The 121,896-nt window shown below is 38.9% G+C and overlaps 1 protein-coding gene across 4 annotated transcripts; it reads left to right on the top strand.

Moving 5' to 3' along the window:
• The first annotated feature begins 43,770 nt into the window (after positions 1-43,770).
• LOC124070925 (roundabout homolog 2-like) lies at positions 43,771-114,320 on the top strand. 4 transcript variants are annotated; one of them, XM_046411267.1, is made up of 28 exons: positions 43,771-44,335; positions 47,934-48,260; positions 84,311-84,468; positions 84,628-84,748; positions 84,898-85,036; positions 87,034-87,170; positions 87,951-87,962; positions 88,480-88,604; positions 89,539-89,710; positions 92,411-92,616; positions 93,940-94,021; positions 94,145-94,310; positions 94,735-94,901; positions 94,983-95,104; positions 96,871-97,102; positions 101,890-102,014; positions 102,113-102,284; positions 103,357-103,533; positions 104,651-104,677; positions 104,832-104,871; positions 106,469-106,596; positions 107,243-107,515; positions 108,305-108,467; positions 108,916-109,173; positions 109,936-110,138; positions 111,938-112,099; positions 112,236-112,493; positions 112,906-114,320. In XM_046411267.1, coding segments are annotated over exons 1-28 (4,209 nt in total). In that variant the 5' UTR covers positions 43,771-44,280; the 3' UTR covers positions 112,908-114,320. The 4 variants fall into 4 exon arrangements, with proteins under 4 accessions (XP_046267223.1, XP_046267224.1, XP_046267225.1 ...); XM_046411268.1 differs by having other exon boundaries at positions 112,239-112,493; XM_046411269.1 differs by lacking the exon at positions 87,951-87,962.
• Positions 114,321-121,896: the final 7,576 nt, after the last annotated feature.

Raw genomic sequence — 121,896 nt, forward strand, 5'->3', positions numbered from 1 at the left:
GATGATATAGAATATGATGCATGGTTGTAGATTAAACTAACCAGCAGTCAAGTATTATTGTAAAAAAGTAGTTAAGTAAATTATCCCAACCTTAGACATAAACATCCTCATTGCACAGGAAGCCATGTGTGATTATTCGCCAAGTGGTTTGTCTGTCTGATCATCTGAATGATGAATTACCTGCTGTATCAGACTGTGTTTAAGTGATGTTATAAATCCAAATGATTAAGTACAATATCATGATAGTGAATAGAAACAATGGCAAAACCTACGAAAACAAAGTCCAGAGGAATTATGAATTAAAACTGTCGTGTTACTGTCGTTACATCGCTATCAACCTTGCTGAGTATATTTTTAATGGTAATTACAATAGCAATAAAAATTACCTACTGTTATGTTGAAATGCTCAATTGTAGTTATAATTTCAAATAAAACAGATTAGCATCAACGAAGGTTTAATAAGGTCTGGTGATAATTCTCATTATCACTGATGTCATTAGCATATGATTACTATTTTGTCCTTCAGAAATCTAAACTCAGCACATTGTAAGGCTTCATGTTTGCAGACAGCAAGTTTCTTTCCTCAACTCTAAACTTTTAAATATGTCAACCATATTAAAATGTAAAGATCTGATAAAAAAAAAAAAATACTCACTGTGTGTTTTAGTCACTTAGACCTCATGAAATATTTCCCGGAGTGCAATGAAGCGACCAAATGAGGCGAGTGGATGACTTCTTCCAGGCCTGGCCACAGCTCTCACATTAGACAGCCCATCAACAGGCACATTTGCACAGGGGGGAAACACTGATGGTGTGATTAGGCTGGAGGTGAATCTCAAGGCCTCAGACAGCAGTTTAGATCTTGGCACCCAGTAACCATAGAAAATGCATTATAGTGTCCAGCTTACTATTATGCTATACTGTAAGAGCTTTATCATAAATATGCCAGCAACATGTTTTGATATTAAATACAAATGATTTCATCTTCCTAACATCAGAAAATCAGGAAAATTCGCAACATAAGACATGAACCTTGAAAGCTCAAAGAAGGCCACATGTCAAATCTTTTAATCCTTCACAATCTAACCGGGCACAAAGGGATGAATGGAGCTGAGCTCTGTCCATCTGGGGTCAAACAACCAGTACAGCTGTACTCACTTAATCTACAGCTTGCACTTAGTACTATAAAGTGGATTGAGAGCATTATGACAAGGAATAAAAAACAGTTTTATTTTATGGAAAAGGCAACTTAGCATGGGAAAATGATCTTGTCTTTCAATATTTCTAGAGGAGGTAGAGTAATGTAGTTTTTATTGAGCTGGTTTAGCTATTTCAGCACCTCTACAGGCCAAGAGAGTAACCTGTGTTTCTCAGTGAGCCCTCATGCCTCAATTTTAATCAATTTGAGTCATACACATTATAAATACTTATGGAATCTGACAGAAATTATAAAGAATTTCAACAATGTATATACTGCATGACATTTATAAAACCTACTAGTGTATTTTTTCTAATCCTTTTCATTTAAGACATTTAAGAATGTCAAATAGTTGCTTTTCATTTGCTGTTTCATTGTAATAACTTGAAGTTTTGATTGTTTGCATGGCAAAACGAACCACTTAAAGATGACACCTTGGGTTTTGGCAACTTGTGATAAATATTTGTTTTTATTTTTTGGGTGGACTCAATAGTTCATTTATTTACTTTATCATAAACAAACTGATTAACTTGAAGACACTAATCAATAGCTCCATCCCTAACGCTATCCTCATCACATTTAACATTATCAAATTACCAGGATTATCATGCAATAGTTATCCCATTTTCAAATGTTAGTATGTTCAACTGGGATCCACTAAAATTCCTCTATAATTATGAGGACGTAATAACCACACAGTACCGAGGTCAAAATTTACATTCCTTTTGAAAAATATCTTCCATAACAAAATGCCTGAACACATATATTAAGTAAGTAAGTAATTGGACAGTAATATGCTAATGTACTATTATGTACTAAACTGGTGTGATAAAAATGAGTTTCAAGATTCATTCCTAAACCTTGCTAATGGAGCTTTTCTTTTATGTTGCAAGCATCATTTCCATGCGCGACAGGTAAGTCCCCCATTGTTTGAGAATACATGGTGCAGTGCAAAAGCTGTCGACAGCACTTTCATACAATAATAGCTGCAAAGAAGAGAAGAAATGGATGTGAGGTGCCACACATGCCTTTGTCCATTGTACTCACTTTTCACTCCCCCACAGGCCCTCAACAGTCTCTGCCATGTGGCACACAAAATTCTGGCTGTGGCTTGGGACTAACTGAAGGGGAGCCCTGTGATGAGAATCCAAATTTTCCAAGAGAGGAAGCACTTCTTAAATATTGTTTTCCAAGCACTGAAACAGACATTCACGTGTAATGGGTGAGACTGCAAAAACAAATGTGGTCGATTGGTCGTGCATGTGGCAGTGGTCAGAGGTAAAGAACAAACTTGTGCTGCTTTGGCATCAGCCTGTCTGCTCAAGAAACTGATAGAGGAGTGACCTCAAGTCTGTCGTCCACCACAGCTGAAAAGCCCCTGAGCGGGGCATTAAGCAAGGCAGGGAGAGACTTCAGTAGTAGATCTGCTCAGAGGCCAACAAGACAAGGCTGTACTGTTTGTACTTGGTAGCTCCCAGCTGTGAGTACCCTCCCCTCTTACAGCTATTGCTGTAAATAGGGATGTATTTCTGGTAAACATGCCTTGTTAAATCAGGAATAAGAATCCTAGTTTATTGAACATAGCCTCTGCAGTGACAGTAGAGTCAGTAAAGTCCAACAGTAACTTAAAGTAGATGCCTCTCTGCACTCCAGGCAGTACATTTTTTGTATATGTAAGGCATAAGCACAAGTTTAGTCAGCAGTCTTGTAAATTTGGTGTAATAGAGGGTGTCACCATCCCAACATCTTGTGCTCAGCAGGAAGCAAGTTGTTTCCCTGGTGCTGGTCGTGTTTAGTTTCTATGTTGGCGTGCAGTATAATGAATGATATGCTTGTAGTTTTTCTTTAAGAGCTAGAATAAATGGCAAGCATATATTTGTGCAGTGAAATACTTCTACTGAGACTGTGTGGGAGGAAGAGACAGCGAGAGGAAGGGGAGAGGGAGTAATTGTTTGAGAGCTTGTTATATCACCACTGAGTAATAATTGCTGTAATTAGTGAGAATGTACATCCATCTCCTTCAGATCGACTCATGGAAAAAGGGATAAATTTGACAATAGGGCAAACAGATTGTTTTGTTGCAAAGATTACTTAAGAGTTTAAACTCATATCAGATGTGGGGCAAATCTCCTCTGTATTCAAGCAGTCAGTGATAAGAGTCTCTGGCGATCCATGATGTTTGTCTGCAGTAATTAACTTGAGGTGAAGATTATGGGAGATTTCTTCTCTAGTGTGTACACATTATGCAGAATTCATATTCTGACCTAAGCCCAAAACAATGAGCCTCATTTATAGCTTCTGCTCCATCTGACAGAGAAAGGGTTTGACAGTGATCAAAACTGCACACTAATCTATCCAGCTGGCATTTGTCATTGACATGTATTTATGGCAACTGCAACATGCATTTTAATGCACTTTTACATTATACGCAAAGAAAGAAAAAAAAAAAACAAAGGAAAGATTTGTCACTGCGAGTTCAAGGTTGACAGAACAAGCCTGTAATATTTGCTTCTGATATTCAGGTCATCATGCCATGTGTCATGGCTGTCACTTATTCACATAGAAACATGTCTGCGTGTTGGCTCGGTTGTGAAATTCTCTTTGCTTCGTTGTGACGCATTTAAGTAAATTCTAAATTTCAACTAACTAAACAGGGAGCTGGCATCTGCAGACAAAAGGTCACATGCATGGATTTTGTGTGGCATTATAGTATAAATCAGTAAGACATCTACTCGTGTCATCTATTTGACTTGAGTTGTACTTTCATAAACTGTGCTGTTTTTTTGTCAGTATATTTCTACACATATAGAAATTCACTGGTTTTGTAGATATACATGATTGTGGATTGTGGAGGAGGTTCCTCTCTGTGGGGGGAAGGGAATCAGGAAAATGAAATGACGAGAGGGCCAATTAAAGGTCATGACCTTTAACTGGACATTAATTAACCAATTCACACATTCAATGAAGGTTAAAGCTGCTAATCTCTAATGTTTTTGTCTCTGTTTTGCATTGATCTAAAATCCCATTAAAGGATCTAAAAGCATCAGTCATAGCATTACTTTTTTTGCATGTTTAATTTGACTGATTTCAAATGAGTAGATGAGCCTTTGCTTCAGACACTGCTGAAGGCATTACATTTACACATACATTCCAAGTGAACTTTATTAAATCCATTTTGCTGCCATTTATCAAACAGTGTATGTGATTGGGGTTGTGTAAAAGACAGAACACAATTCAATCCAATCTGGAACTTGCTTAAGCCTCAAATTAACTGTCAAGAATCAATGTCATTATACTGTCGGGGTAAACAAATATCAATAGAAGTTTATGGAAGGGTTAACCATAGAGCTGATTGCATCCTCAGCCATCTGTGGAAGTGAATCTCTTTAAATTGCTTCTTTTCTTGTTGCCCTTATGTGCTCAGGTATGTGGGAGTTGTCTCCATCTGCTCCTAGAAACTGAATTGGGTGGGTAACTGTTGCTGATGTGGAGACATTGTATGTACTATACAAATAACCTTGACTTGTCAGAAAGCTTCTAATGTTAATAGCACTTAGCTGTGAAAGGTGTGGAAATACCATGGTGTTGTTGGTCTGGCATGAATAGTACTTGGATTTAAATATGGAAAGCCAAGTCTTTTTATGATTACACATTAGCAGCTTCAAGAACAATTGTAAGCTGTATGTGCCACTTTCCAGTTAATCCATTATACATCCATCACCCATCTTACAGAAGCCACCTCTTGTGCTCTCTGAGCACTGCCCAAGCCAGGGAAACGGTTTGACTGTGGAAGCTCCTGCTATTAACAGAATTAACTCCAGCCAGGAGCTCAGCTCAGGAAGAACACACCAATTCCATTATCTCAGCTGGACGGAGGCCATTCTCTCTCTGCCACTCTGCAGCCAAAGTGCTCAAAGCATGGAGCCCACGAAACCCATTGTACAGAGACACAACATGCACAAACTCTCAAATGCACTCTATCAAAGCCTTTCTGCTTGAAATATTCATCTGGCTGGAAGACCACATTTGAATCTTTTGAAAAAAAAAAATAAATAAAAAGGTACAAATATTTAATTCGTTTTTCCTTTTACTGTGTAAGTTAAGTGAACTACACTGAACCCAGGAATATTTGGTGCACTTTAGTTTACATATACAACCTTTCAAAGGACATTCTTAAATCAGTGGGTTTTTTTCCTTCTCTCAGCTGTCCTTAGTGTTGAATTAATATGCAGAGCAACATAAACAAACAGTAGTTTGAAAGATTATTATGTAAAGAATGAAATATTGTGGTTTCAGTTCAGTAATAATGTAAAAATGGAGTAATAAAAAGGTAATTAATTATATGAGATCAATGAGAAAAATAATGAGAATAGATTGGAACTTAAAGGTTCATTTTAGTAATAGGGCACTAATGTGACAAAAACATGAGGATAATAACAGTGAAAATCATCATGTACACGGTGTAGTAATGAGCTAATTATATTGTCATATTAGAATCATGTCTTCATAATATCCACGGGGGTGATATTAAGAAAACATGACCTACTTGGCACACCTGAGTGACAAAAACCCTATTGTGCACTATGTTCTCTGCCCTGCCCAGTGAGCATACGTAAGCCATAGTACTGATCAGTTATTCCCTGTAAGTGTAACTAAAAGGTGTAGATCAAAAAAAATCCATAAAACACATATGCATTTACTGCGATGAGATAATGCTATCCTATAAATGACATATATTACGAAGGTATTCAGCGGGTAGTATTCAACTATGTTATATGTATATTATGGTAGAAAAACACTGCTTGACTTCTCTTGAACCTGAAGAGGGAGCAGGGTTTGTTTGTGCTTCATAGTCAATTTATCACTTACACAGCCACAATACAGAAGAAGGATGTGTCCTGAAGAGTGTAATTATTTTGATTACTACTTTACACAAATTGTGTAGTGCATAGCAAAAGGTAATTTCTAATGAAGATGTTTGTAATTGACTGTGTTCTGAGTCTTCTATGTGGGTTCATTCAGTTGTATAAAGCAATTCTCAGTGAGAGTGACTTTTTTTTTAATTCCTGAAAAAAAAAAGAAAGCTGAAGTTTTCAATTTTCCGACCATGGTGAAGGGAGCTGCTAAGTCAAGCTGCCAGCACATTCAAAATGACTGTTATGAGAAGAGTGAAAGTGTTTGGCAAGCTGTTTACGAAGGCAAGTGGTTCCTTCAATATAAAACAAGAATTAATGGACGTTGCTCTCACTTTGCATGTGTTCATAAAAGGCTGTGATACATTCCCAAAAATATTCCTCAAGGGGTCTGTGAGAGACTATAAACTCTTGCAGAAAGTCACAAAACAACATAATTTCTTGTGTAAGGTACAATGAATGCATACCATCTTGGTTAATTTATTCCGTGTTATATTTTTAATCCCGGTTGACAAAGTGTCAACAGCAATTGCATCCTTGCCCAGTCATGTATCTAATTAAAATACTTCAATACATGAGAGCTGAATGTGACAGGGTCCAGGCAGCTCTTATAATGCAGTGTATGTTAGTGGCTGAGATTTGCTCATGTTTTCTTGAGTTGTTTTGTTTGTTCACTTGACACAGGAAAACTATAGATAACCTATGTGTCTATTGCCTGTCACTGAAGCAAAGTTTGGATGAAAGACAAAACGTTTGTGTTGCACATGCTTTATATCTGTGTGCACTCCAGCCTAGAACAATTTCAGAAATACACAGTACTGCTGTGTGCAAAAACTGCCGTTTATTGTTGTTTGCTGAAGACTGCACCGCACTGCACTGCTTCTTGTTGGTGATTCTTGCTATCTTATCATACAAATGTTATGAAGTGGAATACCCAGATGTTGTCTAAACATGAAAATATTTGTTACATGTCTCTGGCTTTGTTTAATCATGTCTTTATCATTTAGGATTCTACATTGTATGAACATCTTTGAATGTAAATGCCATGTATAAAAATGAAGTAGAATTGTCATGTTGAAAGCAAATAATAAGCTTTATGAATATTGCTGTGGTGTTTTACCTGTTCGTGGTTACTAATGGAACCTACCACCCACCCAGCTTTAAAAGTAAGGTATTTGTCAGCCAAATAGCTTACTTTTGCACAATATATTTATAAACAGCCTATTGTGCCCCTGTAGACACACAGGAGACCATTAGCATATTTTGATAAATAAACTAATCACCTACATAATACATAACAAACAGAATGCTTATTTTCAATTTTAATGTTGAATTCATAACAAAGAAAGACTTGTTTGCTTTTTCGTCCTGGCTGGTATTAAAACAGCATCAGATGGAGTTAGAAAGAATGATAGAGCCATCAGGCAAAGCAGGGAGAAAGGAGTGAAGACCAGGCGAGGAATACGAATCCGGGCTACAATAAAATATTGTCACCTGGAGCATGTCATTAGTATTTGAGAGTTGTTATACACAAATGTGCCTCGTAGTTATACAGGTTTGGCAAGACATGTTTGTATGCTGTAGACTTTTCCAGTATGGCCTCCTGCAGCCATTTGCAATAAAAGAAAAAAAAAATCCTGCGGGAGAAACACTGGAAATATTTCAGTGTTTCCCCTGCTTTACCACCATACACCAAGATTAGAAACACTGCAAATGTTACTGTTTCGCTGTGACTTGTTTACAATATCAAGTAATACGACACAAATTTATTACCATTTGTTTGACACATTGCAACTGTTGTTCTTTTCAGCACAGAGAGGAAAATAAGCATTGCGGAGGATTCTGTGGAAAAAAAAAACCCCACAAAAAACATTGCTTCTAAGCACAAAAACAGAACAAATTTGTGTCTTAGTGTTTTTCAATGCAGGCATCAAAGACAGCAGCAGACACAACGAGAGCCAGGCAACGGGAGGAGAGAACAGCTCAGGCTGAACACCGTGAGCTGCATTGTTATTTCATACAGCACACTCCTGTGACATTTTCCCACAACATACATGGGTAATCCATAGCAAGCGTGAGATCAAAACAACAAAATAAATTGTCGGAGAATCATATCGAGGTTGTCAATACAGGCATCCCAGGGGAGGCAGAGGAGGATACAGAGAGAGGAAAAAGAGAGCATTACAGAGAAGTGACCAGGTAGCTCATATTATCAAATAGAGCTTGTCACTGGTGTTTAAACATTATTTTCTGCTACTTCCACCCTCAGGCAATCCATTGTGAGTGACAAGAAATGTTGTTAGTGATGCTGCCTGATGACAAGATGTATCACTGCCAAGTAATTCATATTGTGCATCCACAGTTGATTCGAAACATTGTTTTTAAAAGTAAAGAAGTTTCACCGTTGGGAATCTAATTTCTAATTCATTTAATGCATTGGACCTATTTGGAATTATTTTGTTTGATACCTAATATATATAAGGGATATAGCAAAATTAATGTGCATATGATAAAGACTTTGCAAAACTGCACAATGTATTTTTCCATTGTTATCAAATCAGTAAAACTGTGTGGAAGTCATACACTTATAATGAAAACCTTATTTCTCATGGCCACAAATATGAAGAATTCCAAGTTTAAAAAAATTTAAAACTGTAAAATGAGTTACTGCTCAAACTTTGCCTGCCTGAGAAATAAAAGAGAAAAAAACCTGCATATCTTGCATGTGTGGCAAGTGTGGAAATCAGGTACTTTGAGTTTAATTTTACAATATTAGCATCTAAAGAAAACCAATGCAAGTGGGATAAATGAACCTTCTTTATTTTGTGTATTGATTGATGATGATGATGACAATGGTGATGACGATGATGATGATAATGATAGAAGTCACCTTTTTCTTTGAAAGCCCAGTGAATGTAATTAGAGTGGGAGGATGAATCTTTTAATTCTTGCAAGATGCCCCACTGCCGTGAATACACTCAGTACCGGTTCATTTGATTCATGATTCATCTTGGCTGATTAACCAAGTTTTTTGGGAACAAGCCAGCCAGAATTGAAATAAATCCAAAAGGTTGGAAGAAAATAATGTGTTAGTCCTGAACACTTGGTTTGTGCTAGCAAACTTGTCGGTACACTTGAATCTGTATAGAAAAGGATGTAGTACAACCACTGGACATTGATTTATTTGCAATTTCAGCTCAGTTGAGCTGAGCCATCCAATTTAATGTATTATTCAACAATTCAATAATGTTAATGTTATGCTGTGAATTGGAATAAAATGTCAGTCAAAAGTGACATGGATACCTTATACTGTTATTACAGCACTGAAGCTGAATAAATCTGCTGAATGTATTCAAACCTTAATGACTCAGACACTCCTCCTGTGATTTTGATTGAAGCAGAAGGGACGATGATTTTTGGCACTGTGTTCTGGCAAACGTAAACCCGTGTGCCTAACGGGGTAACAGTATTTGAAGGTCAAAATTTCAAATCTTGTAAATACCCTAACTGAAAATCCACTGATTTGACTTTGATGAAGACAGGACCGTGAGTTATATGTTTTATTTTATTTTATTTTCTATTTCCTATGCAACTATCTACTCTCACCTTACCATATTTTTGTGATGCATATTACACGTGGTTGACACATTCCCACACATACTTTTACCCCAGCCCTGCTTGTACACAAAGCATACTGTTGCATTTCTTTTGTTAATGTATTCATAATTTGTGCTTTCTCTTTTAACACTCAACATAACTTAATCTACAGTGGCTATTGTGGATGAACTCAGTAATGTGTGTCCTCTACAATGAACACACAATACTATGTCATGTGTGTACTGTATGCAATTTTCTTATCTGTTTCTGTAATTCAGTGTTAAATTGGTGTTATTTTTATGTAAAATTTTCATTTTACTGCCATATTAAAAGATCCCATTGTCTAATCTACATGAAATACCCCCACATTGTGTTATAATATCCCTAATGGACCCCTTGCTCTTCATTCTCAGAGTGTAACACAGGTCTTCTCAGACGATCAAGACTCTTCCTGCGAGTATTGGTATTGGGGATTAGCTCAGGTATTTGATGAAGTGGAATCGGTACAATTTGCCATAAATTGCCAATTTCAACATTTATGTGTTAAGTGTTGATTTAGTCTTTATTTTTCACTGAGGTCTGCTCAACAACTGAGTAGTCTAACTTATAAAATTATTCAATATAAATGGTCCTCTAATATAGTTATATATGAATTGGTTTACAATGGTATTATATTGATATTATAATCAAAACAATTATTAGTAAACTGAATGCAATTTACTAATACTCACATAACAGCAATCCAGATGGATAAATAGCACTATACACAATAGGTAAAAAGAAGAATATGTATTTTTGATTTTGGTGAACTGTCTCTTTAAGGAGGAACAACACCTGACTGTGAAGAGGAAAGGGTGCACAGTACAAAGCACATAGTTCTATGACCTTTAAATTAAACTTTCAGTTTTCAAATAGGGCTGTTAAAGTTGCACACAGTGTGTAATATGCCATTCAGCAAATATTCATTATGCTAGAGCTTACATTTGCAGTAAAAGAGGATCAGCCACACCTTTTCTACCTGCTTCTTAGGGTTTTAACTGCATAAAACCTTAACCTGGATAAAACCAGCATACCAATAATTACATACATTAAATTCATTACATAAAATTAACATTATTCTTAAGTTGAAATAGAGTTTGGGAGCATCCTGGTTGAAGAGAGGTTGGATTTCAAATTTCATACTGGGTTTTTACCCTCATGCCCAGCCTGTCTCTGTGGTATAAAACTGTCCAATAAAGGAAGAAAGCAGCTCAGTGTTTAATATGAAATGCATGCTAACTGCAGCCCTTTATAGTACATTGCCTTGCATGTCATAAATGAAATATGTGCACACCGTATGTATATGTACATACATGTGGTGTATATATACACACTGTATAGATGTATAAAGACAGTATATATATTCTTTGTATTCAGGTTTCAACTGTTATTCTTTCCTCACAGATACATGAGGGAACATTCCTCTTCTCCTAATCTCTGCCTGAGATTGGAAGCTGCTGTGCACAGTTTTAGGGTGTATCTTCAGTGTATACAAGCTTTATAAATGAGCCCTCAGAGATCCACGTCTATGATCATTGATGTCACATTGATGTACAGCCCGAAGCTGTTCTTCGACTTCAATGGATGGGAAACTGACTGGGTGGATTTTTTAACCATTATTTATCCAGTGAAACCTGGATAAGCACACACACGATACTTTTCAGTGATTGTACTTGATTCCCACAGCTCTCTTTCTCTGCATTTTACTTGACCATGTAACTAAAGTCCTTCAAAAAAAAAAACAAAGCTAGATGAGAAGTGCATCTTAATTATTAATGCTTTACAGTATAATACGTAGTGACGGTAGCCTGTTAAAGGACTGTTTGCACCAGTAATACCGAAAGCACTACAGAAAACAGACTTTATATCAATATCTTTATGCAGATGTCAAGCACATCAGTGACAATCAGCAGTTGAGCGTATCTTTAATTTCTGTGATCAAAAATAACTCATTGTGAAATGTTGTATCCTTTTACGTTGTCTTGCTGGTTATGCAATATTAAACACCCTCTCTTCAAACATCTCAATCCACCAATTGGTAGAAACATGCATTTCAACAGTTTTTGAAATTCAAACTAGCAGCTTTACAGTCACCTTGTCTGTTTTTCCAATTGTAGCCCGTTAACACTGAATTTTTTGCACTATTCTTTTTAAGCTACAACATCTTTTCAGTATTATCTTTGCAAAATCTTTTCAGAATAGTGAGCCTACCCTTAAACATCAAACACTGTTCTGGTTATGTCACAGTTTCCTTTTCTGTCCTTTTCCAAATCAATTATGCATCAGTGTGGCATCACAGATTTGAGGCTAAAACAAATTCTCTTCTGTCAATTTTTTTTGGCTGCACAGGAGCAGACAGCGGTGAGTGTGCACTAATGCTGAATAAACTGTCCAAGGGCAAAGGGACTGCATCTCAAAAATTCACAGGTGTTCCCCTGGAACATCCAAATTTATTCAAATTCACTGGCATGGAGCTAGATTGAGGATGGTTAATAGGCTGCTGGAATCCAATAAGCCTGTGCTGATTTACCTATAAAAGCAAGAAATTATCTATCCAGAAAGAAAAGAGGAATATGCAAGTTAAATGTCACAGAACGATTTCAGCTCTTATGTGGACCAAAAGGTTAAAGGCTTTTCATCCATGAGGAAAAATGCTCTCCCCATGCATTTATTTATACTCTGGCTGTTATGGCTTTTTCAAGTGTCCCTACAGGGCTGTCTGCACTTCCAGCACCTCTCCACTCTGACGCACTTCCCCTGGTGGAGCTTGACTGCACTGGTGAGCATGTAAAGCTCGTCTCAGAGCACTCTTCCTTCTGCCTGGGGAACGACACCCTCAAAAAACACCTACATGAAAATGCAATTAAAAGCTTCTTTCTCTGAATAGTACAGGCTGTTTTAGGGGACAGCAGCAGGAAATGTAGTGTGAGAGCAACATGGTGCGGGATGGACAGAGGATGAGGGACTGAGGTGGGGAGGAGTATGCCATCTGCATTTGCCATCTAAGCCACTCAGCTTCCATCCATCATTTCAGCACTCTGTCTTAATTCAGCTGTTTTTATCTGTTGAAACACACTCACATCGAACACACAAGGCCTATTTATAGTGGAACTAAACACAGCCGGTTTTCTACTGTGTCCATCAATATAATATGTAGCGGGCTTTTCTCCTTGCCAGTGGATGAGGACAATACTGATTTCATGTAAAGACTGACCAGTACAGTGCATATTTTATAAAATATATTATAAATTACTGTTTGCAATCTAAAGATTTGAAGACTGTCTTCCATGAGTAAATCCTACCTTTGAGAACATTCCATGAGTGCAAAGTGGCGAGGGAAAGCGGCATGTGAGCCAAATATTTAATTGCACAAATGTTTCTGTTAAGGATTAGTCTGTCTCTTAAGAATTCTTGGAAGGACGTTTCAGCCATGTGCGTTTCAAACCTGTGCTGCAGTTATGGATTTCAGGCAGTATCTAACCCTTTCCCCAGAGCTCTTGGCTTTGATAGAGCATACATTTACATTGATTCGCCATTAATCCTGATTTTAAGAAGCTAACCAATCAAAATACCTCATAGCTATCACTCTTTGTAAGAAAAGACTATGATTAAGTTGCTTCCCACCATTATTATGTCCACTGTGGTTATCTCTCATGTGATTGCGTGTAGCTGTGTAGGCTTCTGTAAGAACAGCATAATCTCTCAAAAAAGACACACTTAGGGAGGGAGCAGTGCATTATTTGCCAAACATCTATGTGTCCTTGTAGTTGTGTGTGTGGGGATGTGAAATATCTTTGTGGCATATGAAACACCCCCAGATACAGTATGGCATTTTGTAGCAAAATGCTGCAGGTAAAGTCATCTGTTCAGGATAGTGAGGACACAGAATGATCCTAGTTCTATGTGCATGGTACTTGCAGACAAAGGAGGAATCCTTTAATTGGCATGTTGCATAGAGACAGCATACTCCAACCAGCACAAGTGTCTCCAGGCCAGTGATGCCTCAGATATACAGATTAGAGTGGATATCTGAGTGGATGTCGCGTATCCTTTCTGCACAGCAGATGTTAATAAAAGAATTAAATATCTTTATGTGCCTTCTCTCCATTTGATTTCAATATGGAGGCAGTGTAGCAGAGATGAAATTTGTTCCTAAAAGGCTGTTGATTTCAGGTGGCCAGTGATGGTAGGCCCAAGGCACATCTAAGCCAGGTCATTTATCAAGTGTTATCTGAAATAAGCTGGGATTTACATGTACCTCTCTGTGTTTTCTTAAATCTGTATGTTCTGTCATGTTTTTGCTTGCTGAAGCAAATAAATAAATAAATAACTTAGCTTTGCTTTGCTACGGACTATTTGTGCACTGCCGGGAGGCTATCAAAAAAGTAATTATCGTGAGACAACATAAAATCTAGTTGTTTTGAGAGTGCAGTATGGGAAATCATGAAGAAAGTTCTAATTATGATTATTATCATTACTGAAATCTGTCCCCCTCCTAGATGCAGTGTTTCTATGAAGACACCATACGTTGTGTGGGAGCTTAATTGTATATCTCATTAAGAACTTCAATTTTACTGTGCAATTCATTGCAGATATGACCATTATACATAACGAAAATGTCCTTTCTGTTTTTACTTCAAGGCATTTGCATTGTTAACCAGCTCTGTTTTTCAACACTGTGCTACTGAAACTTCTGAAATCATAAATGAAAAGTTCAACATGCTGCTATGAAATATTGTAAGCTTGTATAACTTTTGTTTTGTTTTTTGTCTCTTCTCTGCATTTTAAGTGATCAATGCTTATAGTACACACAATTTAATACAGTCTTATTGCAGGGTATGATTTGAGTGGAGGCTAAGTATACACTTTCAACCCCATTATGCTTTCAAAACATTGTTAAGAAAACAGCAAAGCTGTTATAGCTAGAAATAAAATCAAAACTACTATCTGGTGGAAAACTAGATAGTAGATATGTGCTTTTTGTCACGCCACTGTATGCCATTTGGTACATCTCCCATGTTTGGCTTTAAGGATACGCATATTGGAATATTGTAAAATGCTTTTGCACACGTATTTTTCAGTGGTTCTCTTCTTCACCACAAATGGAATTGCTGTGTTGTTGGTTGGATGTTTGCTCTTTTGATGCAAGCATTCCACTTCACAGTTTGCTTTAACCTCAGGTTCAAACTGCCTGCACTGAAATTTAGCATGGGCTTCTGCTCTACGCTAATGGCTTAAGATGCTAATTGGACTGTGGAAATGACCTCGTGAGTTGCATAGAGGATTTCCACAATCTAAATTCAAAAATAAGAAGCAAAAGGTTTTCCAATTGCCACGAGACATCTGGATGTACTTTCCCTGAAAGCATATTCATAATTAATACACAAGGTCTGGTGGAAGGTGGCTTTTTTAACTGGATGGTCTTTCTGCATTACCCTAGCTAAATATGAAAAGAAGATGTAAACTTGGCATGCCAGGATATGACATTTGAATTAGAGCATGCAGCTCTCATTAAATTTAAAGTATAGGGGCCAGAAGTAATTTCTCTGTACACAGCCTTGTAACTAAATGTGATGGACTGAATAGATGATCATAGATCCTCATTACAAACAGGTTTTCTCAGTGTTGTCGTTTCAGTACCCCGGATCAGCAGGATAAATCTGTGTGCATAGGGAAACTGAAAGGTTGCACTTGCACATCCCTCATTACCACCTTTGAGGTGCTCTTGAACAAGGCCCTAATCCCAAGCTGCTCCAGTGGAGCTGCTCAGTGGACAGCAGATCGTATTGTGTTATTACTGAGCAGCTTGCAGATGTGGATGTGTAAATGTTTGAGTCTGGCTTGGGCAATACCACAAAATTTGGTTTCAGTCTGAAATCAAGTATTACCAGGGCCAGGATCACTGAATGTGAATGTGGTCAAGGCATTCCTAAAATAGAGACCACTGCTCTATGTGAAACTCCCCTAAATACATAAAGTATCTGTGACCATGCGCCATGACTCTTAATAAATAGCTAATATAGGTTGATCAACACTTGGTGCTAAACTGTTTCTAATACCTTAAGCGTACTGGATGATAATACTCTTCATTCATGCAGCAGACATTTAAGTTTCAGTTCTAAAACCAATACAAATCAACATAAAGTATTATTTCCTGGCTGTGTCACTGTCCTTGAAGTTTAAAGAATGAGTAAAGCAACAACAAAAGGTCATATAGTGTTGTACTGCCATCATTATGTTTTGAAGTGTGGCAATAGGAAAGCGATGGCTGTCTTGAATAACTATGTTACAGAAAGGCAGGGCAGCTAATGGAGACAAGCTCTTTCCATTACAACTCCATCTGTTCCCCTGAACAGTACTGCTGGCAGCTGCACACATGAGACCTAGAAACCAGTCAGAAAGGTCCTCGTCCCTGAGCTCTGTGAAGACCTGACAGAGCCAGTTATTTTATGACAAAGATCTAATTAGCTAAAGTGATCTGTGAAAGTCCTTTGAATGCTCTGCCTAATGTTTTTCTGACACACAAAGAGGAGAAACTTTTTAGATGTTCTAGTACTGAACTTACAAAGGCAATGCAAATTAGTTGTATTGAAACAATTAATATTCGTCCAACAATAAGGATGGAACTAACTCTGATTTTAAATATATATTTAAATTTACTGTACATATGCTAAAACTTGGACAGTGTTTTCAATGCATATGTGTGCATGGATGTGTTCCATACAATACACTTTGTCAGTGCTCTACTATAATATACATGAAAGTAATAAAACGTAGCTGTTGATTTGGTCAGAGGGATTCACCATGAAGCCATCCTTTCACATGAAACATTTATTTCGCCTAATTCTCCTTGCAGAACCTTTGAGTGGTAATAACATGTTTCTTTCCGCTTGGACGTGCCAGACGAGCGACAGGAAGACTGTAGGCCATAATTATCCTGTTTGTTCAGAGGCCCAGTGCTTTTTATTATTTAAATCTCCTAGGGCTGTGAAAGTGCTGAGAGGCAATTCTTTCTCCCATTTTTCGCCATGCTGTGTTAGTCAGTGTTAATGCTGCTCTGTAATTTTTTGATGTTCTGTTTGTTTTGTGTTCATCAAGAATGTGAAAGATGCCTTAACCAAGAAAAAGAAGTGGCATGACAAATAACATGACCAAATTGCTTTATCCAAACATAACCTCTCATTATAAAAGACATCAAATACCCGTATTATTGTGAGGAATTAACTTTTGTACTGGATCTGCATTGAACTGATTCCCCTTACAGAGGTAGCAGTACTTTTCTGTTGTCTCCCAGACAGTTATCAGTCTATGTGGTTGTACAAATGCCTGGTAATTGACAAAATTTGTTGTTATATACGTTCTGGGCAATTACTGAATTTTTGCTGAAAATCTTCACATCATGTTAAAATACACTGAAAAGTCATTATTAGCACATGTATTTTTGCTGCCACATACAGAATGAGCTCACAACTAAATCTGGTATATTTGAGGTTTGGTCGAGTTTCAGTACAAAAACAATGTGGTATTTTTAAGCATAGATCTTGCTTTTGGTTAAAATAAGGGCTTTGTTAAGATTAGTGGAGCTTTAGTGTCATAGTTACATTCATAAATGCCTGGTTAACACTGTGCAATAATTGTGGTCACAGTTACAAACAGGAACAAAACAAAACAGGATTTTTGTTAGAAATGGGAAACGAACAGCGTCGCACACACGTCACACCCTCCACAGTTAAAGTTTGATGCATTGTTGCCACATAACCACGGTGGTTATAAGGCTTGTCACTTCAACATGTCATTTCAGGAAATTTGCTCAAACGAACAATGCTGTCATGTTGACGGTCTAGAAAGACACAGGAAGGAGTTTAGTTCTTATGTTATTTATACATTTTTTAAATAATATTGGTAATTTTTGTAAGAATTACCAATTGTAAGAATGTAAGCTTTTACATTACATTTTACGGAATTTCATTGTAGTTCTAGTGTAATGACAATAAAGCTTAAACAGAGAGAGAGAGTGAGAGTTTCTTTCATCACTGGTTTTAGATGTCAATGAATCATTCTTTAAACTTTGCAGATAGATTCATTTTTTTATATATATAACTGATCAAGACTCAAAGCAGTAAAATCGTCCAACATGCAGCAATTATGCAAAGACTGGAGAAAATTAATGGATTAAATTTAATTGATTAATTAAAAATTAACACAATATTGTGCTTTTCTCTGTCATTATTTGTCCTAACACCCCTCAGATTTATCTTGTGACCCTTTAGCAGGGGCCCAGTTGTAGCCATATATTGTAGTTAGTAATTAAAATTGCTCCACCCCAGCTACAACAAAATGCTATCTACACATTAAAGCATAAAGGTACACACGCTGTACTGACACTAAGAAATACTATGAGTCATGTGTGCTTTTTTTTTAATAAAAAAATATTTCCCTTCAAATAATCACAATATTTTTTACACAGTATTAAAAATATTGCCTTTCTAGGTGCCAACCCCCCAAACCCCCCACAGGCTTTCTATGAAAATTAATTCAGAGCTGATAATGGGGCAGTCGCTCTCATCGCACAAGCTCATACAAGACAATTGTATGTAAGACAATTGGAAGAGAAAGAAGCTGGCGCCTGGGAGAGCAGATATATTTGAGCGAGCCTGAAGAAGCCTCTGTGCTGCTTATGGTGCTTGAATGAGACCCCAGCAGGGCAGTACTGTAGCCTGTGTCAACTCAAGTGTGTACCAGTAAGGGAGTGGGACATAAAAGGTGCTTTGGTTAAACTCTTGCTCATTTGTAGTCATGTGTGTCTTCCTATCACTCAGGGTGCAGTTTTAGTCTTCTCTAGTGGACACTTCGCTTAACTTTTGAACAAACTGATTTCAGCACTTATTTGACTGTGAAATAATGTATGCTTTGTTGCCCCTCATTAAGAGCTACTGTCTCTAGCTATGTTCAGGGTCTGACCAATATGGGGCTTTTATTACACATTCACAGTCATTTATTGTTGCTGAGGTTACTCCTTACACAGCAATAATAAAACCTGTAATTAAAGTGTTGTTCAGCACCTCAGAAAATCCCTGGCTGTGTCTCTTTCTTTGTTCCATGTAGCTGAGGAAACACAGTTTGCAGTTGGCACTTTTTTCTTCTTCTTCTTTTTCCTTTTTTTATTTTCTATCCTTTTCTACCGCATTTAATGTTGGGATTTGGATATTTGACAGATTTTATTTTTCTGCATGATTAGATATTAATAGAAAATTTTTCTGACCAGGCTTATGAGTTGAGGATATTAGCTCAATTACTATAACAAACTCAAACCAAGAATCTGAACTTGATTGAAATGAATGGACTAACTTGGAAATCCTCTTTTCAACAAAAGATGCCTTCTTGTTGTCTTGACCCTTTTCTTCACCTGCTCTATGAAGCTGTCTCCAAATTGATACCAGCCTGATATTTACAACCTTTAAAAGCCATTGGACAGCCCCACCATAAATTAATAAGACATGTTTATCAGCAGTACCGGGCCACACCCGGCATTTTAAAGAAACAATCCTCAGTAGATACAGTAATGTTCCTCATACCTATCAGACACTGTGCTTTGATAATTAACATCACATAGTATACAAATAAGCTGTAAATTTAGAGAAAAACCAATGACAGTTATGTTTTGTAACTATTCTACCTTTATGACAATGCAATGCAAATATAGTAAATTAGAATTAAGCAAATAGTGGCATTCAAATTTTCAAACAATAAACAATCGCAACTCAAAAGATGCAAGTTGATATCATTTTGTCATTTTGACAACAGAAGAAACATGTTTCTTCCCAGACACTAACTTACAGTATGACATTAAAGTATAAGACCTAAGGGTAGCACTGTCCTTTGTTAAATGCTGAGAAGGCACAATAGCATCTCTCCCCCTCTAATGATGCTTGTTTACAGTAGGCTGAGCAACCGAGTTTGGGATTTATAGGCAGTTGTGATATGAACGAGGGAAGGAAGCACAAAGACATGAAAATGTCACAGTTTGTCAAAAGGCTTGTGACCTGGAAAAAAGAGCACTGATTACAAAGCGGTGTGAATCTGGACAGTGTGCTCTATAACATGCATGTCCACGACTAATGATTACCCCTGTACCAGAACGTGCTTAAACATAATATCTCAAAAGCTCATAAGCACAAAGCAAATGTTGGTCTGTCTCCATATTCTTTGAAGTTGGTATAATTAACAGTGAGGAGGAATGTACTTGATGGATGAAGATGCATGTGCACATGATCCTTCCTTCACAACCCTAATGATAACTAAATGTATCATAAGATATGTAATCCAGCAAGGAAACAGCAACACTGATTCAGTCAGCTGGACACAGTGGTCATGTGAACAGTCACACACATGCACACCATTTCATCCATGCAATTTACATGCATGTAGTCATCCATTCATTTGATTGTTTAAAATATCAACATAAATAACAAAACAATGAGATTTAAATCCGAGCAAGTCAGTTTCCTGCAGGATAAATTGCTTTTTATCATGCTCTCTGTTGTCAAAGCCATATCTTCCAAACATGAGTAACTAGGGATGAGAAGGATTTCTTCAGTGTTGCTGACTGCCTTGTTGTTATATTTTGGTATGGTTTCTGAATCTAAATGGAAGTCCTTTGTCCATATGTGATTGCTATAGGAAGAGCATTTCTAATCCAGTTCCCTAACCTCTCTATATATGTATGCACCTTTTAAGACCTTGTGGTCACCTCACTTTTCTTGGACAAGTGTTGGTGGAATTTGTTCTTGCAGCAGCATTTTAATCAGGTTCAGCCCAGTGCGAGCAACACAGCACATTGCCAGATGCCAATATAACATATTAGCACATTCAACATAATTCACGGACAGAAACTTAAAGCTGTCTTCAATAAATCATTGCAAATAGGTGCAAGGGTGTATTTCTTGAATTACCAAGAAGCAGAGTTCAAAGTCCGTACAGTGCAGATGAAAAGAAACAATGTTTTGGTGCACAGAAATGCTGGATGGAGTAATAGTATGGAACTCATCTTTTTTAACATTCATGCCCAGAACAGAATGAACACTGAAAGCTTTTAAAAATGAATGTGTCACAATTACTGTCTTCATGTCAACACAGTTCTGCAAAAAAAAAATCAACACATGATTTTAAGACACACTAATTTCGGCTGATAACTTCACATTAGTGTCATCAATGTTCTGGTACATTTCTAAATTTTCTTGTTGTGATCCAATATAGTTGATGAATCTTGCTGAGTGGGCTGTGGGACTTAATGGGAGCCAACTGTGCAACTCTTTGGTTTTAATAGCTGATTGTTTGGATGATGGTTTGCTTACTTTAAAGCTTATCATTATTATTGCCTGATGTAAACATAATCATTTCTTTGATTGATTTAAACTGAATTAAACAAGAATCCCAGAAAGGGAGAACCGTTTTTTCCTTTGTGAGGTCCTGAATAATACTGGGTGTATATCACATTAACACCTCAAGGGCTACCATTGTAAAGTTACAATCACAAGCACTTCAAAGTGCAGCAAAGGTGGATTTTAGTAGAGGAACGCCAACTGGCCACATTTGTCAACTGTAAAAAGAAAAAAGCCCATTTTTAAAAACGAGTCAACAGACATAGCTCCAAAGAAGCCAAACCACCCTGCCAGACCATTGGTTTACCTCTGGTGCTTTCATGAAACAATTATGTTATTTTGTCTCTGTATCTCTGTATATTTTTTGGTCTAATATTTTTAACAGGGGAGTATTTTCAGTTGTCAGCTCCAATTGCTTGCTCCTGTCATCCCCTCATTTTTGCATCTAAACCAATTACCTTCCATGTCCCACTAGGGTTTAAAAGCAATTAAACGTCAAGAAATGTACACAAAACAACAATCAACCTCCTAGTTATGAATGTTACCCTGAAGTGAACTCCCCTGCATTTTAACCTGCATTCGTTCTTGCTTGTCAACAGCCTTTACTAAACTTGTCTTCTGCAGTGACACAGCATTAAACGATGTGAAAAGATCTGAGGCAAAAGGTCAAGGCTATATGACTGAGTCTAATAGGAATACAAATCCAAGTTCCACTCATATGCTGTATGCTCCATTATCCATTACGCCCCAGAATGAAAAAGATTCGGGTGGAACTAATGGCATTTTTTTTTCTTTTATTTTTGCCATCTCTAAGCTGCCTAAAAGTGTTGAAGGACTCGCTGGCAGCTGGTTCAGGCTCAGAGCGAGTACCACGAGCTCATCTCTTCACTGATATTTAACATTAATTTATCACGGTCAGTGTTATTCGACAATCACAATCAGAATCAGAATTCCTTTATTTATCCCCAAAGGGAAATTCTTTTTCATACAGTCGTAATGTGTTATTACATTTATATCAAGATAAATAATATGCAGTTACTTTTAAATTTGGCTAATATTTGTCTGGAAACTCTGATCTTCTTTTCACGTTTAAGCTTCTTGGTCAGCTGGAATCTCCCTGGACCCACTTTGCAAGGTTAGTGCACAGTTACAAGGGTTGAAGTTCAAATAATTCAAAATCTGTGGACAGCAGAAGTGCAAAACTCTGCGTGCAAAGTTCAAAGTAGCAATACTGCAGGTCTTGGCATTGTACCCCTCACATACAGAGTATAACAATGGCCCAAGCTACTGTACAGCAGCTCTGCAACTCAAGCTTTGTAGACTGCCTCAGAGCTTTACTGTTAGCTGAGGTGTGGTTTGTAGTGATGTTGTAGTGATGGTGAGATGGTAAAAGCTTAGGCTGGATTTGGGTATTCAAGAGGTGAAAATAAAGGTTAATAAACAATAGATGTTCAGATACGGTTATTAAGACTATCTGGAGATGCAAATTTTTACAATGAGGACTACCAATGAATGAATTGTGACATGGGGAAAAAAAGCACCAATTTTCTTGAGTAGAGCAAAAGAGCATAGATTTTGATTTTAGAGCAGTTTAATTTTCAGAGCCAAGTGAGTTGTATTAAATGTAGCAAATATGTTGGTTATAATGTAATGAGACATTGTTACCACAAGATGGCAGCAAAAGTTTTCAGTTTTAGCAGTGAAGTCAATTCCCTCATTTTCTCTGGCTGGTGTGTGTGTGTGTGTGTGTGTGTGTGTGTACGTGTGTGTGTGTGTGATGGCATCATTGTTTACCAGTTGACAGCAATTTTTAAATAAAATTTCATAACTCTGGATGGCAAATACGTACAATGAAACTGAGATCATCTAAATTTATATTTAATGCAAATTGTCAGTTGTCACAGTGCAGCTCAACATTTCTCAAAATTACTCACAATCTCTTCCTCTGTCATCCAATTTATTGCATTACCTTCATAAAACTGTCTGTTTCTACTAAATAACACTCACAAAACATTTGATACATGTGCAAAGTAAATGCTTGGAATAATTTGTCAGCTGGAAGAATGATAGAATGGGGAAAAATAAGGCATGTATTAAACATTGTAAATACCACATTATTACTTTTCACCACATGATGGCAGTGTAACTGTGGGCATCTGCATTTGTCTAAATGATAAAAACAAATCTGCTTTGCTGTGGAAAATGTTACCCATGTTGGCAATCAGTAAAAGTGATTTCACACATGCACTGTGCAGATGAGATAATGCCATCATCTCAAGGGAAGAAGGAAAAAAAAAAACATGAGGGCCTCTGGCTTATTAAAACCAGTAGTGCACAATATTCCTGTAAAAAAAAAGGAAAAGAAAAAGAAAATAACTAAAAAGTCTTTTATAGGTGTCCCAAGTATTAATAGATTATTTCATGGCAAATCAGAGTGTCAAACAAAAGGAAAGTGCCAGAAGTTAAATTATGTACATCCTCCAATAAATCAGCCATTCACAGTTCTGTGGTACATGTATTCAGTTTGAGTGTCTTTCAGGTTCAGTAGAGCACCAGATAGGCCTGTTTGAAATGGTAAACAGCATGTTGTGAGACAGTCATCATCAGCCTTGCGGAGACTAGAGGCAGCCTGCTGGCCAAGTTTTAATGTTAACAGAGCACTGTGTACTGTATTAAGATGAATGTTTCATCATGAATGTCAACGCATGCAGTGAGATGACCCCAGCACCGTATAAAATGACTGGTATCCTGCTACTATCGGCAGTGCCTTGGCAGAGATAATTAGATGAATCTTTGCCCTGAAGATGTCAGGCTGTTCTGGGGTCAAAGGGGTGTCCAGTCTGGTGCAAGATGAGTGTAATATAATGTAATTATGTTGCTAATATACTACACAGTGAATGTTTTTAGCTGTTGACATCTCTAAGCGGGAAACCTGTGGGCATTTTAAGGACACCAACTTCTCTCATCACTGAATGTTGTTTCTCTTAGCCATGTCTCCACACTGTGCCAGAATACATGCCATTTCATCCCCAGATGTTTGTTTGCTATCAAATATTTTAGAGGAATAAAAATAAGAAGAAGACAAAGAAAGATCCTTCCCAAATGGTCATTTTATTTTTATTTATTTATTTTTTTTTCTAATAAAAATATTTCATCATTTTATACTCTTGTAATTCCTTGACATCCCTGGTTTCACTTTTGTCAAAATTATCTGCAGATGAACTTTTCTGAAGCCCTCTGTGTCAGTCCAAGTTAGGCTCTGTGACGGTCATTCAGCGGGGAATGTGGTGAAGTTGTACAAGGTGTGTCAGTGAGATACAGCCTAGCATAGTCAAAAGCCTGGGGCACAGTGTGTATTAAGGTTAATTTGAACTGATTAGATTAAGAAGTGAGGCTGTTGCTGTGGGGAGCAGCAGCGTTGTCGTGTCTCCTGTCGTGAAGGGTGTGCAGTGCACCTTATCTCGTGCTTCTGAGTCAGCTTGTAAAGGTGCTACTTCGTGCTTAGGAATAGCAGGTCACACGAGTTCAACTCTTTGATAGCATAAATCTAGCAGCTTGTCACGCTCGATTGGAGAGTCAAATTGACTCTCTGGAACAAGGGAGCACTCTGGAAGAGGTTGTTGAATGTTGGTTTTTATTAATAATACAATCCTTTTCACTACCTGATGTTACGTATATTGAGTGATGCTTATTTTTCACTTCATAGTGTCTTGAAATGATGTCCCAGGAGAGCTAAAGTAATTTTTTTTCTTTTAGTCTTTCCGTTTAACAGTGCCTGAGACAGAGAATAAGCTAAATGTTTAGCCTATCACCATGTACGTTACAGCCACATCTGTTTTTTTCCCCTCTGAGTGGTTTCTGTTCTCCAGAAGCTTCAGAAATTTCCAGTGTTTTTTTGTTGTTGTTCCCTAAGCCTTTTGCAAGCTCCTTTTCCCAAATGTACAGTATTTGCACTTTTAAAACCTCTGTGTGTTAAAACGGTTACTTCAAAATCAAAACTTTGAAAGGGACTGTTGGACTTAACAGATCATAAGATAACATCCTTTATGATGTTCTTCAAGACACAAGTTTGCCTTCGAGTTTTCTAAGGTAAAAAGATGAGGCTGCACTAGGCACAGCTGGTGTTTGAGCTCATACAGTCACAATGCTAACATGCTGATGGTAGTAGGTAATGTTTACCATGCTAACAACCTTTGCCTTTGTCCCTGGCCCACAGCTAAAGCAGATGGAGCTTATTTTGGCATTTGGTCATAAATCAAAATACAGGGAAAATTTTCAGTGAACTAACAAATACGTTAGTGTCAGTACTGTCACAACAATACTGACACAAGAAAACTATAAATACAGTAAGATAAATCAAGAAAATGGAAAATAAATCAAATCGAGAAAGTGAAAACTGCAGGAAATTAAAGTGATGTTGTGGGCACATGTGTGCAAAACAGGACAAAAAAGGAGGAAAGGAGAGTGGAAGAAAAGTCTACCTGGTTTACTCAGAGATACTTAGAGAAAATGATGAGCAGCTTGGGTAAGCTGACAGGTCTTAAATCTGTCTATGCTTTGTTTAGATATGCATATTCATTGGCTGGAAGGATATGACAAAATTCTGTGAACCCGACTGATGAGAAGGATGTAAGCAGCTGGTATTAGATAAAAGAGTGACAATTAGGAAACAACCACATGTGATGCAACCACTGAAACCTCTGAAATTACTTGTATTTTTTTTTTTTACCTTTTTAGTGTGAATTTGGAAAACATAATTAAGAATAATATCGCTTTAGCTTAATTGGGGTTGGAATGACTAGATTACGAATGTGATTGTCCTGCACAAGACAGAGCATGATTAATTAAACCCCTCCTTAAATTCAACTGTATTCCCTGGCACTATGCCTGAATTTGTCCGCATGCAGATCATGTAGATTCCACAAAGCTGTTTTTATTCAGTGCAAACTTCAGTCTGAATTCAAATATATATCACAGACAGAAAATTAAATCTCATGAAGACGTGTCGGATACGGATGGTACACTTGCATTAATGTTAACATTGTTTAAAATTACATCAGCCAGGAATTAAAGTGTCTATATCTCCTTTCCAATTAAGCTCTCGCTACTAAATATTAAGCGCTCAACTTAAGCTGCGGGCAGCGGAGGATGCATTTCAACACAGATGGATTTCCTTTCATGCTGTCTGGCACACAGTATATGTGAAGAAATGACTAAGCCCCACAAGATTTTAGTTTTTGGAGAAAAAAAATACTTCAGCCAAATTGAGACTCTCTTCATCGGTAAGCTGCTTTAAGCCTCACTAACAGCTTAGCTTTCCCTTATTAGTACTGGCTGCTGTGTAGATTCAGCAGACTGCCCAACCCCCCGCCCATCACCCCCACCCCACCCCACCCCACCCCACCCAATCCCATCTATTTACCTTCCATGCAACCATGTGCACTGATCATTTCAAGAAGACTCTTTTAAGCTCCCTCCCCCCCTCCGTTATCTAGTTGCATGTTAAAGCCTGAGCGTGGCTGTTTTATCCAAATAGGTCTTACTGATTGTTTGTCCAGCACGTATGCTCATCAAACTTATCAATATCTACCCGACAGTACATTCAAGCTGAATATGTCTTACCCAAATGAAGACTATAAGCTGTGTGCTCAAGTATAAGACAAAGCAGACTTTTTTCAATAGAATATTTCTCCATTGCAGGTTAAATTACAGAGTGTTTTTTTTCATGAGGACAGCACCAAATTTTTGTCTGTGAAAAGTACATCTTTTTCTGAAATATCTAAGAATAGACTGAGTTTCCAGCTAGATGTGCAGTGAGTAGCACCTCTCCTGGGACTGAATGCAAATGTGTTGAACATACTCCTTTGTATCTTTGCAGTCTTGTGAGTGCCGTCTATTGTATATTATGCGTCTTCTTTTCTTCTGTCTGTTTGACACCAAAAACAACTGCACTGAATGAACAAGTGTCTAGGGGCTGCTGGAGACAGCATCTGTCATTTTTACTTTGTACACTGTTGGGAATAAAATGGATGGTTTTTTATGAAAATGTCAAGATATGACTGAAGTCTTGAATATTTAAACAAAAATGCAAACAAAGTCTACAAACTATTTTGTGCAACTTAGTGAGCACTGGGGTGGTAGAAGGACTGAATGTGGTGCTTTTGGGAAACAGATGTTTTTTTCACCTACTGCATTCATAAAGAGGCTGTGGAATTTCTCCTGTGGTTGTTTACCACAGCACATAAGTAGGGGGCAGCAGTGCAACACAGACAGTTGGCTGCTGCAATTTACTGCATTGAAAAAGGGATTATTAAAACAGCAGAGGCAGACACTGCAGAGTTGAGTGGCAGAGGTTGGATAAACACACTGTAATGTGAATAATTCTGTAAAACTGAAAACCGTAAATATTTCATAAATGTGCAGCCAGCCTAACTGGCCTACCATTACACTCAAAACTGGCTCACAGGGGAAATGTTGAGCACTGATTATAAATATATGCTACTTTAGAAATCAGGACACATACTAGAAAGATGATTTGCTTTGAAAGCAAAGAAGTAAAAAATGAAGAACAGTAAGCCAATGGTGACTGCAATTAAAATAGGCACTTCAACAGCTGCTCAGCACCCACAGCTGTGGTGCATTTTCTTTGATTACCTTCTGAAATCCTTTGTGCATCACACAAACATGCTTCCATTGCAACAATCATACAGTAGGGCTTAGTAATTTATTCACATATACTGTATGCATGATAGAATAAAAGGAAATTCAACTGTGTTGAAATGCATTCTCTGCCGCCCACAACTTAAATTAAGCACTCAATATGTAGTAAAGGTTGCGACAACCTGTGTTAGCTTTACATAGCTTTAGAAAAATATCAAAAACAACTAGTGTTTTTGGCTGAGATAAATGTGACAATCGTTTAGCTGTTGTTTCAGAACAAAGGACAGCACTCAGTAGCATGAACAGCACTGTTTGTTCTGTGTAGGTATTTTGAAACACTAACCATATGTTGATGTTATTTAACCTTTATGAGGTTACTGCAAGATCAAATCAATTCATTTTATGAAAAAATAAAAAATAAAAATTACAATAAAATTACAACAAAAATTACAAATTACAATAAAATAAAATTAAAATTAAAATTAAAGGGAGCTTAATTTAAAAGAAGATGTACACACTCTCATTCATGGGAATACCTGCTGCATCCCTATTACAGTAGCACCTTCTGGTGATACAGTAGGCAGTATAAATACAGAGTTAGTATAAATACACAGAAACCATTTCCAAACACTTTAACCAGTTACATGGTGTATTGTAAACGATAAATACTGCACATGTTACTGCACATTGGATCCATGTGCACATTTGACAATGCCAATACCTTGAGCACACATTTTTAACAAATACCAGTAAGACCAGCACCTGTACTTTGTTACAGCAGCACCAACACATTAGAGGCTAACATCTCCACCTTTGTGACAAATAAACAAGGCTTGGCTTGAGGTTAATCTTTGCAGGGTTAAACCTTGGTGAACTCCTAAACTGCAATATTCAAAGAAAACCTGAATTAGCAGAGCTGTCCTGCTGTTCCACTTTTTGTAGAAAGGCATCTACAAAAAGCAAGAGGTACACATTTCAGTTGTGGATCTAAATAAGTCCATCACATCCATCTATAGTATCTGTACATGAGAGAACATCTTTCCCACTCATCTTGCTGTTTTAAGGTTTGTATGGCTGTGTTAGGATGGCCGTATAGTAGATGGACCTAAAGCTTGTGGCAGATGTTAGGTGCAGAGCAACGAGGTGTTTATTTCACTCACAAAGAACACATAACAGTCAAACACTGGGAACTGTAGGCAGCATGTGGTCCTGACAGCAGCAACATTTAGTGACTACTGGCAGCCTTAGTCTGCCACTGGCCAGGACCACAACCACACCAAAGTATGGGGAAATGTACCCCTCCCCTGACATCAAACATTACCACATACACAAAGACATTACGAAAACCCATACCCTATACTACTGTCAAACAGCCTGCATGCTCTCACTCTATATTACATTTCCATAGAATCATATAAACCCAAAAAAGCAGTTTAAAACTAACACTGACACCCCTACACTAATTATCACGTTATCTCCCAGAATCTTAAATTGATGTGCAGATAGCCTGAGGACTATTTTAGCCTGAACACCCCAATCAAGTAACAATTAACACATTCAGTCCAGTATGTTGGCAAAGGTTACACTACAACCACATTTTGCACACTAAGGTAACCAGACTAAACTAAGTTTGTTTGTCTTTGCAGGTCATACACGTCACTAATACATGACACAGTTCCAATAAAACATTTCATGCTTCAGATTCCTGTCTTATTTCTTTCAGTGCTGTATAGAAATTCAGTTTCAAATGCTAGTGTTACAAAGCAAAAGAAATGTTCATTTCAGTAGTAATGAAAAGGACCTTCATTACAGATTGACACATAGCTCTAAGGTCTCTGGTAGGTTGTGTCTCTGAAGATGACCAGAGGTGGATTTTATCTCAGTCATCCCGATATTGGATTTCAAAATAACGGTTTTGTAAGGAAGTACAATGATACACTAATGTATTTCCCTATACTGAACGACTTTTGACATAGAAAAAATTCAGAGCAAGTTGTAAATAGCTTGTTCAGCAATACTGTTGGCCAGCTGTTCTGATTGCTAGGTTCTGTGATTGGCCACTGGGGTTACATTTCTGAGTGCACTATCTACACTCAAATAAAGGGGAATTCTGGCATTTTCACAGTAATGTCTGATTTAGTCTGAATGAACCCTAATATATGGTTAACTCTAATTATTGCTTTGGTTAAGTTTAGTCACAAAAACTCCTTGCTTTGGGAAAAGACATTTGGGTGCAAGTCTTGTTTTCCATGAATGACCTCTCCTTGTGCCAATTACTGGTAAGCATTTCAACTCAATGACAAAATAGTTACCTGGAACTTTCTTGTAAACAAGAAAGTTTTACAGTCCAACAGAGCACATTGTTTGTATCCTCGAGTCCACCAAATATGTTATATGTCAAAATTTCTCCATTTCCATTTAGCAGAGTAGAAGATTGTAATGGAGCACTTCAGTTAAATCCTTTCTATCTTATCCAAACAAAATTTACAGAAGGGAGTGTTTCAGGCCTAAGATAAGACCAGCATCCTCCATACAACCAGGTGAGGAGTAGCACTTTGATGGGATAATATGGCAGTCCTGCAGTAGGTTCCTCCAATATATGTACTGACAATACATCCTTGTTTTGTCAGTACATCCTTCCCAGCTCTTCACCTACTGACACTTTGTCATGCCCTTACCTTACCTTGCGTAGCATTTGAATTTTAAGACTATCAACTGTGTGGTTCCAGATTCCAATCTCGGTCTGGACCCTTCTGTGCCTAGTTTGCATGTTCTCCCTGTGCCTGCGTGGGTTTCCTCTGGGTATTCCGGCTTCCTCCCACAATCCCAAAAACATGCACATTAGGTTAATTGGCTACTCTACATTGCCCCTAGGTGTGAGTGTGTGCATGTGTGGTTGTCTGTCTTTACGTGTCAGCCCTTCACTTCTCTGGATGCAGTAAATCAAAATTAGACCTAATGACGAACAGCAGAAATAACCCACCTGCCTGGTCATATTATAATCATCTCTCACAAACATATCTATCACTCGTCATACAAATCAACAGTTTGATGTCAAGGCGGGATAAAGTAAAGCACTCTCATTTATTACAGGAATTCTCTCAGCTAATATTTAATCTTGTGTACAGTATTAGGAATGACGTGTGACATTAACATTATTTGACAGTGTTCTCTGTCTCAAAGGCCACCCCAAGAAACTGCCTCTGCCATTCACTTCATACCTTTGACATCGGTGGATAGTGGAAGAACTTATAGTATCACTGAGTTATTGTAGTGACACCTGAGGGCTTCTAAGTCTACTATTAGAATTGACAAATGAAGTTATGACATGAACTAAGTTCGGGAACAAACATACAGATCACAAATTCAGTTTTCCATGCCAACAGAGACATGCATGGCTAATTGTTTCACTGTTCTCATTCAGTTCTCTGTGTAGATTCTTAGTCATTCAGGTCATCTGTCACAGAAGAGCTTCTTAAGTTAGGGCAAGTGAACTTCAGTTTAAAAGGTGGTAAAAGCGAAGCGAAGACGTTTCACCTATCATCCAAAAGGCTTCTTCAGTTCTTATTTACTGGTTCGAAGCCTCAGGTATTAAAGGTAGATGGAAGACCCGCCCAACCAACTTATGACTGCAAGGGGATTGAATGAGTCGTTGCACACAGCCATCATATGACTCGTTAGCGTCTTATTTGTCCAAGTGTAAACGACTCGCCCATCCCCCCGTTAACCATAGTGTGGCTTGTTAATGTTGGGTGGGTTGTGAACCCACCCTTTCATCATGTGACTTGTTAGGGGCACCTGGTTCCTAGGAAGAATGAGGTCTATGTCTCCTGGGGACAGATCTCGAGGTTGTCCTGTTGGTGATCAACAGGTGGTGGTGTAGACCACTACTTCTGTTGGGGGAAGGTTGTTCCAGGTGGACATTGATGGCTTCCTTCACCCCTCTCTCAAACCATCTGTCTTCCCTGTCCAAGATGTGAACATTATTGTCCTGAAATGAATGTCCTTTCTCTTTAAGATGTAGATGGACTGCAGAATCCTGACCATTGCGGTTGGGCCTCCTCTCTGTTGGTCCATGTGCTTGTGGAACAGTTGTTTGGTCTCCCCAGTGTACAGGTCATTGCAGTCCTCACTACACTGCATTACATATACGACATTGTTTAGGAATTTTGTCCTTAGGATGAACTACCATAGTTTCTGTCTGAGGGTGTTGATGGATTTTAAGTGTACTGGAACGTCATGTCTGGAGAAGATCGCCCTTAGTCTTTCATCCACTTCAGCTACATATGGAACAGTGATGTTTTTGCGCTTCTGATCTGTCTCCTCATTGGTGGTAGCGATCCTGTTATTTCTCTGGCCTTCTGAAGATTTGATGAAGGCCCAGTTTTGGTACCGGCAAGTCCTAAGCACTGTCTTGATCTGTGTGTTTCTTCTTTGCTCTCATCCAGTTAATCAGAACTGAAGAAGCATTTTTGATGAGAGGTGAAACTTCTTCACGTTCATACAGAAATCCAGTTTCCCCAACTCAAGCTCTTCTATTTCACATTCAATTGTATGTTCACAGTCAAACAGCCTCACAAGCACCTTTTTTTCCAAACCTAATCACTCATTGGTAAATCTAACTTTATTACCCAATTTAGCCACAAGTAATGAGCTTCGCCTTTGGCATTGATCTCTTTATTGAAGATCTACCAATACCTGTCTAAAAAGCCCTCTAACTGTGACACAGTCTTTGCAGTTGAGCTCTATTGTTACACACAGAGGGAAAAACTAGTGAAGGGAAATGCAGACCAATATGAACTGTAATGTAAGCTGATACAGTTCAACAATCAGGCAAAATGTGGACAGAACTAACCATAGTTTATGATGACTGGCCATTAACAGCTAGTCAGTTTTCTCCTTTTTGTTGTTTCCCCACTGGTGTGATTTTGTTTTATGATACTGTCTGGCAAAATGAATCTGATGTTAATTATGGCCATTCAGTAACTTCATAATGCAGGACACGTATATTATAAAGAATACCACTGTCTGCAATGGATGGTAATGAATGAGTCAGATGATGAAACTGAAAGAGCCTCATGCTGTTCCTTCAGTGTTTGTTAAAATAGCTGTCTCTGCCCTTCCAAACACCATGCATTTTGTATAGACTGTAAGGATCATTTTGGTGACAGGCTCCAGCAGGCAGGTCAACCTATAAATACCAAATATTGTTTCAAGCTTTTCACCATGTTTTAAATTTTATGCGGTTTGGCAAGGACCTGGTGTGAGTACACTGATGCTGTGGTTAAAGTAGATGTCATGTCTGAGTGCTTGCAATTGTAGCGTGATGTTAAATCATCTAGTGAACTCACATTCAGCACTGTCTGTTTGTATGTGTGTGTGTGTGTGTGTGTGTGTGTGTGTTTGTGTGTGTGTAGGCCCATGACCTTCTGTCACCTTATTTTAATGCTTAATGAGAAAATATTCTGGTTTAAGGTCAAACAGAGTAGTTTGGGCTACATCTCAGTGGTGGAAGCAGTACTGAAATCCTGAACTTGTGTAAAAATAGTAACACCACATTGTTACAAGTAAAAATTCTGCATTAGAGACTCTATTTACGTATCAAAACTAAAACTACTTGTTATGCAGCCGTTCTGCATAACAAGTAGTTATGTGTTCATTTAAGGTCGCAAAGACCTCTTGTTCTTTGAGTAGATGATTGTCTGTCTGGACTCCCTGTTGCCTATTTCAGAGCCAAATACTCCACCGTTTTAGTATATTTAGGCAGTTAATGTGTGATAGACTGTTTCTCCCATGCCATACAGGAATGGGCAAAGGGTATTGTCAATGTCATTGTCATGAACATAATTTTCAGGGTTCTGCTGTTCAAAGTGTTCACTGTGATTGACATCTTAAGTCTAAGTTGTGGTCGAAAAGACAGCATCTCTGTCACTGTCTGTGTCTTCTAAAGCATGAGGTGGAGTGAGTGTGACTTTTGTTGTGGGGATGTCAAAGTCATGACTTGCCCTCCTCATGCCTTTGTCAACCTAGGAAATAAAGCTTAGTTTGGAGCACACTGAATGATGGACACCAGATGGGCTCTAGAAGTGGGTATACACAATGTAGACTGAAGAAAATGTAGGTATACGACGTATGCCTGCATGTGCCAGGAACAGTATAGCATATGTGGTTTGCTCTTTTGTACATGTAGGCATTGCAGATGTATTTTCATACAGGGGTTTTCTGTTTTGCATGTACAAATGCAGTCATATGTTCTGTTCATGTACAGCATCTGTGCAAAAAGATTAACCTCTGTACTTTTTTTTTTTTTTCCATTTGGACATTGGGTTAGGCAGAGAGATGGTATGGGCTTGCAGTATGATATAAAACAGTCCATATTTATAAGGTATATTTAAGTGAACTGTTATGGATATTCAGGCGAAAACTCTACAAAGGAATCACCAAGAAAGACGACATCAGACTGTGTGTTACTATCCATGGTTTCCTTAGTGATACATTGCAAGGCCCCAGTTTAAAAATGTGAATCAACATGTTGTTCTTCTATGATAGTTCTCCCTTGCAAACCGGGTCCTACTCAAGGTTTCTTCCTGTTAAAAGGGAGTTTTTCCTTGCCACTATCTGCTTGCTCGGGGGTTCAGGCTCTGGGTCTCTGTAAAGCATCTAGAGACTATTTTGATTGTATAAGGTGCTATATAAATAAATTGAATTGAATTGAATTCAATTGAATTCTCACATTGCCATTGAAAGGGAAAAGAAATAATGTTAAGGTGACATCTCCATTCCTGTCATACATCCTCATCCCCAGTGAATTATATGCTTCTAAATCAACCTTGAACATAAAAGTCATAGCAAAATTTGAACCTCTGTAAGTTACATTTGCTCCACCTTCCAGATCACTTAATTTAGAGACAGTTACAATAAAGTGTGCCTTCAACAAACAGTTCTATTCTCAATACTTGCATTCAAGTGGACAAGAAAGTGTTGTACTTTCTGGACCTAACATCATATCAGCTTCCTCAGCCAATTTAATTTTCAATACAAAGCCGATGAATTTTACTGTTGGACCTGTTAAATGACATATGAATCATTGTATATATATATATATATATATATATATATATATATATATATATATATATATATATATATATAGAAATGGCATGGCTACATTAGCATGATGTGTCATATATCATCCATAGCTCTGCAGAAACCAAGTCTTAACTTCAGTCCTGTCTGTTTTGTTACAACTGATGGTGAGATCAGAAATGACTGGTTTGAATGCTGCCATTGATGCTAGTGTCTGAGTAATGTTAGGGTAGTGTAGATGTAGTAGGCTTCATGTGAGTATAGGTCTCAGTTGTGCTGCTATTTGTCTCACAGACAGCATCACTGTACAACACAGTGCCCTTAGCTGCATAGTACACAATTTTTCTCCAAGGTTGAGAGTCAGGAGTATTGAATTTTTCTCACCAAGTGTGAATCACATGCAAGTTAAGCTCTTGCTCATTTCTATATTCCTGTCATCACTAGGGACAAGCGAATGTAATATAATGCTTCAGTTACGGTTATGTCAGGATTTTAAAAGGCAGTGTGAGTTCAAGAGGTAAAACATTTGCTGATAGGTGACAGCCAGTTGATAGGATACCCTTCTAGATGACCAGTAGATGACTAGTTCTGTGCTAATTTTTCTAAATCAGTTTTAATAATAACATGAGACTACTATGAAGGATTACCTTTTTATAATAAAAGAAAAATATTTTCACTGCGTTTCCCACTGGATTTGGTTGGATCCCTGGGTACTGCTTGAACTACCATAGCAGATTCTGCCACCGATGTGAAGGAGCTGCAATGGTACCAAGGTCTTTTTGGATCACTAAGTCCCTCACCCTGTCACGCAGACTGAAGCTGTAAACCCCCGGTCACTTGTATCCACGATCTCATTCTTCCGGTCACTACCCAGAAACCTCATGACGATGGGCCAGGGACACACGGAAGACTGACCAGAAAGCAGAGAGTTGGAAGTGATGCACAAAATCAGCGGTCAAACTCACCATCCTGCACTTTCTAACACACCTGAACTCTTCTGCTTGGATCACAGGACCACGTTAATGGAGCAGCCCACCATTTATCCAAGAGAGAATAATGTCCTCAGAAATAGAGCTGTTGCCTGAGCTTGACAGTAGAATAAAATGATTGTATTTTACCTCACAGAAATGCAAATTTTTGCAGTCCTCCAAAATCTAATCAGATCATCTACTAGTGCACAACAGGTTTCTAGTGGAAACCTGTGGTGTATGTATTAGGTTTCTGGCATGTATTGTTCTTCAGTTATTATTTTCTCAAGACTGTGCCTACACAGACAGTCCCACACCTACTACTCTAAAATGAGACCCATAGTGCAGTAATCATTCCTCAGATTATTACTACACACATTTCATTAAATTTTGCACTGTTTTCCACTCTTCTTAAAATCACTGTGCTGTATTTCTAATGAATATAATCAGAACAGAACTGTGGGATTTGATAAAACAAAAACTTGAAAGGGCGTATTGAACTAGCAAGTATTTACAAATTTTCTAAAATTTCCTTTTTAAACCAAAGAACCCGTTTTAGAAATATCTAACAAGATTAAGAGGTGAGTGCCACGTAACTCTCTCAACCATGGCTACCTATCTGAGACACAGAGAGAGGCCATTTCTATGGAAATGCAATGTTTACACGCATGGGAGAAGTCTATTATCTGCCATTCTGAAAATGTTAAGAGCACAGTGCTTCCTGGGGTTTCTCCTTCATATGGCTTGCAGCATTTTCTTCCTTGTTTTTCTATTTTTTTCCTGTGCTCATCCAGAGGAAAAACAAATGGTGTAAATGTCCTCACGGCTGATTAAACACTAGCCCTTTCTTTCTCGTACTCGTCTGTGTCGCTAGAGAGATATCTCACTCGTGTCCTCCAAAGTACTGCTTCCACTTTCAGAAGCTGAATGGGGCCTTTTTAACCTTGAAAGCATTTAAATGGAGTTGGAAGGATTGAGTCCTTCTCGCTCCACTTTAGCAAGGTGTGTCAGGAGTTCAATGGTGTTTTGTGGAGCATGAACATATACTGAAGAAGCAAGAAAACTATGTCTTGAGAGGAGACATCTTTGGATGTCTAACTTTGATTTCAAGAGTCCTTTGTACATTACTGTCAAATTGCATCTGAAGAGGTATGGTACAGTTTGTGTCTTAAAGAATAGTTTCGATCTGGAGAATCATATACACACACACAAGAGCGTGAAAGAGCCCATGGTGTCATATATATATATATATATATATGACACCATATATATATGTCACCATATATATATATAGTATTGTGTCCATCCCTGCAGCGCCAAAGAAAAAATACTTAATGGGCAATGTCCTCCTTGTTTACTAAAAATCACCAATTTCACCTTTCAATCAAGAGAGAGACAAATTATTGAAATAAAGATAAATATTTATTATGGATATAGGTGATGATTAGTTGTGGATGGAGTCGACAAGGAGATTTGTAATGGAGAGTCGCCTGCCTGGAGGAGCAGCGAGATGAATCCTCCATGGAGTCTAGACACTGGTGGTGGTGGTGGTGGTGATGGCTGATGACTTTGCTGAGAGTGATAGGCTGATAAGGCTGATGAATTAATGAAGCTGATGAATCTGCGAAGATTGGGAAGAGATAAGGAGGTGGAAGGTGCACGAGGCAGCATGATGAACAAACTAAAAGCAGAGAAAGAATCATTTATAAAAAGGAAAGCAGCAAGTTGATAAGCTAATAATGGAAGTGTTTCACTGTGCTATTGGGTAAATGTAATCAGGTAACGAGAATCGCTGATATCTGATGTGACAGCCCCACATCAATTACATTTATTTTGAGTATTTCTTTTTCTTTTTCTTTTTTTTCTGTTTTGTTTTACTTAAGTATTTTGTTGTCCTTCTTTACTCTGCTGCATTTCAAACTGGGGGTGGAACACAAAGGAGCCAAATCAACAGCGGCAGCAGAGGAGAAGCTGCTGGCATGTCTGTGGTGCCAATAGGGCAGAGCCCCAGAGAGGTGACACTCTGCACTTGCCTGACACTCTGAAAAAGATACAGGTTATAAATGTAAAAATTTACCGACCTAGTGTAAATTTTCCCATACCTCTGCATCTCTCGTACAACTGCATCTTTCATATCTCCTGAGGTGAGATGCAGCTGTGACAAGGCTTGGCTTAGCACTTTGTGAGCAATAAAACATTGCAATATGATTAGAATTAAATCAGCATGCATTATTGTACCTCAGAATAGGTTAAAAAAAAAATGGTTATGTCAACCTTAATGCACCACATGTTGAGCATGCTAAGTGACCCAATCAAGCACGTCCAAGATGGTGACTGACCCAGCAGGGGACTTTTGTCCTTTATGCTGCACCATACAACAAGTGCATGCTGGGTCTGGCTACATGCTCAGTGCTAAAAAGCTTATGGTGGATCCTCCAGTGGTGACCTCTGCGTTCACTAGAGATTTTTTACCTTCAGTGAGGTAAAAATGAGCTCTTTCTGCTGTTTTTGATATTAATCCTTGTCACAGCAACTGCTGAACGCTCTTTCATCTCAAAATATATGAAAACTTTGAGGAGTGAAGTGGGACAGAGAGGCTGAGCAGACTAGTTATATTACTGAGAAAGATCGAGTAAAGAAGTTGAAACCAGAGTACATTGAGGGGGTTTCACATTGCTTAATGCTTGCAGAGTGACTTTCAGACAGGTGATTACAAAAACAGTCACTACCAGCTGTGACTTTCTCTTTGAGGAGAACGTGGTTGCAACATTTGTGGAGGTTTTTTATTTTTTATACATATCTGCATTGTCTGCCCTGGTGAGTTATTCTGGTGTTAATTCTACAAGTAGCAGGTCATTTAATTGCTAGGGATGCATGATATGGATTTTCTTTCCAGCTGAAACCAATAACTGATAATTACCTGCTTCTTGTGTCTGATACCAGTAAGATAAGAGACAAGTTCGCATTTTGAATTAAAAAAAACACAACCTGTAATTTGTGCACATCTGAGAAGGGCTAAAATATAGGGAGCAAAGACAGGTGATTAAATACATTTTATATAATTGAAAGTATTTAACATTCTTCTTGTTCTTCTTCTTCTCTGTGTTTACTGGCAGATTACAAACCCACATTGAAGGTGGATACCACCATCTGTGTAGATGCTGCTCTTGTTAAGCTAATGAAAGAAATTTGTTATTATCAGATCTTTTCATCAACAAGATGTTGTGTAACTGGTGATCAGTTGTATACACAGGCTGCAAATATAAAAGATATAAAAGATCAGTGTTGACATGTTAGTGCACTTTATTTTATTGTCTAAATGTGCTCTCTAATTTATTAGGTCTGTCATATGATACTATCATCATATGGAAACTATTCTTTCCATTTCTTCCAACCCCCATTTTCCCTTTTAAAAATGTAGCATATACTGACCTACTTTTTACTTTGATCTATTTCCATTCTTACAAGTAAGTACAAGTAATTCTTGTACTTGAGTAAAGTTGCTTGAAAGCACTTAACTTCTAGTGCTCTTTCCATCCCTGGTAAATGCCATATCCAGCATGTTTGAACCCAGCAGCTTTTGCTAATCAATGAGAACCCTGGTGGTGTGACCAGGCACAGGAATACAGCGAGCCAACTTGTTTTCATCTTGAATACTTCACAGTATCACAGCACTGTCCAAGTACAGTACTTTGCCATGTGACCATCAATTTTCATGCCTTGGTTCAAAGTCTACTTTGCAGTGTTGTCTTGGGACTATTAAAGGCCCAAATGCCCCATAGGTATTTGCACTTTGAACAGTCTGCTGGACCATCACCAATTCCACAGTCAGCTTGCACTGTCTCTCTTTGCTCAGTCCCCAACTACCTTATGTTGCATTTGTGAGGAAGCAGAGAATATGATATCCACAAAAACTACCCCCACATATTATTCTAATAAAACTTTTGTAGCTCAGCCAATCTGAACAATAGAGGGACATGTGCCAGGTTGAAACGAACCACAGCCACCAAAGGCCCAAGTCTGTGCAACTGATGGATTGTACAATATATCAAAACATAATGGATCTCACATGGAACAACTTTATTTATTGTATTGAAAGCCAGGGCATTCTGCAGTCTAAAATGATGAGCTGAAACCAGTGGCCTGCTAAACGCATCTTACTGTCGCAGTGGAACAATATACCACATTTCTTGTCTGTTCTGTATTTTTTGTATTTGATGTCGTTCTTTGTTAAGATAAGATATTGCTACACAATAAAGTTAGGGAAGCAAAAGGATAAAAAAATAAATATATACAGAAATGCACTTCGTATTGATGGAAAGGCCAGGGTACTTAAGAGTATTGTTTTGATGAGTCTTATACTGTATGTCGTAATATGGAAAATTGGCTAGGATAGTGAAAAAGTTCCATTTCTACTGCCCTGTTGATACACTATAAGAAGTGAACACAGTGCTCTTAGCCTCTCAGCGTCAACTAATAATTCAACTAAAAGCGATATGCCACTGGTTTTTATATTTTATGTATTACTGTATTTTGAAATGAATCTAAACACATCAAAACACATCAACAGTGTTTAGATTAGATTTTAATGTTGTGATTTAAAATGTGACTTATTATGACAATGGCTAAAACACACTTCATTGTGGCTTTAAATTTCTCTAGCTTTACATAATATGAAAATACACTATATTGACAAAAGTATTTGGACATACCCCTTTATTATTGAATTCAGGGGTGGTATGGGGCTGTTGGGTTAGGCGCCTTACTTCCATTGAAGGGAAATCTTAATGCTTCAGCATACCAAGACATTTTGGACAATGCTATGCTTCCATATTTGCGGCAACAGTTTGGGGAAGGTCCTTTTCTATTGCAGCATGACTGTGCCCCAGTGCACAAAGCAAAGCTCCATAAAGACATGGCTGGATGAGTTTGGTGTGGAAGAACTTGACTGGCTCGCACAAAGTCCTGACCCCAGCCCTATCGAACACCTTTGGGATAGACTGGAACAGAGAAGCCAGTCCTTTTCCTCCAATATCAGTGTCTGACCCCACAAATTCTCTACTGCAGGAATGGGCTAAAAATCCCACAGAAACAATCCAAAACACTGTGGAAACCTTCAGAGAAGCGTGGAAGCTGTTATAGCTGCAAAGATGTCTCTGTGTTTAGAATGTGCTGTCATTAAACTCCCTGTCGGTGTAAGGGTGAAGTGCCCCAATAATTTTGTCTATATAGTGTATTCAAATCATTGGTGTACATTGTTTCAGGCATTCAGTAGACTGAACACCTTAAGCCATTAGACAGACGTTTGTCACTTGTATACAGGTTTGGGCTTTGTGGTCAGGACACATGTCTACTCTGTCTGCTCTCACTAAGGCTGAGCATGCCTGGTGTTGAACACACTGTCACACACACCATCTGTTACCTGGAACACTCCTGGCTTGAGCAAACACGGTTATGAGTAGGTAATGGCGCGGACAAAACTTGTGACCTTGACACTGCCTCCAATGTGTGATCAACAGAGAGACAGAAAGAGAGGTAGATTAATGAGAGCCAGTAGCCCTTTGGATTTTGCGAGAGAAAGACAGCAGAATCTTATGTTGCCTGGAAACATGTCTGTCTCAGTGTGTGACGAGAGATGGAGGCTTTCTCTGCCTCTCTTATCACCTTCAACTTCAAAGATAAATGTCAAGTCACCTCACTCAATAAACGTACATTCTGTTTTTTGACTTTATGATAGACGTCAAATGCCTTTACGCAATTACTCAAGCCACATGCCATTTTCTCCTCCATTTTTTTCCTGTGACATGTTAATGCATTTTATTTAAATCACTCATTTGTGTTATTAAAGTCTGTGTTGATACGATACTAGCAATACCCAGCAATGTCTTGGAGTTGCACTCTACACAAAAGTGTTCATAGTGTCTCAAGCTTCATGTCTATGACTCATAACTGTCACTAGATGAAGCTCATTAATCATCACATTTTTAAGTATTTTAATATCTCTTCTGGCACTGACAGATTTGGCTTTAGCTCCATAGCAGTTGTCCACTTTGTCTATTATTTACCCTCCCAGTGTTCTGTACAAAGACAGATGAGATTCATACTTACATTTGTTTGGCACTTAATGCTTATTATGAATAGCAGCGTAAATCTGTATTGAGTCATTTGGGACAATTAGCACCAACATGTTCTTGAAGTTTCCTTCTCACATCGTTAAGATTCACCTTGATGGATTTCATGAGAGCATTAATGTCTTGAAAAGCCGATTTATCTCCTTGCACTTCTAAAAGACAGGATGTGCTATGACTTGCGGTCACCCACTGCATAAAATCTGAAAAACTGAAAGGTTACTTGTTTTTACGCTTTAATGTATCATTATGAAGTAAATGCTGATTGTACAGTGCAATGGCTATAGAATAATAACAGCACTGGTGCTTAGATTGGTTCCCTCTACATCTTGTTTTCACTATGCAGTTCTGTCTACCACCGGGCAGGAAATCTCCTGGGAAAATTAAGTCTGAGTGATCAGTCAGACTGGCAGCCTAGCACTGTTTCTATCCATTATAGACTAAATGTCTGAATAAATTCTTGTTTTTGCTTTTTGTTGTTTGTAGTTGCAGCTCTGAGAGAAACAGAGAGAAATCTGGCTGTATTTGAGACAGCAACGCCAACATAATACCACTTGAAAATGCCTAGCGTGCAGGTAAAGTTGTCTATTTCCACTTCAAGTCCTCTATTGCATCATGTTTTTGGGAACAGAAATATGATAATATAGTTTTCTTTTGTCCTAAAAATATCACAAAGGCTATTTATTCCAGCAATGGAGTTTTGTTAAAGGCTTGCACTGTTGCAGTGTAAACAAAAAGCTATTGAGAGGCAAGAGGTCTTCACAACACCATGAGCTGAGCTGAGCCGCCACAAGAACAATCAGACAGGAAAATTCTATTGAAAGCACAGTTCTCTGATGGATGAGATCTGTTCAATTTATATGATTGTGTTCACTTTACACCCCTTTCATACAGGCTCAATTTAGCCATCGTCCACAATTATTATTCGATCTACTGCTGTGAACACTGTGCCAAAAATGGTTTAATTTTCACCCTGTGGATCAATAACACCTGATGTAGCCCATCTCATTCCCCTCTCATGGTGAGGCACTGCATTTATAACGCTATTGACAATATTGAGCAGTATTGACGACAAGGCAGGATAAGCACCTTGGGCAGTGGGCAGCGATGAAGTGCCTTTTTTTCCACAGCTGTTCACCTTTGTAATAGCTTTTTCAACCATGAACATGAATATAAAATGACGCCTAGTAAAACCAGGGGGCTGTGTTTAATTTTTTTGATCTACACATTGTGTTCTTTGGCTGGATCATGTAGACATATCAATAGAATCCAAAGGCTTTGGGGAAAAAAAACTGAATCTGTATTTCAGGTTACAGGTGCAATGTGGCTGAGCAGAGCATGAGTTTAGGGATGTTTCTTTTCTTTTAACTGGATTGCCCTGCTTTAGTAAATGTGTTAAGATAAACCTGGTAGACTGTCTTGATGCATGTTAATAAAATGTCAGAAACAGACCAGAAGTAACCAAAACACTTTGTTTAAGAAAAGGACATTTATGTCTTTTGTTATTTGTAAGCTGATAAGGACAGCCATGCAATTAAACAGAATTATATAGTACTTACAAAAGTCCATCAAAGGCAATGTCAAGACGTCCAATAAAGAGTTGAAAGAGAGAAAGAAAGCAAAACCGAGCAACAAAATGGTCCAAGCAGCATACTTTAATTTACATTAATATTGATTATGCTGCAAAGACTGTAATGCAATAGCTGCTTGCAGTCAATTATCTAAAAAAACAAAAAACAGAATATAAAGTGTTCCTGAGTTTAATGTTCACATCTGTCGTGTATGTTGTATTAGCCGGTTAGTTTCTCCCAGGGCAGCGGAGCGGAGAGGAGGGGCTCTGCTGCGCTGCACCGTGCAGCTACTCACCTCTGACTGAATCCCATCTCCACCTTTCATCTCTCAACTTGTCCCGCGTGAGGATGGATGCGTTTCACTGCGGTGGGACCCGGTAAAGTGTCAGAAGAATGCGGTCGGGCTGGGAAAGCCATCGGTAAACGGAGTGTCTTTGGGCGTCGGTGATGTTTGCAGTTGGTGACTGCAGAAATTTCCCAACGTGTCGGCGAGTCGACAGACCACTGCTTTACTGGTGCGCTTTTGGAGAGGAAGAAGAATGGACATGCAAACGAGAATGATTTTTTTTTTTCCAGCGGCTGAAATAATTGTTTTGTTTGTCTTAGCTCACTAACTTGACACAGTAAATTGGCACAAAGTCGCACAAGTGAAAACAGGACTGACCGATTAATTGATTGTTTTTTTTTTCGCTTGAGGAGGAATTCATGCGCCGATAGCTCACGGGGCCAATATGCCAGAATGGGTCCTCTACAGTATTTATTTCTCTGTGGACTTTTGTACACCCAAACCGTTGGTAAGTTTACGGATACATCTGTTATTAAATGTTATGGTTCAAATTAAGTCTTGCCTCACATGTATAGCCTCATAAAGACGCACTGGATTGCGATCTGACGCGTATTCGACCCCACAGTCTTGCCAGTTCAAGAAAGAAACCGAGTATGATATCCCACATGGTGTGCAGTGGATTTGTTGTTGAATTTGTATTTAAAATATTGAATGCATCAATCCAATGTGCTATATCATAGTTGGTTAATTTAGTCTTCATCTAAGACAATGTACCAGGCTAACTGTTAAATGGCTCACTAAGACGAAAGTTGCTCATTAATTCATAAAGGACTGCCATAATTGAACACGTTTCTTACTTCAACACAGTCTTTGGTAGCTTCAAAATTCCCATTATTTTCAGTATTGTGGTTTGAAAGTCGAAATAAATTGAGTACACCCTCATCTTGCTTGTATTCTCAAAGAAAAGAAACCTTTATATTCTTTTAATCAATTTAACTCCCTGTAGCTCATATGCTGGCTCCTTGTACGGACTGGCTCAAAACTATGACTGTCCTCACAGTTTACTGTAATGGACAAATTGGGTCAGTTCTTTGTGGCTTCATGCAAAAGGCTGTTCAGGTGAATGATGGAGCTAAATGTATGTCCTATACCTGAAGTGTCTAATGTGCCATAGAAAAGATGCCTATTCCAGAAATTCACACCAGATTGTTTGTTTCTACAGGTTAATGATACAATGCATGGACCTACTGCACAAATGTTCAAGTGCAGATGCACCTAAGAGACATTATCTACAATTCTTGACAAGAAGAGCTGTCCTTATCGTGAAGTATTTTGCACTGCTATCCCCCCTGCAGCACCACAGAACATAAATCTGTGTCAGTGGGGTAAATGTAGGTGCAGGTATGATCCACACATAGAGTGGGTGGAGATTTGGGTGGACATCTGAATTGGTTCTGTGTTGCTGGTTTATTTGGTACAGTACATATGTGCACTCTAAAGCAAAGTGATGGAAAGCAATGAGTCTGCAGTGAATCCTACAGTATCTTTGTGAAGCTTATAGTGATCAAAGTTTGTCTAAATGATTTCAAGGAGGCGTTGATTGACCTCTCAGTTTGGGGGATGTATTTTGTATTGGACTGCTGCTGAAAGGTGATTCAAAAGTGTTGTCTAATGTTTTATGTACATGGGGGTTTAACCAACACACCTCTGACACCATCTCAACACAAACATTGCAAACCTTTTTCCTCAGTGCAAACTAGTCTTTTTTTGATTTAATAGTTAAAATTCAAACGTATGCATGAAGGAGGTATACGTAATCCCTGTAGATGGTGTCTGAACTGACTACATGTGACAATACTGTAGGTAATCTGTAATATATTAGAGAAGATAATGCTGAGAGTTTGCAGTCTGTGCACAATAAAATGTATTTGTTTTTAATACATGGACAGATTGCTCATTTTGAATATATCCTAAATCTTTAATCATCACCACTGAATTTGACATTGTGGAGCCCGAACTGGCTTTATGGTGGTGACATGTCAAACTTGATTCTTTGCTTGACAGTCAAATGAAGCCCTAAAAGTGACCTCAAAGTGAATTTTGTTAGAGTGGTCCCTGCTAACATGCTCCAACATGCTCCTGACCTGCTTCATCTGCGAAGCTATGAGTTTCAGGTTCAGCACCATGGATAGATCCCTATACACAGACACAATGGCAGAGGGGAAAAAAGACCTGGGTTTACACAAAGCTTCCAGCTCTGCATATGCCACTATTGTCAATGTGTCTTTACCAAGAATCTTTATTTTAAGACTCATAAATCATTATCTAAGAAGGTATCAATACAGGACTGTTCAGCTGTCTAAATGCCAACATTTAATAAAGGGACTCACATAAATCAAAATATCCATCCATTTATTCATTTTCTGTCCCCACTTAGTCAGGGTCATTGGGTGTTGGTGCATGAGGCAAAGCCCCTGGATGGGTTGCCAGTCACAGACTGACAGGACCCCACAAGACCTTCCTGCTGTTAGATGACAGTACCAACCACTGAGCCACTGAACCACCCACAACTTAAATCATCTAATTTCAATTTTGTTGTCTGACAGCACAAATCTCAAAATCTGCATTAGCCACAATGGAGACTGGATAATGCGACAACCAATTAGATAAAGTCAGTATTTCACAAACTGTGTGTTTGTGTGTGGCTGTGGTACCACATTAATGTAGACACATGTATAGGCTTTTAAAAGCATGTTAAAAACATAGTATATCACCATGGTTTGGTGTGTTGGCGCCAGCTAATGGAATGCTTTTTGTCAACAAACCTTTTAACATTATAGGCTGCCACATCAATTTTGCTCACATTTGCTGCTTTATTTCTGTTGCTGTGTAGCAGCCAGTCATCATGGTTGCCTTTGCAATTTGTATGATTTGTCACCATCAGAGCCAAAAGACAAGAGACCGTGTAACCTTATTTTCATTTATTTATATCTTCTTTATTTCTTTGGCTTATGACAGTCTGAAAAGTCTGTTTTGGCTCCTCCAAAATTACACTCTAGGTTTGTTTGCATGCAGCCAACAGAAAGGGGAGACCTTTTAACACTGATATTATAATGTGCTCATACACCATGAAACAGATGAGAGTTTTGATGGTGTCATGCCTGTAAACAAGTACATTGGCACTAAATTTGGGTCATTCCTCTGTGACATTTAGAGGTGGAGTTTAAGAGAATGCACTGAAGGTGTGGAATGAATGAGAAGAGTAGGGGTTGTTATCTGGGCTGTGGATGCACAAAATATGACATTATTCTTATATGGATAGTTGAAATTAATCATTCTCTTGGCATATTCTGAGCACTGACTATCAAATACTCATTTGCTAAAATCTAAAATGTAGCCATTAAGGAGATAAGATAATTGTAAACTTTGCATATCCACACCATTAAGGTACAAAGAGAAAAAAATTTGAATGTAGCAGCCGCTGTTCTGCACCCACTGAGACAACATGTTTGACAATGTCAGTGTTTGATGGAATGTGTTAATGAAAAAGCTAATGAGATGTAATGACTCCTCAGCTCCTGTCTGTGAAAGTAAATATGAGAGCTTGAGTGTAGTAATGCACTGTATAGTGTAGCCAGTAAGAACCTGACGCTAATCAACTTTCCTTTCAAGGACTGTAATGGAACTATGCTCGGTTTTATTCTAGGGATCACATTTACAGATATGTGCAGTTTAGTGTCTAAAAAGCAGTGAAAATATAACAGTGAGAGATTGAAAGAGATGACAGTTTATTGGAGTGTTCTTTATTTTTAGAGATATGGCTTGACATTTTTGTTTGTCATCTTATTTTAATCAGCAGTCATATGTCTTTTTTTTCACATTTGGTTTTACTTGGCAGTGAGCAGATACTGCTTCGCAGTTATTACACTGCATTTTGACTTTGTTGAAGTATGTGCTCATGTTAACTAAATAGTTAACTGTATTTATTCCAGACGCGCCGCTCTCGCTGTTGAAACATAATAAAATTGTTGTTATTATTAAAATTATGTATGTATGTAAATATTATGGCTTTTTCTTTGATGGGTCTCTCTGAATCTTTCTTCTAGGGTCTCGTCTTCGCCAGGAAGACTTCCCTCCCCGCATTGTGGAGCACCCCTCTGACCTCATTGTGTCCAAAGGGGAACCAGCCACTCTCAACTGTAAGGCAGAGGGCCGTCCAACCCCCACAGTGGAATGGTACAAAGATGGGGAGCGCGTTGAGACGGACCGCGACAACCCCCGCTCCCACCGCATGCTGCTGCCCAGCGGCTCCCTCTTCTTCCTACGTATCGTCCACGGACGACGGAGCAAGCCCGATGATGGCAGCTATGTGTGTGTGGCCCGAAACTATCTAGGAGAGGCCGTAAGCCGGAACGCATCTCTGGAAGTAGCCTGTAAGTCTGAGTTTTCATCATGTCCCTCTGGGCACAAAGGTAGCACTCTGGTCAAGAAATCTCACTGTTGCATGACACAATGAAAAAATGTTATGCAGTGTGTACCGAGGTTGGTAACCTTTTGTGTGGTGTATGAAAACGTGTTAGTGTTGAATTTGAAAAAGGTAGAGTGTTGTGTTAAATTTAGCATAACATTTTGGGGCTGTTGTGCTAAGGAATCCATATATAAGATGTCATCTGTCATAATATGAGCAACGTCACCTACCCACTGAACCTACAAGTGTGTATGCGTATGCTTAGCTGTGTGCGTAGCATGTGTGAGCATATGTGCATGAATATGCTTTCAGACTGCTAGTGAGACCTGTTTGGATGACCTGTTTGAGTAATGTACGGGCAGAGCTGTGAATCGCTCCAGGGAGGGAGAGAAAAAGGGGCAGGATTTTAACCCAGCTACCTGCCTTTCGCTGTTTGCATTTGGAAAGATCCAGCATGCTCCCAGCCAGTTCTCTCCCTGTGTGGGAGAGAGGCGCTCTGGGCTATTCACATTTCCATTATGTGCTAAACTGAGCTGATTTCTTGCCATGAACAAGATGCACACACGCTCGGACGCACACGCAGATATACACGCATGCACACACAAACACCCACATTGTCTTTCGTGCTCGCTGTTTCTCACTCTCATAGAGATGTTGTACACAAGGAAGAAATGGGGAATTCCAGGCAAACAGTATTTTGCAGTTTTACATTTTATATGTACAAAACAGTTACTCACCCAAGCATTCATATATACATACCCGCAGATGAGATTTTTGTCCTGTTTTAAATCATAAAATAGGACCTAAAAAAAATGGCTGTTTTGAAACCCATTAGAACAGACTCCCTGTCAGAATTATGATCTTTACAGTCCTGCTATAAGTTATGCTGATTTATCACCCACATTGGATCTATGTTTGGCTACAAGGGGAAATCATGAAATAGGAAGGAAAAAACAAACAAACAGCGAAAAGTACGAAAGAAAGAAAAGCGGAGAAAAGAGCCCTCCTAATAGCGAGTCAGCGGAGACATTATCTGAGATCTGTGTGTATTTGTGCACCAAATCCTCTCTTTGTCCTATTGCCTTTTCCACATCAGACACTTGTAGTTCTATTGTCTTCTTTTACTGGTGCTGTTTCATCGCCTGTCTCTCAAATCAATAGTGGTGAACTGTCCTGGAAATACTAATGCTTAAGGAGATGCTTGGTATTTGAGAGGACACAAATCTACCATGAAATAGAAACTTCTGGTGTGTGTGTGTGTGTGTTCTGAGATACAGGATTGGCTTTAGCATTTAAAATGAGAAGCTGTGGTGTTTGATATTCTTGTTGATTATGATCTAATGTTAAAGCTAGTATAACAATATCCCCGTCTCACTGTAATCAGAATGTGCACTGCCCTATACATCATATTTAGATTGCACATCTTGAACAGCACAGTTGTATCTGAATACGTTGAATAATTCTCTCTCATAAAGAGACCAGAGACCCCAAACTGTCGTTATAGTGTCAAGAGACAAATGTTATAGCTGCCTCACTGATTCCCTTGACTGAATGAAGGCTGGCTTTATGAACACAATGACTGTGTCAGAGTGATTTTGTGGGGATTTTCTGTCTCTCCTTAAACACAATAAAGCTCATCTGTATTTTGCAGCTCAAACACGCATTCTGAATTCATTTTCTGAGTTAATTGTCATGTTCATTGTAAGTGTAGGAGCTGCAATTATTACTGACAAATCATTTTTTTCTGTTGTTATAAGAGAGGTACGCTACTTATGTACTGGCAACACATATGGACTGTAAGATAGCAAGCACATCTTATCATATATTGTTGCCACTATTAAGTACTAAACATACAGGAGCTAAAGCTAAACAAAAAATAAATAAATAAATATGGAATATGCTTTCATTTTGGCTGCAGAACAGCTTCAGTTTTTCTTGAAATGTCATCCGAGTCTTGAATGATGTATGGTTGGATACTGAATCATTTTTGAAGGCTTGTTTAGATCTCTGCATTTGTGTGTGTGGGAGCAGTAACATATGGGATTATGGGGACATCTTGAGGGATCTGTGTGTGCATAATGGAGTGTTCTTTGTACCTGAAAAAATCTCTGTGTTACTTGGCTGCTGTGCGACTAGGACCAGACACTGGACCTAAATACTCCCATTACCAATCTATATTAAACATGAACCGTTTGCTGTTTGATAACGATGAGGCTCTATGGGATTCTCTATTGTTCAATTGTTAAGTCTCCTTTAAATCTGGACTGCAACATAATTAATGTGTTCAGGCTTTGCAGTTTAGTTAAACTGAATTTTTCCCTTTGTGTTGTTTTTCCCCTTATATAAGTGAACATCACTTATATTTTTGATGTTCACTGCCACATCCAGATATCTTGCTTACATCTTTACTCACAAATGAAGTTATTCTAGTCATGTTCTGAGTTTACAGAGCTGACACTAACCTATTTTGTACTAGGTTGACTCCTATGGGCATACAGTGTCAATAGGTTGTTTTTCTGGAGCTTCTCTTACATAAAAGACAGTATGACCAATGCAGCCCTTTTGTTTACTTGGTGTAATTCAGAATATTGTGGCTACAGGGACGCATAATCGCTTGCATCCTTCAGGGGACGCATGATCCTGCCAGTATTGCTGCAGCCAAAGTTGCCATTGGGGTGGGAGCAAGCGGGCAAATGAAAGTGCTGAAGGGATGCTCTGACAGTGAGTCTGGCTCAGAATGGTCTGTTTCCTTAGAGTCCACAAACATTCTCAAATTTTCTAATGGGATGTATTATTGTATCTCAGCCAGTGGCTTAGAAAATGTAGCTAACTAAAGGGGCACTGATCCCCTGGGTGCATTTGTATTGTACAGTCTCGGTTTTGGTGGTTTGACGTTCATTTTATGAGTTTTAACTGAAATTTGAAGGGGCATTATTCATTTTCACGCAATGCAAAAACACTTCAGCTGTTTCAGATATTAGAAAATACCAAAATCGTGTAGATGTTCCAGCAAACTCTACAGCTGGCAGCTGTAATATTTTTATGTCTTATAAATTTACCAAAACATTTAATTATACATTAATTAAACATTTAATTATACACTTATTCTTAAGTAATGCAAGTAAAAAAAAAAAAAAAAAAAGCAAAATATTACCAACTAACATACTTGTCTTTCGGCATCACTTACAATTGTATTAACTTACTAATTGAACATAAGATTTCCCAACAGCGTTTTTCTCAGACTGAAAATTAGAACACCGAAAGGACGACACTGGAGAGAAGCAAATTTGATTCAAGACCAGTGAGGGAACATGTACTGTATTGGCTGATAGACCATCACTGGGCACAAATCTGGAGTGTTTTCACCCTTGTTGAAATTCTATTTCCTGCACAGTCTTGTTGGGTGCATATTTGACACAAATGATAACATCAGCCATTTCACAGCAAAATGAGGCCATGTCTGTTTATTATTAGAAGGTCTTGTATTTTTGCTTGATAAACAAGACTCATTGTGTTTTTCTGACTGCTGCAGCATGTCACTTTCTCACATTCTAGTATGTAATTTTAATAATCAGCAGTCACCTGCTGTCAGTGTGTACAATCACATATGGCCAACCACTGAGCCAGCTTTTCACATCTTCAGTCTTCATTTTTTGAGATGCTGCAGCTGAGCACTACTTCAGAGCAACATCAACAAACAACTGTGTGACCTCCAGGCCACCAGTGGACTGGCACTAATCATCAGAGTGAGTGGCTGTTGATGGAATTAGAACAGCTCCCTCAAACTATTAAGGCACAGAAAGACATAAACAGTGATGTGTTGAAGGGAGGTGTGGGTGGAGGGCGGCGGATGCAAGGGTGTTCATTAGCACAAAACTCAAGAGCAAGATGAGTCCCCCTCTGTTTGACTGTGCTAACTGAATTAGAAGTATAGTCACTCAGCCAGACAATCATCAATTAAATCCTCCCAACGACAGGCGGCCAACAAACTAAGCAGTCACAGTGCCAGAAAAATCTAGTGTCTGGATTGTCTTTTTTAGTCCTCTGTAGTAATTGCTTTGATGAGAGATCTAAAACATTGGACATTTATTTGAAATTTTTGTTGAATTAGGGCATTTTCAGACCTGTGGTTTGTTTCCTTTGTTCTTTAAGAGAATAATTTGATACAATTTTGCCTCACTCAAGACTGGTGTTTTGAGTTGTGATCTGCACAAACCACTCCAGAGTTCAAATGTAGTTGAGCCAAGACTACCTTGTCTTGGTGATCTTGACTTGCTTATTTGGCCCAAATCAGAGTGTGATTGTTGTTTTCACGTATGTGCAAATGAATCAGACCACAAAATAAGTGTGAGTATACCCTTAGTCGCATTAATATTTGACTTTCATTCTAGTATGTGTACTTGGAGACTATTTGGAGACTATGAACCAAGATCTAGAAAAAAAAAGGAGCATGTATTAAATAATACATAGCTTGAGAACTGTCACAAATGTTGTCATCAAGCTATTGTTGCTTACCATGCAAAATGGAAGTAATGCCGTTTTGAGCTGTAACCTAACTCAGAATACATTATGCAGGTGTGTTGAGACGGGCCCAGCCAAGTCTATAGTCATGCTAGTGCTTTCATGAGGCTTTTCTTGGGCACAGCAGTATTTTGAGCTCAACGCACACAATGTAAATTCCAACAGAACCATATGTATCATGTATAATTTTGTTCACCGTCTGAACATGAAGAAAGTTGCTGCTTAGCACTGAATGTAAAGTAAACGATGGAAAAATCATTAGTTTTCCTTTAATAGCTTACCTTATGATGACACTAAATGAAAATCTGTGCCAAAGTTTGTGCCCATCCGTCTGGTAGATGTTGTCTCTCACAACTGGTATATATCATGTGTGTAGTAGATTTGAAAGTATTCGTGTTTGGTCAAGTAGATCCAGGTCTGGGCTCTATCGCCATGTGGGATTTTTGGTAGAAATTAGGTTGCAGTTGGCCATTAAAATGATTAAACTCCATTATTAAGTAGAGTGGTAGTGAGATTCTGAAAATGTAGTACACCATTTACAGTAAGGTTTAGTGGGGGTTTTGCTGGGAGGCACTCTCCGGTGTTTTGGAAAGTGGCAAGTTGCCATTAATCAAGCATTTCACTCTTACCCATTGACAACATCCAAAGTTAGTGTCTGCCAGCTCTGTGTGTTCCTAGGCAGATTGTCAATGTTTTCTGTGAGTAGATAGGTTGGCCACATTGCACCATCTGTTACCAGTCCAACAGCCCTCCTGTGTACTTATCCCCTGTTTGCCTTCCTCTGCCTTGCTCTCGTTAAGCCGGTGCAGAGTACTGAGTTTTGTGAACTCTGCTGATTAGAACTGATCTTTCCCAGCCGTGGACGTGTAGAGGCTCAGTTTGCTTTCTCTTTGTTTTTGTCATTATGACACCTTCACCATTAGCGGTCATCTTCATATCATGATGCAACAGAGCAACAATTACATGTCGTCTTCTGTGGTGTTTTGATAAAAGCACAGGGAAACATCCTTCTGCAAAATAATAGTGATCCTATGTGTGACACATGAAAAGGCAAATGCTATCTCTTTGGGGTAAATCAGTGAAATTTTAGGTGACTTATAGATGTATGTGCACTTCACCTACACATTCACAGGGCTTAAACTGTCATGATTAGATGAAGCACAGATGTGTACAAATGTAAAAGAGTGTCAAGATGAATATTATCATTTCCTATGCTCTACATGATGGGTAACTAGTTGTGTTGAAAGAGCGGTCATTCAAGTGCAGACATAACTGAGATGTGTAAATCTGTCAATATACCTGCATTACAAGAGCATAACTCTTTCAAAGCCTCAGGCGGTGATCACACTGGATAAAGTTAAGCTTCACTGACACATTTTTTTAGCAGTTGGGGCAGCTTGCTGTAGTTTGGCAACATCTAATCAGCTATCAATGTCTTGTGTGCCAGCAAGCTACGCATAACTATTTACAGCATCTTCATTAAGGCATTCAAAACCAGAGATGTAACTGAAACATAAATCTGAAAATTTACCCTAAGGGTCAAGTGCCCCTCTAAAGCTACTCTCAGTTCGATGTTTACTGTTTGTGTCGTGGCAAGTTGTATCCATTTAATCAGATGCTGTAGCTCCGGGGGTTCAGTAATAAGCACTACTAGCCATTTTCTACATTTCTGTTGTGGACAGTGCTGTTTATCTGTTCACAGTTCAACTTTTCCCAACACAGCTCAGAGTCCAACTCAATTAGAGTCACACAAATCACCTAAGAAACAAATAAATTCTTTAGCACTTTGAATTAGTTGACAAATTGCAGTTATATGGCATGTAGTTTTCTTTTCTTTTCTTTTTTCTTTTTTTTTACTGGACAGAATGCTGTATTCTCTTTTGAATCCTGCTATAATATAGTGTGTTGAGAAAATATAATCACTCTTGACCAAATGCATTTGCAACGTTGTGATGATGAGAAACAACTTAGGAAAGCTGGAATTGTCTGGTCTGAGGACAGTGATTTGACAGTGGTAGCTTTCAGTGAGGACATACAGGAGATAAAATGTATGTATAATAATGCTCCAGACAGACTAATAGGATCTTAATGGACTATTTGCATTTTGTGCATAGTGGTTGTAATTGCTACTGAATACATTGAGTGTTTATAATGGTATATTTGGCTTTATCATCGTCATGCAGCATTTTAAATTACTCAGCTTGCCTCATCTTTTGTTGTTTTGTCTTTGTGTCAGTGTAAGACAATGATAAAATTACACCAGTCAGTTTCATACAGCTTTGGAAACACATAGGAGATTTATTTTCATCTATTTAAGGTGGTCTTATCTCTTGTTTATAACAGTGCTAATATAGAGGTGGCCAGGCCAGGCAAGTGGAACTAATTTCTGCATATTTTTTGGCTGAAGACAGTGAGATAAGGGGCTAGCATCTGGTGCTAACTGGACCATGCTCACTCCTTGGAGGTCTGTGCATTATGAGGTTCGGTAAGTTAGCTAAGGGCTAGCATCTGGTGTTAATTGGACCATGCAAACACCTTTAAGAGCTCTGGTGCACTTTCTTACAGTTGGTTGGAAGAAACATATGCCTGGTGTGAAGAAGCGTACTAACTGAATTTACTGTGTTGAATTTTGTTGTAGCTTTCTAATTCTTTTGAGAAGCAGCTGTACGTATTTGTAAATTCCAGGTATGTTACGTTTTTCAGTCAGGGTTATTTCAATAAATTTACTCAAAGTTTTCTTTGTATGTGTTTCCAAAATGATTTTATACACTTATTATGTACACTTGTACAGTCTAAGGCAATCCAATACAATTGCCATGATGTCAGTCTTTACGATCCCTCTAATTTAAGTCATCACTGTCATAAAGGTGTTAATTCAATTAAAAGTTTGAGCCATGAGGCCATTGTTAGTGGTGGTGTTCTCTTCCTTATTTTGAAGTATTCCTTATATTCTGCCCTCCTGGTGTATGCAAATTAGAAACACCCATATAAAGTGGTCCAGTACATTTACAGATTTCTGACAATGTCACTAAAAACTTAACATTATGTGTATCAAAAAGATAGAGGTTATTGGCAAGGGTGTTGTATTGCATTGCATGATGTTGCCATTTGTACCTAATAAAGTGCATATTATGCCCTGTTAAAAAGCTTGCAGGTAGTCATGTCATTTTATCGAATCTCACCACCATTACATCAATTAAAATGGGTGGTTGTGCTTTGGCAATAAGCAATGTGACTTTAATTTTAATTTAACCTTAATTTAAATCATCTCCATTAGGCATTACCACTTCTCATGCATCTCTGTGATGATTCTACTTAATCCAGTTCCAGATTCACATAATATGCATAATGAATTTTAATATTAATTTGAGTAATACACAAATTGTCAATATATTGTTTCCCCCATCAGTAAGCAGTGATAATTTTGTCAAGGAAAATCCTGGTGAAATATTTGTTGGTCAGCATCTAGACAAAACCTACAGTGCTAACTAATATAGATATCTAAAATCTATGATTTAAGCTATAATTTGGCTCAGTGTTGTGTTCAGTAATTTGATTTTCTTTCATTGTCCTCATTTAAATTCTTCAACTTTTAAGAGATTTTGTTTTATTAAATGAATCATCATGTTTAGGGCTGTTGTTGGAATTACTTCAAAAGAAAAAAACATAAGTAAAACTATAGTATCTTGGTACCCAATGAAATGTTGTGTAAGTGCTTTGTGAAATATTAGGATTTGAGAATATCAATTCAGAGATGTATGGCTGAAAGTAGACTAGGCTGCATTCACTGTATAGTCCAGTTAAATGACAGTAGCTCAGTAGCTCGTGAGTATAACATTGGTTGTGTTTAAAAAGTCACTGGCAAAACTTCAGTAAGGGTCATACTAGGTCAAGCTGCTGCCATGCACCTGTCACAGCTCATGACTGAGGATCCCTGCTATGAATAAACCAAATATTTCTGTCTGCCTATGGTGTCTTGCCTACAGATTGAAGATCCTCCAGCAAAAAAGTGGGGAATGGTGCTGTCCCTCTCTGACAGACAGTGCACACTGTCAAGATAGCCTTGAATTTTAGTTCAGTATAGTCCAAGAGAAGACTGTGATAAAAAAAATTAATCATGATATTTATTTTTAATTTTTTCATACCTGATATATTTACATTCACCCATGCTATGCATACAAAGACATTTGATGATTTGATTTTGTGTTTACATGTTTGAATAAGGACTTGGCAAAGACTGTACTGCACAATCCATTTTCAGTATGATGGATCACAAAATGATTGACTGCACGCTGCTGTCTACCTTTCAAGGTAATATATTGTGATGCCGCACACAGTACAATATTGGCTATAATTTATTGCAGTCGTGTTTCAACATTTGAATTTGAAATATGGCTATACATCTCCTTTTAAATGAGTTGGCGCTGGCTTAAGCTACTCCATTAGCAGTCCTTGAATGAGGCCTTCACACTTTTATAGATAAAGCTGTAACTTGTAACGGCTGCCATCTATGGGGGCTGCAGCTTGGTGTAGCCTTCTCTTTATGGGAAAGCAACATTCAGCCATGTTTCATGACCACTGTGTAAAATCAGGTATCAATATTTGGATTTGCAAAAGGGATTAAAGTAAAAAAACAGGCTAAAAAAAGGAAATTCACATTAGCAATATTGAAACTTACCCAGAGCAACCCAATTTGCTCATACTGTGTATATGTATGGGTCTGTACACGGGCATAAGTGCCTTGTTGCTTGTGTGTGCATCTGACTGTGACAAAGCTAAGTCATGTGTCTCTCAGCAACATGATAATAGTTCATAATTGTTGCAGTGCAGTGATTGATGTGCAGTCTGCATAAAGGCTTGTCTTGGTATGTGGGTAAAATGACATCTTCAAGCACTTTTGTTTCTAATGAAAAAAAGAAAACACCAAGGGACTTTTGCACATTCACAAGCAGTAGTATTGGGTATAATGAAGCATCTTCATCCTTTCCTGGTATATTAAACTGGACTGGAATGTAGCCATTGTGTTAAAATATAGCCTGTATTTTCATGGTGTCCTGCCACTAATTTAAGTAAGCTTATCCACTCCCTTCAGTGGTCTCCAGTCTGGCTGGGGTGATGAGAGTGAAGAACATCATCAGCCAGCCAGCCAGAGGAGCTCTGCAGTTGGTTTATTATTCATGTGGCCTACCCAACATTCCACCAATCTAGGCCAAAGCACTGTTATAACTGCTAAGTGTCAGATACCAGACTTCCTTTTGCCCATTCATTCACCTCCATCACAGTTTGCCCAGAAATTGTCAACAACTCTATCCATCATATCCTCTGATTCACAAAAAGTGGAAAGGTCAGGGCAGCAGCAGGATGACCTCAGACTTCCCCAGTATACACTTCAGTGAGTAAAAAGGAGAGGGAATATCCACAAGCTTGATTAATTCATGAAACCCACTGAATGTAGTATCTTTCTTTTATCCAACCCCCCAAGCCCACACACTTAAGCATCTGTTTCCTCATGCTTTTTACCTGTGTTAGGTTATTTCATAAATAAATGCTTTATACAAGACAGAGTGAGTGCTGTTCTATGGTCTGCCACTGCCTTTTATACCAACGAATTCCCAAAGTGCTGCTGTGTGTGTGTGTGTGTAAATTCATTTTCCACTGTTGTAGAGGATGTAATTGCAACAAGACAGCAAATAACATTCCATCCAGTCTGACATGTGTCTGTTTGTGTAAAGCAAGCAATCATTACTGTTGGTGTTGCGAGGGCAAAGGGTTGAACTGGATGCCAGTTTCAGAGCGAGTATACTAAGTGTCTAAGTGGAGTACCTGATTATGAAACAGTTGCAAAGCGTCCTGCACAGCATGCCTTACAAATTAGAACCTCATTGTGCTTTACTTTTTGTCCATTTTACCAAAGTCTCATATTCTCTGCATAGTCCTGACTTTTTGGACCCCACATTTTTCTCAATAACACATTGCATACCAGTCCCTTTCTGCTCTTCTCCCAAGATTAATGCCTCATCTCCAACACTCAGAACATCATTTCATGAGGTGCCCTTCATTTCCCCAACCCACAGATCTGGTTATCTGTGACTGTTTAGCTTCGATGTTTATTCATCTTTTGCAAAATTTATAAACCCATTTAATTTCTCAGTTGTTAGTATGGATCTGATGCCATTCATTTCATGCAGTTTTGGGCACTTTGACTATGTCCCATTTACCATATGCTGTGAAGACTCTTAAGTCTTTCACTGCAGCTGTAAAAATCCCTTATCTGAATTAAAAGTGATATGAAGCACATGTCGTGGAGCTACAGGGCCTATACTGGCTTAACTTCTTACTTAAAGACACTTCACACTAGTTTACAATGAAGGATGGCATGCCGTGTAATTGCATTTGTTGCATTTGAGAAAGCCTCTGTAGGTCACAGACAGAGTTTGTTAGTCTTACAGGAGACTGGTATAGCTGCTGTATATGGTGGGCAAAAGAGTGTAAATGTGAAGCAGATGCACCAAGGTTAAGTGGATGTTGCACATTTGCAGGACAGGAATTCCAATAGCAACATTTTGCTATTCCTGCTTTTTACATTTTCCTTGCAGCAACCTCAGGCTGAGTGCCAGGGAGGGGAAGATGACACAAGACAATATTCAAACTAAATTCATATGCATCATGAGGAAAAGTAATGGATGATCTGCTCAAACTCAAATTCTAAAATTAATGCAACATTTATAAGGTAACATTTATTCAATTACAGAAAAGATAAAACTGTGGAATGCAGTTTTATGTGTCCCTGTGTAAACATTGATGCTCTCATGGTTAGTGGACTAGCTCGGTCTCATGCTCCAGTAGCTAATGTGCACTAGTCCATTGCTGCAGATGTTGTCCACATGAGGACTGGGACTGAGGAGTGACCAACAGAGCTCAGCATGGGGAGGGATGGACAATGTGCTCCAGAACAGATGTTACCAGCCTCTTTGTGTTTGTCATTTGGGCTTTAATCTGTTCAGTGAAGGGAATTAGAGTATAGAGAAGGCAAAGGCTCAGGAATGCTGTGTGAAAGGACACCCCAGCTGTCTACACCTTTCAGAAGACACTGGATACACACATATACACACGCACGCACACAGACAGTCTTGTTTCCATCACTTTTGGGGACATTACATAGACTTATATCAATTTCCTGGATGCTTAACCACCACATAACCATAACAATAAACATCACTTACCTAATCCAAACCCTTAGCTTATCCTAACCCTAACCTCAGTCTAACCTTAAAACAAGTTTTCACCCTAATATTTAATGATTTACATTGTGGGAACTTGTGTTACCCCATAAGTAAGGTGGGCCCTCGCATTGTGACTGTGTTTCATCCCCACAACTACAGAAATATGCATCTCTCACACACACACTCACACAAATCCCATATTCACCCCCCACATTCAAGCTCCTCCCAGTCAAATCCACACCCATGTACACATGCAAACCAACCAAACAGGGCACACTTTGTAATTGGCTCAGAATTAGGGCACATGGTATATTGTTGAACCTGTGGAGATTATGCATTATGCTTGAATCTGTGGAGATTATGCAGTACTGGGATATTATGCCTTTATTTTTTTGATTCCCTTGTATTATTTCCCTGCCTGTGCTATGGCGAATATCCCACTCATTTCATCCTATTTTCATGCCTAATATTGCTCAGCCTTCTCTTTTCACTTTCCTCTCAGTTCCCTTCTGTTGTTCTGCACCCTTAACTTTGACTCCTCTCCCTCTACTCTTCCCTTTCAGTCTGTTTTCCCCCCTCACCCCCCCACCCCCTCCTTAGGGCCTCTGGCTGTCTCCCCACAAGTGATGTTCTCCTGGCCAGATGATGCATGCATATCTCTTGTGTCTTCTTGATGCTAACTCACGTCGACATTTGCACGGCATTGTGGGATTATGCTCTCGGTCATATTTCATGTAATGATGAAAATGATGATGGTGATGAGGATTCGGGGTAGGGGGGGTTCTATTTTCTGCCTTTGTCTTTTCTTCAGTATCAATCAGTGCAGTGAGATAAGATAGTATAATTGGGTGTTCACAGAAAGTGTAAAGGGAATAACAAGTTTTGGTTTGAGTTTGGATGGGTTTCTTTTCACTTTCCACATTTGAGGAGCAATACCCTGTACATTAAGAACCAGCCTCCATAGTCCACACTTACGTGGGATTCTTCCTTTGTTCATGTTGTGGGCAACCATGTTTGCATGAGCAACATGTTCTGATAATGGGGAAATGAAAATCATTTGCAGTAGAATAGCAGTAGTTAATAGCAATAGTTAATTTGATGTTAGAAGCAAAAACAGAATGAAATGGAAACAGACAACAACACATTCAGAGGAATTTGGGGGGGGCGTTAGGTTATTGAACTAAACTTGCAGAGGGACAGAATGAATGGGAACCATGGCAGACTTTTGCCCTCGAACAGTGTCTCCATCATGTGTGAGGAGGCATGAGGAATATTCATCTATGAGTGAGCTAGAGAAAGATACAGGCAGTGTGCACATCTCAGGGACTTGCTGGTATGCAAAGCTGTGTCAGTGGATATAGCATCTATTGGAGAGAGATTTCTTCACAGTCTTTGCTACACTCTAATTAATCTGCTTAAACCTGCTAGGCCTGTCTCCAGCACTCTTACACATCAGAAAAGCCAGGCAGCGATGAATCCAACTAGGATTTTCTCCATGGATGCCAGTGGAAAATCACTCCAGCCCCATAGCTGACGGCTTTCTGTCAGAGTGTGCAGGAATGCATACGAGGTAGAGACAAACATACACCTCATCATTTTCCTTGATGGATGTTTGGTGGGAGCCAGTAGTCACAAGGGGTCTTGAAGCCCCTTAAAGCAATCAGGTTGTTGGTTTGTATTGCCTGCTTGCATCCTCTGCATACTGGATAACAGACACTTCCGTATCCAACAGATGAAACAATTCATGTTCAGTTGTGTTCCTTTAGCCTTGCCCCAGGCTACGACTGTGATCTGGGCCTTTCACAAATAACAATGACAAAAGAGTGACACTCATTTTCTGTCTCTTTCACTCACTGTCACTGCTAGAGCTGTTGTGATCAACTCTCCTGAAAAAATCCAGTGGAGTAAATTCAGACCATATAGTCAACTGTTCGTGAAAACTGTTCAAAGTTAACTTGCATTCAGCTGAACGTCATCCAAGCCTGCTATTAACAATATGCTATTAAAGAGGTTTTGCATTGAACCTCTTCTATACCTCTTGCTTGCCATGATAGACTACAAATTCCCACACTGAGTATAAAATAAATGCATTTGGCAACTGCAGAGCTACTCTTTGCAGTATAGTATTATTAAATTTTACCTAATCAATCAAGATTATTGATCATGTAATGTTTCTTATGTGATATTTTTGGACCTACAGGGATCATTCATGGCTTGATGTACTAAAGGTGTGATATGATGTGTAAAAGGGGATCAAAGGTAATGGACAGCCTTAATATGAGTAAAATTTTATGGTTTGGTTTGTTGGAATCAAGACAGGATTGGTTGTGATTCATTAAAAAGGAATGAATGAAAATGATAAAGAAATAAACCCTTTTGTGGTGATTCTGATAATCTGGACTACAGTCTAATAATATGAGATTGTTCAAAGGCTATTAAATAGAAGAAATGCTGGTGTATTTTAGACATCAAATCTAATCACTTTCACTTTTGACTGTTTGTGGAGCATCTAAAGCCTTTGCAGTCAAACATTTAAGGATGTTTTAGTGTTTTCTAAAATGAAAAATGTGATCTATCATCCACATATAGATGCTGCATTTGTTAATGTTATTATGGAAGGAACACAGACACACAGTCTTTTGGGGCTTTTAACATAATTAATTTGTATTTTAAGGTGTGTCACTTATTGAGTAGAAAATGGATTAAAAGATTAACAGAATCACTCCATTCATGTAATTTGCTAAGCCAAACGCACTGTTTGTGTGGATTTAAGTGTCTGGTAAACTGATTGTTCATTGTGTGGTGAAATGGCAATAGCTAAAAGAAAGGGATAGCAGGACAGTAAATAGGCTGAAAATGATTTTTTTTTTTCAGGCTGTAAATATTGTTGCTTGTTTTATCTGTGAAGAAACTGATGTGGGTCTCCAAGTTTTTATATTCAGTCAGCAGTAAAGGCTGTGTTTTCATACATATATGGTGTAAGGAATTTCTATATTACCGTTGAACAGCCTTTATATATCATGTTAGCTTGATGTGGAAATAGGCCACAAGTTTGCTGCACATGGAACTGTAGTGAGAAATTCTCTGCTTGTCAAAATTACATTATAGAAGAAAGTTAACCAAGATAAGTGTACAGTTCCTCCACTGTACATCAGGACTTATCAACATCTGACAGTTTATCAGTCCTTATCTTAAGTGCAAAATGGCTCTTAGAGAGCATCAAGCACATGATGTTCCTTTGCAAAGTACATTCACATATCACTGAGAAGCAACATGGATACCTGACCATATGATGACAAATAAGCTCTTGCTCAGGAGAAAAAGACTCAAAAAGATAAATTCATTGCAACACAAGACTTCTTGAGACATGGGCAGGTGCTGCTGTCTTTTGCACCTTTTATTTATGTAAAATATAAAAGGCAGATAGTACTGGTGTCATTTGATAAGTGGAGACTGTTTTTTTATTTATGCAATGTAATGGTCACCCTCCATACTAGACTTGAACTTCCTTTTAGGACACAGCTGAAACAGCTAATTTAGGTGCTGCTGCTGCTGCTTAGTACAACCCTCTGCCCAAAGAAATAAAAGTGCTGCGTCAGATGATCATGACGCACAGATTCCCATTATCAAATAAACTCTTTTTTAAAACATAAAACATACCTGAATTATAGCCCACTGGTGAATTGACATAACCAGTGTGAAAAGCTCAAAATATCCAGAAGAAAAGATGACTTAAGTGGTGCAGGCACTTAAAATTTCACCAAATTTGATATTCAGGGTAGAAGTTTATTTGAGTGCATTTGTAAAGAGGCCATTCCTTTTCTCTGCCAGCTCGGTTCAGACTGCCTCAGACAACCAGGTTCTGTCATGACTTGGTTACAACACAAGTCTGTCCTTGCGCAGTCATCCACTCAGGATGTTTTTCAGCATAAAATATAAACATTACTCTTGTCTGTTTTGCATATTTTATTGAATTAATTCATGTTTTGATTAAGTATTTAAAATATTAGATTTTTTTATTAGAAGACTGTGTGTGCTGAGTTGAGTGCACTGTGCCACACTACATCATTTTTGGACAAATTTAAAAGCATATGTGAATTCATTGATTCAACTCTCATGCAGACGAATGCATTACTTAAAATATATGTAAAAAAAAATAAAAATAAAATGTATGGTAATCAGTATGACCTCATTTTATTAATACTTTTTAAAGCTTTGTTAGGCACCGTGTTGCAGATTTTAACAGCTTATCACCATATCATGTCATCATTCAGCAAGTACAGCTCTCTTGTCCATTCTGAAGTTCTGTTTGAAGACCAGAGGTGAGCAGGGATTCTTCAAAGATGCCTTCCACGAGGCACCTCAGATTGCAGTGTTGCTGTTAGTTATCCTCCCTTGAACTCACTGAAATACATTTTAAACTACAGAACTTCCTCAGTGCTTTTAATGCAAGCATTCACAGTTTCAACTTCTTTCAAGAGCAGATGCCTGGCAGTAGAATACAAAGAAACTGCTCATAATAAACTAAATGAACAGTAAAAACAAAACAACTATAACAACTACTGGAAATGCAAACATTAAATGTTTCAAAGTCTTTACTACACATATTAATATGACTCTGGACGGACATGGATGTAAACTGCTTGACTGGTGTGCAGAGGCATATGATTGCAACATAGTAATTCTAATTTGACAGGGCAGCCTATTAAAATGCTATACAGGCGATGGTTCAATCTTGATTTTACATGAATTCTCATGTAAATTTGCATCATCTTAACCTGCATATAAATCAGATGAGCAGACCTTCCTCTCCTAAACTACCTAAAGCAATTGAGAACATTAATAGTCAAACACAGAGGAAAGAAACACATGACAATAACTTTAATTATTGACCTGTCAGATATTTAGACTGTCAAGGCTTCACACGTACACAGCTGTTATTTTATGTTTTTGAGTTTCTCAATACATATAGATATAAATATACCAGCCGCTAAACAAGCGTGAAATTTTGGGAGGTATGGTATGGTGAATCTGTCTCATGATGAAGTCTTTTGTAACAGTGAAAATGTCAACAACAGCAATTAAAGTTCAGGTACCAGGAAAATGCATGACAAACTGTGATTAAACAATGGACTCTGGAAAGCACAGAGGAAGACAGCTGAGATTTTTCGCAGAAGATAGAGGTTGAAAATATATATGGAGTGCTTTGTGTAGGGCAACCACATGTGAACATACACATATATACACACATGCTGAGAAAAGCACAAACAATTATAGTGAACAATCAATTCAGTGATGTTTAATTGGACTTACGACGGAAGCTCAAGCAGAATAATTCCAAAACTGCCCTACTCCTTCTGTGTTAGCTCAATTAATCCCTGATTGGCGCTAATTGCTTGTGCAAGTCTATCTGAAGTAACAGTGGATATGAAGTAGGCTAAGCGTGCTTTGGTGCTTGTGTCTCTTTCACTCTTTAATGCAGGTTTCCTGCCAAACAAACAAAATATTTGATGACAGATTGCCTAATTGCCTCCTTTCTGTTTCACTTACTCTCTCCCTGCCTTTGATTAACAAGCATGGACAGGTGCATACTATAATGATGTGTGTGGGATTCAGATTTACATTCACACACAGTGGTTTATACATTAACGCTGCGGTAGCCGTTCTCAATCACTAATTCACCATCGACCGGCCCAACGTACTTGCTGTTCTCAAACCATTAGAACACTCTGGTCTGGCTTCACTCAGACTATTAGCAGCTGTTAAGCAGGCTGAATAAACTGTGAGCTAATGATTAGAATGCATCTGCGAAATCTGAACTCCATAGCACCACATTTAGCAACACTTAATTAATCTTAATGGATTCTGAAATAAGCGAGCCAAAAAAATATCCTATCCATAAATTACTTTTCTCTGTGCCGTAGCACGCATTGCCACAAAGCACTCCTCAGGGACATAGCACATTAATATATATGTGGTATATGTGTGCAAGAGAAAACACTTACAGTACACACAAAGAAAAACACACATCTTCTCCCCCAGAAAAGACATGTTTACCACAATATTAGCTCCTTAAATCAACCTCTCTCATTTTCCCTTTCTTATCATCTTCATCCTGGTCTTTAATTTTTCTTACACCATAACTCTCTGTCTGTCTTCTTATGATGCAAGGGAATAGAAAGAGTTAGGGACAGCACTAGTGCAAGCTTAGTTATTTGAAGGGATGCCATTTCAATTTTGTGTTGAAGTTGAATGAACAGTTTAAGCAAGTGGTATTTGCTGGAGTTTGTTTATTTGTTAGCATGCATGTGTACGTTCTAGTTTTGTATGTGTGTGTGCATGTGTATGTGTGCGTGTGTGTGTTTGTAGTGCCTGCCACAGCATCCTTATCACCTCCTCACACACCTGCTTCCCTCGAAGACTGAGCTCCCCCCCCCATCTCCTTCTGATGCCTCCTCATCAAAGCCAGATCCAGCCACAGTTGTCGCTTCCCCTTTCCCTGTATGTGTTTCCCTCCCCCTGTCGTGCTGGCCTGGCTCAGGTTCAACAGCCTCCACTCCCCTTGTATCACTGTGTTGTCCAAGCAGTAAGACTTTGCTGGTATCATGCGATCCCTGGGAGGAAAATTCATGGGTCTTGGAAGATGCACATACAGGTGCTGTTACTCTTGGAAGGACTATTAAGAATTAGAAAGGACTGCAAACTAAAACGTGCAAAGCTTAAAGTTGGTGACACTTGAGGGAATGATTTTTTGCAAACTACAGGTACAAATCAGATGTTTTAGTCACCAAATTCACTGTCAGTACTTCCTATGAATATACAGTGCAACAAACTGTCAGACACTGACTGATGTAAAAGGAAAACATTTTGCACCTATTCATTAGCTAAGGACTCGACAGTAAGTTTTATCTGTACTCAGCCATCTTATGATTGTTATAACATTTATGACCCTTGGAAAAATTACAGAGCAATTTTTCACTTAAATCACAACAAAAATGCTTCATTCCTATCCAATTAAAAGGCATCTTTGTAGGTAGCAACAATTTAAATTGGTTTCCAGTAAACCTTTACCCTTAGAGGGACTTTAATTAAAGCCACAAATCTAAACCAAAACTAATACAGTTTCTTTAAAGCCAATGCTGGAGATACTGATTTTAGATTACTTTGGCTTGTGCAGCAGTGTTAAAGCAACTTAACTGGCAACTAATGATTAGTCTCATTATGGATCAGTTGTTTTACTATATTAATTGTCTGGACAGACAGAAAATTGTCCATCACAGTCTAAGTCTGCCTTCAGATTGCTTTTTTCAGCCAACCAAAATCCAGAGATATTTAATTTACTATCATTGAAGACAATGAATATAAGCAAATATTCAGAAATGTCAATGGAACCAGAAAACTTTTGGCATTGATTACCAAATTGTTGCTGATTTCCTGTATAAAACTACAGATCAAAGTAAGGATAGAAGGTTAAAGGTGCTATGACTCACTGGAAAGAGTCCACCCATCTACATACAAACACAGACTAAATATGTTTAGAGTTTGGCTGTTAATATTTTCCCTCTACAGCTGCTAAGCTTTCTGTTTTGTTCTGTTTGGTGGACACAGCTCTCTGCTCCTATGCCTGGAAGCAATGCAAATTAATCTCAGTTCTGTAACATGACAATATGTACAAATGTTGCATGAATTTAGTTTTTTTGTAAGACCTCTCCATCTTCTATGACAGGCTTTTCAAACCTTCAATCATACAAACACTTAACATCTTCAAATTGCCTTTGTGTCTGCCATTATTGTACATCTCTTACTCTTTTGTTTCTGCATACATCTTCATAGTTGCAGCAAAGAGTGCAGTTTTAATATTAATTTTAACTTCACCAAAAGAGGGAATGTCTTTGGATTTCTAATTAACAAGGGCTGAGGTTTAAGTACATTGGAAAGAAGTAAAAGGAGAATCTCTATTTCTTTGTCTCCCTTGAGGCTTGGATTTTCAGAGCAATTTTGCTGTGTCTCATCCAGCATCTAGTACAGGGTTACAGCATCTGGGTGCTCACTACTTTTCCTGATTAGTTTTATAATGTATCTGTTCAAGGATTACCTTTGCTGGGTACTTTTTGTATCTCTTTTCATAGTGGATGTGTGTTTGTCCGATTCCTTGCCTTCCTCACTCCATTAAAATAATGCAAACCTCCTCCATGAATGTAAAGTAAACAGTCCTAGCTCCAGTCATAGAGCTATTATGCCAGCATCTGTATGTGTGTGGTGTGCTTCCCTCCCTCACTGCCTGCTCTGTCCTCCCAAGAGAGCTGCAGCATTAATAACTGTAAGTGGATAATGCTCTAGCTCGAATTCCGATCAAGGTTTAATAAGAGCATGATTCAGTCAGCCTCTGGCGGAAGGAGGCACTTTGTGTGCATGACTGTGTTTGCGGGCATGTGTGTATCTGTACATGCACCTTAACTTAAATATAAGTACGTTAATGCTGGTGTATCCAAGAGTTTCTGACCTTTTGCCTCATATTGACACAGCTGTAAGACCTAAATGGCATTGAGGTCAAACTGTGATCAGTAAAAATTAACAAGAGGATGTCATGAGTCACTGATAATGCATTTAAGAGGTTATTGGTACTTTTCTGATTATGCACCTGTTTAGGGCTACAAACCACTGCAGGGCCTTCAATCTTCATTCTGGACTTGTGCCAGTGCATCAGTAGATGACTAAGATGATTTTATCATGGCTTGTTCTTGTGTCTGCATCTTGGCTTCATGCTTGCAGCTGTAGCTAGAGCATCTCTGCGACACTGTTGAACACCATGTCCAATCAACCGCTATACAGCTCTGCATGTGCAATTTCCACTGAAGTATAAATGCAACTCAACAGAGTTAATTGGAGCGTTGCGTGGATTCTATATGGGCATGCCTTCAACAGTCAGCGTTCTAATATAAACAGACTGGTAGGCACTGCAACACTGAATAACATAATACATTACAGAAAGAAGGACAAGGAAGTTAAAATGCACAGCAATGTCACATCGAAATTCTGAAGAATTATTAATGTTTCTGTGTATTATGTAATATTAAGTTCCCTGTGGAAGCCCAAGGACAATACAGAGGGAGCGTTATTCTTGCTGCAAAGATGTGTGTTTTACTGAGAGTCAGAGCCATTAAACATGCTATCTGTTCGTTGCCATTAGCTCCAAATGCTCAGAGAGCAAACCTTACTTTGACATCTAATCCTCTTACTCAGAAGAGGACTAATGCACGCAGAGTATACAGTACATCAAAAAGATCCATTTTTTATGTGCATAAGTTGAATGGAACAGTATCGATAGGAGTCCTGTTTTTGTTGTCTCCCCAATCTCTTTTGACTCCCCATTTTTTTTCCTGTCTCCCCCTCCCTTCATCCATCCAGATGGCCTCCCTCTAACAGAGCATTGACACCAGATGTGCAGTTCCAGTGTCGACTCAGGGACCAGCTGGGCTGAGTGTGCCAGTGGTTCTGTTAATGAAAATGGCTCTGCTGTGTGTGTGTGTGTGTGTGTGTGTGTGTGTTGTTTACGGTGGTTCAGTGGCATGTGACAGTTGGGGAACTCTCCGTGGGTGAGGGTTTCAAGAGTGAGCCACAGCGAGTTGCACTGCAGTTCAGCTCAGCCATGCAGTGCTCAACAGCACACCCACCAAGGTTGAAACTATACAGCTACCCATCCAGAATAAACACTCTCTGTCTACATTGTATTCCCCTCAATATTCTATCTGCTAGTCTGTTTTTTCATCTGTAGAGCTGTCTCTCACAACCCCCATCCTTGCTCATACATAATTATATATTCTTTCCTCTAACCTATTTAGCAGCAAGGGGATCACTGGTCTTATTACTAATTCATGCATACTCCTCAAACAAAGAAGTAAGAGAACAAATAGTCTAGGGTGGAATTTATTCAGTTATAATTGCTTAGAAAGGAATATGTTAATTTTTTTTTTAAATATTGCTCTAATTTTTATATTTCCAGTGCAGATGGAAACGTGAATTCAAGTTAACGCTATAATGAACCTTTTAGTCTGATAAAACCCCAAGCTCCAGCTAATGAAGTTGTTACTACATGCTGCGCTCTGTAATTTAAGAATTTGCTCAGAAACAATTCATTATTACAGATTGCTCTGCTGATCAATTAAATGATAAGGAAACAAAGAAATCCTGTTTGCTTGGCAATAACAGCCTCCATAGGATGGAGACAACTGAGCTAAGTGAAACATTTCTAGTAAAAAAAAAAGTGGTCCTTTTAAAAAATTTAATTCAAAAATTATAGATATGGAAGCCTACACCTCTGTGATAGCCCAGTTATCTTCACTGATTACATTTTGCACCTATCTCCCAGCAAAGAGATTATGAAATGGGGGGGGTGGTTTAATACCTACACAAAATGGCTGACGAGGTGAATGAGATTCCTCAAGCTCATAAGTATGCTCTGAAAGACGATTCTTGCACTTACAGCATAAATCATAACCTTTTGAAATTTGCTATATGCTGTATTTTTTCTTATACTTGTGCCAGAAGGGGTGCAGCAAAGTAACGTGGGGGTGAAGGCTCCTGTAGGATTCAGTCCCTTAAGTCAACGGGGACAAAGATGTGATTCAGATATTGGAGATGTTTTAGCTGAACCTCAGCATATGCTGTTTTTTTTTAAGGACATTTCACACATTCTCACCCTATTAGTTAAAATGTGATGTTTATTCATCAGCCGCTGAAACAAGACAGAATTATAATAATAGCCTCACAACCTATATATAGGTTATAAACCACATGGCCAACACACACGTGGACTCACAAACACTGGTGATGGTGATGGTCTGCACAGGACAAAACCAGAGCACCCAGAGGAGACCTACACAGATACAGGGAGAACATGCCAACTCAATTCAGCTGGGGCTGATAGAGAGGTTGTTAGCTTGGCAGCAGGGATGGTTTTAGGAATTTTATTTACTGGGGTGGCCTCAGAGTGGCAAAGAGATGTCTAGAGGTGGCCACAACACACTGTTTATGTTTGCACACAGAACGCAAAAATTTTGATCTGCATTAATATTTGGATAGTAATAGGCTAAATCTATCTATCTATCTATCTATCTATCTATCTATCTATCTATCTATCTATCTATCTATCTATCTATCTATCTATTTATTGATCTAAGCCAAGTATGTTGCAACTTGGAGATGTTATCAATGTTTATGCATGTAATGTGAAAACGGCATGAAAAAAACTAGAATTTGACCTGAAAAGCCAAAAAATTCAACACATGGTAGAGCTACAGTGAAAAGTCGGCATTAATAGAATTTATCCTGTGGGGCATATGAGTATCTGTACAATAGTTTGTACTCATCCATTCAGATGTTTGACCTCATTATGAATCAAAGTTCATGTCAGTCCATGCAATAACTGCACAAATTTCACAAAAAAATCAAGTGTCACCGTGGTGTCAGATGAATTGTCAGGAGATTACTAAAATAGGTAGGATTCATCCTTTGTTGACCATGGATGTAGGTACAAATGTTCATGACAGTCCATCTGATAGTTGTTCAGAAAATTCAAAAAGCATACAGGCTGCCACTGCCATCCCTAAAGCCAGATGCAGTCCAATAAGTCTTATCGCCTGGGCAAACATAACACAGGTGGCCTCCGCAGTTTGGTATCCTGTTTTGAATAGTTCTTGTGTCTGTTTTTCTTTTTATTAAAATATGGCAAAATTGCTTATTTTGTTCAGGGTAACAGAATGTAGTCTATCCCAACACACAGTGGGAGAGAGGCAGAGTTCACTCTGCACAGTCTTTTCGCAGGGCCAACACACACATGGACTCACAAACACATTCACACCTACTGGTGTGTCTTTGGACTGCACAGGACGAAACCAGAGCACCCAGAGGAGACCTGCACAGATACAGGGAGAACATGCCAACTCAATTCGAGCCCTGGACATTCCTGCTGTTTGTGTAGTGTTTGTGCTGTCTTAATGGTCTTTTTTTAACATCACTTTTGACATTATTCACCCTTTGGGTTTCATTGTGAAATAAATGTCAAAATACATAGATATTTCAATACAGAAATAGTTTATTAACATGTAGCCTTGGACTCAGAAAACTTGGAAAAGATCATTAGTGATGTGTGGAGGCTCAAGTCTCATTGTGTCAGCCTGAAGGATGATTCCTCTGCGGCTGTGTTGACTCGGATGTCTACTGAAAACACTTTGTTTACACACATTGATGCTGTCAGGAAAATGTGACAGCTGAAATACACCTAAATTTATACATGTTAGTCTGCACTCAGGAAATGAAACTATTATTCTGATGGTGAAATCAAGTCTATTTTCATATTTTCACTTAAAGAAAAACAAAGATTTCATTTTGGGCAGTAGATACTTGACATCGATTGTACTATATTTATTGGACATTTTACTCAAAGTATATTACAACAGGCACCAAATATCATGAAGCAGGTAGACTCCACACATACTGTAAGCCAAGCAATAATTTGCCTTGGGACTGGATGCTCCAGTGGGTGTGTTCCATGGTGTCTCATCAATTACATTCCCTGAGAGAAAACACCCGGCTGTTTTCTGTTTCTTTGGATGCCGGGGTTAATGGTGCTTTTCTCAAACGCCTCTGCCAGCCAGTAATTGAAGCAACTTAACAATCATAAGTGCAGTCTTTGTAGTGCAGGGAGCACAGACTGAACACAGCTTTATTAAGTATAAAAAGCCAACTTTTATTGATTGACCTCTAGTTCATTCCTCATTTTCCTTCTCTTCTCTTCTCTTCTCTCCTAGCCTCTTAGTTTTTGTACAACACATTGGAAAAACACCACCAACTATTTTGAAAGGACATTATAGTGAGTAGACAATACTCTCACATTCTAGTCACTGTCAATATGCATTTGAATACATCTAGATGCTTGGCAAGAAGAATACGAGATTAATCATTAGTCATGAATGGAAACGAGGATGTTAATTTTTTCTGGCATTTTTGGAACTTTTTAGTCAATTAAATAGATTATCCAAGTCACTTAAGTAATTTGTTGCCTTCACATAACAAGTAGGATTGTCGAAAGCCACTACTAGGTTAATCAGTGTCATCGCATTTTAGATTGACTAATTTGCATTTAAAATTTAGTATGGGCCTTGCTCAGTGGCAACTCAGTGGTTGATTCAAGGTAAATATGTGGCACCCTGTAGTTTGCAGGAATTTTTCTTTTATCTTTTTGATTTTATTAAATCGTTTCAGTTAAATGAATAATCTTTGAATTTCAATAGTAAGTTGAAAGAAGACAAGCTGTGGAAGCCAACTGGGTGTGTTTTGTTTGCACTGCCTGTTTGTATGCTGCGGGAGCGTTGGTTGATTTTCCTTATCCAGGGGATTAAGACAGGATTGTCAGTTTCCTTACGCCTTGTACCTAGAGAATATGTATTGGCATCCATTTCCATGCTTGCGTCTGTCAGTCATTTATTGCTTGTCTTACAGTTCTGACCTTTCTTCTTACTGATAAATGACACAGATGTTGTCTCTTTTTCTCTCTGGTTCTTCTGACCACAGACAATTGGGTTTGGCACATGGCCTTCTATGCAGATCAGACAGTAAAGTCAGTACAGACTGGCTCCAGTGTGTCAGCAACAGAGAAGTGTAACTCCTTATACTGCAGAGTCAGCCACTCAAAGCAATCATTTTTACAATGATTTGAAGGCTTATTAAATTGCCTGCAGGGAAGAGAACCATCCCTGTGCTGGGCACTGCATTTCACCAGGGGGAGCTCTCTGTGATGAGCAATAGCATGTCAGGAACTGTGATTGACAGGTTATGAAAGCATCAACAAATATGATTTGATTTTGATCAAATAAGATAAAACATTGAGCTAGAAAATCAAATGGGTCAGATCCTTCTTTATATAGAGAACATCTGAGCAAACTGAATTGATACACGTAATATGTATTGTGTGTTTGCTTGCCGAGCTGTGTGCTGTTTCTGTTGGTCTTAGAATGATTTATTTTAAAGAAGGCCAATATAAAGAGAGACAGAAAGAGACAAAGAAAAAGCGCTGATAAATCGAAGTGATGGTACTTACACCAGCTCAGCTGTGTACTAACTACTATGTCTGCAGATTTTATCACCTTGTACCTACATTTTAAGTTCATTGACGAAAATTATAGCTTACAGTGTCTGTTTGCATCAACTGCTACTAAGATTTTAAAGATACTATAATTTGATAATTTATGATATAACACATTTACATATTATGTTGTAAACAATGCATTATTGTAAATAAACATGTCAGCATCTCAACAGTAGCCCTGCTAACTCACTGCCTTCCATTGCTGTTTTAAATAACAAATGAAATTGAGTTATTTTAATAAATGACATTGTCTCCTCTGTTAATAAGAATATACGTTGTCTCTGTCAGCCACTCTATATTTTTCTTCATTTCTGAGCTGACTGTCAGGATAGAGTAACAGTGATGATTTCAGACCAAAGTAAAAAATATATCTCAGGGTTTTCAGAGTATGAGATTTCAGCAGAATCTGTCATATTTTTTGCAAAAGGCTGTATGATGCAACACAAAGAGTGTGCTGTTTGGAACTGCCCTCCAGGACCCAGAGATTCACAGCTTATCATGTCTAAAAGTGAGCGTCAGGCCAGTCTGCTGCCTTTAGCCCACTTGGCAGCCTGGTGGCTATTGCTCATCTGTCCCCAAGCCAGTGTGAGCACATCACCGATCTGGACCAGGATTAAAGGACCTAATACTAACAGCTGTGCTGAGATTAGCCATGTCAGTATTTACAGTTATTTTGTCAACCAGTGCACCACACACTTTGTTCAAATAATGACCTGCTATATTTGAATTAGTCTGTTTTCTTTTAGTTGGACCTTAGCTTTAGAGCCACTTTTAAAAGTAGTGCATAAATTTTTGTCTTTAGTGAGGGACTGTTACAGAGGGCAATGGTGGTGGGACTGATACTGAGATGTCTGGATAAACAGAAATGTCTAAATAGTTGGGGGAAGTCAACTCTTTACTATAAACAGAAGGTTTGAGTGAAGGAAGAGTGACACAGGATGAAGAGAGAGATGATTAACTTGAAACTTGAATGTCTGCAGCATTTTGATGGATCGAGCAGGTTTATCTTCTATTTGTGTATGTGCATGTGTGTGTGTGTGTGTGTGTGTGTATGAGAGAGAGAGAGAGAGAGAGAGAGGCAGGGAGGGAGGGAGAGGAGGAAATGTTATGATTGTGTTTGCACACGTACCTCCCTCTGTGTGTATCAGTGTGTACCTTTACCAGCAAGTGCATGAATATGCATGAGTGTGTTCACGCATGGAGTGACGTGCTCCCTCACTAGAGACTGATCACCCCACGATGGCGATCACTGGCAGATTCGACTGATTTTTCCATACTTATCTGTCCATGGAAATGTCATATATAAAAAATGTATGCCATTTTCTGAAGTGGCACCGCAGTCCTTCTTCTGATAGATTGTGCATTTTAATCTGCTAAGACGCTTTACGTGATGAAAGAGGTAGAAATAGATTCTGGGAAGATGCTGGAGAGCAGTAGGTCAGCGACAGCCACTAACAACTGCCTACTATATATGTACACGATCTGTCCTGGGTGGCGTTTGGTTCACCAGGGGGTATGCATGGATGTGATTAACAGAGATTTGGGGTGAATAATCTTATAAGCTGCTCAGTGGAATAGTGGTGATGGGGGCTGGGGTGGAGGTGGGAGGAGCTTGGGGTACTGGAAGCCAAATAAGGTGACTTACGGCTTTTAAAGGCTTTACTAGGACCCCACTTATCAGCATCATGAACAACCAGTCATTAGCTCCCAGTTATATATCAACCAATAAATTAGGAGAAAATACAGTCCATAAATTCTAAGATATGCTATATAGACAGTATCGGGACATCTGACCATTACACCTACAGGGACTCAAATGACATCACATTATAAATACATAGACAGCTTTGCAGCTATAACAGCTTAAACTCTTCTGGAAAGTTCCACAAGATTTTGGCGTGTTTCTTTGGCAGTTTTTGTCCATTCATGCAGTAGAGCATTTGTGAGGTCAGACACTGATGTTGGACGAAAGGGCCTGGCTCGCAATCTTGATTCCACATCATTCCAGTCATGTTTGATGTGGTTGAGGTCAGGGCTCCGTGCGGGCCAGTCAAGTTCTTCCATACAAAACTCATCCAGACATGTCTTTATGGACCTTGCTTTGTGCACTGGGACACAGTCATGCTTGAATAGAAAAGGGCCCCTTTTCTAGGCCCCTTCAAAAAAATAAATACAAACTTTTAGATTATTATTTTGAATTCCTCACTTACTGGCACTGCCATCCCTAAAAATCCACCATTGGTATGGTTTTATATTGACCTTCCCTAGAACCAGTCTATATCAGTCCTGGGTGTATCATGGTAGATAGGCACCAGTGGTGGGAGATTCACCTCCATGTCACGTGAATCTTGTGCACTATATTCATATTTGATCATTTCAGTTCATTTACTCATTTAGAGATCAAAGTTCAAATCAGTGCAATCAAAGCAACACAGCGTACCATATTTTATCAGTTAGTGTGGTTGCATGACATTACCATATTAATTAGTTTTCTTTTGTGTCGAATGCCAGCAGTAGTTGGGGGTGCAGTGTTCTGCTTCATAGCTCAAGCGTTTTTTTTTTTCAAATGCATCCATACAGATCTATATACTATCCAAACATGCACATATTGTGGCCCATCTGTATGTACCCATGCAAAGAAGGATATAGCCAGGACATTATGGTAAACACAGCTTAGTAGCACCATCTCTGGTGCCTATCATAAGATGTGTGTGATCAGGCTGGATGGTGTCGATGCACTGATTATCACTGATGTCTTTTGCTTTCTCTAATGTCACTTTCTTCCATTAGACCCCACAAAAGGCAAGACAATACAGAAATGTGATATAACCTATTATAGTTCATATACTGCAAAGATTTCCCATGCGTTATCACTTGAGAACATACATGAAAGCATAACAAAAGAGGCTACTAGAATTACAGGGAAGGTGTAGAAAATCAGATTAAGCCTTTTTTAACCTTTAAAAGCCTGTAAGAGAACACATTTAGCTTTTGTTTATCCAGTTCATTCCACTGCGATGATGACAACGAGGATGACTGTGAGACACAGCAGTGTGCATAATTTCAGTTAGAGAAGACGAGTGTATGAAGGAAAAGCTCTCTCCCTGGGTGACCACCGCTTTAGTGAAACAAGGCGGATAAAAGGCTAGATTCTGATCCCTGACTCATTTTCCAGCTCATGTTGTACATCTCCACAATATTGCTGTAAGGGTCTGTGATATCCATGGTTTATGAAGAAAAAAATGTGACTGTCTATCTCGATATTTTGCTTTCATCCATTTTTTTTTCTCTTTTTCTCCTTTTTCTCTTTATTTCTCCGGTTAGAGCCAGAGCAGTATCCAGGTTTATGAGCATGGGTCATATGTGCCTCCAAGTCCAGTCAAATTTGGAAATGGTTTTCTTTAAATACTCAAGATAGTAAGACAGAATTACACTTAATGAGAGATTCAGCATCCCTAAATGCAAATTTACGAAGTAAGGCCATGTACAAATGTTTGCATAATGCCATGCACACAAATGTGCATCTGGATTTACAGGTGTAATTAGATGAGATAGTCTGGAGAGCAAGAAGGAGCGGATTTACATAGGTTATTCTGAGAGATAGAGGCACATATTCTAGTGAAGAAATGCATGGAGACAAGAGTAATTAATTATAGATGTGGAAATGTGGTCTCAGGCAATGCTGTTACTGTAACTAGAGGCAAGTGAGAGACGGGGGGGCGAAGGGGGTCCTCCTCCTATACCATCCACAACTTCAATTTACTTAGCATGACAGGAGAATGGAGGTTAATTAAACATGACAATGGTAGGGCATTTATTGTTAACCCTTCATGGTGGCTGACTGGCTCCTAAATTCAAAGGCCAAAGAATGCATAACCAATATGTTCATTCTACCCCAAAGTGTAAATTCACATTTAAATATCTCATGGAAAGAGAGGTTATGAGTAAATATATGGCTAAATGGGCCCTACAGTTTTGTGTGGCACAAATTTGGGTAGGGACAAAAAGGTAAATGCCATTTCCATGTTTAACGCCAAAACCATGAAGGATAATTCTAAAAGAAACAGTGAGAAAAACAGCGTTCACCATTTAATTCTGTCCTAGCTACAGTCATCTGCAGTTTCTAAAAACTAAAATGCATCTGAAACTAAGCTAAATTTTTTTGTTGCCACAGGCTTGCTCACTTTTCATCATGCATCTATTTTCCAGCTTCATATTGATGCTAATTGGACTCGACACTAATGATGCCAAAAAAGCAAAGCGAAGCAGTGCTAGGTTTTTCTAGGTGCCCACTTATAATTTTGGAGACCGCTGACTTCATTTACCATGGAGCCCTGATCCAACCCTGCCTTAAAGATTAGCTTTTATGTCAGATTTCAAAATGGAAATAAACTTTGGTCTTTAAGATGTACCAATCGCTGATAATGTTTGAATAAATTAAGGAGAATTTTTTTTATGCCAGCTCTCAAGCATTGGCCAATAATTCAAATTATATGTGGAAAATACATCATACAACCAGTCTGTTATTATCATGAGACTTATGGGATTCTGTTTACCCCATATTCCAAACCAGTGTTGATTTTCATTTTGTATCCTTATGTTTTTCTCCATAAAGCATCATACTGTGTGTGTCTGTAGGCTGGATACCATATTCTTTCTGCTAAAGTGGACCTTGATTTACTCATGCTCTGTCCTGCTGTTGTAAGGGTAGAATAGTAGGTAATGTACGCCTGTGCTGGGCCTGTAGCCTCAGGGGACTTTGTGTAAACGCTCATCATCTCTCTGCTGATCGTAGTCCTGACTGATTGCTGATGACTTTTTGAGGGCACAGACATGTTAAGTTGTTTATTTATTCAAAAAATCCCCAATGCAAATAGCCCTCTCCACTCTATATTTTTCCTCCAACTCACTGTGTGTGTCGGCATATCTGTCTCAGTGTCTGTGTTGCCCTCTTAAACAGTGATGAAATGTTGTGTTCATCAGCAAAGTTTGTGATATATGAACAGGGCAGCTGTTTTTGTTGTTTATGTATGTGTGTGTATGTGTGTATGCGTCAGTGTGCATTTTATGCATGTGACAGATATGGGACATCTTTGACTGCTGTTGAGAAAGTGACACACCCCTACAGGCTCTCGTGTTCAAAAAGAATCTTCAGCAAACTCCAAACCACAATTTAGCAGACCACTGTCATAAGAAATCACTTAGCTGTTGTAATGCATTTTCTGTCACTACATCACTAACTGTATAAACCTTTGCAACAGTATTATTGTTATTTTTGCATCATGGTACCAGACAATAGGCTTAGGCACACTGCCTGTGTAGAAACAGAGTTGCTAATCAACAGTGAATATAAAAGAACACCACCTCATTAATGTTGAACCTGCTATGTGGCAAGTTTTGTCCACATGCAGCACATCTGTGATTCCCGGATGGAAATACAACCATCTGTTATACACAGCAAATCAGAAGGTGTTAGTGTTTTCTTCTTTCCTCTCTACTCATAAACAATTCTGTTTCTTTTTGCATCTGCAGCACTGCTATACAGTACTGCCACAACAGTTTTATTTATTTATTTACTTGGGTGGGGTTGTAAGATGTGAGGTTATGTATACCACCAGCTTGCATGGGCGGGCGCACGCACATGCACACACACACACACACACACACACAGGTACAAACAAGAATGCACAAGCAATCAAGTGGATCACTACACTACACTACACTAAGTAAATAAAATGCTGAATGAGTTAATTAGGTTGTAAATTTGTCACCCATCACCATCTGCCTGTCCCATCTTGTTTATTTACTATTTTGTGTTATGATTGAATGAATGTCTTTTTCAATTAATTAATGTTCTGAACTGACTCAATTAGTGCAAAATTAATAGGTCAGAAATGATTAGAAAATGCAACTGCTTAAATCCATCACAGTTTGCATCTCACTATTTCTCACACACATGCATGAATACACATGGATGTACTGGGAAAAACTGCTTATTTTCTAACTTTGTATTTTGGTTACATGACACTTATGATTGTTACATGTGTATACTATTATATACGTTTTATAAGGGAAATTGATTGTCTATTTTGCATCATATTTTGCTGACATTATAATATCAATACTTTGAAATGATACCAACGTATTCTAATTGCCACTCACATTCCAGTGAAGCCATTAAGTATGTTAAAAACCACACATGAAAATAAGGAAATTAAAATAGGAGGACAGTTTTCTATGAATAATATTAGAAACATTGTTTGCTTGCGATAATCAAAACAAAACAAAAAAAAAATAGTATTGGACAAATTTGATGATGGTGTTAAAGAAAAAATAAGAATTTATCCTGAACGGGATATAAATGTGTCTATCAAATGTCATGACGATCCAGCCAACAGTTGTCAAGATATGTCACTAAAAAGCAAATTATTTCAACCTCAAGCTGGCTCAGCAATAGTGGAAAAGCCAGGAGACACCAAGTCAGTAGGATTCCCTCTCTCAGACCATGAGAGACTGTCTGACTTGCATCCTTGAAAAGAGACACTGCAGTAAATGCATGCAAGCTTAATGGATACATGAGACATTAAGTGTACCAGAGAAGATAACAAATGCATTGTCGGTTAAATGTACTGGAACGTTTTGAAAGTTACTTACCCAAGGTAAAGGAATAAACAGACTGCTCAAAATCCAAGTATTTGGTGCCAAATTGAGTTCTTATTCTTCTGTTGAATCATTTGGGGAGTTTGCGAGCTGAGCCACACACATCAAGATCTCAAGCAGGATCTTCATGGATTTGATGTTGTTATGAAATGAAATGAAATTCAGTCACAGAGTGCTGCTGTAGCTGCAGAGCGTCTCAAGAAATCGGGATGCTAAGATGTAATATCTAAACATTCACAACAACTACACAACCCCCCTCTCTTATTAATCATATAATGGTTAACTGCATATGTATTTGGGGCCAGATCCTTCCACCTTATCACACATTTGCCACCAGTTGTGCCATGAAATGAATCCCATTTACAAATCTTTCTCCTTCTGATTTGACAAATGAAACTGGTCGACGAGTCAGTCCCGTGAATAGCTTGTTTGAGTAAATGGGCAATACTCAATCAGACAACATTAAGCAGTGGCGGTGGCCCTGCCATTTGAATTAATTGCCACCCTACAAAAGACTGCACATGGGTGCTGCCTCCACAAGGGTTCCACATTTGAAACCAATAAATTGGAACAGCACCAGCCCCATGCCACATTTCATGTGCCTTAATGAACACCACCTATGTGGTGTGGGATGGCTGTCACTGCGGTGGAGTAATGTGTACTGACTGACTAAATCACAGCCAACAGTATTTTTGTATGTGTTATTTATTATTGATTATTTATGTACAATTCCATACCCTTACAAATTTTCAGTAAGAAATTGTATGTAATAAGTTATTCACATTCACATTTAGACGTGAGCCTTCTGCTAGTTTCCTATGAATTTCCCCAATTTTTCCCAGGGATCAATAAAGTATTCTGATTCTGATTCAGGGTGATGACAGTTCGGTAGTGTCTCTGAAAATGAAAAAACGATTTTGGGGACTTTTACTGTACATGAATTCTATTTCAGTTGAAGTATCAGTGGCACATAATAAAACATAAAACCGTTTCTCTGCTTTGGATTTGCAGAATTGGATTGTCCCTACCTGTCTTGAAGTATGTAGTTTAACTGTATGTGTGGGCTTCAAAGACTCTTGAGACAAGCTTCATTGTTATAGAAGCATCTTTAATGTGACAACTCAGTAACAGGAAGGTAGTTGTGTGACTGGATGAGTGGAGGGTGTTTTCTATCGAATGGGTCGCTAAGTGTACCATGTGACAGCCAGCTAGGCATATGTCTGTGCCAAAGTGTGTGGTGTCTGCAACTGAGACTCATGCACTACAGCACAGACTGGATGTGACTGACAGCTGGGCCAAAGGGCCTTTGGCTCCTTCCTGATTTTTACTTCTCACTAGAGGTGTCCTGTGGGAACAGCTTATGGCTGTAATGAGGATGAAAAACAAACTGAATGCAGAGCCTTTTTTTTTTCATTCTATTCTGCTCCGAGTTTTACAACTGATCATGTAGTTTACACTACGCATATGGAAAATCAGTCACAACACTGATAACTATTTTTTGGACTGGTGTAGATAAATGGGATAATAATGGTATAGATACTCATCCAGCTGATGTTATCTACAAACAGCAAGTGTGAATTATAATTAGGTTGACATATAGGAGTATCACTATATGTATTTTCTCTTCACAAGCTGGATGGTCTTTGACTAATATCAGTTTCAGTTCTCTACGATGACATTCTCTTATTTCCAGAGTCACAACTGTTTTCATACAAGGCACTTTATTATTCAAATTGGCCCACAGTAAGACTTTTCACAAAAACAACATGTCATGATGTATTAATGCAAAGTAGACACAACACATTCCAGGATCTAAATCACGATCTCTAATTTTAACCATAACTCCGGTGACGGTTTATAGTACAGTCATTCCTGTAGCTACTTAAAGCAGTAGCTTTTCAATTGAGATTTGGGATAACAGTTGTGACAGAATGAGGAAATCTTGAAGCTGTAACCTTTTAACTTAGCAGCAGCTAGCTCATACCTCTATTCAAAATGTGTGTGAGTATGGTTTTACAAGCATTGCTTGACGATTCTTCATGTTTTCGCTTCTTTGAACATACAAAATGAAGTGCACACATCCCTACCGTGGATGTATTAAAATGCTTGTCCAACAACAGAAGAACTGCTCATAAATAGAATTATAATGAAATAAAAGTGTGTGTGTTCAAGTAATTTTGACATATTTCACCATTTGTGTTTCAAGTAGCTGTCATTATTCCAGGCTCCTTTTTTGGTTTTATAGAGCTGTTTCCCTTCCTCTAATATTAACTCATCACAAGACACATAAGGCAGACTTTAAATGTACTTTTCAAAAGAAACAGTAGAACTCTCTATCAGGAACATCTCTGTGACTTTTGCCGCTGTTAATGAGAAGCCATTCTACCCCAGTCCTAAATGGGACCTTGCACCTGTTCCCTAGTCATTTTATAAATCTTTATAAAGGAGCATGTGATTCAGTCAATATCCATGGTCACTGGTGCTTTCTCTTTCAGTTTGTACATGCCATGGCACAGAGTCTTTTCAAGTAACCAAGGTCTGACCCTGTGTGTGCTACAAAGTACAGGCCCATCTTCAAACTGATTTTTTCATCCAAGGTTTCAGAAAAAATACTCAAAAAGTCTCAAATATCAAATATCTCTTTCAAATATCTTCTAAAAATTGGATTCTAAATATAGTGAATTTCACAGCACATTCCCCATTATTGACCTTTAATTTTGCAGGTGTCCAGTAAATATTTGGATTCTTGTAGAACCCACAGTAGAGCCCATACTTTAGACTAGATCATAGCACAAGATCATAGATCACAGAATCAAGACTTTCTCTCTTGCGCTGTATTACATTTATAATACTCTGTTGCAAAATATCCATGGCTATTCAAGGTTCCCAGAGGATGAATTGCTATGACTTGTTAGCCCTGTCTTCCACTTTAGCACAATCATCAGGCTTTACTGCTGTTATTGTGCACAACAAATTAATTTTAACGTGAGCTCATTGAAACTCCCCAGAGGACGAACCTGTTACATTATGTACAAATTGCCCACCCACCCCAACTTGGGCATTGCTGCCAACACTGTGTGGCTCTGGTGTTTTAATGTGTGTCATGAACTTAAGCAACATGTCAGTAGGTTTGTTCATTTCAGCAAACACATTCACTTTGTGGGTTGTAGGAACTTTGTGTTGAGAAGCTACTATGGGCCTGTAGAAATTTATTGTTATTTGAATTTTTAATGCATGATCTTTCAAAATTCTTCTGTGGTTCTTGTTCTTTGTCTTATTGTCTTTTTAATGTACAGTATATTGTACTGTTGCTCCTACCTGGGGGAGGCCCTACCCCCTCAAGAGGAAAACTGTATTAGTGCGACTTTCGGGCTCACATAATGGAATCTTATAAAACTGATCAACTGAATGACCTACTCTCAGAGTCAAAGTAACAACCTTTGCTCCGTTGATTTTGTCTTGCAGTGTTACGCGATGACTTCAGACAGAACCCACAGGATGTGGTGGTAGCGGTCGGGGAAACTGCCAGTCTCGAGTGTCAGCCTCCACGTGGGCACCCTGAACCCACCACCTTCTGGAGGAAAGATAAAGCTCATCTTGACCTCAAAGATGACAGGATCACGGTGGGTTACTCCGCAGGGAAAGCTCTCTTTTACAGCACCCTTTTACATATACATGCTGAATCATATAGTCAATGACTCACCCATCCACATACCTGGAACTGTTATAATGGAAAGCACTTTCTATTGAACTGGTTCATTCTAATTGCATACATTTGATAGGTTCGTGGTGGAAAGCTGACCATCTCCAATAGCAAGAAGACTGATGCAGGGATATATGTGTGTGTGGCAGTCAATATGGTTGGGGAGAGAGAGAGTGAAAAAGCTCAGCTCTCAGTTTTTGGTAAGAAGTCTGACATTACACTCTTTGTCTGGCTCAAATAGAAATAAAGCTGAATTTTTTCATAGGTATTAACAGGAGACAAGCACATAGAGCATTTATCTGTAAAAAGTATATTTAGAATCTGTGTTATGTGCACTGCCCATATCCAGAAAGACCAGTCTTTGTGCAACGGCCCGTGAACCAGGTGGTCTTAGTTGACGAGAGTGTAGAGTTCAGGTGTCAGGTCCACGGTGACCCGCAGCCTACACTGCGCTGGAAAAAGGACGATGTGGACATTCCTCGTGGCAGGTGAGTGGTGTGTGAATGTTTGGGGTGTCTCTGTATGCATGCATATCTTTGTGTGTGTATACTTCTACAATAAAAGTCATAAGGGACAAATAATGAAGCACAGCTGACAGTAGCTGTTAGTTTATGGTGTTGTGCTGGATTGAATCATATTGTCAGGTGTTCCTGTGGTTTGGGTCACCCTCGTGGGCCCACATCATAAGTACATATTAACTGTAAATCATTAGATTACTTATTTATTTATAAAGTCATTATCAACCTGTCATGTGGGTCTTAATAGTTAGTGCTCAGCACTTTATACCTTTAATTACAGCATGTCTCATTATACAGTCTGGCCATCCATCAGAATCTTAATTTTTTGCTGTGCTTTTTTTGCTTAAGTAGTTCTCATGTTTGATGTGTCAGAAATCTGAAAAAATGCATTTCTATATAGTTTTGACATCTGTTTGACATTACTCTGAACTGTTTTTCTACTTGTGATTGATGGAAATTTGACAACTAAAACTAATTAAAGATTATGTTCTTGGACACACTATTCAATTACTACTAGAGTTGCTATCAAGTAAATCAAGCTTCAAGTAAATCAAATACAAGAGTATTAAGTAAACAAATGAAATTAAAATAAATGTGGAGCTTATGGTGCTCAAAACCAAGCAACTCAACTACAAAACATTGATTATTCAGCTTTAAAAAGGATTACTAAAAGCCTTAAAACTATTAACTTATTCTACAAGCTTAACTAACACCTGTTACAAGCAATTATTATGAACACAACAATACCCTCCTTGATGTGTCACAGGGTAAGGACATATTGTGAGGTAGACTATAATATTTGCCTGTCGCTCTGTCTGGCAGTCTGACTGCGTACTTGAGTTGTGCCCTCTACCTCAGCAACCCTTGACACTAGAAACATGTCCTACTTTCAGACCTGCCTCACGTCTTTTTCCTCCTTCCACTTCTTTCATTCTTCTCCTAAACCCGTCAGCCTCCTGGGAAGCCTGTATCTGGGTCAGAGATGTGCTGTGAATGGAGTCCTCACCAGACTCTGGACAGACCCCACAACCCCCATCGATATTCAGCCCACACCCTTTGGAACATCTATTTCAGATGTGACTTTTTCTCACCCCTTGTGCCATTTCTCTGCCTGACTTGCCTCCCATCTCTGAATCAGTATGGATGGCTAGACAATTTCACAGGATCTCTCACGCCAAAAAGGACCCCAGAGAGGGAGAGCCTGACTCCTTGCTCCTCTACTCATTCTGTCTGTAGCCGCTCTGAGGCCCTTATCTAAACTCTGGTAGATGAGATGTTTCTCTCACTCTTAACTGCACCAGTGCTGCCTTACAGTGTGCTGAACTGGTGGATACACACTGATGCATAGAACATGTCTATGAATTAGTCATTTCTTACTGCTTGACTCATTCATCAAATTCAGTTTGTCAGACTGAGCCACTCCCTTACTCTCAGACTGTTTGTCTGTCTCTTCTTCTTTCTCTGTCTCCCTCTCTACTGCTTGCCTTCTCCTGCACGATACACTCTCTCTCTCACACACACACACACACACACACACGTGCACACACATATAGTATAACATACTGCATAGCCCGCACCACAGTGGGTGGCTCATCTTTATAAATATTGAAATAGTGGAACAGCTAGGGTTCCAGCTGAAAGCACCTTTCATTTTGCCATGCCTTCATCTCAGAATAATTGCTCTCTTCTTTCTGCCTCTGTAGCAGAGTGTGAGCAGCAGGGAGTCTTAATTGCCTTAGAAAGTCTGTCTTTATTCTATCAAAAATGACACAACCTTTTTAAAAGCTTCCATCTAAAGCATCAGACAAGTTTACACAACCTTGAACCTTCAATGTCTTTTTGTTGATTGTATTGTTTACTTCATTAAAATGAACACTTGAATATGCATATAATTGTTATCACTTTTCCAGTTATCTGAAATCATTTGACAAGTCATTTGACTTGTCATTGCTCTCATTTGTTGCCAGGTATGACATCAGATATGAAAAAGAAGACTTCTTGCTGAGGATAAAGAAAGCATCTGTCAGTGATCAGGGAACCTATGCCTGTCTAGCAGAGAACCGTGTAGGTAAAGTCGAGGCCTCTGCCTACCTAACTATCAGAGGTGAGTAACTGTTTGTGGACTCACTCATGGCAAAGCTCATAACCCATCCCTGATATTTTTTTTATCTCCCAAAGCAGGCCACAGGACAATCAGTCCTTTATTGCCCACTTTACAAGCGTTATTGCCCCCCTGCTGAAAGGCTGGGCCTGGCCTCAGCTATATAGAAGGCTGATGTAGTTGATTGTTTCAGATCTCCAGCTAGGCTCCAGATATGAACAATCTAACCAACTGTAAGTGAACTGTTATGACTTCTCCTTGGGGGCTCAGTCCACTTACTCCATATTTACACCACACCAGTGAGAGAAAGCTATGTCATAGTAATTATAGAATACAAAAAATATTGCTATTTGGCAAGTCAGATTCCCTCTGCTTTCTGCTTTGTTTTTAAAATAATCTATTCTAAACCCACACGTCAAAGGTTTGTTTCATTCGCATGAGACACTAGATATATAGACAGATCTGTTAACTGTGAGAATGTGACATAAATCAAGTGTTTTCAGATGTGTTTTACAGCCAGTTTTTTTTATTTTTTTACTTTGGCATTTGTTACCCTTTGCCCTACTGTTGCCAAGGTGCTATTGCCTTGGGGCCCATGCCATCAACTGCTTTTGGGCAGAGCACCATCCTCCTGCCCCTGAACTTCATGGCTGGAAACCCTATTCCACCTCATTCATTTCTGATTTTCATTCTTTTCTTTTCTGTCCCTCTGTTCTACTACTCTGCTTTCCTTTTTCTCTGTGTTGTGTGTTAATCTCACCCACACCATTGTTGTGTCACCAGCTCATCCTGTTGGTAAGTAAGAGCTGATCCCATTGTGCATGCATTGCTCTCTTTCTGTTTTGGATCACACATGTATGCATGGACAGTTCCACAAAAACTTTCATCGAACTAATATTGGACATGCATATCTACATTGTTCCTATCAACCCCTGACTTCTGGCAGTATTTTGTAGAAACACTGGATTTATCACCTCACTCCTTTCAAACTGGGGGTCTAGATACAGTTTTGCTGATATGCCTTAGTTCAGAAATTTGTAACTGGTAAGAACATCAAGACATTCAGCTTATCGGGTATCATTCATTCTGATGTTCTGACAGCTGGATGAATGGCTTGTGTGTCTGGAATAGCCAAGAAATAGTTTGAAGACCTTGAACAAAAAACAAGACCTAATGCATGAACCTTTTAGTCTGCAGCTGGACCTTCAGTTTAAGTATATTTCTTTTTAACTTTTCTTCCTATCATACACATTTTGGATGTCTGTGAAAATTTGTTGCAATTGTGTTATGTTTATTTTACTTTCAACCTCAGAGGCGCCCCAGTTTGTGGTGCGACCCCGTGACCAGATTGTTGCACAAGGGCGAACAGCTATCTTTCCCTGTGAGACCAGGGGCAAACCTCAGCCCACTGTCTTCTGGCAACGAGAGGGTAGCCAGGTGAGGATACTGATTTGGACAAAACATACTTTTTATGTCATCTTATGTAGGAATCTGTACATAATCCTAGTATCTGTCTAAAAGGCTCAAACCAGCGAATAGCGCAGTGTGGTTCTGTTCCACATACAGATAATGAAGTGGTCATTTATCATCAATCTCCACCAATCTGGCTGGCCAATACACTGAGCAACAAACAATGTCATGTGCTGTGTTAGAGTCATTAGGCATAATGAAAGCAGGCTAATGTCCTTTCCTGCCCATCAGCTTGTCTGCCTGGGGTGCAGAAACAGACAATGCTGATGCCTCAATTTCATGACCATGACTGCAGGTTATCACAACAGGACTATCACTCCGGTGTAAACTGCTATTCAGACCAAGCAGGAAAGAGACATTGACCTACTTTTATCACTGAATTGTTTATAATTGTTGGAACGTGTATGCATATTAAAGGTATATCTTGAGCATAGCAGTGGTTTCTAAAGTTAGAAGGATGAAGATGTAAAGTTAAAATACATACAATACAATCATTTCTTTCACATTTTCTTTCCCCTGACAATCAACACTTAATATGGCAGAATAATTATTTGAAATATTTTAACTCATTATGATTGGAAGATAGAAATGAGTATCATCTGCATAAAATAAAAAGAGTCCTAATGGTTTATTTTGTGTGGGAAACAATATCTAGTTTAGGAGTGCTTTTTTAAGATAGATCTACTCAAAGCAACTCAATAATCTAGTAACATTCTGAATAATATTCAGGTCATTTTGTGAACAGCTGAAGAAGAAGACATTTCTCAGAGTTGGAAAATGTGTTGTCAATGAGAAAGAAGAGGCAAAAAGAGGTTTCATTTGATATATTTTATACTTTTGGCTTGCTGCAAGTATGCCTTTCCTTTTTATTTGCATTACTTCCCACTTTTACTCCCTGTAGGATCTTCTTTTTCCAAACCAACCGACACAGGGAGATAGCCATGTTTCTGTGTCCGCAAATGGAGAGCTGACCATTTTGTCTGTGCAACGCTCCGATGCAGGGTATTATATCTGCCAGGCCCTCACTGTAGCAGGCAGCATCATGGCCAAGGCCCAGCTTGAGGTAGCAGACGGTAAGGCTGCACTCACACACAGACAGAATATGATTACGTGCACAGTATGTTAAAAATATGAGAAGTACAGCACCAACATGCTCTAACAATTGTGTTAAATAAAACATTTTTGACTCAAATTCCATTATTACACCCTGTTGGGTACACTATGCATCAGGGAGTAATATGCACAGTATTAGTGAATACTCAGAACACTATTACATGATTGCATGGCTCAGTGCCCAGGTAATATCACCAGAATGAACCCATTACTTTTTTTCTCCATGGTATCATCTGGTGGAATATATATGTTAAATGTTAATATATGTTAAATGGACATGTTAAAATGGACAAAGTGTAAATTTGTAGGACAAAATTTTTTAGTAAATTAGGGCAAACATACTTATGCTCATAACTTGATTTAAGGAGTGGATGCAAAATTCCCATTTTTAATTTGTGTTATCAGGAGGTCTCAACAGACAGCTTGTATTTCATGTTCTTCTCACAACATCATTCAGATAGATTAAGGCTGTGATAACTTCACAGCCTGTTACCTACCTCCCTGAAGTTGCATTGTTCTGGCAATGTTGTGTGCTTTATAATCTAAGAGCCGTGTCAATATAATTCTAGACTTGACTTGAGGTGATTTGTGTGTGTGTGTGTGTGTGTGTTATGCACACTTTTCTTTGAAACCATACAAAAATATACACTTAACTTAGCAGTATGTGTAGACTATATAAAACACTGAATGCCAGTATCAAAGGGTATTTTTCAGCCCACGCTGAGTGAAGATGCATATGTGAGTTCTAAAAGCCAGTCACTCACAATCATGATTTTCATTATCACCTCACTGTGGTAAATTTGGATGGTCTGAAAAGAGTGAAACATTGTGAAATAAAACTCCTTGATGGAGAGACCCTTTACACTTTTTATGCAAAGCTTTAATGTCAGCATTAAGTGATGAGCCATTGCCAGCTGTGAACTATTTATGCCCTTATCTCCATTTGTTTCTTGGCTTTTTCTCCCACACATTATTAAATTAACACCTGCTGAAGTGTTTTTTGAGAGGACATTACTCCTGTTCTGGGGAAATGGAGATGGATCAATATCGAAATATTTGGTGCAGAACATTGGTGTGGGTGTGTGTGTGTGTGTGTTTGGGGGGGGGGGGGGGGGGGGGGGCTTGATTGATTGACTTGATTGCCCTGGGTATTACCTCAGATGTGTGACTGATTCCAGCCAGACTTAGGCAAGCCACAACTTAACAGTGAAGCTTTGCTGCTTAACATGTTAACACCATAACTACCATAGAAACGGGAGTCATTCACACTAATGCACACACACCACTGCATACTCTAGCCTGCAGCTGAGGGAAGCATTATATTTAGTCATTGTTTACTGAAAGTTGTCTTGAGCAGTGGTGTATTTCAAGAAACTGATGCCTGGATTAGACACTCATCTAATCAGCGTTTTAAAAATCAACATTTCCGAAGAAGCAGGCATACAGCTAGTGATTAGATGTCTCAACATCCCATTATCTGCAATCCTACTCTAAAATAATTCATTTTATTTTGCAGCCTGAGTAGCCTCTGGTAGTAATAAATGATAAGTGATCTCGATAAGCAACATTTTCTTATTACCTTTGTCACTTAAGCTGGATGCGATTGGATTTCTTAGAGGATTAAAGCTAAATTACGAAGAGCGGTATGCTGTAGTTGTTGGCTCTCCAATCACTTGGAGTATTGATAACTTACTGTTCAATAGGTGCAGTTATTTCCTCAAAATGCAAGACTGCGTATCATTAGTCAATATAGACTAATCTTATGCTCAAGTTATCCATCAAAGACAGACTGATGAAACATTTATTTCATTTGCTACTGCCACATAAATGCAAACAATTCAGCCTCCATAATAAGTGGGATATTGCATGTGGTTCTGCTTACTGTCCCTGCACCTAGTTGTACCTGATTTCTGCTATTCTGCTTGAATTGCTGTGTTCCTCATTGTGCTGAAGGAGGTGTGATGAAAGATAAGGCAGAGGAAACCTGCTGTAAACACTTGTGTGAATGGAGACAGACCTGATAACAGTGGAGAGCAGCAGTGAGGAAATTGGAAGCGGGGGTAGTTACAAGGCCTAGAGAGCTTCAACACTCCAGAAATTACTGTTGCAGAGTGTAGAGGCTGTTTTTAGATGATATAGCATGCTTTAAAAAGCTTTTAAAGAGATGAATTGTTGTACTGCTTGGCATGCTAATTCATAGTTTAGTAGTTCTGTGCGAGTGTGTGTGGGGGGTGAGTCAGAGTAGGAAGAGAGGGGACAGGCATGAATTTGTTGAGAGGTGTTATAAAGAAGGTATGGTAATTAGCACCATGGGTGAAGCATCGTTAATCCTCACCTAGTAATTAAAGCTCAAAGGTGTGATGCACTGCCATGAGCACACTGCCCTACTGTGGAAAAGGCTCACAAAACAGTCACTTCCTCTCACAACAAATGCGACTGATTGAACTCTAACATCTTGGGTCTACAGCCACTAATGTAATTACTTCAGTCACAAATTAACACATTTCGATAAGGTCACGTCTTTTTTTCACAAGTCAAAAGGCAAAATCTAACCAGTTAGAACAGAGAGCAATTGTTTCATGCCAAGACTATGACATCAAAATTACAGTGCTAGAAATGTATTCAAAAAATAACACCTGTTCCTTGATTACTATCCTTAGCCCTGAAGGACCGCCCACCACCCATAATTCGGCAGGGTCCATCCAACCAAACGCAGGTGGTGGGAGGTGTTTCTTTACTTAGGTGTCAGGCATCAGGGGACCCAGAGCCTACGGTCACCTGGAGAAAGAATGGGGTCAGTCTGCTTGGAAAAGACCCACGGTTTTCCCTGCTGGAGCATGGCAGCCTTCAGATCCAGAGTACCAAGGTGGGTAATAGTGAATTCCAAAGAGATAAATAAAGGTGCAACAATGAAAGTAAAGTAAAGTCAGGCAATAATAAAAGGTTGTAAACAAGGTGTGTATTTTGAACTTGACTGTCACTGCGTTTTTATGCAAATATTCTTTTAAGCAATGCTGCTGCATTGTCATATCACAGCAATAACCTTCCAATTTTTTTATTATCGACAGCAACTATGACCAAAATAAAAACAAATAAATAAAAAAGAATTACAGTTTTACCTACCTGCAGGTTTTTCATGTCTTTTTTCATGCCTTGTAATTGTTTTTCTTCTGTGTATGTGCTTCATTGCTTTGATTACCTACCTTTTACTGTACCATCAGTACAGTAAAGGATCTACATGTATTGTACATGGACATACAAACTCAAATACATGTCTAATGTTTAAGGTATTTTGTGTTTTCAAATCGCATACTTCTATTGCATGAGAAAAACTAAAGACGATTTTCTTTATCTGCTGACTGATCTGGATGTAATTCAAATGGACAAGTCAGTCAGGTTTCTTTTAAAAGCTGAATAGTGAGTATTGATTTTTATAAGTTGTTAAACACTGCTATTTAGTCTGAATCTCTGAGGCAGCAGTTAGACTCAAGGACAGCGACCTGTGAGAGGAGTCTAAAGGGGCTAATATAATGGAGGAACTGCAATATAGAGTGTCCTGTCACAGTGTCACAGTGCTCTTTCTGTGTCACTCTCTCTCACTTCTACTCTCTCTTGAGAGATAACATAGTCATCAGTGGCTTCTAAGACATTGCCTATATAAAATAGATTGTCATATCACTTATTTCCTCTGTCAGCACTGATGATGATAATGTTGATGGCTCAGGGAATTGGGGGTGACTATTATTGGAGGAAATCAATTAAGAAAATTAATGTAAGCTCTTACTGGACTCTTTTTTTTCATTGGCCAGTGTTAAAGTTTCCCCTCATCCACTCTCCGGCTTTTCTCGAGCCAAATGCAGGCCAGTAGAGGTTAATGCATTTTTACTGTACTACTAGCTGTGAATCTCCTTCAAAAGCCCAGAGTGACGTAATAGCTTGTAGAAACCATGTGGGATCAGAGTTACAAAAGCTACTGAATTCAGTCAAATACAGCAACAGAGCAATCACTGAAAACTATATTGTTTGTCATTTGGATGAGTGGAGGATGTCTTTACGGATATTTGGTCCTAGTCTGAATTTAGCCCCTTTAACAACCCTGAAATGAGCCAGATTATAAAAGATATCAAGCTTCAGATTGGACGGATCTTCTATGAAAAACAACTGTAATATAATAACCTATCTTCCTTAGATGTCTGATGTGGGGTTGTACACCTGTGTTGCTACCAGCTCCAGTGGAGAAACATCATGGAGTGCCTACTTGGATGTCAGAGGTCTGTTTCAGTAAAAGTAATTTATATGGTAAATGAACATAACTTTGTGCATGTCGGGCCTAACTTTGCTTGATGTGCTTTACTTTTCCAGGTATTAATTTTGTGTTTCCTCTTCTTTGTCAGACTCCACTGACCTCATAGACTTTGTGTCTCACAATGCAACGGCTCTCCCAGGGCCACCCTCCAAGCCGCAGGTCACTGATGTTACCAAGAGCAGTATCTCGTTGTCATGGGAACCAGGGCCAGAGGCAGGCTCTCCAGTGTCCTCCTATGTCATCGAGGCCTTTGGGTATGTCTGTGACCTATAGCCTCTAGCTACATTTAGTGACCCTGAACTTTCATGTTGGGTGATGTGCGGTTATTCTGTGAGCAGTTCAGTCAAGGCAGGACAATTTACAGACAAAATTCTGGATGGCTTATTTTACAGGAGTATCTTTTGTCTGGTATTTATTTTGAATGCTAATTATTTGGCAACTAAAATCTCACAAAATGGCTAGCACACAAACTTTTCTTTCCTTATCAAATAGTTAACTTATTAATTAATTATTTCTTATTAATCTTCTTGATGATGAAAATATGGCATGTCATTATACATACTGTGTGATATGTGATCCTTACTTCCAATCACCAGTATTGCCCCAAATAAACTATTTAGGTTACTTCTGTGGAAAAGGTTCTTCCTAATTAATTAGATTTAATTATGTTGTTCACAGTCAATCAGTGAGTAACAGCTGGCAAACAGTGGCAGACCATGTGAAGACCACAGAGTTCACAGTCAAAGACTTACGACCCAATACGGTCTACCTGTTCATCATCAGAGCAGTCAATGCCCAAGGGCTCGGGGACCCCAGCCCCATGTCTGACCCTGTCCGGACTCAAGGTACAAAAATGGATTGAAATGGATTTTTATTGAGGCATCACGGTTCTACTCTACATACCTTCATTTCTTTCTCTCTCTCAGACATTAGTCCCACAGCGCAGGGAGTGGACCATCGTCGCGTGCAGAAGGAGTTGGGAGACGTGGTGGTCAGCATGCATAATCCTGTGGTCCTTAGTTCCACTTCAGTGCAGGTCACATGGACTGTGAGTAGCTATAGTATTTGATGGCGGTTTATAGTACAAAAGCAATTATCATCACTAGTGAACCTGTTTACCTGTGGAACATTCAAAATAGATGTTTTCTGAACAGTCCAGGTGCCCATGTCCAAACTTGTTTGTTTGTTGTTGGCATCAAATTCAGAATAATCATGTATTTTCAAAAAAGCAATGATGTTGATGTCATAAAACATTAAATATATTGTCTTTGTTTTCTATTGTGTATATATCAAAAAGGATTAGCAAATTATTATGTTCTATCAAACACCATCCCAAGTTCTTTGGAAACCTGGTTATGGTTGTTGTTCTCCAGAGCAACAAATACTGTCTAAGCTGGTTGGTGAACTTTATATGTGACATGTCACTGTGTTTTGGATTTGTTGGCACACAGAGTACATATTGTGGGATTCATAGTCTGAACAGCTGGTATTCGATCAATTTAGAATGGTTTGAGGTGATGCAGGAATCAAGACTAATGTTTCTATTCAGGGCAAATACATCACTATTAGGTGCTACATGTGTCACTTCTGGAGGCAGTTTGCAGTCAGTCCTTTGTCTGGGAAATGTTATTTCTGTCTGTTGGCAAGGTGTCCCCACTGCCTGCTGCTGTAGGTTAATGACACACCTAGGATGGGCTTACTCTAGTCTGCTATTTCATGCCTGTCAGTACAACAACCCTGTATTGTAATGCTGCTTGCAGATTGACAAAAAGACAGGATAAATCTGCCTTTTTGGTCTTTCTGAATGGGTCTGCTGGACGTTATTCAGCCAGACTGTATTTGCAGGAAAAACACTTCATTCATTATCCAATGTCAAGCAAATGTTTCTGTATTAAAGTTGTTTGTCTTCACTGTTGGATTTGGCCTGAAGTCTTTGTTGCCCTGTGGATATCCTGGGAGAACAGTTGTACAAATGTACATTTTTCAGTAAACTTTAGCTGAACAGTGTGTTACTCAGCTGAATGTCAGGTGACAAAACAGACATGCTCAGGTTGTTCAGGTGTAACAAGAACCCTCATTCCAGGCTTAATCTTAAAACCAAACTTAATCCTAGCCCATACACTCAATATGTGCAGGCTACATCTCAGACTTTATTCAACAATCCGTACATTTAAAGCAAAGTGTTTTTGTAACTCTACAGTCATATTTGTAAAATATATTTGCTGTTTCATATTACAGTAACTTAATGCAAGACCTCTCCACAGTAGTGTGCAGTAGGTGAATTATAGGTCTTGATTAATTTTGCAGATGTCCACTAAGACAGTAGGAAAGTGAACACAGAAGAGGGGAATGTGTGCTCATATGTTCATGGTTGTTTGGGGAGGTCCATTCTAATATGTTTGGCCTTGTCTGATAATAAAGAGCTGCTTTATATCAGTTGTAAAAGCATTTAGTATTTTTTAAAAAAAATACAGGTATTTTTTTACATATTTTTTTAAAAAAAAAATATGCAGAAAAAGAAAAAGAAAAAAATTCAGACTATTCTGATCCAGTATTTTGGGTCTGTACTCTGCTGAAAGTCTCTGAGTCAAGGGTGCTGCCAAATACACTACAACACTCTTCTTGTGATTTCTTGCTTCTCTGCTGCTAATTAAAACTGTATGATTAACTGAGCATGCATAGTTGCTGGCAGAGGACACAAACTGAATGCTGATCCACAGCTCCAAAGCAGTTTACACACAGATGTGTAACACCTCCCACACCATCATACAGCATGTCTTCATCCCACTCTCTCTCCTTCTGCTCTTCTCTCAGGTGGAGAATCCATCCCAGTTTATTCAAGGCTACCGTGTTTTGTTCCGGCAGACATCAGGCCTACCCTCCCCAGGGCCATGGCAGATACAGGACTTGAAAGTCGCCTCAGAGAGGGACATAACTCTCTCTGCTCTGAAGAAAGGCATCGTCTATGAGATTAAAGTGCGGCCATACTTCAATGAGTTCCAGGGTGCAGACAGCGAATCCATGACAGCACGCACCATGGAAGAAGGTAGGCGACAAATTAATTCACATTTCTAACAAAAAAAATCTTCTTTAGTGCCGACTCCATGTTGCAAGAAATGTAAGATTTAGTTATTTATGCATGAACGGATGCTCTTGTGTAAATGATTCTACCTACTTTTATGTTTAGGTGCTGCTAGTAATGGCTTCATGGCTAGATAGTAATGGATAATGACATTGCAAGTACACCCACCCACACAGGCATACTGCTGCAGTGCCATGTCCCCTGTGTGTGAAAACAGGTCTACCAGACAGCGCAGTGGGGGGGTTTGACAAGTCTGGGCCTCTGTGAGTTGGTGGGCAAAGGGGGAGGGCAGAAACGGTCTTTTTTGACATAAGCTCAACTGTTTCCCTGCTCCACTGTGGACCTCTGCTGCCATGTCTCCATCACACACCAACCAGACCTGCATGATATGACCCCCCTTTAAAAGCCTATACAGAGAGACAGTCTCAGTCTGTACTGAGCTTTATGGGTGATAACACAATCCTCCTGTCATGCAGGTCTATTTACTCAGGTTAACCGTTTGTGGCACAGATAAGTATAACATAACATCAGCTCTTGCATGCTTTATTTTTATAACAGAAAATTTGCAATTTAATATCATAAATTCCTTAAACTGTATCCTCACGCCCTTGTTACAGAGTGACAAGATATTATTATCTACAATGCCCATTGTGAATAAACATCTATAAAATCACTTAGATCTAGCCTGAGAATCAGATTTTTAAGTTTTCTTCAGTATCAGAGTAATCCATGGATAGTCTTCTGTACATTCATGGGTGCACTGGAAAACAGGAACTGTAAATTTCAAATTTGTTATACATTTAATGGTGCCAGTTTGCCAAAATGTAAACAAATATTAGCTAAAAATGATCTCAAGTTTGCTGAAGGCCTATAAGTGAAGAGAGACAAAGCCCAGTTTTTTCATCGATGTATCAAAATTTAATATTAACCCAAAAACAATGGCAAAATAAGGTCCACTCGCCCTTTGGCCAAAGCTTTCGACCACATCACATCACTTTATAGGTGATAGTTTTTTCGGGATCATTGACATGGATCTCTTGATATGCCAGTTTATAGCTGTTACAATTTCATCCATAGCATTCGCAGGACTTCTTGTCTATCTCAGCTAATAAATGAATCACTGCAGTTCATTCTTGAACTAGAAAAGCCTAACTGAGACCAAACTTGTTTGTGAGTGTTGTGCTTTTATCATCCTATGGGTTTTGAGCTATTTATTCAGTGTAGTCAACCGTTTGACTACGCTGGTAGCATTAACATAGCTACCTAGCTAATGTCAATCAAAAACAGTGTGTAATGTTTTTCCTCTTACTGCACGCACCCAAGCGTTTCAATCCCACGTTTCCCCAGTGCTTCATCAGCGCTTTTCTGACAGAAAAAAAAAAATGGTATGTAGACACATGGTCTTACTACCTTAGTCCAAGAAAATCTAAAAGTGTTGTGGATGACATCATAACAACTACTGAGCAACAGATCCATCTCTATCACAACTGATAAAGACAATATGACGGTGGCCCTCAAGTTGGAATTTTGTAAAACTGCTATTTCCAAGGGCAAGAATGATCTTGTTGTTTTTCCTGCTGGCTGGACAAGGGGACCTCTTCATGTAGGTGGATTCAAGTGCTGCATCAGCTGGACTGTGTGGAACTCGGCTTGCACTGAGAGCAAGTCATACTGAGGTCATTAATGCATCTTCCTCCCAGTAGGAGAATTAGGGACTATGAACAATGAATACAGCTGGTGGAAAAAATGAAACCCACCTCACCATAGCCCAATTAAAATGGTCACATAGGATCACTGCAGGTCTTTGTGGACCAGTGCACATGCTCTAGTTACTTGTATCCTGGAAACAAAGCATCATGGTAGAGGAAAAATTGTCTTGATCCACCAATACTCCGAGAGCCCAGAAATGTGCTGATCTGCAGAATTAAGAGAAAAAACACCCAATATCTAACAAAGACAGGTGGGGAATGTGCCCCTGCGTTTGTGAAACACAAGCAGAGGGCGTCTTTGGGGGCCTCAGAGATCAAAACAACTGATGTCTCACACTACATACAGAGGCAAATTGTGGATTAAGATTAATGATCCTCACAACCTTTCAATGAGTTGTTAGTTCGACATCATTGTGATCCATAGGATCCTAAGGCTGTCCTCCACTGCTGTCGGAAAATTAAAGGAAATGTTATGGTGTGATAAAGTGCTAGGCAGTTATAGCTGTTAATATGATATACTGATGATATGAAACTGGCGAAGGAGGGAGACTGAAGAGAAAAGACAAGGACATCCTGTGGAGAATAGAGCTCCCTGATCCTACTAGATAGGGTTTATTTTGCATTGCATGTTTAATGCAAAATAAACTCTATCCTGTGTTGTATGTATATATAACATTGGATAGAGTTTTATATGGGAACCGGTATGTTGAAAACATAGAAATGTTTGCTAATTCATGAATTAATTAATGTACTCATTTGCATAACAGGTTAAGTTTACCACTTTATAACCTGTATAGCAGGACATTAAGCAGCTTAAGTGGCTTTTTTAAAAATTGCACAGCTGTGAGTAAAAACTGAAATGTTCTCTTAGACATTGGAAGCAGTAATAACTTTAAATTACTCTCTAGCTACTGTGTTCATCAGTCCTAATATCAGTATTAGTCTCATTATTAAGACCATACTCTTTGACGTTTTCTACTGTTATGACCGTTTATTGTAATGTTATCCTGAGTCATTACTGGTATTGTACATTATTCTTCCTCAGGGATTGTTCTCGTACATGCAGAAATAGCAGAAGTACAGTTAATGGTTCCTGTCTTCTCCTGATGTAAACATTTGACTGATTGAGACAGCTCAATGATTTTGCTGAAACAGCACTACTGCAATGACATTTTGGAAAATTGTAGCCTACTGCGTGATGGTGCATTCACATTAGCTCACCAAAAATTTATTTATATTTAATTTATATATTGCGCTTTGACACAATCATAATGTCACGATTCACGATTGTAGATTATGTGAAACTGACTGTTTAGTGGTCGCTGTTGTACAAGATCTCTGTCAGTCCCATTTTGGAGCCCTCCTGTTTTATTATTCATTCTGCTCATTTCCACATATACTGGTTAAATGTTGCTGATATTCTATACTTACAACCACCTTCTGGGAATTGTATGAAGCAGCTCACAAATGAAGATAAAATGGGGACGACAGTGTTGTACATTTACGTTACTTTTTTGATGAAAATGTTTGCAGTAGCAAGCAGAATTCACTAACTCTAATTATTTTGTTTTGATAAAGGGAACTAAAGATCATTTGAAATAATCGCTAAGCTTTTGACCCAAGCCCTTTTTTTGTAATTCCAAACCATAGCTATTATTCTGAGTTCATGTATCAGTGCAAAAGCCCAACATATGGATATTGCAACTCATCTACTAATCAGATTGGCCATGTTATATTTTTTTTCCTTTTTTTTTTCCAGAAATTCAAATCAAAAAGACAAATGATTAACGAACTATTCTTGGCTGTGTCACATGGCAGATTTAATTCCTTTATTCTGCCAGGATGTCAAATATTTTGCCTACAGATCATATATGTTTAGAGCCTCCCTTCAGAGAGCAGTCTCAGGACTGCTAGAGATACGTGTTCTTATACTCCCAGTGCAGCATCCTGGCTTCATTAGTAAGATCTACCGATACACGCACTGTTTGCTGTTGCCTCACTGAGACGCTGCGCATGTGTTGATTGCATTTCTCTCCAGCCATTTACAGAACCAATTCCATCTGGAGAATTTAAGTCACAGTAATCATGTTGCTCTCTGGCCAGGTGGCAAACAAGACAAAACCATCACAGCCCACCTGCTTTGGTTTCTCTGCACTGCTGTGGCATTCGGTGCCTTGGTTACATTACACTGCAGATAGCATTATTATTTTGTAGCTCCTTAATTGGGTTCAGAGTAGTTATTTCATCCACTCAGTCAAAGCATAATGATAGTTTTAATGTGAACAGTGTTGAACAATGTGCCCAAAACAGAGATAATTTGTTGTTTAGACATGGTGTTGGACTCCTGCTACCAGCAGCCTTTTTAAATCACTGATTTGTCCAGGCAGATTATCAGGCCAGTTTGGTATGTTTAAAAATGACCCATTAAAGAGGAACTTGGCATTGAGAAACCTTGGGGCAGACTCTTCAGCATCTTAATTAAAGGATATGCACACTGACCATTTTTATTCTGTATTGTGTATTTTATATGTGATATGCAAAACTGAATACTGATACTTTGGAAGCCTTTACATGTGGTTCTAATTCATTATGGAAGTGATGTTAGCTACTGGGCTCACCCATATTTTTTTGGCAGAGGAAATTACATCTCATTTCTCAGCATGCTGCTCTGCTTGGAATGGTTATCATTTGTGCGATTAGTAAAGCACAATTTCAACCTCAAACACTTGATTTGTATAACTTATGACGTCAGTAAGATAATAGAATTTTAAACTCAGTGTAATGGAAGAGCAGTGTGAGTTTCAGGTCCCAGTGATTCCCAGTTATACAAAAATCCTGCCATTAAGATAGGAAATTGAGATGAAGTGCTCTGGTAGCCATCTGCCACGCTGGCTTAGAAAATACCCTGTATGGCTTGCTCTATGAATATTAATTGAGGCAGTGAGAGATACAAATCCTTCTTTGACTTGATAAAAAAAAGAGACACTCACTTTTCAGAACAAAAAAAAATCAATATGCTGAATCATATTATTCTCTCATCAGCACCTGGTGCACCTCCACAGCAAGTGACAGTGGTGACAGTGGGGAGCCATAACAGCACGTCCATCAGCGTGTCGTGGGACCCTCCTCCCTCCGACCAACAGAATGGCATCATCCAGGGTTACAAAGTAGGCTCAATCTCTGCACTTGATACACTGTATCACTGTAAGCAACGTTCTGTACGACCTTACAATGAATTCTGTCTGGTGTGTCTCATTTTTGTCAGATCTGGTGTTTGGCCAACGAAACCCGCTTTCATGTCAATAAGTCTGTGGATGCAACCATCCGTTCAGTGGTGGTTGGGGGGCTGCAGGCTGGAGTGCAATACCGTGTGGAGGTGGCTGCAAGCACCAGCGCAGGGGTGGGGGTTAAGAGCAAACCCCAGCTCATCATTTTGGGTAATCCACTCACACATACACACACTAAACCTGGAGTCAAATGAAATAACCTTATAATGGGGGACCCAGGTCTCCATCACAGATTGGGGGTCTGGAAAAATGATTTATCAATTTATTGCACTTGAAGAAAGAAGATTGCGCTTTACAACGCAGACGTCTACTGAGAAATCAATAGCGTTTCATTAAGTGTAGTGTCTGGTAACACTGTGCCAAGTACTGTTAGCCATATCAATAATCCTTTTCAATATGTGGGCAGCTGGTGCTAACAAAGTAGACAGTGTTTTTGTAGCAGATTATCAGACTATCACATCTTCTCAAATAGCTAAAGGATGCCCAGAGTATATATGCTCAGAATCAATATTGGAGCCCAGGCCAGATGCTCTTCATCTGTGACTTTTGACTGATATATAATAACGCCCTTAACGCGCAGGAAAAGGGAAACACAGGCCTGTGGACTGAAGCTTAATGATGGGGGGGTTTCCTGCTGGAGACTGTGAATCTAATTTCACAGCACAGTAGCCGCAACAGAAAATCAAACTCTGTCAGAGCAGCTCTGTCAATCTTGTGTCTTGCAGCTCAAGTTGATAAGTGCACTGCTGAATTGATTTACTCTGCCTACATATTGGATGCACTGATGCTGTTTTATTTATATATATATATATATATATATATATATATTGGCTTTCACCACAGTTGCACATTCATCTTTTGGCTCTTCCTGTGGTCCATGTGTCTTGATGTTTCATATATGCTGTCTTGATTTACTTTCTTAAAATGCATCATTTGATAATAGATTTTCTTTTCTTTATTTTTGTTTCCTTTTTTTTCATAACTGAGTTTCCTGGTAAGTTAGCCAACCAAGGAAATGACCCTGTACACACAATTAAACAAAAAATACTCATAATTGTTTTTTTGTTTGATTTCATTGGCATTGTCCTCTGTCAGACATATATTAATTTATTTATTTTATTTATTTTCATCCTAAATGTTTTTTTTATGCATAGCAACTATTGAGAATGGACAGGCAAACTGACATTAAACCATTGTGTCAATTTGTACACGGTGCCCCCAGGTGCAGAACTGAGGGACATAATGACAGGATCAGAGGGCAACAATAGCATCTCGGACGTGGTGAAGCAGCCGGCCTTCATCGCAGGTTTAGGGGGGGCTTGCTGGATTGTCCTCATGGGCTTCAGTGCCTGGCTGTATTGGAGGAGAAAAAAGAGGAAGGGACTCAGCAACTATGCAGGTAAAAAAAAAAATCAATTTACATGGTTCTGCAGCAACACAAAATCTCACAGCACACTAGTTCTCTCTCTCCAATGAAAACTGATGTCATCACAGATGCAGCTTCATTTGAGCCGGCTAAAATGCAGAACAAAGGAAATATATTCAGCACAGATGGAAATAGGCCCTATTGACTTTAATTCACTGTGCACTGATGTGCATCAACTGTGCTGAGTTCCATCAGCACCTCACCTCAACACTCTAATACGTTCACACAAGATAAGTCATTTAACATCCCCTTCCATTATCAGGCCATGGCTGGTGTTGTTTGCACATTAACATGAGGCACATCTAGGTTTACGTATGAAATATTCTTATCCCTCTATGAGTCAAGCATATAGCTGGGTGCCATTATCATAATGTGTATTGCAGCTTTCATTGTAGTGACTTGGGGAGAGAGTGCTGTGATTTCCTAATTCAATAGGGATTTACATGATTGAATGCTGCTTCTCTGATCCCTTCTCTCAAAACAAATTGAGGAGTTTAATAGCAAAACATCAACATCCATTTTAGAGGAAAATATAGCAAACTTTTACAGGAATGATGGAGTGATATAGACAATTGTACTCCATTTTTTTAAATAGTATGTATTATTGAAACAACTTTATTAATATTACAGTAATATTAAATAGTTAATATATATATATATATATGTTTTGAAGTGTCACATTTGTTGAATAATAATTTATTTCAGAATAAATCTCTCATTTCTCTCTTACTTTAAAATGAGCCCATGTGTTCACATTTATGTTTTGAAAGAAGTCATTTTTAAAGATGGTGCAGATGGCCCAGTGCAAAAGGGGTCAAATGTGTCACCTTCATTTGAACTTTATCCCTCAGGGCAATCAGCTTAATTCAGAAAGTGATGGAATGGAGTGGTTAGATGTATTGCTGAGCTGACTTTCATTAATATGTGATCAGTGCTGACACACCACCGGGTGATAAATGAGCATACAGATCAAGGATGAAAGGACATGATCCATACTTCCACAACTGATTTCATGAAGATTTTGTTTGTTTCATATGACTGACACTCTTTTCTGCTTTTTAAACCTCTAAATCGCTGTCTTGAATTGCAGTTCAGTCCTTCACCTTTACTCGTGCAGGTATGTCAGTGCATTTGTGTATTATATATTGAAATATCACAGGAATTTGGTGCTTACATTCTTGACAATAACAATGTATCAATCTTTCAAATCGAGGTGAGCCAAAATAGTTTTGCTGTAATATTTTTCCTGTCTTCCCTCTTCTCTCCACAAGTTACATTCCAAAGAGACAGAGGCCTGATCAGAAATGGAAGGTGAGAATTTAAATGAACTCCTAGTGTAAACCCTAGTGTAGCTTTGCCACTGACATTTGACACACGAGTGCCATGCAGTGCAGCAGTCTGCCTTCTCAATGACAGAAGTCCATTGTAATACCTGTAATGAAGCGTTCTTTCATGATGAATGCAATTTGCATACATGTTCCAATTCCAACCCCCCCACCCCCCACCCCCCCAATCTGTTCATACCAGTGTATGATTTTCACTGATGTACACTTGATGAAATCATTAATCACTCCTTTGAAGTGAGTGCTACCAATTAATGCAGGTGGGCCGCTGTTTTGTTCTCTGGCTCTCGCTCAGTTCATCCAGGGTTGCTGGCAGAGTGAGAGGTTGTGGGAGGAGGGGAGAGGTGATGAATGCGCTGTTTAAAAAGGTTGGCGTAGAATACACAGCCATGGGTCGAGTGCAGGGGTATAACTACAAAGTGTCAGACCTTGAGACTCCATTCAGTGGTCCTCAAAATTTCCCGGCCTGCTCAAAAATGCCCAAAGCGAAGCCTACATTTGTATGCGCTGAATATCAACGTGTACTGAAACAACAAGAAAAGGTGGAAATTTTGCAGAAAGTGAAAGAATGAAGGTCCTCTTCTTTTTCTTCATTCCCTCTTTCCTTTTTGTTACACCTAAGCAAGCAAATAAGCCCAGAGCTAGAGCAAATGTTGTAAATAATGAACTAAAAATAAACAGTTTCTTGCCTAGCACTTTTGTGTGGCTGAGTGCATCAGAGTGCTTCTTCACACTGTATACATATGCACTACTGTGTTGGTGCTGGCATGTGTTTCTAAGTACATGTATGCTAGTGTATGAATAAGCGTGTGTATTTTAAAATGGAAATTATTGACATAATTGTTTGAACACCTTTGAGCCATCACTAAGTCAGCTGTGAACAATTCCCTTGACACTCAGTGATTCAGGCCCAGTGAAAAATTCAGTGTAGCTGCACATTAAGTAAGCATATGCGAACAGGATGCATGAGGCATGTGAATGTTGTGCCATTTTTATAGCAGCTGATACAAAGTGGTTGTAAATTGTCTTTTTTTTTCTCTCACTGAATTGCTGCCCACAACTTTCCTACCTTGGAGTCAAAGCCTGTATTCATGACCGTTTTATTTCAGTAAGACAAAATGACACGGTAGCTTTCCTAAACCACCTAATGGGCTTTTGCTGTCTCTGTTGCTATGGAGACAGTGCACCAGTGTAGCTGATCTGCCAGGGGCTGCCCATGATTCTCAATTTAAAATGTAAATTCTGTTGTGCTAAGGCTCTAAAGTGGATTTAGTGTGTATTTAGGCCTGCCTTGTATCTCCAGGGAGAGTTAGGGGTGGTGGAGTTGAGAGGAGGCAGAAGTCTGATTTATAGACTTGCCATTTTATGTCTTTCTGTTGTTTATTGTCGCCTGTGCACCGGGCTGCTCCACAGGCGAGAATATGCTGAATGAGTTTTCACATCAATTTGTTGTTGATGCAGCAGGAAGAAAATGAACAATACTGGTACGGTGCAGGTTGGATATTAAACCATGTCAACGGTTCTCTGTCTTACATCTCTGTCTCTCTGCAAACAATGCCTCACAGTCGTCCAGGGCTGTTGAAAGTGGGTGACCCAGGCCTCCCCTGGTTGGCTGACTCCTGGCCCTCCACGAGCCTTCCAGCTAATGGGGTCTTAGGGAGTCCGAAGGGCAGCAACAACTTTGGCCGAGGAGGTAAGAAACATAAACAGACTGTGGTGATGGAAAACACAGTTTTAGCAATGCCTGGTTGGACAGCTTTGATGTTCATCCATTGGGAAGCACAGTGACAGGACATCACACATAAGCACGCACACACAAACAAGTACACGCACGCAAATTAAAAGCGCCTTTGAGGCCTATACTTTGCTGATCTGATTTGACAAGCCTGATATTTGGCTTAAGTTTGTGGTGTATGCATCTACTTTTTGCGTCGTTCTTTCTCATGCCCTGCCGTCGTGCATTTTTCAAGTTTGTGTGAGATTGATAGTTCAAGTATGTGCGTGTGTGTTGTGTATGCTCTCACAGCTCATTGGAACCCTGGTGAGCTACAGGGTTTATGTGTGCAAAGACAGTAGAGCTGAAGGTTAGCGCTGTTTGAATGTCCCTCTTGTGAACACTCCACCAGGCTTCCACAGCATGATGCATGCTAATTATGGTTGTAGATAATCACTTTCATTTATATCAAGTCCATTTGAGATCTGTATTTAACTAATACAGAGTACCAGAGCAGCAGGGAGTGTTAATGACCTTTAAGATCGTTAACTTCATGTCAACTTATCTCTCCATGATCCCTTTTCCCTTTCGTTCCTTATTCTGTCACACTCCTCTTTTGTCTCAGATGTTTTACCATCCGCCGCGGTGGAGAAGACCGGCACCATGCTATCTGATGGTGCCATCTACAGCAGTATTGACTTCATGGGGAAGGCAGGCTACAGCAGCCCAGCGCGAGGTAGTCAGCCCACCCCCTACGCCACCACTCAGATACTTCAGTCCAACAGCTTCCATGAGCTGGCTGTGGACAGGCCAGATCCTCGCTGGAAGGCTTCTCTCCAAGCCCAGCAGGAAATAGCAAACCTGGGCTATTCGCTAACTGACAGACGCTCTGGCAATGGTAAGAGTCATAATGCAAAAAAAGCTCAAATCTGTTTTTTTCTTTTCTTTCCTTTTTTCCTTATTTGGTGTGATGTTGCACTCTTGTGTATGTAACTTGGGCAAGACTGTCATAAATTACTACAAGGGAGTTGGGAAACTAACCCAGGGAAAGAGCACAATGAAAAGAGTGGAATTTATTTACATATTCACTGGAAATGGGCCCCGAGGATAATTTTCTTAATTACTCTTCTGTCTTCATCACAATTCTACCCTGAGAGCTTATCTAGCCCAGAAATGTCACACAATCATGACTCATTTCTTTGGTTTAACTTGATTAGTGATGGCATAAAGTCCCTCAGTGTTTTGAGTTATTTATGCAGCATATATACATTTAGTAAAGTCATGCAGGCATTTCTGTCTGTACTTTTGTAGTCTTGCACAATAGGCTGTGTGCTACAGCTAAATGTCAGACTCACCAGAGATAAAGTAGAGCAAATGCGCAAGCTGTATGGAAGCAACTTAAAGTGGTTTGCCACAGGTTTTGATGCCTCTTTAAGAAATGTCAACATTTAGAAAAAGTCCTAATGTGCTGTCAGCACACAAAAAGAAGAAATAATGAACACTGGGTGGGAGACAGGTTTGAAAAAGTTCAGATGGCAGAGACAGATAGAAGATAGCTTTAAAGGCAGTGTGTGTGTTAGAGTGTGTGTGTGAAGTCAGTGTTGAATGATGTTGTGTGTAGAGCATAAGGATCTCTTAGTATTGTGCAGAGAAGACCAAGCTTTCTTCCCTCTTTACGTACCCCCAGGTGCAAAGGTTGGGAAAAAAAAGAAGGTGAAGGGTGGAACAAAGGCCTCTAAATCAAATGGGACATGCTGGGCTAACATGCCTCTGCCTCCACCACCCATGCACCCTCTCCCTGGTACCGAAGTTGACCTTGACTGTTACCCCCAGGAAAGCCACGGAGGAGGGTAAGATACATTCATATCTCATCAGGTCTCGGGCCTGGAATAGATGCGCGCAAACATAGAAACACACAACGGTAGAAGAAACAAATGCAAACACAGAGGTCGCAATTTCCTGCACCTGTACCCAGTGTGTGTGTGTGTGTGTGTGTGTGTGTGTATGTGTGCTTTTCCATCAGAGAGCTTGAACAAGAGCTTCTCACAATACAGACAAAGCTTTAGAAGACCTCTATAGCAGTATATTATTAAATTAACTTGCCAATGAAAGAAAAATGACCAGTTGATCTCTTTAGGATCAGTTTTTCCACATTTGTCTCAAGATAATGACTAATTCTAACTAGTGAAAATATTTTTCACTTATTCTTTCCTGTTCTCTTTGACATAAATATACAATCAACTGTTCTGCAAAGTCACTGTGATGATTAATGCAGAAAACATTTTGCCCACACTCCAGATATGACAGCAACAGTTGGGCCCCACCCATGTCTGTCCAGACCTACTGCCACCAGAATCTGGACAATGAGGTAGAGGAGGAGAGAGGTCCCACTCCACCCTTGAGAGGAAGATCTTCGTCACCGGCAGCAGCTTCCTTCAGCCAACCCTCGTCTTCCTCTCTCAGCTCTGCACACCATGAGGAAATGCAGTCCATTTTGCAAGCCCACTTGGATGAGCTGACCAGAGCTTACCAGTATGAGGTGGCCAAGCAAGCCTGGTAAGGATCTGTTAAAGCTGCAGCTTTTGCTACATTTTGAGACCACCTTCAATTTGATCAATTTGTGTGACTAGATATTTGAAAGCCTTATGCTGTGTTTATGCATCACAATTTTGTTCAAATATGTTTGCTCTGCAGAGTAAGAGAGATACATACCTGTAATTTTATTCATTTTATTCTGTTGATAGTTTGGGCTTTTGCATATCAATGGCCAATGTTTGAGTGTTTTATTATGATGGTATTTACATGTGTCAGCGCGCCTGCGGTCTGTTTCTTGGGAGCGATAGAAACAGCTCTCCATTGATTACACCTTTGATGGAGCATTGGAAAACTTGACAAGTCAGTAGCGACACGTGTTGGAGGGTAATGACTGGGTTTAGTCTAACATGCTGTTCTGACATCAGTAAATAGAGTTGGTAATTATGCATGCATCTCCTCTATGGCGGGATGTGAGCCATCATGGGGGACAGCTGTGGGGGAGATAACAGGCATGTTGGTGACAGCCCTGCCCATCCAGATATCCTTTATCCAGTCCAATTACAACTCCATTGTGTTAGCACAACACACACCAGCGCTGAGAAAGTAATCACTGAAATCACTGCAGGCATTCATAGTATTTGCATTGCTACCTTTCTGAATATTCACTAATTCTGCATTCACCAGCTTGTTTTGCAGTATTTTGCCTGCTCATTATTTGACCTATGTTGCTTTTTTACTTTTATTTTGTTCATTAATATACAATATTTCCCCACAATTAATTAGGCACATGAAGAGCAGTCCAAACGTGTCCAACACCCCCGTCCCTCCAATGGACTTCATGTCCAGTACACTGGGCTCTGATTTGGGAGCCACTCTCCTTTCTGAAGAAGACGAGGAGATGGAGGAACGATATGCTGTGGTGTCAAAGAATTTGTGTGGCTTTGAATACACTCCTGGTCACAGCGTTGATAATCTTGACGGCTCAGGTATGTTTTGCTTGTAGTAAAACTAATTTGACTGAAGTTATTTCTTTTGAATGAATAGACCACTGCGTCAAGATCAGAAAAATGCAGGCCCACAGCTAACAACAGATCATTTCTGCTGCCCAAAATTTGGCCAATTGCAGATGCAGATAGATCGAGAGACAGGCCAGTAATCATTTCAGAGGTAACATGACAGAGGAAGCGTACCATATGTGGATATGTATAAATATATTATATATGCCAGTATATTTCAACAATAGAATATAATTACAAATGTATAAAAACATGGAAAATGTTATGGATGACAAAAGTATATGTTCAAGTAAAAGTACTGTTTTTAGCTGTAATATCATTGTTGTTAAAAAGGATATTTGAGACTATCTAAGAATATGTTTAAGTCTTCAGATTTGGATATATTTATTGATTAGTCCTGTGCACCTTACACGGGCTTCCCACATGAAGCTGAGGAGGCAGCAGTCCAGTGCCCCTTTGGAATGCTGTGCATATTGGATGATTTTGTAGTTAATGATTTAACTCCCATGACAATGTTTCGTGCCAGTACAGGGAGGAGTGTGCCCCCCATGCAACAGACATACACAAAAGACAAAAAGTGTGTGTGGAATTCATTGTAGTGAATGCTCGCGGGTCTGACCAACAGTGTTTTAGCCATGACTGCACACTTTCCCTAACCAAACCTTTTAATTGGTGCGCAAAGATATTCCAGGAAAAAAAAGTTAGGCCACTGAGTCATAAAACACAGTCTGTTGACTGGCTGAACTGTCACCAACGCACACACTGCATTGAACAAAGGCCAAGGCATTCAGGCATAAGCACCCTACTCACTACTCTAGTGACTGTCTTTCAGGATATTATGTAGGAGATCAGGAGCAAGTTTATGTAGCCAATCAGTGCAGTCATTGACACTTAAAGTTAATGTTGAAAGCCTAATTAGTGTAAAGTAAAATAGTTTGATAGGTTTAACATTATTCAGACATTCCAGGCTAAATCACAGTATGCTCTTTTCACTCTAAGTATTCTTTGTCAAAGAGATAACCAGACAGTCTGTTAAAAGTTATTTGAAGCCATTCTTGTTAAGAAATCAAAACCATAACATAGAATATTTTAAAAACCTTTTAGTGGTGCTGCTCACACGTCTAACATTTAAGATTTGATGCATTTATAAATAGGGTTCTGTCTGAAGGCATTTCTTTAGAGAGAAACTTGAAGCCTTCTCCCACAGGGACAGGACTGTCTCATTTTTAGACTTCATTGTTTGATAGGTTAACAGACTGACCTGTGCATCGAGAATGTGTGTTTTCAATACTTTTGATAACCCGTTACAGGGTAAAATACAGGTCATTGAAACTAAAAATATTTACAAACTGGCAATGCAAACATCTCATCATCTCATGTTTAGCTGTCATGTATTATAAGGTGTTGTATTAGAGGTGCATTCGGGGAGATTGAGAAATTATCTTCAGCCCGGTGAAACAAATCATGAATAAAGCCAGACTGGTGGCAGCATTTCCACAGGGGGTTCCGTAATGCGGTTGCGTCTAAACCAGGCTTTGAACTTAATATAACTGCTTGCTTATATTGCTGCAACACAGAAATTCTTCTTAAGGCCTTCTGCTTAAAGCATTCAGCAAAGCTATTCTCAAAGAATGTATGCTAAATAGTAAGCATGACAGAGTTATACTTCACTGTCCCTCTCAATCCTCTTTATGTGAGCCAAATACTTGTTCAGGCATGGTTAGCCAAATTTTCATCCTTACACAGTCCCTCTCTGCTTCACATTGTAGGTAAAAGCTTGCAGCAATGTCGCTTGGACAGCTCTGGCACACCTGACCATGGTGCGCAGGGCATGCATAGCCTTGGCCACAAGGGGGCACCACTAACTGGCCACAAACCACATACAGACAAGATCGGAACTCTGCCTAGACAAAGAGACACCAACACAGATGGTGAGTTAAGTCTTCTACACTCTCAGACATTATTTATTAGAGATTCCTCTATAACAGTATATTCAGAGAAAAAAGCCTCTACCACAATGGCTCATTTGCATCCTCTGCCAAATACCTTCATCTACCATCCACTCAGCAGCCCACGCACCGGTCATGAAGTCCCTGCACAGTGTGGGTTCCCGCATGCACAGCTCGTGGGCAGCTGCAGCCTCGGACCCCTCTGAGGAGTGTATGGTGACGGTGTCGACGCTGGAGCGACAGCATATGGCTTCCTGGAGTGGCACAACAACATCCAACAGGGCCACCCTGAGCAGGGGATCCCACAAGAGACCTGGCACAGATCCCTCCCACAACGGGCATCCTCCCACAAACAGCACAGAGAAAAGGGAACACTGTAAGTGTCAATCCTCATGAGGGCGTGTGCACATTACACACAAATGGATCTAATCCAATGTGATCAAGTGCTTCCTTTATCTGCAGAGAAAAATAATGTGAAGGTTTTACTGAACTGTATTTGGATTATTTATCCATTTTATAGTTCAGTTTAGATTCTGACTGACAAACATTATTTAACAACTATAGATTACAACAATAAATAGAATATTTGAAAGCACAGGGTAAGGCTTAATTTAAACCAAAACTAGTATACTTTACAGAATAGAATCTCCTCTGTAAATTCTGTCTGTCACTGTCACTAGATTTGGAAGAATTATGCTCTGCCATTCACATCCAAAATTAGATACAGCTTGAGCTTACTCTACTATTACTACCAGAGTTTACATTTTTGTATTTGGTGTGTCTTTCAGAGTCTTTGTGAAGCATCATTACCTGCAGTTGCTGCCTGTCCCAGGACACCTTGTTTGTAAGCGCTATGAGATTTTCTCTCTGCAAGTGACACAGAATGATGTTTGGAAGATGAGAAGGAGACAGAATGAAGACAAAGAAGCGGAGTGCAAAATAAAATGCAGAGCTGTAAATGTCATGTACAGACACAGACACGAGTCTCACATTGTTATTTTCATCCCCCTCTCTTCAAAAGAGTAAATGGTATGTTATGTGTCTGCTTCTGTTTTCTGTCACATGCTGTACAAAGATTCACACAGTGGAGAAGAAGAAAAATCACAATGAAATGACTACTTAAAATGAAAAAGGACTTGCATAATTTGTAAATATATTTTTTAATGTTTTTCCCTTTCTTTTGCTTTGCTATGCAAGCCAAACCCAATATTGTCTCTTTTGTGATTTATTACTGTGAATCATTTTTCATTAATGCTCAAACTGTTAGCTTATTTTGATGAAGCTACTGTATTGTTGTACTTTGCACAGAGCGTTTTGGTAAAAATAAGCACAAACCCATTGTCAGCTGAGGAGGAGGAGCATCAATGGCAAAGAGGAACGTCTATGTTAAACAGAACCTAAACAGAAGATATATACTTGGCTGTGCTGTAATTGTTTTGAGAAATACTCATATATTGAGAGTTACACAGAAAAAAACACAATTAATTACTTGGAAATTATATGCCAATATAACAAACTGTGTTCCACACTACTTGCTGGGAATCCTGTTATGCATTGTACTAGCACTGGTTCTCAATGAATGGTTAACAGAACATTCTTTTATTGTAACAAAGCAACACATCAGTTGTGATATCCAAAGCAAAGACATAGGAAAATAGGTATGTGTCTCTTCTTTGCCATTCCCAAAAAAGAGTATGTTAATAAAAAATATCTATATATTTGTTTTGGTAATTCTTTTCCAATTACATACAGTGACATAATAACAGTGCAATATTGAAAGGGCAATATGACAGCAAAGGGAAATGTCCTGATGTCACCTTGAGACAAATGAGATGTTTAACGGTAACTGTTTATGATGTTAAGCATCAAAGAAAGTATATTAGATTTGTTTTGTGTTTCACTGTTGAATGGTTATGGATTGACACTGTCACCTTACAAAGATGTATGAACTGCCAAATTTAAAGCTCTTTTGAAAAACCTTTTTCATTTTTAAAACGCAGCCAATTAGCATTTTCTGCAAGTGAGATTCACAATGCCATGTCGTTACACTTGTTTGGATGATTTTGTTCTGATCATTGTTCTAGCCATGGCTCTACCTTTGAAGAATCTTTACCTGCCAGATTGGTTTGCCCTCAGGAATACACAGCCACTGCAGTAGGGCCATTTTTCAATCCTTTGATGCAAAATAAAATGTGTATGTGAAAACCAGATATCTGTTGACAGTGCCTGAGTGTGACACATACAGTTTGCATTTACACACAAAAGCCAGCTAGTTTAGATCAACTCATATAGACATTTTCTACAATGTGTTCAGTTGCAATTGTTTTTCTTTATATCTCATTTCCCTTTTTAAAATAACATATAGAGTTGTCTTTAGAAATATAAACACATAGCTAACTAATAAAATAATACTTTTTCATTCCATAGTTACTTTAGTTGAAATATACACCCTGTTGCCTGTGCCCATCCTCTAAGGACTCCATAAATCAGTGTTAGAAGTATGACAAAGCTCCCAGATGTGATTTTAAGACAATAGGAACATTTTTAACGGCTAACAGAAGTGCTAGAGACTTAAATGATGGATTATTTTGCTTGGTGATTCAGAATTTATTGATTGAGTGTGATTCTATTTCTCAAAGACAGGTTTTAGCAAAAGTCAAACAAAAGATCAATTCATTGTACTGACAGCTCCCAGCAAATTTTATTTAGCAAAGATTTTTGTCTGGCATTGTCAAATTACCATCTCTATGCAGAGCAAACAAGATACACAAACACAAACACATTTATCACTTGGGTGGTTGTGTTCGATCTCTATGGAAAGTGCAAAAACATCACAAAGGCTTAATGCAAGGCTTAAAACAAGGCTTAATGCCTTGTTCTGTATTTTTGTCTGTTTTGAAAAAAGCTAATGAAAAAAGAATCAGTCACAATCACATAAATATAAAATAAAATTAGCAAAAAAGTAGAAAATAATACTATATTACTGGGCCAAAAGTTTCAATCAACAAGCAATAGGCCAGAATCTCCTGGGGGAAATGATCAAAGCATATTCATATTCAAATAAGTAAATGTATAGAGGGGTTTTTATTTATTTTTTTTATCACACTTATGCATATAGAACCTAAGAAATAAGTTCAGTATATTTGTATGCCTATGCCTTCCACAGAGGCACACTTTGGGCTTTATCCAGTAGAACTGTCAGACATTGTTATCCAACTCCGCTCTCATTGGTGCAGTCTCAGGTCAGCCTGACTCTCAATCAGGCAGATCACAACCACCTGCATGATGAACGTGATTGGGTCTTTGCATTGCATGCTTTACTTTGTGATGGATATCTGACAATGCCTAATAAAGATTTCTGTCAGATTGACACGCTGTTCTGTTAAATTTGCCGGGAGCTATCAGTGTAGTTGGTTGATCTTTTCTTGTCAAAGACAACCCAAGAGATTGAACAATGACCTAATCAAATAAATAAATAAATGTCTTAACCATAGCCTCATCAAGTTTCAGATAAAGCTTTATTCCATCACAGACAAGCCAGGAAAACTGACTGACAGTCATTATGTTATCTTTGGAAAACATGACATCTCCCTTTGCACAGGTCTGGACAATACTGGGGAGGATAGCTTCATGCAAAGGTGCAAAAGGTGTTATGCACAGTGTGGGACAACCCAGTCAATATTTGTAGCTTGAGACAGATTAACACGGATTGGGATTGTCTGTAGATATTGTGTAGACAGCAGACACCATGTGCAGTCCACCGTCTCAGCTTTAAATCCAACCAGTGATTGACCGTTGAACGCAGAAGCTGGCCCAACCAAACGCAACCCCACCACCAAAACTTTATTAGGCTGCTTCTACCTTACCCCAGTTTGTAGTGCATGTGAATTTAATGGAAGAACAGAAATACAGAGCCGAGCCCGCAGAGCCCAATTACAAGGCAGCACAGAGTTACAGTTCCATCTTATAGAGATGTAGCTTCATGTACCAGCCCTGGAATGGTGTGGTCACTTTGTGCGATGTTGGGATTTGGACTGGAGCAGGTTTCTGTAACTGTTATTTACTGCTGAGAGATTTTTTCAACCCTTAGGGGGGCAATTTGGCCTCAAACTGCTTCGGGTCTCTGGACATTGCTGAAAAAGACAGGAATATATTTGCAATGGCAATTGATTAAATTGAGCTCTATTTCATTTTCTTCATTATTTCTAATTAAATTGGCTAAAAGTTTAAAAATATTTTAAAGAATTCTAGGTGGTTTGAAGGTTTGAAATCCACCGTATTATATTGTTTTTTGTGTTTAGTGTAATTCATGCTGTTTCTTTGCTGGAAGACCTGAAGCGAGACAGGTCAGGAGCAGGAAAGCCACTCTGTAGCTGAGCCTAAAATTTTGCCTCCATGTAGGTGAAGCAAAAAGACAGTTTCACCTTTCAAGATGGTTTGTGATGTCAGGTTGAGTGTTTACTCATATAGAGAACAGCTAACACTTGACTTCTTAATTATTAGCAGAGTATACGGCAACACATTGACAGCATCATGTAGTTAATTTAAAGAAACTGTGAATAAACACGTCAAGCTCTAACACTAGCCAGATGAAGGTATTAAAATTAAAGTAACACGAATGAAATCAGTGAGTTTTCTGCTTGTGGTTGGAACAAAAAGTGAACCACCCTTCCATCACATGATCGTGATATGAAATGAAATAAATAATGACAGGCTGCAGCTTTTACAAAATCAGCCTCACACAATTCAGAGGGGAGTCATATTTATTCAAGAAATAGTGGAATGCAAAAATATTAGCATATTAACATACAGGATATTCATGTCCAAAGTGGCACCATCTGACTGGGGAGCCAATTTTAGATGTAAGAAATGTCAGAATCATACATTTTCAATGTAGACAGTGTGATTATAGAGCTTGTAAAGCTCCACTGTATGTTTTGAGTCACCAATGCTATGAATTGCAAAGTAGGTTGTTATATTTCTTAGTGTGAGGCTTAGGCAACAGATCTGGAAAATATTCACCCATCTTCGCTTTTTCCTCATTTTGTTACACTCTCATTCCAAAATGGATTAAATTAAATTCTGAAACTCAAAATTCTACACAAAATACCTCATAATGACAAAGTGAAACAAGTCTGCTTGAAATTTTTTGCAAATTTATTAAAAATAAAAGAACACCATGACACACAAAATTAAGCTCAGGTGCATCCTGTTTCCACTGATCATCCTTCAGAGGTTTCTACAGCTTGAGCTGAGTCCACCTGTGGTAAATTCAGTTGATTGGGCATGCTTTGGAAAGGGCACACACCAGTCTATATAAGCCCTCACAGTTGGCAGCGCGTGTTGGAGCACAAACCAAGTCATGAAGTCAAAGGAATTGTCTGTAGACTGCTGAGATGTGATTGTGTAGAGACACAGATCTGGGGAAGGGTACAGAAAGAGTTCTGCTGCATTAAAGGTCCCAAAGAGCACAGTGGCCTCCATAATCCATAAGTGCTAGAAGTTTTGGACCACCAGGACTCTTTTTAGAGCTGGTTGCCCAACTAAACTGAGTGATAGGGGTAGAAGCTCCTTAGTCACGGAGGTGACCAAGGGGAGAGGGGAGAACCTTCAAGAAAGACAACCATTTCTGTAGCATTCCACCAGTCAGGCCTGTATGGTAGAGTGGCCAGACGGAAGCCACTCCTCAGTAAAATGCATACGAAAGCCCACCTGGAGTTTGCCAAAAGGCACCTGAAAGACTCTCAAACCACTACAAACAAAATTCTCTGGTCTGATGAAGCAAAGATTGAACTCTTTGGCATGAATGACAAGCGTCATGTCTGGAGGAAAGCAGGCACTGCTCATCACTTGGCCAATACCATTCCTACTGTGACACCATGACACACACATATATATATATATATTTTAGTTCATGGTGGTGGTAATATCATGCTGTGGGGATGTTTTGTGGCAGCAGGAACTGGGAGACTAGTAAGGGTCGAGGGAAAGATGACTGCAGCAATGTACAGAGACATCCTTGCTGACCGTTCCAGAGTGCACTGGACTCAGACTGATCACAGGGTGTGAATAATTCTGTACATGTTATATTTTAGTTCTTTTTATTTTTAATAAATTTGCAAAAAAAAATCAAGCAAACTTGTTTCATTTTGTGATTATGGGGTAAAAAATGAATTTAATCAATTTTGGAATGAGTCTGTAACATAACAAAAAGCAAAGCGGTGTGAATACTTTCCGGATGCACTGCAATGGCAGTCATTACACTAATACACTCATTTTTGGTTGAGCCTTTTAATACTGCACATAACAGCCAGAGTTCACATTCACTGTACATTAGTCTATGTGAACTGTTTTAATATCTTACTTTAATTGCAAAACATTCATTCTCTTTCCTATCTTTTTTTTTTGTTGGCTAATCACTTTACTGCATGACCTGCATCATTTCATGAAATATCCCCAACATGTGGTGGACAACCTTTTCAGTATGATTATGTGTAATACTGCTTTGAAAAGCTGATTTGTGACATTTGCCTAATTGCAACATTGGAACAGTGTGGTGGTTAACATGCACCCCCCTGAGACTGCGGGTCCTGCTCTGTGGCTAAGCTACCCTGAGGGTAAGCTAAAGGCCAGTGCTCTTCTGGCCTTTAGCTCCCTCAGTGACCAATTTATTTTCATCTTTTTCACCCTGATGGTTCATCTACTTCTTTTGTGCTACCACTACCACTTGTGCCACTTACATGAAAAAGAGAGGTTTTTCATGGGGGTCTCTGATGGAAGTCATTTAGGTAAATACAGAAAGGATATGTGCATGCTGATAGTGATATGTGTCTTTGTTTTGTCTGCTGTCACTCATATATCCAGACAGCCTCTCCAGTCTGACTCTTTAATTCTGGAACCATGACCCAGCCCTGGTAGCTGGAGGCTCCCCAGGAGAGTTGAGTGGTATGCTTGTAGTTCAGGCTTTTTAGTTCAGGTTGTCTCTGCACTGCTGCTCAGATTTTTTTTTTTTTTTTTTTTTTTTTTATCAACAGCCTTGACCGACAGTTTGTTTGCTGATATGCTGCTCATGGGAATCTCACTGAGTCATAGCAAGATACCTCAAACAAATCAGAAAACAATGCAAAGTAAAATAACAGCAAGTGGATTTACTCGCCAGTCTTTACTTTGCCACAATGTCCCAAATTTAACTTGATATCAGTATGCTACTAATATGAGACAACAACTCCTGCCAACCATGTTTTAAAATATGATTTATTGTCACTTCACTTGGATGTTTAATTTTTAGTGTGCTGAGTTTGGCACCAGAAGGCTATTTTTACATTCACCTGCTGAAGGTGGAAAGTTTCACTTTGCTAACCTTAAACTTAACGCACACACAGAAAGTAGAAGGTAACTTTGGTCCAGTAGTTACTTTTTTAGAGGTTGCAGAGCTTTTTCATCAAGCATGAATTGTTATTCAACGCGGATTATTTTCATGTCGTAAAACATGTCTGGAGGGGCTTGTTAAACAGTGAAAGCTCTTCAACAAGGACAAACCACATATTGTTGGCATGGTATATTTAATTGATCACATTTAATTTACACAATATCAGGTCTAGTAAAACCTTCCCCATCCTTTTACCCTCAAAATGCAGGGGTGCAAACTACTTTCTGTAAACCCTGAAATATTTTGTTAAGCTCTTAATTTTATTTTGTGGCATGGTATACTTGTGAGTGACTTTAAATGGCTTTTGTACTATCTATCTTGTTACAGCCCTCCGTGCCTCAATGTGCCAGAAAATCTCACCTCAAAATCTATATAAGTCACTGTCAGCTGTCAGCTGCCCTGATGCCAAATGTATGGCATCATCCTCTTGTGCAGCTTTAGACAATTTAGCATTCCCTTCTCATCTGCTGCAGTCAGCCCTCACAGGACACTGCAGTCAACTTTTATAGTGACAGCCAGTGATATATCTCCATAAACAAATTTGAATTTATTACTGCTGGATCGAGCTCCACCTCACCACCAGATTCATTATCTCTGACACCTCCTAATTCCTAACCAACTGCCCGCTTTAAGAGAAAGTAATCTTCCTCAAACACAACTGCAATAAATTTGAAATCATAAATTTGCACTCATTACTTCTGCCCCCATCTCCACTCATAACATCTCACTCAACACTAGTATCACCTCATCCCCTAGTCCTCAACCTTGGCACCCTTCTTGCCTCTGAGCATGTCAACAATATAGGAAAACATTGCCTGTCAGAGCTGAGAGATGCTGCCTATCTCTGACACCACCTGTTTATTTCACTGCTGTGAAGCTAATCAATGTCTTCATCACCTCCAGACTTCTTTCCTGCATCAGTGCCTCCTGCACATCCACAATAAGACTCATTTTGTTTAATATCCTATTGCCTGAATAATTACATGTACCGGTTTGAGAGGCCAAAGTGAGCCAGTTTCTCAAGATCTCCAATGACTTCCACAACAAATGCGTTATAATGATATTTTGGATTATGCTATAATTTAATGTATGGTGTGTGATAGTGAGAGAAAACATCTACATGGCATATGGTGCAAGTGAGAGAAAATGAAAAGCTACATGGCATATGCTGCAGTTCAGCTGGTAGGTGAGAGGAGACATTTTCATTTGAAGCACAGCACTCAGCCATACTGTCTCCATATATCTGTACCCTTTATAAAGAGTTGTTATGGGTTGACAGCCATCAGTTTCGCTTTTTCTGTCAGCCTCTACAGCAATTCTGCCACATTTGCCCTAACTGTCATGGCCGGCTCTTTGTCAACAGATTGCAGAGAATTTGCTGGATAAACACAGCAAAATTGAAAATGAAACTTGGCAGCACACACAAGCATGTTCAAGTGCGCACACACATTCACACACTGTATCTTAGGATCCAAGGCAAACACTTGTGAATAACCTACTGTAGACAGTTGTCCTTGAAGAGGAAAAAAAGAAAGAAAAAGAAATAGATGGGGATGAAGGCAGCCATTCGTGGTGATGAGAAGTGGTTTTCTAGAGAAGAAAGCAGCATATACTTACTCAACTGAATCTTTCTTTAATTCATTTTGGTTGCAATCAAGTTCTTGGAATAATTATTGAGGCTTATTACATGAATGACTCAGTAAATATGATGTAAAAAAAAACAATATGCGTATTCAAGTTTCTGTTCAAGTTAAAGGCCATGCACATTACGGTTTTTGAATGTTTTTATGTAATCATCGCTTTGGGGGCAATAATGAAAAGGTTGATGCTCTGAGTTATGGAAAGAGGATTTTAAAAACATTTTTTTAATTCAGCAATCATGTGTCAGTGATGATGATTAAAGTGGACATTACCTTCCACAGCATGAATTAAAAATCAGCTAGCATTTAGTTACGGCAATCACGTCATTTAGGCTTGAAGTGATAATTGGACAAAAAAGGTAGATCACACTGTGTTGTAAAGGAGGTCAGTCTTTCTGACCAAATTGGAACCCACACAGGCACATACACACACAACATCTCACAGGTTTCATTGAAAGCAGCCTTGCTATGGGAAAACATTATAAATGCAGCTCTCATTTCTATATTATGAAATGCAATAAAGAGATCAGTACATGTGAGAAAGTCGATATGACGAACTTAACAGCTATTTAAATATTCAGCAGACACTGAGCAACATTCGCTTTCATTTGGAATCACATTGTTGTCTGATTTCCCTCTGCTTTTGTTTATGGTCTCTTCCAACTCCTGGGGGGAGATACTTGGCTCTTTAGCTGCTAAATACTTCATTA

The sequence above is a fragment of the Scatophagus argus genome, chromosome 14, assembly GCF_020382885.2.
Source record: "Scatophagus argus isolate fScaArg1 chromosome 14, fScaArg1.pri, whole genome shotgun sequence".
NCBI lineage: Eukaryota > Metazoa > Chordata > Actinopteri > Scatophagidae > Scatophagus > Scatophagus argus.

What these genes read in the sequence shown, in the direction of transcription:
- LOC124070925 (XM_046411267.1), top strand. Translation starts at nt 44,281, where the DNA reads ATGGGTCCTCTACAGTATTTATTTCTCTGTGGACTTTTGTACACCCAA. An exon ending in AGCACGCACCATGGAAGAAG is followed by an intron (nt 97,103 to 101,889) that starts GTAGGCGACAAA and finishes TTCTCTCATCAG; the next exon opens with CACCTGGTGCACCTCCACAG. An exon ending in CAGGAAAGCCACGGAGGAGG is followed by an intron (nt 108,468 to 108,915) that starts GTAAGATACATT and finishes CCCACACTCCAG; the next exon opens with ATATGACAGCAACAGTTGGG.